Source organism: Zalophus californianus, chromosome 10, assembly GCF_009762305.2.
Source record: "Zalophus californianus isolate mZalCal1 chromosome 10, mZalCal1.pri.v2, whole genome shotgun sequence".
NCBI lineage: Eukaryota > Metazoa > Chordata > Mammalia > Carnivora > Otariidae > Zalophus > Zalophus californianus.
In genome coordinates, this window is record NC_045604.1 from 4937780 (window position 1) to 5078071 (window position 140292).

A 140292-nucleotide genomic window follows, 5' to 3' on the forward strand; every position below is an offset into this window, starting at 1 on the left:
AAAAAAAAAAAATGAAAACAAATGACTTCAGAACAAAACTAAATTGGACTAGGGCATCTGTTTAGATTCCTGGAGTAAGCCCTGACTAGGCCAGCGGGAGTGAGAATTTGTAAGAGAAAGCCGCCAGTCTAATAGGCCCTTGGTTCAAGGGGCAGGGCCTTTGTTCTTCCCTTCTCCTCTCTATTCCTTGTCCAGCTTTTGGCCGGAGCTAGATGGAGAGAATTTTGGCCCTTCTGTGACCACCATCACAAGTCTGCCTGCCCTGTTCCCACCTCCTGCAGCTCTACCTTAGAGTCTCAGATTCAGACTGGGGATCTGCCATACTCTGATAAGATACAGTAGCTGGATGCTCCCAAACAGCCTGAGGCCCTCAGAGCACTTCCTTCCTTGTCAATACCACAGAACATGTAGGATCATTTTAAGGGGTGAAAAGCTTAACCCAAGGAAAGTGGCATGTCAGGAACACAAAGTGACTCAGATGCCGAATGTACCCTTGCTCTGTGCATCATCTTCTGAGTGCTGAAACGGGACAGCCAGCTGGCCTGACCAGAGTACCCACCAACACATGGCAGCCAAGGTCCATGGATGCATTGGTTCCCAAAGAGAGGTGCAAGGTCAACTCAAAAAAAAAATAGTAATTAAAAAAAAATGTTAACATTACTAACAATAATAAGAATGTCAAATGTTAAGGAGCAGTACCAATTGAAGGGTTTCCCAGGTTGAAACACCCAGAGAAAATGAGGCAAGATGGCCAGTCTCCTTTGCCAAGTGAGGTGCAGACCGAGCTGGGGAAGGGGGGTGGTGGTAGAATCCAACACTGCAATGTTATGCAGAACTAGTATGCAAACATTCCTCACACTGCCGATTACAGAAGGTGAGGAAGACCAGAGAAAGACCTGAATGAAAAACAGGCCACACTCCTCAATCAGAATATTTATTAGTCAAGAAAAAAGACCCAGGCTGCACCCACTCCAGTTCCCAAGTCACCTGCTTAATCAAGGGACAGGATTCAAAGAAATCGGAGGTCTCAGATAAGCCAGAACGTATCTGGGGAAGAACAGTCATTCATTTCCTAGACCTGACACTGTAATTCTATGTGTTTTCCAGGGAGAGGGGCCAATCAGAGTGGTGGATGGCCCAGATGAGGGGAAATAGGATGGCCCTTCTTTGTCACAGCTTGGGTTCAGAGAAGGGTTGGAATTAACAGGTATTTAAAAAGAGAGATGAAGAGAGGCAGGGGGTGCAGGAAGGTCAAGGGCTGGTTTCACCCAGATCACACAGCACTGTACAAAGAACCAAGGTAACAACTTTAGTTCTCAGGCTGGAACAGAGAGTTGAAGGCTCAGCACCTCGAGAGAGGAGAATCCCAGGGCTTCTCTTTCAACCCTACTGTGATTAGATGCAAAAGCCCCACTTCCTTTTCCTTCACAGAATTCACAACGGTCTGTCTAAAGGCAGGAGGACATGGTGATAGACCTAGAGAACCAGCCCAGGCTGTTTCTCCCCATTCATTCCCAAAGGCCCTGCCCAAAAGAACTAGAGAAATACAGAGTCCCAGGACTCTGTCTCTGCTCCCCAGGTCCAAGAGGGAGTAGAGACAAGGCACAAAGACCCTGGATGCAAAAGCGAACATCAGTGTGGCCACATATAACATTATTTGGGAGGGAAGAAAGTACACGCCCCACAAGGGATGCCTTCCTTCACCTGGAAGGTAGCTGGGCCTTTGCTAGTAGCAGAAACCACATGGATAGGGCTCACAGAAACAGCCTGCACAATAGGCCATATTTCTAGAAAGACAGAGTAAAAGCCTCAGCTGGTATGGCACAATCTCAGCTGGGACGACAGAGGGCAGTGGGCAGACTGCTCTTGCAGACGACACTCCTGCCTCAGTTCCCAGTGGTTCTGCTGACTCCAGATGCTCCCCATGGCTGGGAATCAGGGACAGACACGTGTGGTGTTTCACATGATCAGACACTGTTCGCCATTGGCACCTGGTGGGCCTGACAGATTGAGGGCATCCAGGTCAAAGTTGAGGCCAGGAGGCTGGAGAAGAGATGGAGGGACTGAGATTACTCCTCTTACCTCAAGTGAGAGCTTTTGAAGGTGCTTCCCCTGTAGCCACAGTGATCGCTTCATGTGCAATCATTAAAGATTACAGAATTCCAGAAATCTGGGACTCACATTCAAATCTAGAAGATATACTCACCATCTCCCCAGCCAGTTCTTTTGGAGGATGGCCCAAATCCTGTAGCTGGAAAATAAGAGGAACTTGAGAAAGAGAAAATCCTAGAAAACAATATAGCAGCCCAAGAAGAATCTGAGCCATGGTCTCTCTTCTGTCTTCTGGGGACCAGGCTATGGGACCTCTCTGGTGCTCCCTCCTCCACCTGGGTTTGGCAGTGTGGCGTTCTTCCCAGATACCTCCTCCACCGAACACCCAAAGAGACAGCACCAGGGTACATAGCACGAGGAGGCCTTACCTGCTGCATAAGATCCAGCACTAACTCAAAACGAGCCTTCTGAGTGGCCTCACTGTCTGTGGGGCTCTCTGCCTCAAACTGCTCACATATCTTGCCCATGACACCATGCTGTTCCTGATATTTTTCAAACTGCTCTGGAGGAAGAGACTCCCGGTGACTCTGCAACCATTCTGGATACTAAGGAAAAACAGAATGGGTGGGGAAGAATTAATGAACAATGGATAGGAAAGGCAATTAAATATGAAAAACAATAAAATATGAAGGGAAAGGGGAGGACATGGAGGAAAGAAAAACTAAAGAAGTGAGTTCAGCGTAGGAAGTGGCACTGACTCCAACCACATCACCTGGCTATGCTAGCACGGATGGTCACCAGAGGATGGTGCACTTCTTCTGTGAAGGGCTACATGGTAATATATTAGCCCTTATGGGCCATACGTGATCTGTCACATAGTCTTTCTTTCTTCTGTTCTGACTTTACAACCTTCAAAAATTCTTAGCTTGAGAGTTGGCTTTGGTCCACCTAGACCTTGGCCTGCTGACTCCTGGTCTAACTACTCACTTCCCACTCGACCACATGTTGGACCGTGTCACTGAAACGCTTCTATTCCTGTATTCTGTAGGCTCTCTGACAGCAGGGACCATCTTTTACACTACTCTTAAACTGTTCATAGCATAAAACAAGCAAAAGAAAGGGCTGGTCAGACAGCAGCCCCAAACCAGTTTACAGAAACCAGAGCTAAAGGAAGACTTCCCCTTTTACCTTCAACATCTTCAGTGTGGTACCTTTATTCCCAGAGACATAGCTCCTCCCCAGCCCTCCTGCTCCAAATACACAAAGGAGAAAAGAGTGGATGGCTTGTGCACTCGAGTTACTCTCTAGCTCTGTAGGCTCTAAGCAAAGTAGCCCACAGCGGTTGACACAACAGAAAACAAGGAGGAAAAGCAGAAATGTTAAGTTCACAAACCTTTTCAGTAATCTCCTTCAGTGATGGGTACAGCACATCCTTGGATAGGAGGTTCTGCATGATGCTCTGCATAATGGGGAGGATGTTCCCTTCCCCATCCCCTTCATCCATGCCCAGCCCTTCCATGGCCTTGGTCAGTTCCTCCTCTGACATGCCTGAGTTCTAGAAAGGAAAGAAAGGAGGTGAGCAAATACAGATGGTCCCTGACTTAGGACCACTTTTCAACTTTATGATGGTGTGAAAGGGATGCACATTCAGTAGAAACCGTACTTCAAATTTTGAATTTGGATCTTTTCCCAGGCTAGTGATATGCAGATGATACTCTCTTGTAATGCTGGGCAGTGGCCATGGCTCCCAGGCAGCCACGTGATCACCAGGGTCAACAACTGATGCACTGACAACCATCCCATCCCCTTACAACCACTCTGTTTTTCACTTTCAGCACAGCATTCAATAAATTACATAAGATACTCAATACCTTATTAGAAAATAGGCTTTGTGGTGGATGAATTTGCCCAACTGAAGGCTCACGTCAGTGTCCTAAACGTGTTTAAGGTAGACGAGGCTACGCTGTGATGTTCAGTAGGGTAGGTATATTAAATGCATTTTCAACTTATGATATTTCCAACTTATGATGGGTTTATCAAGGTGTAACCCCATCGTAAGTTGAGGAAGATCTGTATATTGCCTTCTTGGAACGCTACACCCTTTCAGGTGGGAAAGAACTACTTAAACTTGCCTGCAGCAGAATAGTGGGGCAGGAACAGACTTCACATGCTACCAAATAGTCTGTCGTTTGAGACTCTGCTGCTGATGTGCCTGAGAGGTCCCTCATGGCCCCTACCCCTTTCCCTCACCTGAAGATCAGTGGCATTTTTGGCGAGTCCACTTAGTGTCTCCTTCAGGCAAGACGTAAATTCTTGTTGGGAGGTTGCGTCACTGCCTAAGGAAGATCAAGAAAGCCAAGGTCTTTAGGTTTTATCTGTCTGCTTACCCAGACTGACCTGGTTATCACCTTGGATATGGAACATTTACTAGTGGATCACTAGCACTCCAAATCTCTGAATCCTCTGTGGTTATCTTCATAGCCATTTTCACAAATCTACAGGAGCTGTGTGTCAGTTTGTTCTCCATGATGACACCCACAACACTGTGACCTTTAAAACGGTCAGTTTTTAATAATCCTTTCAATGACTTTTCAGCCTCAACCCTTTCATTAAGCCATGTTCCTATCCTCTTCCCATCTCCTGGCCCCACCCCACGGCAGTGATATAATGAGCGCTATCAGCTTTACTCTTAGTAAAGAGTAAAGGCAATGAAGATGACAGAAGTTTGTTCAGACAGTTCCAGCCCTCGGGGCCTTCCTCACCCACTCTCCCGGCAGCTTCTGAGAGCTTTTGGAACTGCTCCACCAGGTGGGGCTCTTCCTCAGCCAACTCCTTCATCGCCTTCTCGAACTCTGCAGTGGCTTGGGAAGCCAGCTCGCTGTCAAACAGTTCCTGGAAAAACTTCTCTTGGGAGGCAAAGAGGGCATCCTGCAGGGAAGAGGTGGCCAAGATGCATCTCTTACTTGGCAACCCTCAGACAGAAGCCACAGGCAGTGGCTCTGGGAAATGCAGTGCTTCCCTCCTGCCCACCTCCACTGGCCATTCTAACTCCTCTCCTTAAGGAGAACAGCAAGAAAGGCATCTGACCACTGAGGAAAGGGTATGGCGTGGCATTCCCAAACCAACCATTTAAACCTGCTCTTTTTTCAAACAACTTCCTCGAGATCCCACCACTCCATCATCAAAAGTCCCTGTTTACCAGGACTGAGGCCTGAAAGAGCACTCAGCAGTGTAAGGCCAAGGCCTCCTCCCCCCAGTCCACTCCAACCCACAGGGGCTTGCCCCACCACTGCTCAGAGATGCACGCCCACCCCCTCCCCCTCCCTTAAGAGGGCGGAATTTATACTTTGGCAGTGTCTCCTGGCGATCTCTTCTGGGGCCCCGAAGCATCAGGGGCCGTGGTGGTAGGAGGGGGTGCTGGGGAGGGTTTGGCCTTATCGAAATCATCAAGAGCACCTTCAGAGACAAGAGACATAGTGTGTGTGTTGGGGGATGGATGAGGATGCAAGGCTGGGGTCAGGGGAGGGTAGTTTTGGGCAAAGCATTAAGAGAACAATCTTTCAAAGTGCCAACCTATTTTTTTTTTTTTTTTTGAGTCTCCCTCTCCTGGCCCACCCCTCAATAAGCTTCCCATTTCTCTCCTCATTACCCAATTTATGTGATCAAAGGGGAAGAAATCCCTTAAGATGGAAGAGGCATCTCTCTCAGAGCCGGGAGGAGAGAGTTAAAAGTTCTGCAAAGACATCTCTGTCTACACAGTGCCTTCCTTGCCACATCTAATGGTTCCCCAGAAATCCCCCACAAATATCCAACAGGAGCAGAGAGCACAGATGTCCTTAAACCCCTGAACTCACTCTGGAGCCCTCAAGGGAATAATTTTTGGCAAGAAAGCAGAAGCCATGTGGTGTTCCACCCAGCTTCCCATGGGTCCTGGCACTAGCACAAACTGAGGGACAGCACGCTGCACTCCCTGGAGAGCATCACACTCTCTTCTCTTATCCTCGGATTTGGCCCTCCTGTGGCAAAGCTCCTAGAGCTCCCTCTGGCCTCCTCATCTCTGCAGCTAACCATGTGCCAATCCACACAGAGTCACTTGGCATTCCTCACCATTTCTGTTCATCTTTCCGTCAGCCCACATCTCCGTGACTGGGCAAGAGACAAAACATATGCACCGCTGCCCTGAAAAACCTGAGTCCTCACCACCATTCTGCCTGCCAGGCCTAGGGGGAGGGCATGGCCCACCGTGGGCAAGCACCCAACCAGAGGAGCGGAGGACAGGGCTAAGGAAGAAAGAACACTCAGCCTCTTTCAGGAGGGAGAACCGTCTCCCTCTAAAACCGCGGAAGGGAGCTGGCTTGAGCTCTGACATGGTGAAAGAACTGGAATAGGGCCTGCTGAGGAAAAGGTGAGAGGCCTGGGGAAAGAAAAGGGAGAGGACAGCGCACAGACGGCCGCGCCACGGACCTGTCGACACTTAAAGCAAGCGGCCCGTGAGCGTCGGGGTCTTTGGCCCCCAAGGACCGAATGCGGCTGCTGGCGGGAAGGAAGTTAGGTCCGAGAACTTGCTCACGTCGAGCAAGTGGAGGTCGGGGTCGGACCGTGAAACGCCGTCCGGTGGGTTACCGTTTCCCCTCCGGCCCGGAAATCAACGGTCTGACACGCTCAGGGGCCCAAGGTGGGCTCCTGAGCCCCCGCCGCGGAGGAAGGGGAGGGTGACCCAGAGATTTTCTTCGGAGTCGCAGGCAGACCCTCCGCCCCCGGTCAACCTTTACAAAGCCTCTCCCGCTCCGCCCCCAATATCTCAGGTTCAGTTTACCGTCGAATGAGCCCTTACAACCGCCCCCGTCGGGTCTCTCCCTCTACCAGCTCTTACTTTCCAGGAGCTCTTCCAATTCCCGGTCAGCCTCGGCCCCAGCACCACACTCCTCCTCAGCGGCGGCCATCTTGCTCTCTCCGGCTTGCCGTAGGAGGCGGGTCTCCGCGGCGCCTGCGCCCCGCCCCGCCCCGCCCCTTCCCCTCGTGCAACCAATAGCAGTGCTGGTCGGTGCGGAGCCGCCATTTTTAAAGGGACAGGAAACTGTGGGAGTTTTTTTGGTCTTGTTTTGGGTTTTTTCGGGGTTTGCCTTTTTCCCCCCCCCCCCTCTCTTTTCTCCCTTCTGGCCAGGAACCGGTGAACTAACGGAGTGGAACTTCTTGTCTTACTGTTAACTTCTGCCAGGTTACTTAGTAGCCTAACTTCACTTCAACTTCTCGCATTATCCAGAGAAGTAACTCTTTCATCGTTTTCCTCAACACTTCACTCTCAGGCATTCGATATATTTTACTTCCCTGGTTTCCTGTCTCCCCGCCGCCGCCGCCGCCTCGAATTTAAACACCACGCCGGCAAAGATCGCCTAGTGTGGCCTTCACTGCTGGGTTCTCAGCTCCCGGACTGGGCCTGCGGTCGGTAGGCGCTCCCTGGCCGCCCGTTGCCCGCCCAGACCCCGACGAGGCACACTTCTCCGTGGGGTCTAGCGGCTCTCTCTCCCCTCCCGTTCCCCATCAGGACTGCCAGGACTGAAGGACACGGGCCTAGAACCTAGAACCCAGTGTCAGCTGAAGCAATTCAGGCAGAAAAAGCCAGTCTGGGGCCGTGGACCGAGCCAGGGGACAATTCAAATGCAGTAGTGATAGACCTGCCTTCCCTGGACGATCTCCTTTCCTCCAGACGGAACCCAACCTCCAACCCAGAGAAGCTGGGGGAGGAGGCGTGGATAGAGACAACTCTGCACAACCCTTCCCTCCTCTTCACATGGGCCAGAACTGCCTCAGACGCAAGCCGACTTTAGCACTTCGAGGGCATGCACTGTTTAGGATCCTGTGCTGGGCACAACAGAGGAAGAGAGCCAAGTCAGGACCAGCCCCTGCTGCCTGGGGATCAGGCTGGAGGTGGGATCAGACAGACATGCAGCAAGTATGGTACAAGGTAAAGGTCCTAAAAGAAGGATAAAGTGCGATGGAGCTTAAAGGGAGAATGTGAAGTCACTTCACAGCTTTCATCCTCGGCTTCCTGAACACACACTTGAGTTGTGTCCAGCACCAGCTTAGGTACCTTACTCTTTCCTTCACAGATTCTTAAAATCATTACCTGTGCAAAACCCACTGTATTGTTCCAGGCACAAGTGGTGTGACTCAGGAGAAAACATTCTGAACTGAAAGTCAGCTGACCTTTAGTCCCAGTCCCAATTCTGTAACTAATTACTTTTGTTCAAAACCCTTCACCACTCAAGGCCTCAGACTGCAACTATGTAACATTATAGTTCCTTCAATTCTAAACTTCTATAATGGAAACCCCTCTGATTAATCCCTTTCTCCCCAACACTTGTAACAGAATCTATTCCAGGCTTCCTCATTCAACTCCAAACCACTAGGTGACTATCGTTCTCTCAAGCACATTACAGATATTTCTATTGGCTTTATATTAATGTGGTAACCAGCATGTTAATAAGGAAAATAGGGAGGTAACAGAGAGAACATGGAGTTGAAAACAAGCATGATTCTTCCTTTGCATCATTTCTTAAACTTGCTTCTGCTTTTTTCTTCTTACTAGTGATATTCCTAAAACTTCATCTTCACATTTATTCACCTCCTACCTTTCTAATGTATAGTTCACGCTGTTGCAAAATAATATTTTACAGCATTTCTTTTTAAAGTAGGCTCCACGCCTAGCTTGGAGCCCAACACTGCACTTGAACTCATTCATGATCCTGAGATGGAGACCTGAGCTGAGATGGAGTCATTTAACTGACTGAGCCACCCAGGTACCCCTAGAGCATTTTCTTTATATCTCTCTTGCTTCAGGACTTAATGGCTCTCCACCGTTTATTGACCAACTTCAAATTCTTGCCTGATATTCACAATTATTTTATATATATCCATTTTGTTTCCCTAATAACATGAGCTTCAGGAAGCACGGATTGTCCTTTTTTTTTAATATCCCCCAGTTCAGAATAAAGTTTGTGTTTAAGTGCAAAGTTATTAAACTTATAAAAATAACTTTTTTTGCCAAAATCTATCACCAACTTGCCTATGTTTACAGAAAGAATGTTGACCACTTGAGAGAGTATCATCAAAGTAGTATGCAAGTTTTTGAGAAGGCAGGCTTTGTTTGCGGATATTAAGTTTAAGCAAGCAGCTCTTAAAGCTAAAAAAAATATCAAGGCCTGTGCTCTCTGAGCAGGAATTCCAACTCAAGGAGTTTGTCCTACAGACACACTTCCCCAAACTGTACAATGTATGTTCAAGTTATTCATTGCAGCATTTTTTATAAGTCAAAGATTGAGAACAATCTAAATACCCATCAGCAAAGAAGGTAACTTAACATAAACTAAATCATTCAAAGGCACATTATGCAGAGAAGTAAAAAAAGGGAAGCTAACATACAATACAGAAAAATATCTTAAATGCGGTATATATGATAAAACAAGGTGCAAAATCATTTAGCAGCACGCTTCATGTATGTATAGCGGGGGAGTAGGGAATCTGCTTGTGTACACACAAACCACTGATGCATACAAGGACGCCAAGAGTGGCTCCTTGTTTGAGGGAAGGTGAAAGGAACTGGGTAGCTGAGGAAAAGAGTATTAAGATGTCACAGAATAGCTTTTTACCTTTACTGAGTTTTGAACTATATGAATGTATTGTTTATTGAAAACATGAGTTTAAAATGAAAAAAAGTACAAACTGTAATCACAGGCAAAGGATGTCACTCTATCCAATGTAGTCTTAGCACATGACAAGCAAACTGTGTTGCCAATATCATCGTTGTAACATATATAACGTACTACTAATTCATCTTATACATGTGGATTACCTGTAAAACATCTAGAACAGAGACAGGTACATGGTAGGTGCTCAGTAAGTACTGGCTGTAACTAGGAAAAGGGGGTAAGGTTGCCGTCATCAGTAATGGAATAGGGGAGCTAAACGTGCTTTCTACATTCTCACAGTTTAATATATGAATATATGCTTTTTTTTTAAGGACAATGGGCATTTCTTACTTGCAAAAGTAATTCTAAGTAAGTAATTTTAATTACAAGATTTTAAAAAAAAGCTCTCTGCTTTGGTGAGGCAGCTACATGCAGTAGGAACATGAGGGTGTCCAGGAAACAAATGGGGTCACAAAACTCATAGAAATTTACTTTATTAAGGGTGAGAAACAAAACACAAGAACAATGGCTATAAAGAATAAATCAATAAAAGGTGATGTACATTTTTGGAAAACCAGTTTCTTCTCAGACTTTAAGTTTCTGGGCACACACAGAGGGTACCTGCCTGGGAGTTTAAATGTCCAAGGAAAAGGGGATGGCTAAGAGTTTGCTGTGGCTGAGTAAAAGATGGGATCTTATTTATTACACCCTGCTTCTTTCCAAAAGGAGATCCAAAGAGGGTGGGGAGGGAAAGGATAAATATTAAAGGAATTCAGTAAGCACATGCACATCACTGAGTTTTCATTTGTTCCTTGAACGATCTAAGCTGGGACGGCAAGGCCACCTGCAACCACAAGTGTCGTCACCCTTGAGATGAGAAACAGTCAAATGTAGACATTCTGATTCGCCATAGAAGAGAAAGGGACACGACGTCTTAGGGCAGGAAAGCTAAATGTCAATAATTTGAAGGGTAGTTGAGGAAGAAGGAGCTAGAAGGACATAGAGACTGATTCTCTGGAGGAACTATGGTGATTGACCTGCACACACCAGAGGGGGCCTTAGCGGAACTGCAGAGGACTGATCCTTAAACCAATGACGTCTTTGCCAATCTCTGTCACCTGTGGAAAAGGAAAGAGGGAAAAATTAGGGATTTGTGTGGGCAAAAAGCCCAGAGAGCTTACTCCCTCCACTCTTCAGGGAGGACAGAAGTGTATGTTGTTAACATTGTTAACATCTGTTACTGATCTGTTTATTGATTGTTTACAGTATCACTGCCTCAAGGAGCTACAGGCAAATACAGGAGAAAAAAGGACCAACATACTTCCTTCTCTTTCCTCTTCCCTCAATATCCTGGATGCATTTCTAGAGGACAGTACTTACTGTAGTGACCTTGCAGATTTGACCCTTGAACTCAGGGGAATAGCAGGCTCCACTGAGTGGACATTTCTCTACAGGCTTTCCACGGTAGATGGGCCGATAGGATGCAGCACAGATGTCAAAAGGGTTGTGCATGTCGTAATTGAGCTGGTAGGCATCTGTGGGGTTCTTCTCACAAGCAGACAGAATTTTGCGGGTCTGAAGGAAGGAAGGAATATTTTACTCAAGAGGACCAAAAACTGCAAACCAGAACTCAAACGATTTCAGCACCATTGTTTATAGTTTCTTTGATTCAAGATGCAATTATACTGAGTTGAATACAGAATATGTCCTCCGTACAGGACATATGCAAAGGGGTCACAATCACCGTTCCTGCTGTATCAGGATCTCCCCTTCTCAATACCAAAGTGGTTCCATGGATCTAGACCCATATTCCTCCACCAAGTCTGGGAATTATCAGGGTCAGGACTCAAAAGGGTTAAGACTGGCTTCGACTGCCCGAGAGGAATGCTTCTAGAGAACGCAAGTAGCGGCTCGTGTGTGTGCAGGTTAGCAGTAGTGGTAATGGGTAGCAGAGCTTAGGCACAGGAAGACTAGAGCTATTCTAGGGAGTAGGTCCCTCTTACACCTGCACCACGGCCGAATGAGTTAGAAGTTCCCTTTCCCGGAACAAAAGGAGGCACCCACGCCACTAAGTAAAGAGGATGGCGTTCTGGTGGGTCCTTTTGTTGAATGTTGTTCTTCAGTGCTTTGTTTCAGAGGCAAGGGCCTTGGTTGTCCACTCCCTCCATGTAAGCGATCTGATTCCTTTACGCTTACAGGAGTTCCCCCATCTACCTGTTGAGCCACCTCCGGCTTGGGCCCAAGTTCCAATAGGCGCCGAGCAAAGGTGGCAGCTGTCTTAAAGTTCTTGAGCTTGAAGAAGAGGTTGAGGGCCGTCCGCAGCACCAGGATCATGTGCACAGGCTGCAGGTTTGAGTGGGTGAAATAGGCTGCCATCTGGTGGACAGAAGGAGGGACACATGCCAGGCTGATGCTACAGCCGACACAGATCATTTATAAGCGGCTGCAGGGGCATTAATCACCACACAAAGCAAACAAAAACAGGACTGATTATATGGCAGAGGGATCTTCTGCCCCCCTGGGGACGGAGGACTGACGGAACAGAGAAGGGCAGAAAAATACACCCTCTCCTCACAGAAGTGGGCCCAAATATCTCTTACTCCCCAGACTGAAATCTCGGTTTGAGAAGTCAAGAATTCAGATCTATTGGCAGGGGAAGGGGGAGGACACCTCTGTGCTGCACAGAGGCCCAGTGACAGTACCTCACAGATGCGCTTCTGCTGGTCCAGAGTCTCTTTGGGCAGCTTCTTCCTTTCTATCTCCATAGACAAACCCACAATGTACTCACGGCAGATGGTGATGAGCTGCTGGGCCTGCAGAGAGGGGCGAAGCCAAGGTCACAGTGCAGAGGCAAGGATGTGGGGGTGCCCAGGACTACAACAAGCGGCTGCCCCTCCTACCTCTGCAATCTCCTGTTTATTGTCCACAACGAGAAGAGGCACACTGAGCAAAATGGAGCGGAATTTTTCCACAGCCTCCTCAAACTTGCCAACTGTGGTGAGCTGGTAGCAGAGCTGCAGCCGCTGAATGAGGTCATTAAGCTTCAGGCCCACCGCTGGTACACCATTCTTCAGCCCTGCATCCTTCCTGGACATTTGGAAAAGTAGGAAGAAGAAAGGATATTCGGGAATCCACTAGACTCAACGGGGGAAACAGGAGGGGGAACTAGATGCAGATGTATAAACCAAGCCTCATGGAGTGTCAAGCCGAAGTTCTCTTCCTACTAGGAAACCTCAGCTCTGGGACAAGGGTTAACTGTCCCCCAGGCTACCATCTGAAATATCTACCCCAAGCTGGAAGAGACAGTAGTCAGGAGCAAGGGGCCTTACCAATTGCGATTAGGATAGCCGTACATGGAGGGCAGGCAGGGCAGGGCCTGATAGGTGGTACGGCCGCGGGCATAGGTCTGTAGGAACAGTTGCTTATAGGGGCCAAACTGGGTCACCCCCACTTGGTCGTAAAGGAGCTGGAATATAGGAAAAGAAACAAAAACCGTGACCATGCCACTGAAAAACTAGCTGACCTTGGGCAAGGTACTTCTCTGTACTTGTTTCCTCATCAGTAAATCACACTTAATTATAGGACCTACCTCATTTAATAATACCTATAAAGCATTTAGGATAGTGCCTGACACACAGTCAACATTGAGGAAATGTTCGTGGTTATTGCATTTGTAGTTACTGCTACTGCCATCATAATATATGGTTTAGCGTTCAAAACACACACCTGTTCGTGAAGGGGCGCTGACTTCACTGATGTGAACCACAAAGCAGACTATACATGGGGGGGGCGGGGAGGTGGCTGGTAGGATCCACCTGAAGAGATTACTAAGCCAAATGGAAAGCACGTAAGAGGAAGGCCTTATGAGGCAAGTTTGCTTAGGCAAGACCAGGGTTTCCATGATAAAGACACACCTCTGCCCTTGTGGGTAGGTTAATTTCCATTTGGTTAAGATGAGTCAACCATCTCCCTGGGGACCCTGAACGAGGAACACTCAACAAGAACCTATACTACTCTAAGACTTACCCGCATGGCTGTTTCAAAAGAGCCTGCCAGGATGTGATCAACTGGAAGCTGAGAGTTATTGCACCAGATCTAACAAGAAAGAGAAAACCCAAGCCAAGTAAAACTTTGCCCTTTCTCCTCCCAAACTATCCTACTCTGTTATCTAGAGCAGAAGAGTATTAACTACTCATTATATATTAAGCTAGTATAGCCAGCTCAGAACCAATCATGCCCACAGGGCTGTGCTTCTCTACTTACCTGAGTTGGGCTGGTTCCCTTGGTGGGGGGCACAAAGAACCCATCCTCAGCACCCCCAGCTGCCCCAGGGGGTATATCCTAGGAGAAAAACAGGTCATTTTGTAAGCCATTCAAGCACTTTGCGCTGATCAATCTAAACACAGCCCTTTACCTTGTTCCCAGACTCGACTGGGGAGGAAGGGGGATGGTTGTGGGAGAAGACCTTCAAAATAGGAGCAGCTTCACCAGTAACAAAATGATACACCAAAAGCTCCAATTTAAACAACAAAGCCTGATGCCTTTTCAGGAGCTGCTGATGGCACAACCTGATTATCTCCTTTCTTTCTTTCTTTCAAATGGAGACAAGCATCAGACCAGGACGGTCTAGACCCCCTCCCTTTCAGGAGCCTCAGGACAGGTTGGGAGCAGTAAGGACAATGGCTTGCATAGGGAGAAGCAGAGGGAGCCTTCTAAGGGTAAGAACCCCATGCACCAGCTCAGGAGGGAGCTCCAGGTCCTCTTCGACATCCCAGCCACCTCCTTCTTCCTGCCCCTTGCCAAGAGCGTCGTCCCCCAGACCTTCTGTAGCCTCCACAAACCCGTCTGTAAGGAAAATCCAGGCTCAAAGTAGATTTGCAGAGTGACATAATCTTTAGCCCAAAGCAAGCACAATGCTAGGATTTTTATGGGTCCCATGGTTTGGAACCCTGAAGGACTGCCCCACAACCCAGCCCCCACCGAGGCCACCATCCTGCCAGGAGAGTCCAAGAAGTGCACTCTTACCTTCGTCCAGCTGCAGCTCCGCATCCTCTCCCCAGCCCTCGGTGCCAACAGTGTCAATGTCAATATCAGCAGCCAGTGCTCCTCCCTTGCCTACAGAGAGAAGGAACAGAAAGGAGCTGGTTATAGCCAGGCAAATCTGAGATCTGGCCTCTTCTGCAGGAAAGCTGCATCCTTACAAAAGCAGGTGCCAAGGCCCTGTCCACTCAATGTTCTTGTTTATTATTTATTTTTGTAGTATATATGCTACGCTAACTTGCAGTAGGTTTCAAAGGGAGAGGGAATAGAAGAGAGATGGAAAGGCCTTCCTGCTACTAAAACCTGCCTCTTAAACCATTTTTTTTAAGATTTTATTTATTTATTTGAAAGAGAGAGAGAGCGTGTCCACGCTAGAACAAGTGAAGGGAAGAAGCAGGGGGAGCAGGAGAAGCAGACTCCCCGTTGAGCAGGGAGCCTGATGTGGGGCTCAATCCCAGGACTCCAGCATCATGACCCGAGCCAAAGGCAGACACTCAACCAACTGAGCCACTCAGGTGCCCCTCTTAAACCATTTTTTACTTAGCAACTCTCAGAGTTTCCTGCTGAGAGCTCTGTTGAGCTACCACCTCTACAGTTTGTGCGCAGCGTGGGGGCACGGGGTAGGTGAGAGGTGGAGGGATGAGCAGGCCTGGGCACAAGATGCCCAGGGGTCTATCTAAGCTCTCAGCCAAGAAAACCAGAGCGGGCAAGGGTGGGAGTAGTGGCGGGAGGTAGCTTAGGTCTGCATACGCCCACACGCCAGAGTCTGAGGTCGCTGCCCTGTGCCTTAAGACCATACTTCGTGGGGCGCCTGGGTGGCTCAGTTGGTTAAGCGACTGCCTTCGGCTCAGGTCATGATCCTAGAGTCCCGGGATCAAGTCCCGCATCGGGCTCCCTGCTCAGCAGGGAGTCTGCTTCTCCCTCTGACCCTCTTCCCTCTCGTGCTCTCTACCTCTCATTCTCTCTCTCTCAAATAAATAAATAAAATCTTTAAAAAAAAAAAAGACCATACATCGTGAACGATGAAATACTGAATGGGACCGAGTGACCAACCACACATATGGAAAAGCCTAAGGAAATGCACCCACATGTTCAGAGCGGTTGTCGGAGCCCTGGACTAAGACACAACTTTCTTTTATCCCCCTATTTTCCAAATTCTAATCATCTCATAATGCTTTTATTTAATTTTTAAAAGCATGCACCATAGCTCAGACTGGCGTCTCTGTGCTCCATGATCTCACACAGAAGAAAGGACAAAGGAGCTGAGGGTACTCTGTAATACCCTCAAAACAAACAACAACAAAAACACTACAGAGGGGTGGGCACTTACCCTTGCTGGCAATGGAGCCTTCAAAGAAGCCTTTAGACACAGTCAGTAAGGGCCAGTTGGTATCCAATGGCATGATAGGTGCAGGTGGCTGGAGCAGCTTGGCATTAGGATCAATGTCTGGGATCTAAAAGGTGGAAGAAGGTTAAAAGCAAACAGCTCTAAGGAATCATGTAGGGAAGGCTACAGAGCCTCCTTTGATCTCCTTTGCTTCTCTGCCTCTCCTGGTAACCAGGTGGGAGAGTAATGTCTATAGATTTAAACTGTCCCCAGATCTCAGAGTTCATCCTGTAATCAGACACCCATGTAAACAGAGACTCACAGTCTCCTTCTCTGGGTCAAATGTCTCCTTCAGGCTCTCAGCTTCTTCATCTAAGCCATGAGTAGCAGCTGTGAGATAGGCCAGTGACTCTGCAGAGAAAACAGACATTGTGGTAGACAGCATTCCAGATGTCCCCCAGCGATCCCTGCTTCCTGGTCTTCAAGTCTGTGCAAAATCCCCCCAACACCCACACCTTCAGTGTGGAAGGGACTTGTTGACTCACTTCTAATGAACAAGATGTGGCAGAAGTGATGGGATGTCACTTCTGAGATTAGGATACGACTGTGGCCTCCACCTGGATGCCATCGCCTGCTCTGAGGGAAACCAGTTGCCATGCTGTAAAGTGCCCTAAGGAGACGCCTACGTGGCAGAAAATTGACATTTCCCAGTCAGCAGCCCACAAGGACCTGAGGACTGCCTGCAGCCCTGTAGAGAGTGTGGGAGGAGACCCTTCCCCACTCAAGCCTTGAGATATCTGCAGTCTTGGCCAACGCCCTGATCACAGACTCCTGAGAGACAGAGGTATCCAGCTAAGCCATGCTGCAAACTGAGGTAATCAGCATTTGTTGTTTTAAACTACTCAGCTTTGGGGTAATTTGCTATACAGCAGTAAGTAACTAACACAGTCACTTATCCTCAAGCTCTCTCATCAGTGCTGACAAGAATCTTGGAATCATCCCTGGCTCCTCTCCTCCCGTCACACATCCAGCCCTTCAAAAAATCACATTGTTTCCACCTTTACAACATATGGCAAGTCTGACCCCTTTACTGCTTAGCACCTTCGCTCAAACCACATCTCTCACCTTTCTTGTTTCCTAGCGTATCTCAAATGCTAGTATTGTGCTTGGTACACACTGGTCTCTCAGAAAATAACCCTTGAGGGGCGTCTGGGTGGCTCAGTTGTTAAGCATCTGCCTTCGGCTCAGGTCATGAGCCCAGGGTCCTGGGATCGAGCCCCGCCCCGGGCTCCCTGCTCGGCAGGAAGCCTGCTTCTCCCTCTCCCACTCCCCCTGCTTGTGTTCCCTCTCTCGCTGTGTCTCTCTCTGTCAAATAAATAAAATCTTTAAAAAAAAGGAAAAGAAAAGAAAATATCCCTTGAATATATAAACAAAGAAATAAGTAAATGAGTAAAACCTCAGGCTTGAAGTAAAAGAATAAAGTTCTAATGGCAACCAATCAAGTGTATTTACTAGGCTCTCTGCTTCAGGACATTTTAAAACCTCCTAGCTCCTCCATGACTATTAACTGTTTTCCTAGGAGTGAAGACTGAAATTCTGGCTGTACCTCCACCTGGCTCTGAAGAATGTCTCCTGAGCTTGACAGGAGCATGCTGTCTCTTCTGGAAAAATGCACAACAAAGGGAAACATCTCACCCCTATACATGGTAATTCACCATGAAGAGAAAGTACTATCTAAGCCCCAAGAGAGCTGGTGAGTCCCACGTGCTTACTTACTCTGCCCACAGTTCTTCAGGATCCGCACCCGCTCGGACACGTCACCCAGGTAGAGGGCATTCTGATAATGGCCACTCATGTCCTTTCGGATCTCAGCTGCAGCAAGTCAGTAAGAGATACCAAGTTAAGTTCTCACTCGCCTCTATCTGCCTTCCTCCTTCTCCCAAGGACCACTCTTCCCATCCTTAGTTTCTGGGGACTCACCAATCTTCATCATCTTGCGAAGTTTCTCTAGGTTGCCAGTGATAAGGTACAAGAAAGAAAGTTTGTCAAAGTTTTTGGTGCGTTGATAACACATTTCCACAATCTGGTGGTTCCCTTGTAGCAAGGCCACTTCTCCCAGTTTTTCCCAGCAGTTCTTGTCATCCAGGGCTTTGGCTGCTTCCAGAGCAATCTAAAGAGTCCCCAGGGTCAGAGTTAACAGGTTGGCAGATACTGTGACTCAAAACCAGGGACTACAGTCAAAGTATCTGCCTCTACATAAATTTCCCACAGACTCTATACTTGCAATCACTCTTAGCGTTCAGTCTCATTCTACTGAAAATCCTATCACCAAACAGAGTCCCTCTGGCTCCATGGAAAGAATCACATCACATTATCCTTCTCCTCCGAAATTTACTTTTACAACAAAATCATCTCCTACCATTTGCTGATTCTGTAGGGCCAATTCTTACTTATCTATCTTTTTTCTACTTGCTAAGTTTGAAGATCTTCAGGGGCTTTAGGAAGGACAGAACAAATAATAAAAGAAGGAAGTTCACAACTAGAAAGTCAATTCACCTAAGCCCTCGCCCCATTTAAAAATAACGCCTGTACACTCTAGGTCCCAACATTTTTTTTAAAGATTTTATTTTATTTGATTTTTAAGTAGGCTCCATACCCAGTGTGGAGCCCAACACAGGGCTTGAAATCACGACCCTGAGATCCAGACCTGAGCTGAGATCAAGAGTCAGATGCCGACTGAGCTGCCAGGCACCCCTCTAGGTCCCAACATTTCATAAGTACTTCTTCATCTAAGCAGCCAATCAGCAAGTAAGAGGTGAAGGAAATAAAGAGAGTTTTCAGATTCCACGCTATGTTGCTCGATTCTAGAAGTTAATGAATTCAGAATGACCGATAATGACAACAGTAGCAATGCTATGGCAGAAGCAGAGACAGGAAGTGGCAGAAATGGGCCAATAGCAACAGGAAGACAGCTCTACCTAACAACTAGAAAAATCTCAAATTCCATCATACTTGCTGAAGAAGCAAGCCCAGAATAACATTCTCGCAATGCGACCCTAACCCTATCACCTTCTCTGCAATGAAATGGGACTCATGACCACATCTCCCTCACCTCAATATTTCCACACTCGAGTGCCAGACTAAAGCGAGTTTTCTCATCCTTGACGAAATGCAGTGCCACTTCCGGGTAGCCCTTCTTCTGGAGGTAAGCAATGATGGACTGTCCTACTAGCTTGGCATTCCTCACCATGTGCAGTACCTAGACATTTGGGGTGCGGTGGGGCAGGAAGGAGAGATCACTCAGAGGGAAAAAGGAGTGCTGGCCCTCTCACACCCCTAGTGCGCATTCTTGTTTCATACCTCATCATATTTTCTGTTGATCAGGGCCAGCTTGAACTTGAACTCAGTGGGATCAATGGTGAGCACCCGCGGACGACACTCCCTGTCCAGGCAATACACATTGTTGCCCTTCACGCGCGTGACATAGATGGGTAAATCCAGAGTCCGGATGATCCCGTAGTCCCTGCAAATAGGAGTTAGAGGGCACAACTTTCAGCAAATGAGGGGCAAAACCCGGCCTGTGAGGACCTGGAACAAGCTTAGGACACAACTTCTCTTATCTTCTCACTGCTCTTTGGCCAAGTGCCATTTGCACAATGGTACAGATGGGAAGCAATTCAAAAGAGAGCAGAACTAAATGCCACATTTACTTTTTCTTTTGTATGAAGCAGGAAAACACGGGGCACATGGTATGACCTTTCTTCACAAGTTATGACTCTGAGAGCCAACAGACATGGCTACAGGAATCAGTCCTAAAAGTTAAATTTAAAGTTCTGATATACAATCACTGGGCCAGTTAAATCCTTCCCTGCAGCTACAGGCAAAAGGAGAAGAGCGGGAGAGGCGAAGTTCTGACACACAAATGATAAAAAGCAAAAAATATTTTAAACTGAACAAAAACTAAAAGTTTATCAAACTTATGGACATCGCTAACACAAAATTTGATTGATAATCCGGGATGCTAAGTGTACACACTGTATTAGAAGAAACTCCAAAAACTAATGAGTTCTATGTACATATATTAAACAATACATATAATATAAAAAATAAATATTAATAAGCACCCAACTAAAAAATTTTGTTCTTTTAAAAGTTAAACCAAAGAATATACTTAGGAAAAATAATGAAGCCAATCATAAAATTAAGAAATAGAAAACAAAAATACAACACAGAAGTTCAAACAATAAAGGCAAAAGCTAAATAAAATTGATAAACCTCTCATGAAGCTAATTAAAACAGAAAGATAGAACTGCAATATTAGGAATGGAAAAGAGCATATTACTCTAGCTCCTACAGGATGAGGATAGGCATAAAGTTTTTTTAAATGATCAAATTCCAAGAAAAGGAAAATTTACCAAAACTGACTAAAAAGAGATAGAAAACCCCTACAGTCCCGTAACTGTTACACAAGATAAACTGAATCATAAAAACAATCCAGGCCTGGATGACTTCACTGGCAAATTCTACCCAACATTTCAGGAAGAATTAAACCGAATCTTATTACAAACTCACTGAGAGAAGAGAGGAAGGTGTATTACTTTCCTTATTTTATGAAATTAGCACAATCTCAACACCAAAACCTGACAAGGACAGAAAGAAAAAGGGAAGTCATGGGCCAATCTCATATATATATATATATATATACACACACACACATACATGGATGCAAAAATCCTGAGCAAAATACTAGCAAACTAAAACTAGCAATATCAAGGGGTGCCTGGGTGGCTCAGTCGTTAAGCGTCTGCCTTCGGCTCCGGTCATGATCCCAGTGTCCTGGGATCGAGCCCTGCATCAGGCTCCCTGCTCAGTGGAGAGCCTGCTTCTCCCTCTCCCACTCCCCCTGCTTGTGTTCCCTCTCTCGCTATCTCTCTGTCAAATAAATAAATAAAATCTTTAAAAATAAATAAATAAATGAAACTAGCAATATCAGAAACAGGTAAAACATTATGACCAAGTTAGATCTGTATCAGGAATACAATGTTGGTCTAACATTTTTTTTTAAGATTTTATTTATTTATTAGAGAGAGAGAGCATATGTACAAGCAGGGGGAGTGGGAGAGGGAGAAGCAGGACCCCTACTGAGCAGGGAGCCCGATGCAGGGCTGGATCCCAGGACCCTGGGATCATGACCTGAGCCAAAGGCAGATGCTCAACCAACTGAACCACTCAGGCACCCCACTGGTCTAACATTTTTTAAAAATCAATTTAATTTACTACACTAATCAATAAAGAGAAAAATCCTATGATTACCTCAGTATATGCAAAAAAAGTATCTAATAAAATTCAGTATTTATCTGAGCTATAGCAAGGAAATTCCTTAATAAATAAAAGCTATCTCTAAAGAAGTCAACAAGCTTACATAACGCCAATACACTGAAAGCTGACTCTTTTTCTTTTCTTAAAGATTTTATTTATTTAAGAGAGAGAGAGTGCAAGCAGGGGAAGGGGCAGAGGGACTCTTGGTCAGAATCTCAAGCAGACTCCACACTGAGTGCAGAGCCCAACGTGGGGCTCAATCTCACAACCCCAAGATCACAACCCAAGCTGAAACCGTAAGTCGGACGCTCAACCAACTGAGCCACCCAGGCTCCCCAAAGCTCACTCTTTAAATTGGAACAAGACAAAAAAGTTTGCCATCACCATGTTTTTTCAACACTATGCTGGATATTCTGGTCAGTGCAAGAAAAACACATGAAAGTATAAGTACTGGAAAAGAAGAAACAAATCATCATTACCCAAAGATGCTATGATTATTTGTGAAAAAAAAGACAAATTACTAAAAATAATAAAAGTCTAGCAAGGTCTCTGAAATAAAATAATTTAAAAACGTAATTGTATTTCTAAGTATCATAAAAAGTTAGAAAATTAAATTTTTAAATGTATACTATCCACTTACAAATCACATTGAAAACTACCAAGGACCTAAGAATAATCTAAAGAAATGCAAGATCTCTATGGAGAAAATTATAAACCTTACTGAAAGAGTAAACATTTATTTAGGAACACCTAAATAAATGAAGAGTTACTATATCATGTTCACAGATCAGGAATTTAATATTGTAAAGATGTCATTAAGGCCCAAAATGACAAACAGAACCAATGCAATCCCACTAAAATCACAACAGTGTGTTTTCCTTGTTGGTTTTATTTTGCATGGAATTTCACAAGCTGTTTCTAACATACTTTTTTAAGGCAAAAATAAAATTGAAAATTTGCCTTTTCAAGGCAAAAGTAATTAGAAAAGAACTTAATAACTTTAAAAAATAAAAGTGGGAAAGGAGCAAGATGGCGGAGGAGTAGGAGACCTGGATTTCGTCTGGTCTCAGGAATTCAGCTGAATAGGGATCAAACCATTCTGAACACCTACGAACTCAACAGGAGATCGAAGATAAGAAGAGTAACAACACTCTGAACAGAAAAGCGACCACTTTCTGGAAGGTAGGACGTGCGGAGAAGTGAATCCGAGGCGATATTCGGGAGGATAGACGGCGGGAGAGGGGGGCCTCCGTCGGCCGCTTCTGGCAAGTGCTAGAGCCGCGGAGCACAAAATTGGAACTTTTAGAAGTCTGCTCCACTGAGGGATGTCGCTCCAGTGGCTAAGCGGGGGGTTGGAACCCTCACGGGACAGTGTGGTCTCAGGACCCTCGGGGTCACAGAAAGACCGGGGGCGCCTGAGTGCGGCAAAGCTCCCAGGTATCCGAGCAGGGAAGCCGGCCGCAGAGACGGAGCCGAGGCGCGGGCTCGCAGCTCGGGGTTGCCATAAACTGTGATCCGCGGCCCAGTCGGGCCTCTGTTCCTCCAGCAGGGACCCAACAAGCGGCAGAGCCGGGGGAGACTCCCCTTCCTCCCCCAGGAGGAGCGGTGCGGAAGCGCACCGCAGGGATCAGCTGGGTTTGGAGACTCCACACGGGGTCGGGTGCCAGACAAAGTAACGCTCGATCACAGGCCGGGTGAGCACGGAGTGCGGCCGGAGACCAGGGAGATGGGAGTGACTGCTTTTCTCTGGGGGCGCACTGAGGAGCGGGGCCCGAGTTCTCAGCTCCTCCGGGTGGAGATTGGGAGGCCACCATTTTCACCCTGGTCCTACAAAGCTGTACTGAGAGCTTGCAGGGAACAAAAGCTCCTGAGAGCAAACCGGAGCAGCTTGCTTAGCCCGGACTCACAAGGGCGGGGCAGTTCCGCCTCCGGCAAAGACATCTGGGAACCACGGCAACAGGCCCCTCCCCCAGAAGATCAGCACGAACAGCCAGCAAGCCAAGACCAAGTTTACCGATCAAGGAGAACGGGAGAACTCCAGCGCTAGGGGAATACTGCACATAGAATTCATGGCTTTTTTTTACCATGATTCATTAGTTTTTCAAAGTTAATTTTTTTAACTGTTTTTTTTTTAATTTTTCTTTTTCCCTTTTTCAAACAACATCTTATCAATCCCTTTTTTAAAAAAAACATTTTTTATTTTTCATTTTTAGAGTCATATTTTTATCCCTCCAGAGTAGTTACCCTTATTTTTCGCATATATATATATAAGTTGTTCTCTCTTTAGAATTTTGAGATACAGTTTCTTCTAACAGATCAAAATATGCCCTAAATCACTAGTGTATGGCTTTGTTCTAGTCTCCTGCCGGATCACATTCTCTCCTTTTTTTTCTTTTTAAATCTTCTTCTTTCTTTTTAAAAACAACTTCTTATCTTATCAAGTCCTTTTATAAAATCTTTTATAATTTTCATTTTTACAGTCATCTGCCATCCCTTCATTGTATCAACCCTTATTTGGTACATATATAAGTCTTTCTTCCTTTAAAATTTTAGCAGGCACTTTCTTCTGACAGACCAAAATATGCCCAAAAGCTAGTGTGTGGCACTGATCTATGCACTAGCCTGATCATATTTGATCATATTCTGGTTTTTTTTTGTTTTGTTCTCTTTTTGTTTGTTTTTATCTGTTTCTTTTTCCTTTTTTTTCTCTTCTTTCTTTCCCTTTCTTGTCCCCTGGTTTCAGGTCTTTTTTGATTTGTATAGAGTATATTTGCTAGAGACGTTGTTAACCTGTTCGCATTCTGTTCTCTCATTCATCTGTTCTCCTCTGGACAAAATGACAAGACGAAAAAAATCACCTCAGCAAAAAGAACAAGAGGTAGTACCGTCTGCCAGGGACCTACTCAATACTGACATTAGTATGATGTCGAACCTAGAGTTCAGAATCATGACTTTAAAGATACTAGCTGGGCTTGAAAAAAGTGTGGAAGTTATTAGAGAAACCCTTTCTGGAGAAGTAAAAGAACTAAAATCTAACCAAGTCAAAATCAAAAAGGCTATTAATGAGGTGCAATCAAAAATGGGGGCACTAACTGCTAGGATAAATGAGGCAGAAGAGAGAATCAGCGATATAGAAGACCAAATGATGGAAAATAAAGAGGCTGAGAAAAAGAGAGAGAAACAACTACAGGATCACGAGGGCAGAATTCGAGAGATAAGCGATACCATAAGACGAAACAACATTAGAATAATGGGGATCCCAGAAGAAGAACAAAGAGAGAGAGGGGCAGAAGGTATATTGGAGCAAATAATAGCAGAGAACTTCCCTAATGTGGGGAAGGAAACAGGCATCAAAATCCAGGAGGCACAGAGGACCCCTCTCAAAATCAATAATAATAGGTCAACACCCCGACATCTAATAGTACAACTTACGAGTCTCAGAGACAAAGAGAAAATCCTGAAAACAGCTCGGGAGAAGAGATATGTAATCTACAATGGTAGAAACATTAGATTGGCAACAGACCTATCCACAGAGACCTGGCAGGCCAGAAAGGACTGGCATGATATCTTCAGAGCACTAAACGAAAAAAATATGCAGCCAGGAATACTATATCCAGCTAGGCTATCACTGAAAATAGAAGGAGAGATAAAAAGCTTCCAGGACAAACAAAAACTAAAGGAATTTGCAAACACAAAACCAGCCCTACAAGAAATATTGAAAGAGGTCCTCTAAGCAAAAAGAGAGCCTAAAAGCAGCATAGATCAGAAAGGAACAGAGACAATATACAGTCACAGTCACCTTACAGGCAATACAATGGCACTAAATTCATACCTTTCAATAGTTACCCTGAATGTAAATGGGCTAAATGCCCCAATCAAAAGACACAGGCTATCAGATTGGATTAAAAAACAAGACCCATCAATATGCTGTCTGCAAGAGACTCATTTTAGACCCAAAGACACCCCCACATTGGAAGTGAGGGGGTGGAAAACCATTTACCATGCTAATGGGCACCAAAAGAAAGCTGGGGTGGCAATCCTTATATCAGACAAATTAGGTTTTAAAACAAAGACTGTAATAAGAGATGAAGAAGGACACTATATCCTACTTAAAGGATCTATCCAACAAGAAGATCTAACAACTGTAAATATCTATGCCCCTAACGTGGGAGCAGCCAATTATATAAGGCAATTAATAACAAAAGCGAAGAAACAGATTGACAACAATACCATAATAGTGGGGGACTTTAACACACCCCTAACTGAAATGGACAGATCATCTAAGCAAAAGATCAACAAGGAAATAAAGACTTTAAATGAAACACTGGACCAAATGGACTTTACATACATATTCAGAACATTCCATCCCAAAGCAACAGAATACACATTCTTCTCTAGTGCCCATGGAACATTCTCCAGAACTGATCACATCCTAGGTCACAAATCAGGTCTCAACCGGTACCAAAAGATTGGGAATATTCCCTGCATATTTCAGACCACAATGCTTTGAAACTAGAACTCAATCACAAGAGGAAAGTCGGACAGAACTCAAATACATGGAGGCTAAAGAGCATCCTACTAAAGAATGAATGGGTCAACCAGGAAATTAAAGAAGAATTTAAGAAATTCATGGAAACCAATGAAAATGAAAACACAACTGTTCAAAATCTTTGGGATACAGCAAAGGCAGTCCTGAGAGGAAAGTATATAGCAATACAAGCCTTTCTCAAGAAACAAGAAAGGTCTCAAATACACAACCTAATCCTACACCTAAAGGAGCTGGAGAAAGAACAGCAAATAAAGCCTAAATCCAGCAGGAGAAGAGAAATAATAAAGATCAGAGCAGAAATCAATGAACTAGAAACCAAAAGAACAGTAGAACAGATCCACGAAACTAGGAGCTGGTGCTTTGAAAGAATTAACAAGATTGATAAACCCCTGGCCAGACTTATCCAAAAGAAAAGAGAAATGACCCAAATCAACAAAATCATGAATGAAAGAGGAGAGATCACAACCAACACCAAAGAAATACAAACAATTATAAGAACATATTATAAGCAACTCTATGCCAGCAAATTAGATAACCTGGAAGAAATGGGTGCATTCCTAGAGATGTATCAACTACCAAAACTGAACCAGGAAGAAATAGAAAATCTGAACAGACCTATAACCACTAAGGAAATTGAAGCAGTCATCAAAAATCTCCCAACAAACAAAAGCCCAGGGCCAGATGGCTTCCCAGGGGAATTCTATCAGACATTTAAAGAAGAATTAATACCTATTCTCCTGAAACTGTTCCAAAAAATAGAAATGGAAGGAAAACTTCCAAACTCATTTTACGAGGCCACCATTATCTTGATCCCAAAACCAGACAAAGACCCCATCCAAAAGGAGAATTACAGACCAATATCCTTGATGAACATGGATGCAAAAATTCTCACCAAAGTACTAGCCAATAGGATCCAACAGTACACTAAAAGGATTATTCACCATGACCAAGTGGGATTTATCCCTGGGCTGCAAGGCTGGTTCAACATCCGCAAATCAATCAATGTGATACATTAACAAAAGAAAGAACAAGAATCATATGATCCTCTCAACAGATGCAGAAAAAGCATTTGACAAAGTACAGCATCCTTTCTTGATCAAAACTCTTCAGAGTATAGGGATAGAGGGTACATACCTCAATATCATAAAAGCCATCTATGAAAAACCTACAGCCAATATCATTCTCAATGGGGAAAAGCTGAGAGCTTTTCTCCTAAGGTCAGGAACGCAGCAGGGATGTCCACTCTCACCACTGCTATTCAACATAGTATTAGAAGTCCTAGCCACAGCAATCAGACAACAAAAAGAAATCAAAGGCATCAAGATCGGAAAAGAGGAAGTCAAACTCCCACTCTTTGCAGATGATATGATACTGTATGTGGAAAACCCAAAAGACTCCACCCCAAAACTGCTAGAACTCATACAGGAATTCAGTCAAGTAGCAGGATATAAAATCAATGCACAGAAATCAGTGGCATTCCTATACACCAACAACAAGACAGAAGAGAGACAAATCAAGGAGTCGATCCCATTTACAATTGCACCCAAAACCATAAGATACCTAGGAATAAATTTAACCAAAGAGGCAAAGGATCTGTACTCAGAAAACTATAAAATACTCAGGAAAGAAATTGAGGAAGACACAAAGAAATGGAAAAACGTTCCATGCTCATGGATTGGAAGAACAAACATTGTGAAGATGTCAGTGCTACCTAGAGCAATCTACACATTCAATGCAATCCCCATCAAAATACCATCCACCTTTTTCAAAGAAATGGAAGAAAGAATCCTAAAATTTGTATGGAACCAGAAGAGACCCCGAATAGCCAGAGGAATATTGAAAAAGAAAAGCAAAGCTGGTGGCATCACAATTCCAGATTTCCAGCTCTATTACACAGCTGTCATCATCAAGACAGTATGGTACTGGCACAAAAACAGACACATAGATCAATGGAACAGAATAGAGAGCCCAGAAATGGACCCTCAACTCTATGGTCAACTCATCTTTGACAAAGCAGGAAAGAATGTCCAATGGAAAAATGACAGTCTCTTCAACAAATGGTGTTGGGAAAACTGGACAGCCACATGCAGAAGAATGAAACTGGACCATTTCCTTACACCACACACAAAAAAAATAGCCTCCAAACGGCTGAAAGACCTAAACGTGAGACAGGAGTCCATCAATATACTAAAGGAGAACACAGGCAGCAACCTCTTCGACCTCAGCCACAGCAACTTCTTCCTAGAAACATCACCAAAGGCAAGGGAAGCCAGGGCAAAAAGGAACTATTGGGATTTCATCAAGATAAAAAGCTTTTGCACAGCAAAAGAAACAGTTCACAAAACCAAAAGACAACCGACAGAATGGGAGAAAATATTTGCAAATGACATATCAGATAAAGGGCTAGTATCCAAAATCTATAAAGAACTTATCAAACTCAACACCCAAAGAACAAATAATCCAATCAAGAAATGGGCAGAAGACATGAACAGATATTTTTCCAAAGAAGACATCCAAATGGCCAACAGACACATGAAAAAGTGCTCAATATTGCTCGGCATCAGGGAAATCCAAATCAAAACCTCAATGAGATACCACCTCACACCAGTCAGAATGGCTAGAATTAGCAAGTCAGGAAACGACAGATGTTGGCGGGGATGTGGAGAAAGGGGAACCCTCCTACACTGTTGGTGGGAATGCAAGCTGGTGCAGCCACTCTGGAAAACAGTATGGAGGTTCCTCAAACAGTCGAAAATAGAGCTACCATCCGATCCAGCAATTGCACTACTGGGTATTTACCCCAAAGATACAAATGTAGGGATCCGAAGGGGTATGTGCACCCCGATGTTTATAGCAGCAATGTCCACAATAGCCAAACTGTGGAAAGAGCCCAGATGTCCATCTACAGATGAACGGATAAAGAAGAGGTGGTATATATACACAATGGAATAGTATGCAGCCATCAAAAGGAATGAGGTCTTGCCATTTGCAACGACGTGGATGGAACTGGAGAGTGTTATGCTAAGTGAAATAAGTCAATCAGAGAAAGACATGTATCATATGACCTCACTGATATGAGGAATTCTTAATCTCAGGAAACAAACTGAGGGTTGCTGGAGTGGTGGGGGGTGGGAGGGATGGGGTGGCTGGGTGATAGACCTTGGGGAGGGTATGTGCTATGGTGAGCGCTGTGAGTTGTACAAGACTGATGAATCACGGATCTGTACTTCTGAAACAAATAATGCAATATATGTTAAAAAAAAAAAAAAGAAGAAGATAGCAGAAGGGGAAGAATGAAGGGGAATAAGTCGGAGGGGGAGACGAACCATGAGAGACGATGGACTCTGAAAAACAAACTGAGGGTTCTAGAGGGGAGGGGGGTGGGGGGATGGGTTAGCCTGGTGATGGGTATTAAAGAGGGCACATTCTGCGTGGAGCACTGGGTGTTATGCACAAACAATGAATCATGGAACACTACATCCAAAACTAATGATGTAATGTATGGTGATTAACATAACAATAAAAAATTATTTAAAAAAATAAGTGGGAAAGATCTGAGGACGTGCTTTAGCAGATGTGAAAACTCCTAAAGCCGTAATAACTTTAAGACAGAATGAGATCAGAGATCAACACACAGCCCATAGAAAATAGGTCCCTGCATTTTTGGAAACATGATTCGTATGTGACGAAGAAGGCACTGCAGAACGAGGGGGTAAAGGTTGGTCTTTTCAGTAAATGACTTTGGGACAGCTGAGTGTCCGTAAGGAAAACTGTGAAACTGAGCCCCCTGCACCTCACACTATACACAAAAATCAGCTTCAGCAGATCACAGTCCTAGATATGAAAAACAAAACTATAAAGTTTCTACAAGAGAATATAAAAGAATGCCTTTATAATCTTGGAGTCGATAAAGATTTATTCAAGAAGATACAAAACCCAATACCCATAAAAGGTAAGATTCATAAATTCAACTAACATTAAAGTAAGAACATCTGTTCGTTAAAGGGCATCATAAAGAGAATCAGAAGACAAGCTACAGAATGGGAAGAAACATTAAGATTTGTAACACGTAGCCCTGACAAAGGATGCACACTCAAATACATGAAGAACTCCTAAAATTAACAAGGATAACTCATTAAAAAAAGAGATAAAAGACCTGAACAGAATTCACAGAAGAGGAAATCCTGATGGTCAACTGAAAAGTTGCTCAATGTCATTAGGAATCAGAGTAGCAAAGTAAAATGACAATGAGATGCCATTACACACCCACCAGATAGACAAAAGTAAGTCTGGCAAAGGCAAGGGCTGAGAAGGATGATAAGCAAGGAAGCTTTTCTACCATGCTGGTGGACCTGCAAATCAGGACTGCCACTCTGGAGAGCAGTTTCACATTACCTAGTAAACGTGAAGATATGCATACTCTATGATCCAGCAATTCCACTCTGGGTGGACACTCTAGAGAAACATTATGTGCATTTGCACCAGAACACATGTAAAAGAATGTTTAAAAGAACATTGTTCATTACAGTAGCCAAATCCTAGAAATCACTCAAACATCCCTCTAGAGTAGAACTGATAAACTGCGGTATATTCATATAATAGAATATTATACAACAATGAAAATAAATAAATTACAGCTACGACATGGATGCATCTTACAAACAAAATATTGAGCAAAGTAAGCAAAATATGAAACAATATATTCAGTATGATTTACATGAAGTTCAAAACCAGGCAATATTAAAACATGCTATTTGAAGACACATATTGGGCAGTAAAATTACAAAGAATAGCTAGGACGAAATTTCCATAGAAGTCGGAATAATGTGATCTTTGGGTGGGAAGTAGAGGTGCCTGTGATCAAGGCTGAGGGCTTCTGGCTGCCAGCTCTGCTGTAGCTCCTGACCTGGGTGGCAGGGACACGGACGTCCACTACGTGACAATCTGCTATTCTCTCTGTATGGACTCCGTGCATTTGTCTGCATTCAGGTCATATGTCACGATTTTTTAAAGAGTTGAAAAACAATGTTCAGCTGTGCCTAGCACATATGTGCCCAAAAAAAGATTTCCCACGAAGAAGGTTCAAGGAGGACTCAGTTACATCCCTTGAGACAGGACAGTGATTTCAAGAGCTACCTTCTCCCACTCTGTGTTATCAGATGATTCACTTACCCAGTGGTGACGGCATATTTGATGTGGTTGCTTGTGGTATAGATAAATACCCCACTCTCATCCCAGGCCCCACTCTTGACGCGAATGTTCTCATGAATGTTACACAGAGCCTCCAGTTTGCGGTTACAGATCACAATGGCTGTAAGAGGCAAAGGGCATGAGTGCTCTGCTGGACAGGGTGAGTGAAGCAGACTGGCAGGGATGGGGAGGGAAGGGCTGGTCTCTAAATCAGGGCGGATATAATGAAGACTTACCATGTTTGGCCAGTAGTGCTACGTGGGACATGTCTGCTGACCAGATAACATATTTCACCTTAGAAATCTTCACAGAGGCCAGAGTCCTGGGACAGAGAGAGAAAGGTGAACCTGAGTGGACCTGACTCCCTCATCCCAGGTTAAGACCTACATCCTTCTCATCTCCAAATTAATGTAAGCCCCAGTTTCTTAAAAAAATACCAAATAAACACTCTCTGTATTGTAGCTGAGTGACAGAAACATTTTGGCTCACACCGTGCACTTTCCCTTCCCTCACTCCCTGCCCCTCATTCACATGTATTATTAGGGAATCTGTGTATGTCTGATCTCATCAGTGGACTGTAAGTTCCTCTAAGTACAAGAACCATGCTATTCATCCCTTCGTGCCCATAGTTCTAAGTCCCAAAAGCATTCTTCGTTCAGGTGCTCCAAAAACCAATAAATAAGCCCCTCCTTGCGACGCTAGTATGGAGAGAATGGAAAGTGACCCCAGAGGGAAAAGTGGCGAGAAAGTCTTAGGGTTACAGCACAAAAGTGGCCAAGCCTGGGGCAAACTCAATGGGAGAAAAGCTCCCACTACAGAGGTCCACCCTCATGCACTATATGCCTGTCTGCTTGGGGGCACCTGACATGTTACCGCTTCTGCTGAACATCAAAGAGCGTAATGGATTCTGCGTCTCGAAGCAGGAGGTTGCCCGTGCCAGCATAAAAGATCTCATCACAGTTGGGCACCTGCACCTTTTTGGTGATCTCATTCTTCAGATTCTTGATCAGGAGCTGAAATAATGACCAAAGGTGGGGTTATCAGAAATGTGTGTTTGTCAGATGACGACAGTTGACGACGTGCCTCAGCAAGGGTTTCTTAGCTTCAAGAAATCAAGTTTGGGTTGTTCCTGTCCAGGCCAGTCACCACTCCCGGCAGCCCACTCCAACCCAAACCCTCTCCAGGGGCCTAGAGAGCTTTTGTTTTGTCCCCTTCGACTGAAACATCCTGAGAAATCCAACTGAAGTCTGAATTCCTCCCTCAACCAGAGAGAGGACAGCACTTCTGGGCTTAAATTTTTGTTACATATTTTCTTGAGAGAGCTTTGTCTGTCTTATTTAGGACTGCTTACATTTTTAAGTACCAGTGGCGGTAGTTAGCATAAGGAGGAAGATTTACTCCTTATCCCGCCCACCTATTTCAGATTTGATGTTTTCTGGCTTCTGTGTTGTCAAGAGTGACGTTAGCTTGGTTCTCAAGCTCAGACCCACAGTGATCATCAACCCAATCAAGTCAATTTTCAGGTTTCTCTGCTTGATGGGGCAATTGGGGTATCTGCATGACGATCACAACTCCCCTGGCGGTGAGCAGAGATAAAACATGCTCTCTCTTTGTGCAATACTTACACCACTGCCACCACACCGCCGAAATCAGTTTCCCCGTTTAGGCTTAACTCACCGAATGCATCCGATCTAGGACAGCAAACCGATTTCTAGCAACCCAAACGGCTGTCAGGCCTGAGGATCGTTTCCCTTCAGGAGCTGAGAACAAAAGCAAAGGGCGGGAGCATGTGACGAGCCACTGGCAGGTGACAGAGTCAGGTGCCACCGAGCTGCCAGTCTTGCTGGCTGCCATGTTGGCTTTGCCAGTTCAGCTGCTTCCTAACTAATTCAGCTGTAACCTGAGGCTATTGTCAGTGACTTTTCCCCACCAGTCCCCTCCAAACTCCAACCTCCACCCCTGCCAAGCCTCTTTTCTCTAGGCCAAGTGGCTGCATTTCAGCCAACACCATGTACTGGCAGAAGGACCGCCCATCTTGGGAGACAGCACACTCCATCAAGCTAACGAGCAGGGCCTGGCTGGCCAAGCTGCCTAGCGCTGCATGCAGCTTGTCAGCGTCTAGGACCTCCTAGCTCCACAAGCTGGAGTAGAGAGGGCCCCCTCCCCAGGACGCAGCTGCTCTGCTGCTTTTAACATGCAAATGCAGACCTCAGGGTAGAGCAGGGTGGGGCAGAGCGCTCCCAACTAAATCTTGACAGGCAGATGAGCTCTGTGCGCACAGTGTTTAGCACCAAGCTGTTGCTCCATAAATGTCAATCATTCTTATTACCCTGAAGAAAGTTATAAATGTTCCTCGGATCCCCAACATTTCACTGGCTGATTAGAACTCTGAATGGGCTCTCCACTCTCGGGGACACCTCAAGGGTCATACACAGAAGGCTGCCCCAAAATACTTTTATCTATTAGCATCGGCAGAAAAGTGGACAGAACGTGCTGGCCAGCCTTGCTCTGCACTTCTCCAGCACCTGTGCATGACAGGCAATTCTTATCACAGCCGACACCCCCACGCTCCGGGGGCTGGGGAGCCACACTCGTCAAGCTTTTGCTCTTTCTCTTCCTCTCTGTTGCTTGTCACCGGGCTGCACTGTACTCCTTTACTAATTATTCTCTCCCTCGAAAGATGGAGAAAACAAAAGTGGTAATAAAACAAAGCTAAGGTATTTTAAATGCTATTAACTGAAAAACAGAGGGGGAAAAAGAGTAAGGCGGTGGGTAGGGAGGGACACAATCATAAAATTTGGTCAGAAATGGCTTCACTGTTTAATTTATAGGGAAGACTGATTTATGGATGCCAAAGACATACAGGTTTCCTCTCTTACCAGGACCACAGTGAATCGCATCGGCAATGCTAACGACACAGTAGCGCCCACAACAGGGCCCGGGCTATAGCAAAACCACTTCTCACAATCTGCTCACGGGGGTCTAAAGTGCCCTGGAAGCGTGCTAGTAAGGTGGGGACCCAAGGAACACACTCTGTGAAGCAACGGGAGGAAGTGGACTGCAAGGAGCCTCTGAGAAGGCTGTCTACGAATTCTAACAGGAAGGACTCAACAAGGGGTGGTGGTGATGGAAGAGGTAGATGGGGGTCTCAGCTGGATCCTGGGATCCCTGGTGGGGTGTGGGGCTGTGAGCAGCCTTATCTCTTTGACATGCAAAAGGAAGCCGATTCGGATCTGGATGTGGATGGGAAAGCATAAATCCCTAGTCCCAGGATGAGACACTGCAAGATTGGAACCACATTCTTAAATAAATGAAACTACCGGGGTGAAAGTCGTATCAGCTGACAATAAACTAGGATAACATGCTGTGCTGAAAGAGAAAATGGAGAGTTTCTAATAACCAAATTATAAAATATATATATCTAGCTGGAGTAATAAAATGAAGGAGGAACATGAATATTTCACACCATGGTCGCCTGTGATGCAACTGTCAGCGGCCCCTGCCAACAGACATGAGTGATGTGGCCGCAGCCTGGGGATGGAACGTGAAAACCCTGAAGAGGCGCGACTGCACAGGAGAGAAGAACTGTGTGCAAAGCCTGGCACACACAGGGAGCACCTACCGTCAGGATTCTGGGAGTCTGCGTCCTTGGGGATGGTGTACAGGTCATAGGTACTGTTCTCTAAATTGCTGGCTCTCTGTGAACGACAGAGAGAGGTCAAATCGTGAGAGGAACCCAAGGCGGCAGTTTATTCCGACAGAAAACCGTGCCATCGTACAACAATTCAAAGGTATCCCTTCCTCACTCTTCACCCAGAGGGCAAGCGAATGTTTCTACAGCTAAAAATTCTCAGGCTCGGGGCGCCTGGGTGGCTCAGTCGTTAGGCATCTGCCTTCGGCTCAGGTCATGATCCCAGGGTCCTGGGGTCAAGCCCCACATCGGGCTCCCTGCTCCACGGGAAGCCTGCCTCTCCCTCTCCCACTCCCCCTGCTGTGTTCCTGCTTTCACTGTCTCTCTGTCAAATAAATAAATAAAATCTTTTAAAAAAATAAATAAATAAAAAATAAAAATTCTCAGGCTCATTGCCCAGGAGCTCAGAATTCACAGCACTTTATTTTTTGTATCCTCCAAAGATGCAGATTGTATTTGAAAGGAAGCAAGGGTTGCTCTTGGCTCCAAAAATTAACGAACCAAATCCCCAATATTCTGGTTGCTCTATTTGCACACAACCCATCACCTTTAAAGTCTGTTCAAAGGGGAGGAAAAAAAAAAAAAAATCAAAGGAAAGATAGCAAAGACAACTGTCAGAAAAATGTTCTTAGATGCTGAACAAGGACTGGATTAGACACTCAAAGACATACGGGGAAAGACAGGTTTTCATTCTTTTTAATTGGCAAACAGGGGACTAAAACTAGAATGTCATTTCTTTTTCCCCCAAATTATATGGCAAGAAATGTGGGAGCTACTTGCTGACCCTGAAGGCAACTCTACTGACAGGAACCCTCGTCCAAGTCAGCTCTACAATTTTTATCCACATGGGGGAATCAAGATAAGCAGCCTCTTTGCATAGGATATATATACGTGTAGTGATTTGGGGCATTCATCTTGAATGCTCCGTTAAGTTTAGAGATCGTCAGCCTTATGCAAGAGAAGTGCACAAACCCTAACATGTTTATCATCACTGGAGTGGACCTGATTTGAGCCTGTTTACTGGGTAAGCTTTCTCAAAAAGACCATTAAGTGGCTTCTAAGGAGCCACTAGAGGTTCCCTAAGGGCATGAGAAAGAGACCTATGGGAAATGGGAAGATCCTAGGAGGACTCCATGGCTTACGTACCGTACACAGCAGTACTGCATTTTCTGCTGGATTGTATGACATATTGAACACCGGAAACTTGGAACCACTGGGGTTATACATGGAAAAGAAGAGAAAATACGGAAGAGGAATAAGGATGGAAGAACAGAATCACTCCCACACCTCCTACTTATCCAGTCTTTACACATATACTCATCACTTTTATAATCAGGAATAAAAATAAATATTGCATCTACTCTCTTCCTTCAAGGCTTGGGCACATCCCTAATTCAGCTTTGACAAACAGTTTAAAAAAGACAAACCCTGGTACAAGCCCAATTATTCAACAGAAGATAGGGTTAGCACTCACTGTAGTGAGTGAGACTGGTTCTTCTTGGGTACAAATTCCTACACATAATTGCAGGGGACACCACAGAGTAACACTGACATGCTCCGTCTCTGGCTAATTTCTCCTGTCCCTTGGAGTGTTCACATAAACCCATCTTTTTATTGCAGTAATGCCGGAGGGTGGTTATCACACCCTCATGCCAGAGTCTGCCACCATGAATGTTTCAGCATGCTGATGCAGCTGGCTTTCCAAGAGGACAGTTCTTTCTGCCAGACATCCCAGAGGTTATCGTATCTTCAGAGTTAAGAGCTTCCAGAGACATATATTCTAGTTTAGAGATGTGTGCATTTTGCTGGAAAGCAAAGAAGAGTTACAGAAATGCCAAACAGAGGGAAAAAGGCCTGTCACCAAGTTGGGCTGCTCTCTACCGGAGACTCTGGTTTGCAAGAGACCCAGCGGACTGTGGCAGTTATGGTCTCCTCTGCACAGGGTCACTAGCATTCTCCTTAGGGAAACTCCCATTCTCCTCAGGGCATCCTCCTTGCCCACCATCCTCTTGGGGTTTAAACTGAGCAGCCTCCCCAAGAGGGATTCAATCTGTGAGAGGAGATGAGATCCAAAATGTCGTTGGAAGAAGAGAGTCCAGTTTGTGGGTATCAGCTCTGGCGACAGACGAGAGGGTCTGGAGGGAGGGAACAGGTCTGACTTACCTCCGCAACTGCATCACAGCTACATCTTTGGAGCTGTTGAAATCCAACTGACGTAAGAATCGGTCCTTGACATAATGGAGCATATTGCCATGAACAGCATAGGCTGGCCGTTCCCGTTCCAGTTTAAACACAATCATGCCACCATCATGGCCTGGGGCAAAGGGAGAGGAGGAAAGAGTCAGCTGCAGGCAAGAAAGAAAGCTGGAAAAAGGAAATACACAAGGACGAGGATTGCATATGCATGCTAAAAACCAAGATACCTAAATGTATCCTTTACTTGTCTAAATTCTCACAGTTCTTAGAATCTTTATTCAAATAAATTTCTGTGAATCCCTTCCTAATCCTCCATATCACACCATCACATTTAGACACACCCTCCTCTGTGTTCTCCTAACACTTCGTACAAAGTTCCATTATACCTAAAATAAACAAATGGATTTGCATCAAACTGAAAGGCTTCAGCACAGCAAAGGAAATCATCAACAAGATGAAAGGGATGAAAGGGCAACCTACTGAATGGGAGAACATATTTGTAAATCACATAACCAATAAGGAGTTAATAGCCAAAATATATAAAGAACACAACTCAATATAAAAAAAGAAAACCACACACAAACAACCCAATTAAAAGACGGGCAGAAGACTTGAAAGGACATTTCTAGAAGACATTCAGATGGCCGACATGAAAAGATGCTCAACATCACTGATCATCAGGGAAATGCAAATCAAAACCACAATGAGGTATCAGCTCACACATGTCAGAGTGGCTAGTGTCAAAAAGACAAGAAATAACAAGTGTTGATGAGGATATGGAGAAAAGAGAACCCTCATGCACTGATGGTGGGAATGTAAATTCGTTGCAGCTACTATATAAAACAGTATGGAGATTTCTCAAAAATTTAAAAACAGAAATACCATATGATCCAGCAATTCCACTACTGGATATCTATCTGAAGAAAATGAAAACACCAATTTGAAGAGATATATGCACTTCCACGTACATTGCAACATTATCTCTAGTAGCCAAGATATGGAAGCTACGTAAATGTCCACTGATAAATAGATAAAGAATTGGGTTATATACATATACACACACACACACACACACACACACACACACACACACACACACACACAGTGGCATAGTACTCAGCCATAAAAAAGAATGGACTCTTGCCATTTACAACACAAATGGACTTAGAGGAATTACGCTAAGTCAGACAGAGAATGACAAATACTGTTAAGATTTCACTTATATGTGGAATCTAAAAAACAAAAGAAACAAAAATGAACGCCACCACAACAGAAACAGACCACAGATATAGAGAACAAACTGGTAGTTAGCAGAGGTTGGAGGTGGTGGAGTGATCAAAATAGGTAAAGGGGATTAAGAGGTATAAATATCCAGTTACAAAACAAGTAAGTCATGGGGCTATAATGTACAGCATAAGGAATATAGTCAATGACATTATAATAACTTCATGTGGTGACAGATGGTAACTAGACTTAATCATGGGGATTATCTTGTAATATACAAAAAGATCGAATCACTATGATGTTCACCTGAAACTAACAGGATATAGTAGTATGTCCACTATGCTAAACCCTCCAGTACAGCACTTAACAGCCTGCACTGTAACTGTCTAAGTCCATCAGCTGCACTATACCATCAGCTCCCTGAAGACAGAAATTACAATCACTTCCGTCCTTCCCCCATCCCTAGCATACAGCAAGAACATAAGAGGTTTTGCTAAACGGGGATGCTAGTTTAAAAAGCCTTTCCAGTTGTTCTAAAAAATGTTTTGCTTTTTCCCTACTAGCATCAACCATCTCTCAGAGAAACCTCCGACCTTTGTCCTCCTGGTCAGCTCTCCACACATAAACCCGATCATTCACTTGCCTACCCAGCACCTTCCAATGGCTCTCCGCCCATTCAGAGTAAAATCTGGACTCTAACCCTGGCCTGCAAGGTGGAGCACAGCCGGGCCTGCTCTTCCCTCCCACGACTCCACCCCTACTCGCTGTGCCCCTCCTGGCCTCCGATGCCGCTCACACGTGCCCAGCACCTCTCAAAGCACCGCCAGCATTGTGTGTGTCATCCCTCACTGTCCTCAACACCCAGCATGAAGCAGCAGTGCCCACATGTCCCTCCCCATGCCCCTTTACTTCAAAGCATCTTCCACATGTTATTTTATATACTTATTGTTTTACGGTCTCCCCTACTCACTACACATAAGAGTTCCACAGGGTCGGGGACACTGCTTGAGGCACTGCTCTCACAGCGGCACCCAGACTAGGGCCTGAGGCACAGCATGTATCTGCTAAAAGGATGACGGAAACTCAGCCTCAAGCTCCTCAATTCCTCCATCTGAGAACCCTGAGTGCCCACAATTAGCTTCCTAACTAATCAGAGGGAAGGGGTTTTCTTGTCAAATGGACCTGGCTGGAGAACAAACACTGAACGACTGGTTCTTCAGGACGGTGACGGAGAGCAAAGGAGAGAAGCTTCAACTGCTCAGCTCTGAGAACCCTATTTCTCCCCACCACCCTGCTATGCATCAACTGGAGAGAAAGCTAATGGAGACTCACTCTCATATCTTACAAACTTTGAACTCAAACAAGAGAAAAAGAGAAGAAATGGCCCTTACCTGCTGCAAAGAGGTTCAGATTGGGGTGGGCAGCTAGGACCCAGAAACGATCGTGGTCCCTGCGGAAGGTCTGAACCCCAGTCCTAGGAAAGCAAAAGGTACACAAAGGAAAATACTAATTTCAGAGTAATCCTCAGTCTATCACATACAACAGCACTGAACACTGAATGTAAGCCAGCACACTGATTAAAGATTAAATTAGGGACAGCAAATTGCATACACTAAGTAAAGGGAGTCTTGATAAAGTCTACCAAGAGAAAGAGGAAACCTCTCTGACCCTAATATTTTGGTATTTCAATTTCCCCTTTTTCATCATGATTTCCTGTTATACTACCTTCGTTCCATATTTCTTATTTCCCTAACTACCAAAGAACATGTTTTAAATTTGGGGGAGAAAAAAATGCACGTGGAAGTTGTATTGCTGGGAGATCAGTAAATGCTGGGTGATCTCTAGGCCCCTTGAGGTTTTCATAACATCAGATCTGACTTCTCCATATGCTGAAGGTGGAGAGACACACAGAAGCAGTCTAATCGAACTCTGAGGAGAGAGAATGAGAGAGGAGGGCTTCCCCCTGGCTTGGCTCACACACCGTCAGAACCCTCTTACCGTTTGGACATATCCCAGACACGGATACTCTTGTCCTCAGAATTGCTGAGGATCAGCTCTTGGCGAGGGTGGAAGACAGCACAAGACACGTTGTTGTAATGACCGCGGCAGGTGTCAACCTCCCATGCCTTCGACTCTGAAGGACCAGAAAGAATTAGATCACAACCCTCTACTACTACCAGTTCGGGATTTAAAATTATGGCATCTCTAACCGAATGCTAGGTGCTACTCCAAAATGCTATATAAGCAACTTCTAACAGGGCAATTTTTTCATTTAAGCCTCTGAATCTCTGTATATGTTTCTTTGCTCTTTCACTCGGACCCACCTATCAAAGGCAGCACCTCTTCTCCGTCATTCTTTATCCTCTCACCCTGTTTTGTCACTGGGTGTCATGATAGAATAAATGTAAGCTCCCTATGTTTTAGTCACCATCGTATCTCCAGAGCCTTGAACAAAGATCAGTACAAAGCAGGTACCCAATAAATGTTTTCTGAATGAATGTTTATTCTTAACTGTTCAGAATCCTCAAAATCAGGATGCCTCAAAAACAGGAAAAAAGAGAACGGGGCAATTTTTATGCTGCTAAGATTAGCGTAAGAACCTAAGGTAGGAAAATGGGTCACTAAGTCCAGGAGACCTGGCTGCTTCCACCTGGCTGGCCAGCAGTCGATTTTTTAGACACAGTGATACTGTCAGTGGTCTACTCACCATTCATGCGCCAGATCTTCACTTGACGGTCATCTGCCCCAGATACAATAAGGGGCATAGTGGGGTGGAAGGCAGCCCAGTTTACTCCACGATCATGACCCTGGGGAAAAAAAGAAGTGGTTCTTCTAAAATGGCTTTATAACTATTACTGAAAGCAAACTAAAGGGCCACGCTAATGGTTATTAAAAATGTCTCTGATTTTTACTCTTCCTGTGAAAAGACTCAAGGGATTATGCTATTCTAAGGTATAAACATGAGAGTTACCATGTCAACCCACCCAGTATTACACCCAAGTTCTCATGCCAATTCCCAAATCTTTCTACTTCCAAATTCAGTGTCATTTGCATTTAGGATACACTGCCTTGTTTTATTGTCTACTTATATATTATTTCCCCAACTAATTATTAACATTACAAGAATAAAAACCAATTTTATAACTTAATGAGGAAATGTTGGGAAACTCTCGGATGAGTCCTGATACTTTTTTAGGAAACGTGCGAGGTCAAAACTATTTTCCTAATAATGTTAAGGCATTATTTGCCTTTTTCACTTTCATTCTCTCCTGAGGATAAAGTTTTCCAGCGGCTACGTGACATGATGTCATTGCTTTGATGGCTAACGGAATGTGTGCTTATATACTTTATATTTTAAAAAGTTTGTAGTTTTAATTTCAGATACGGTAAAAACTGAAAGATATAAACCACATAAACAAGAACTCTTTGGGGTCCTCAATAAGTCTTAAAGGTATAAAGAGATTCTCAGAACACAAAGTTTAAGAACTGCTGAATTTAAGATATCTCGTACTTTATTCATACAGTTGTACTCAGTACCACTATAGAGAGACTTCATGTGTGGCGAAAATCCCTTCGGTTTTGGAGTCCGATCCAAGTTCAAATCCTAGTTCTTTCAATTACTAGACACATGTGGATTTTGGTAAACTGCTCAATTTCTCTAAGTCTCAATTTTTTTCATCTGTAAAATGAGGTTACTAATATCTACCTCAGAGGAGAACTGTAAGGATTAAATTAGATATTTTTAAAAATCTAGTTTCTTTCTCTAATGCTTTTCTATTTTCTCACCATGCACACAAATTACTCACACATGGCTGGCCCTTAATAACTCCGATTAAATCACAAACCCCCCGATCCCAACTCTCACAACAGGTGTGCGAACGGACTCTGCTTTGGGATGGTGACAGAGCCCATACCAGCCTTTTCCCTCTCTCCCTACTGGGTTTGGGAGGTCATGTGACTCTCCCTTAGGTGGCACAGAAGCCTCATTTCTCCTGGCTCACGGACTATTCTGTTTCCAGTGTCTTCAAACAATGCCCGGCATTTAATAAGCACTGCACAAATCTTTGTTGCAGGAACGAACAAACGAGCGGCGTCCTGTTCCTGCCTCCCAGACGAGAGCCCAGATGAGCCGCTGGCTGTGAAGATAAGTACCTCCAGCACGTGCTTCACCACCGCATCTGTCGTTCCAAACAGATCAACCCCAGTTATTCCTCGCACATCGGACTCCACGGCACCAGGGGACAAGTTTTTTTTCCTTAGACCTTTGAAGGGATGAGGAGTGGAATGGAAGACACAAAATAATATTACCAAAAAGAGCCCAGTAACAGGCACAGGAAGGTACAGGGAGAGACTAACGTTAAAGACAAAAAAGGGAAAAAGAAATCTAGAGAGACTGAAGAAAGATGTCAAAAGCTCCTATCTATCTCTTTCTAGAAATGTTCAAGATATTGAGGCACTTTGCCCAGCCTCTCTTTTCCTCCCTGAACACTTAACAGCCCCGCTACTGGGATCTCCTCCCCGAGGACGAGATCCAAACTTCTGACATGGCTACCTTCCTCAGCGAGCCTCACCTCAAGAGCTGTCTACCTGAGGTCATTTCTAGTCTTGACTGTTCTTGAAATGAGGCCTAAAATGGTGAGCCTCCCATTTCCACTTTCAACTTTGTGACAACTATAGCAACTCTTCTTCCATCATCTCAAAAACTTTTGAAAGAAAAGCCATTTGGGGAAGCCACAGCTGCGTGCTTCTCAAACGGGAAGCTGCTGGGCAACTCACAGGGCAGTTCCAGAGCAGCTAAGGAAACAAGGCCCATTAAATACCAAACAGTTATTTGGTAGCAGAGAGTAAAAAAAGTACAACTATGCCGAAAGTGTACTCTTCTATGTGACTCTTGGGCAGTGAACAAAATAATTTCAACTGTCATGTCCTTATGCACAACAGAACTTTATAAATGTATTCTCAACAAAAAGATTGCCAGATCAGTGTAATTTCTTTCCTTTAGATCATGACTAATAAAATCTAGTTAGGGTCAAAATAAATACGTAAATAAAAATAAAACTGTCACGTCCTTTTAAGCTCTTACTTAAAAAGGCTGGTTATAGACCTGAATACGTGTATTTTGCCATTAAAACTTCTGAAGGCTGGGGGGGTAGGGGGAATGAGTTAGCCTGATGATGGGTATTAAAGAGGGCATGTACTGAATGGAGCACTGGGTGTTACACGCAAACAATGGATCATGGAACACTACATCAAAAACTAATAATGTAATGTATGGTGATTAACATAATAAAATAAAATTAAAAAAAAAAAAAAAAAAAACACTTCTGGAGGCTAGTTTTACTGGGAGGAATTGCCCACAATTTGAAAACAACAGAAAAAAGACACCAGGATAAGAAGAGTCTTACGTGTATACGACCCAAACTCACGGCTCAACTACACCTATCTTTATAAACTGCGGTAGTCACAACAAAAGCTATGCTAACAACTACTTTACATTTGAAAAGCACTTCGTGATTTTCAAAGCACTCTCTAACATAAGTTCTGTAATTTGATCCTGATAACCTTTGAGACAGGAAAGCAGGTATAATTATATATAAATAAGAAAACAGAACTGGGACTAAAATTCTATCTTTTGAAGTATTTGTGGGGGAAAGAGGAAATTCAAACTACTGGCACTTGTAAAATAAAAAGCAAGTATCCATAATTAGGGGGAAAATAAAAGCCATTACTGAAAATAAAACCTAAGTCACTTTAAGCCTAAATGTTGGCCTCTGTCGGAAAATATAAACATTTAAGTTTAATGATTAAATTTCTCTTTGTTGTTTTAAAATTACAATATTAACGTAATCTCTTCTCTTCCAGTGACACGTAGACGTCAGCACTGGGGAGGCAAGTGCTTAAGAGGGCCCGACGGTGTCAATCATCTCATCCCCTGTCCAAGATGAGCATTTAGTCAATAGGCGAGAGAAATAAAGCTGACGCTTTAACAAAAATGCACTTTCCAAGGCTTCATAAATACATTATCAAAGGGATGTCTCTTCTCACTTACATCGCTTGTCTCTTTAATGGAATCTGTCAACTTCTAATGAGTCTGGTGTATGGAACAGATTCAGAGGAAGACACAGAGACAGACAGCTGTGAGGAACTTCACCTCCAATAAGCTTCAACGAACACATTAAAAGGAAAGCCATATGACAGAATGCGAGCCTTTGCTGTCATGACCCAGGAAAGGGGGAAGAGCAAAGACAGACAGATGAATAGGGACAGGCAGTGAAAAGATACTTAGAAAAGTATTTGAGCGTTTGACAAGCCACTCACTACGACTGAACGACAGATGGAAAATTTCTACAGCAGCTACTCAAATCCAGAGGGAAGGGAGTTCACTCTCAGACTGGACCAGTTTGACGCACGCTTCCCAATGGGGGCCAGGGGAAGTAGTAAAAAGAGAGGAAAAAGGACAGGAACTGGCAGCAAATTAATACTTTTTTAGTTGTCATTTCAAAGATTAAGCCTGAATTACATGGGCTTGACATGCAAAGGTGTAAGCACATTAAGATAATTTAACTGTCAGTTTACTTGGAAGATCAAGCTATAAAAATAACCTATCTTCTATATCTAGATTGTAAATATTTCTCTTTTAAACATACTTTGCCAGACTAACAGAAGAGATTCAGGTTAAGTAAGCCCCATGGGGCTCAATTCTCATGGGACAGGTAACAAGAAGACAGGTTTTCCTTTAAAAGATCTCCATTTTCTTATTGCATATTGAGCTCAGAGAGGTAGACATTCCAAACAATTAGAATTTTCAGCAGCCCTTTAAATGTGAGGGTATTCATTCTCTGACTCAGAACTAACTTTTCCTCTCTCAGAATTACTACCTCTGGTCCCTAACAGACCTGAAAGCTAATTCCTCTTCCTGTGTTCAGACTTATTTGAACCCAGGCAAAAATAATTCTGCTAAAAAGAGTGTGCTGATTTCCAGAAAAGGAAAGACTAAATGTAAAAGTCTAACTCAAAGCTCCATTTGGTTAAAGACCAAAGCATCTCCTTTCACTCTGGTTAAGGGGTTACTGGAAGTCAAGAGAGTTCTGAGTAGAGAAACACATTTAGAAACAGTAAAGAGAGCGTTCACTTTAGTAGAGCGAGTCAGCACAAAATTCTCAGTATCACATATGCTAAGGAAGTACAGCGATTGCAGTGTTATTAGATAGTGACCCATGTACCGCACACATTCAAGAGCAAGTAGAAACCCCAACTGGGGTCACACTCTCTCCCTCTCTTCTTGGATTTAAGGTCCTTAATTCTGATGCAAAAAATGATCTTCAACCTACAGAAGTGAAGAAAAGGATTTCTTGCCTTGGGCAGTTCAGGCTATCAGTGAGAATCCATCCGCCTAACTGCCCCAATCACTATGGCTAGGCCACAGGCACCTGCTGCGAGAGCCTCAGGGGGCGTGACCAGCACTCTCAGAGCAGGGCAGTAAGAGGCCCTGCCCTCTTGGAATTAAGCCCTAATGGCCAAAGCATCCCTTTATGCATGTAACGAATTAACTTCTTTATGATCTACAATGTCACTAGCTATACGCCATTCTCCTAAGAAGTGAGAAAACAGTCACTCAGAGTATTTGAGTAGTGCTCAATCCTGTCACAGAGCTCTGGCTGGGAAACACAATTCTAAATAATGGCTGCTGATCAGCAGGAACAGCATGAGCCAGACCCAAGCCAATCAGGCTCCTATATCCAGAGACAGAGAGGGGGCTTTGAATGTGTGCACAGTGAAAAACCATGGAAAGCCATAGCTAGGTTACTGAGAGAGTAAATAAGAAACTTCCTGGCACTAGCGGTGAGGAGGGAGCACAGGCTCATGATGCTTGTGCTCAACTCCTGTCGGCAAGGCTGGTCACATCTGGGTGTACTTCAAAAAGCCTCATCAGTCTGACGAAAAACTGCAATGGCAGAAGCCCTAGGGGAAAGGAGTACAACTTGCCTATCTCCAACAGTCTCGTTGATGCCATTCCCTTCTAATTCCGACCCTCTGAAAACTGCAGATGATTCTAGAAGTTCTAAGGTGACAGTCATCACAACGGTTCACCATGACACAGGACTCAGACTGTCATCCCTGAAGTAAAGACAATACATAACATACGCTGAGTTTCTGTCAAAAACCTTTCTCCTGGTTGGGAAGGGAAAAGGGCTGGAGAGAGAGATAAGAGCATCTGTGTCACCTAAATTAGTTTTTAGCTCTTCAGGTCTCTGCCACACCAAAATACGTATACATTAGAAAGTCAAAGAGTTAAAAAGAAAAAACAAAGAACCCAAAGGTTCTGCTCTCCCACTGGCTTCACCCTCCCCCAGCTGCCCTCTATGCTGCACGAACCCTAACCAACTGCTACTACAATATTCCAGGTGCTGCACCCAGAAATCCAAACTTCGGACTTGCTATTCATTGGTGGCTTCTAAGAAGAGCAAGTACCATACTGCTCTAGCCCACCATGTCACAAGGGAGCTGGGAAGGGCTACCACCTCGGCCCCACGATTCAGATGGGTGATGCCTTTACCACCAAAAAGAACCAAGCCAAGGACCTCTGAGGGGCCTTCCTTTTATAGAACGAAACAAGTGTTGTGCAGTCTAGCCCCTGACCTTCCCCAGAACCCCAATCTCTAAGAATTCCGAAGGCAACAAACAAAGAGAGACAATTCAGCAAGTGATAAGTAAATTCTACTGGGCAGGGCACCATAGCATTTAGAGTTCCTTTTCCATATTCTAACCGTCCACAAAGCACTTCCAGCCAGCCAGCCTGCTGGCCTACTGGCCTGCCCACCTCACAGGGGCTGTCTTTCCCCACATTTACCCTCTCGGCTTCGCAACTTCTCATGTTTCCTCCACACAGCGCCAACCATTTAAATCCTTATCCCCAAATCAAGACACATAAACTGTGAAAGGAGGGATTATTCCAACTATCCAAAATCTACAAATCTGTTTCAATTTCTGGTCATTTTAATTTCTAGAAGTCTGCCCACTGAAAGGTGTTCTGGACATAAAAATCCCACCCTCTCCTGTGCTCCCCACATTAGAAGAAATGGAAGGATTTTCCTATTTCTAAATGAGGCCACAGGATCCCAGAGTCCTGCTGCCCCGCATTAATCTATTCCCAAAATTCGTTTTGGTGGAAGATGTTATTTCTTGTTTTACTTTACTGGAAGGCATGATTTTTTTTTTTTTAAGATTTTATTTATTTATTTGACAGAGAGAGACACAGCAAGAAAGGGAACACAAGCAGGGGAGAGGGAGAGGGAGAAGCAGGCTTCCCATGGAGCAGGGAGCCCGATGCAGGGCTCGATCCCAGGACCCTGGGATCATGACCTGAGCCGAAGGCAGATGTTTAACAGCTGAGCCACCTAGGCACCCCTGGACGGCATGATTCTTAATCAAATACTCCCAAATATACAGATTCTATATACTATACTATATACCAGTATCTAGATTTTAACTAGATAGATACCCTTCTACCTACAAAGTGAAATTTCCTTCAAGTTAAATACACTTTCCAGAGCAGCCACTTCTCTCAAGAGTACCGCTAACTCAAAGAACCCTCAAAAGCGGATTTAATACCCTCATAAGCAGAGATGCCATTACATAAGAACAGAATATTCTAACTTTTTCTGGTCTAAGCCAACTACCCTCACTATTTTAAGCAATTGCAGTTTTGCGCCAGACATGATGAGGCTGTCCCCTGAACTTGGGCAGCTCACCAGAAATATCCCAAACACGCACAGTCTGGTCCAGGCTGGCTGACACAACCAGGTCTTCTGAGGGGTGAAACTGAGCACACATTACATAATGGTTGTGTCCTGTTAACACGCTGCAAGAAGAAAAGAAAAAGACAATACCAAATTAGAGGCAGGACTCAACAGACTCCTACACACTAAATACTACTCTCCATTTTTAACAGATAACAGACCCAAGTATTCTTTTTGGAGGCAAAGGCAAGTCAACCTAACAATTCTGAACTAGTAACAATAAGCAAGGTCAGATGCTTTAACAATAGTCCCCTTCTTTCCTCTGATGCTTCAGCATTTAAATATTACTAACTGCAGGAGACAGCTGTCCTCTCATATTAAAAATGTTCATATATCAAAATAAATGGAGTCCTAGTAATTTATACTGGAAACTACGTTAGATTTTGGTGGGATAATCCCTCTTAAACGGCCTCATTTTTCAATGGTCCTTACATCTTCATGAGAAGTTCAAGACCCAAACACAAAGCAGGATGGAGGTCTAGACCTTGACTCATGTTTCACGAGAACAGAACTGAGAACCAGCTAAAAGTTTTGTTCTAAAACCTAGTGATAGGACCTCCCTTCCCTGGCAAGAAATGATCAGAAAATCCAGATCGATACATTACTAACAAGATTGCCTCTGTATTTATCATTTTGCATGTGAAAGCATCTCACAAATACAATCAGTAATTAATCAGCCGGCAGGGCCCACTAGGGAAGGGAAAAGATTGCTCTGAAGGGAAGCTCATAAGGCAAACACTAGGCAGAACGAAGCCTCTCTCTCAGCCGCATCTTCTGCTTTACCAGACACAGGTTCTAGACTGCCAGTTCCACACCCGGATGGTCTGGTCATCTGAGGCGCTCAGAATCCAGGGATATTCCTGAAAGACAATCCAGACAAAGGGTTTCGACACTAAACAAATGTGTTCTTTCGGGCTCTGTAACCATTCCTCTCTTTGGAGGAAACCCCCCACTGCCGGGCATCTCAGCTGTACTAGCAAAGGGACCACAGCTTCTGATCCGCAGCCTCGCGGTCTCCTCCCCACCATTCTACCAGCTTTTCCACACCGGCACTTCCACCTGGAGATTTTAGAACAGAAGCCAGAAAAAGGCATAAAGGATTCTGAGAGACAAAAAATATATACCATACTTACTTTTCTGTGTATGTATGTGCATATGTGTATTTCTATTTATACACAGCTAGTCCTGTAAATTAAGATCCTATGAAAGGGTCTTCTCTCTTTCACTCTAGGATTAGAACACTGTTTTATGGTCTGACTCCTTGTCAGACCATCCAGTCTCAAAAAATTCCCATCCCAGGAACCAAAGCAAAAAACAACATGGAGAGGGGTGCCTGGGTGGCTCAGTTGGTTAAGCGACTGCCTTCGGCTCAGGTCATGATCCCAGAGTCCCGGGATCGAGCCCCGCATCGGGCTCCCTGCTCGGCGGGAAGCCTACTTCTCCCTCTCCCACTCCCCCCACTTGTGTTCCCTCTCTCTCTCTCTATTAAACAAATAAAAAGTCTTAAAAAAAAATAACATGGAGAAACAACGTAGCTATTTTAGAGTCTGTAAGCTCATTGAGAAAAGAAGGTATTTCCTATTCACAGTTGTATCTTCAGTGCTTAGCAAAGAACTTAATAAGTACAAGGCACACGTATACTTACTGAACCAAAAAAATAAAAGAAAGTTTTTCTAACTTTCCAACTGGATGGCAACTTGTTAGGCAGGTCTTCAGCACGTCCCTTATGCTGACGACAAACAATTCCTGCTTCACAGGGCATCTTATTGAGCGGTTATCATTCTCAAATGGTTTTTCTTTTTTTTTAATTAATCACATATATTTCTATTAATTACTTAACATCACTGAAACCCAGTTTTTTCCATCCATAAAATGGGGTTATTATAGACATTTCTGAGTCGAATGATTCTTTGAATCATCCTGTACATGCAAGGATGTTTAGCAGCATACCTGGATTCCATGCACCAGATGTCAGCAGCCTTCATTCCCTAAGCCGTGACAACAAAAATGTGTCCGGACACTACCACGTCCTCTGGGCGGCAAAATCCCCAGTGGTTGAGAACCATGGAAGAGGTACCTAAAACCATTCTGGCAATTCAGCAAGCATTCCATTCACACTGGGCCACCTCCTCCTCCAATCATTCTAGACTTAAAATAAAAGCAAACACCACAGGGTCTTACACTGCACATGATTTCTTCAAAGTCCCAGTAGTGTTGTAGGTAAAAATTTAGGATGAAAGGACCTGGAGAACGGCCTTAATAAAATGTATTTCCTCCATTTTGTTTTGTGCATTGAGAGAAGTTTCAGGCATCAAACAGAGAGCACGCTTGGCTTCATTTCTCATAAAGTGAAGTAGGTCCTCCAGGACTAAGTACCAGCAGGATGGCCTTGTCAACACCAGCCATGAGCTCACAGCAAAGCGTGCACCGTCTAAGAATTTTCTTTTTCATCATGATAAGTGTACTCTTTGATCCCCATGCTCTATTTCACCTACGCCCCCACCCACCTCCCTCTTGGTAACCATCAGCTTGTTTTCTATAGTTAAGAGTCTGTTTCTTGATTTGTCTTTTTTTCCCTTCGCTCATTTGTCGTATTTCTTAAATTCCACGAGTGAGATCATATGGCATTTCTCTTCCTCTTATTCTGCTTAGCATTATACTCTCTAGCTCCATCCGTGTCACTGTAAATGTCAAGATTTTATTCTTATTTAACACTGAATATCCCACACACTTCTATATCCATTCATCTATCAATGGACACTTAGGCTGCTTCCAAATTTGGCTATTGTAATTAATGTGGCAATAGACACAGGAGTGCATGTATCTGTCTGAATTAGTGTTTTTGTATTTTGGGGGTAAATATCCAGTAGTGTGATTACTGGATCATAGGGTAGCTCTATTTTTATTTTTTTGAAGAATTTCCATATTATTTTCCAGAGTGGCTGTACCATTTTGCATTCCCACCAACAGTGCACGAGAGTTCCCCTTTCTTCATCCTCACCAACACTTGTCGTTTCTGGTGGTGTTTTTAGCCATTCTGACAGGTGTGACATGGTATCTCACTGTAGCTTTGATTTGTATCTCGTTGATGCTGAGTGATGTTGAGCGTCTTTTCAGGTGTCTGCTGGCCACCTGCATATCTTTGGAGAAATGTCTGTTCATGTCTTCTGCACATTTTTTAACTGGATTATTTGGTTTTGGGTGTTCAGTTTTTTGTTGTTGTTTTCAAGCAGGCTCCAAACCCAGCATGGAGCCCAACACGGGGCTTGAACTCAGAACCCTGAGATCAAGACCTGAGGAGATCAAGTGTCAGACGCTTAACTGACTGAGCCACCAGGCACCCCTGGGTATTAAGTTTTTTAAGTTCTTTATATATATTTTCGATACTAAACCTTTATCGGATATGTCATTTACAAATATCTTCTCCCATTCCGCAGGTTGCCTTTTAGTTTTGTTAACTGTTTCCTTTGCTATACAGAAGCCTTCCATTTTGATGCAATCCCAACAGTTTATTTTTGCTTCAATTTCCCTTGCCTCAGGAGACATTACCTTGAAAAATGTTGCTATGGTCAATGTCAAAGAAATTACTGCCTGTGCTCTCTTCAAGGATTTTTTTTTTTTTTTAAGTAAGCTCCATGCCCAGCATGAGATCAAGACCTGAGCTGAGATCAAGAGTCGCCGCTTAACCGACTGAGCCACCCAGACACTCCTCTAGGATTTTTATGCTTTCAGGTCACATATTTAGGTCTTTAATCCATTTTGAGTTTATTTTTGTGTACAGTGAAAGAAAGTGGTCCAGTTTCGTTCTTTTGCCATGTATCTGTCCGGTTTTTCCAACACCATTTGTTGAAGAATCTGTTCCACTGTGTATTCATTCCTCCTTTGCCCAAGATTAACTGACCATATAACTGTGGTTTTACTTCTGGGCTCTCTATTCTGTTCCAATGATCTGTGTGTCTATTTTTATGCCAGTACCATACTGTTTTAATTACCACTGCTTTGTAATATAACTTAAAGTCTGAAACTGTGATACCTCCAGTTTTGTTTTCCCTTTTCAAGACTGCTTTGGCTATTCGGGGGTCTTTTGTGGTTCCATAAATTTTAGGATTGTTCGTTCTAATTCTGTGAAAAATGATGTTGGTATTTTTAAAGGGGTTGCATTAAATCTGTAGATTGCTTTGGGGAATATAGACATTTTAACAATATTTGTTCTTCCAAACCATGAGCATGGAATGTCTTTCCATTTGTCTCATCTCCAATTTCTTTCATCAGTGTTCTGTAGTTTTCGAGTACACGTCTTTCACTTCTTTGGTTAATAATTCTCAAATGTTTTCGCTATAATTTTTGCAATCATTCTAAATTTTTTTTAATTTTACAGAAAGAAATAAAACTATACTTAGCCAGGAAACTCTTATTTCATTATATTCTAACTTAATTCAAGAAACTTAGTCAAGAAACAGTACAAATTAAATCTAATAGCATAGAATTATAGAAAGATCCAGCCAGGTTGAGACTGGTTAAGAGGCTGGGAGTCTCCAATCTACGTTTAAGTCTGTCTTCTAGGATACCTGACAGATCAAAAGTAGAAAGCCTGACTAAAGAAACAGCCTCTACTGTACCCTAAAATCCTAGGATAGAAGTGCTTGATTATGTTAATGCTTCAAAACATTTATTAGCTCATCAAAATGGCATCTAACCTTGACCTCCCTCCAGACACACTTACTTAAAAACACCCCACATGGGATTAGTCTGCACACTTTTGTTCACGAGCTCAGCCAACCTGAAATCAAATCTCTACTTTTCCCTATAGAGAATCAATGCCTTCTTTATACAGCCCACTGAATCCAATTAAATTAAATTCAATATAACCCTGAGTGCTTCCTTTTGCAGAAGGAAACAAAGCAGAAAGGTCAACACCACACAGATTCTAGAAGAGCTACTCCAAGAACTCCAATAATTCTGTTATCAAAGCATGGGTTCTTGAGAAGCAAGTAGAAGATTCCCAGAGAAACTGAAGAATGCTCTACAACTAGAGCCACCATGGGCACTTACGTGATGGAAAAATGTGGTGCGAATGTAGTCTAAATGCCCAAGCAATGTGAAGAGACAGCGCCGAAGCTTGTAATTCCACACCTGCAAAGAGAAATCCAACTAAGCAATAGGACATAAGGGTCCTGAGCCTCAAAGAAGTTCAGGCTTCTCAATAAATACATTTGGTATTTTGGCATTTCTAAATAAGTAGGAACCTTGATAGGAAGTCTTGTTTAAGACCTGTTTAAGGTTGGAGGTAAAAAGATCAAAAATGAAAATGTAGGTCAACTAAACATATGGAGAGGGGAAAAAAGGCAAGGCTAGGGACGATTACGGAAAGGTTTTTCTTTTCTTTGGGGAGAAATCATCTCAATTTAGTAACGGGAGACAAGAGGTTTATCCGGGGCTTAACTCTTCTTTCTACTGCATAATTGTGTTCTTAGCTTGAACACTGACCCACAGTGCGTCACCTACTACCTTAACTCAAGATAAAAAAAGCTGGACAGATACCATGACTCTAAAGGAAACAATAATATAACATATGGTATCATCTTCTCTTAGACTGCTAACTTGGTGGCAAACGATGCCCATACATTCACGGTCTGTACTCAGCAGACTTTAATTCATCACTATGGAAAATACTACATTGCTCACCGTTAGGGTGAGCTAAGCAGAAAAACATCATATTCAGATATAAAGTTGAGCTAACTACCAAAGTACCAGGTATCAATGAACATAACTAAGGAAGACACTAAACCAGGACCAGAAATGTAAGCACACACTCCCATCCAGAAAACCTCCCAAAAAGTGCAAAATTATGATGAGGTCACTTGGCTTTTTTTAAACACTTTAACATTTAAAATTTTTTTTATAATCTACCCCCAAGCCAACCAGTTACTATTCCTTTTTTACTGAAAAAAATTTAATTTTCTTTTGTAAATTACAAAAGGTAACACCATTTCCTGTAACAAATTCAAACAACTGGAAAGTATGATTGTCCAAACAAGAATGCAAGCTCCCTCAAGGCGGGGTCCTTGTCCACCATGCTCAACACTATACCCCTAGCATCTAAAACAGCCGCTAACACTTAGGAGATGCTCAACAAGTATGTGCAGAAATGAGAAAAGGTAAACGACATGAAACATGAAAGTGAAACGTGAAAGTATCCCAATACTTTCACTGTCATCTGTTGAATTATCTATAAATAAAATACATGTACACAATGGAGTTTGAGTGTCACACAAAAATTAGATCATACCATAAATACCACTCTTTAACTAATTTTTTCCCCCTTACAGAGTTCAGTGTTTTAAACTTCCACATTTCCAGCTCCAAACTCTCTTGACTCCTTTATAGTCCTCCACCAAACTCCAGAACTGTGAATCCTTAAAGACCTGCAGGGTTTCTAGACTCTGGCTATCTGTGGCTCCCTGTGGTAACACTGCACACCGAGCTAGCTAATTCCTTTATTTAATGCATTTATTGAAATACAACTCAAATCCCCCCAAAATTTATCCACTAAAAAACACAGAATTCAATGTTTTTAGTACTTTCAGAGCTGTGCAACCATCACCACCACCAATTTTAGAACATTGTATCACACTCCCCCAAAACTATACCCAATAGCTGCGACTCCCCATTTCCTTCCAACCCCTCCAACCTCAGACAACCACTCATCTACTGATCTGCCTATCTGGACATTTCATATAAATGGAAAATAGTCCTTTTTAAAGTATTAATGATTTGGGGAATAAATCTTTTTTCTCAAATGTCACCTAGTCTTTCCTTTCTTAAACAGATTATAAGGAACCCAAGTTAACCATTCTTGATAGTCGATGGTCATCAATATAAGTGACAAATACTTTACTAAAAATATTATATGAAGTGATATCCCTAGGAGCCTTTGAGGTCTATCACGTGGTTTGAGCTTCCACAAGCCGCCCCTAGGATGCAGTGCGAAAATCTAAAAAAACAGAAAGAACGGTCCTTCCTACAATTCTAAGGTCTCTTTTCTCTGTGGGCAGCCATCACTTGTCACGCCTGTCACCTAAGTTATGCTGTGTGATCTAAAACAGAACTTTCTGAGCTAGCTTCTGAAAAAGTTATCTTTTTTATGAAGTAAATTTCACTGGTTTGATTGGATACACATGCTTAATGAAAACCTGTGGAAGTAAAGAGAAATTTTTTATTTTTTATTTTATAGGTTCAAAGCCTCTGGCTCCAGTTTTGCTTTTATCAGTCAAGCTTCTTCAAAGAGTTGCCTATATTCTGCTGCCTCCCTTTATATTAAGGTGCTAGGATCACTAACATCTTCCTAATTAAGCAATCCAAAGGTTACCTGATCCTTATATATTCCAACCAGTTTCTCTTTCCCCAAATTCTCTCCTTCCTTGGCATCCAATAGGCTTCTGCTTCTTCCCCTTGGTTCATCTCCAACCTCTAAAATCATTCTTTCCTATATTAACTCTCATTCAACATAATCCCAGAGGGACACCTTCTACCACCTCTGCTTTGGCTCCCTCCTTCATGAGGACAACTCCCAAATATGACTCCAGTGCAGACACATCTCCACAAACTGCCCCTTAGGTACCTCAGACTCATCAGTATCAAGATGGTCTTCATTACCCGTCTGCTGTGGACTGAATGTCTGTGTTCTCCCCCCAGTTTATACGTCGAAATCCTAATGCCCAATGTGAAAGCATTAGGAGGCGGGGCCTTTGAGGGGTGCTTAGGTCATGAGGGCAGAGCCCTCCTGAACGGGATTAGTGTCCTTATAAGAGAGACTCCAGAAATCCCTCACCCTTCCACCATTTGAAGACACACAGAGAGAAGGCAGCCATCTACAGCCTAGAAGAGGAACCTCACCAGAAGCTGACTAATCTTGCACTTGCAGCCTCCAAAACTGGGAGAAGTTTCTGTTGTATATAAGCCACCCAAGCTGTGATGATATTTTGTTATAGTAGCCCCAACAGACCAAGACACCATCCTCCCCCAGCACTCCAGAAAACTTGCACCTCCTCATTTTTCCTTTCCCCGTGAATGGTACCCAGTGACCTAGGCTAAAAGCCTGCAATAAATGTCATCTCATTTGTTTCCCCTTACCGTCCCTCCAGCAGACTCACTGATGCCCTTCCTTAAGCTCTCAATTCCATCTCTGTCTCCATTCTGAAATTCTACCGCCTGAGGTCAGGCTCTGCCCACTACCACTCGGGCTTTTGCAACAGTCTCCTAACTGGCATCTCTACATCCAGGCTTGCCCGCTTTAGCCAGTCCTTTCTCTAGACTACCACCCAAGTAATCTTAAAAAAAAAAAAAAAAAAGTGAACCTGATGTCACTCCTCTACGTAAACCCTTGTAACGGTTCCTTGTTATCTGTATGATGACATCCATGCTTCTGAGCACTGCAAATAAGTCCTCCAGGATCTGGCCCCTCTCATCTTCTGGCTCTTCTCTCACATTCTCTCCAGAGTTTATTCACGTAAAACTAATTACATTTCTCAGATGTATCCAGCTGTGTCATGCCTTTCTGCCTCTGACTTGGACTGTCCTTCCTGCTTTCACTTTGGTTATCTCTCTATTGTATCACTCAACAAACTGTACATGCTATTATTTGGGGTGTATATGTATCTCCTCCATTAAAATCAAAGCTCCTTGAGAACAGAGATCAATTTCTTATTTATTTTTGAATTCCCAAAAAAATAAAAGTGTCTGATGCTACCACTGTAAGTATTCAATAAACGTTTGCTGGATAAGTGCCCCTGATAACATCAGAAGCCTGAGCTCTGTATGAATGCGATGTTCTGTTTTTAGTCCTTTCCACAACTGCCAAACCCCAAATCCTATCCTTTACTCCTAATCATAACAGACCCTCTTTATACCTTAATCTTATAGTCATCTCCTCCAGAGACAAACAATGGCTGCTGCTTATGGAAGTCAATGCCTCGCACTGGACCTGGGGAGAAAAGCAGGCAGTATACGTTAAAGAAAGCCGTACTTCCTCATCTCTGAGGTGATTCTTATTCAGGATCCAGCCCATCCTTGTTCTCTAACCCTAAAGAAAGCTTAAACTCCTCCAGAAGACAATAAATACTTATATCTCTTTAATTTCCTCCTAGAAATTGTTATCTTACCATCATGTTCATCAAACTTGTCAATAAGGGTACACATCCGATAGTCCCATAACTGGATGACCCCATTGTGTAAACTGGTCAGGATCCAGGGTCTTTTGGGGTGAAAACTGAGCCCTAGGGAGAAAAAACAAACAAACAGGGAATGATCCAATGAGCTAAGCATGGCCCACAATGGCACCCCGTCAATTCGGACAGGAAAAACAAAGAGCTAAGTTAACCCTAGGTTCATACACTCATTCACTGAATGCCAGACATTATGAATTTTATGCTGTTAGGTGCTGGATTTTGTTACATTGCTTTAAATATTGCTAGACTTTGTTTTAGGATGTTGTGAGGTTACTTGTTTTGAAGTTTGCTTTTGCTTTTGTTAGTGTGGGTCCACAACAGCCTTTAGTCTAGATCTAATTTGGCATCACTATTAAGGCAATACCACCTGAGGTCTCTAGATGATGCCCTGCGGTATTAGGAGGCCTTCGATTCTGGCTAGCAGGAACACAAAACTATTCCCAGCTCTAAGTGAGCTCCAGGGATTATTCTGCCTTCTCTCTAGAGGTTCTTTCCCAGGCTCTAGGTCATTTCCTCACATGCATATGCAGACTAGGACTCAGACAAAGGCCTGACAGCATCCCCTGGAGAACTCCAGTGTTCCCTGTGCAGTTCTCTCTTTGGTATTTTGTCCAGCAAATTCTGTCTTCAGTGAGACCACAGGGCTCTTTCCCCTTCCCTATACCGCAGCCTGGAAACTCTCCAGGTAGTAAGCTGAAACAATCATAGGACTCACCTTATTTATTTCCCTGAATCACTCTCCTACACTGCCTGTCATCCAGGGTCTGAAAATTTTTGTTTCACACATCCTGTTTAGTTGTGCAGCTGTTTTAAGGTGGAAAGGTAACTCTGGTCTCTGTTACTCCATCATGACTGTAAACGGAAGTCCACAGAAGTAACAACTGCTAACAGTCTGGAGTGTATCCTTTCAGATTTGTCATGCAGATCATATCATTTTATGAAAATGGAAATATGTTATGCAAACTTCTTTTCTCGCTTAGCTATATACCATGGATCTCATTAGGTACATACAAACACAACCTCATTCTTTTTAACAACAGCAAAATACAAATATACCATATTTTAAAATTATTATAGCGATGAGCATTTAAGTTTTTTTCCCTGACTTTAATCTATCAGAAAATAGAGCTTAAAGAAAATACTTCTAGGGCGCCTGGGTGGCTCACTCAGTTAAGCGTCTGCCTTCAGCTCAGGTCATGACCCCAGGGTCCTGGGATGAAGTCCCACATCGGGCTCCTTGCTCAGCGGGGAGCCTGCTTCTCCCCCTGCCTCTGCCCCTGCTTGTGCTCTGTCTCTCTCTTTCCCTCTATCTCAAAAAAATAAAATCTTTTAAAAAAAAGAAAATACTTCTACACATAATCTAGTCTATTTGCATTATTACTGCTTTAGGCTGGAAGTAGAATTGCTCAGGAATAGGGTATGCGTATTTAACATTTTCATAGATACTACCTGATTGCAAAAAGACTAGGGGTATACAGTCTCATTAGGTTTCTGAAGATAGCAGTTTTGCACACCGCGCCCAATACGGATGTTATTGGTTTTCTGTTTTGTTTTACTAATCTAAAATTTTTTAAAAAGGATATTTAACTTTTAAAGATTCTTTTTTTTTAACTTACCTGTCAGAGAGAGAGAGAGCGCGCGCACAGAGGGAGAAGCAGGCTCCCCACTGAACAAGGACCCCCCCCCCCCCGAAGTAGGATTCCACCCCAGCACCCTGGGATCCTGGTCCGAGCTGAAGGCAGACGCTTAACCAACTGAGCCACCCAGGCGTCCTTTTTTATTTTATTTTTTTACATTTCTTTCATTATTAGTGAGTTGGAGAATAGTTTCATTTATATACTGAACACTTACATTTCTTCTTCTAAGTTGTCTACTTTCCCGTTAAAAGTTGTTTTTTTCCTTCGTGATATGTAGTAATGCTCATTAACAGAGAGTAACTCGCATATATTCTAACATCTTTTCACCCACTTTCCTTCTCTACTGCCCAGTGAGAAATCAGGAGAAGGGAAAGTTCAAGGATCATGAAGACCCATTTCAGCCATCCATAAATTCCATCAAGACTCCCACAAGACTTAGAAACTGCTCAGAATCTATTCCCACATGAACAATGGCCTCCAATTTCTCAGCTACTGAGTGTACACCAGGCACTGTAATAAGCATTCTCATACACTATCTCATTCTAATTCTAAGGAAAAATGTTAATTATTTGCATTTTAGGGATGAGAAAGTAGAGATTTAGAAACCATAAGTAAGTCGCCCAAGATCATACACCTTGTTAGGGGATGTTTCAGGATTCCAAAGCAAAGCCCATGTGACTCCAAACACCAAGTTCCCAAACACCTTGTTCTAATGCACCTTACTAAATAAATATTCAAGGGACGTGTACATATAGTTTTCGAAGTCTCACGAGATCGTACTTCTCTGCCCTTCCCATTCTAACATTCTGAGACGACTACCGCCATTTCAATCATTTGCCCTCCACCCCCATCCACTCATACTCAAGCTTTGGAGTTGCCATATTTAGGAAATAAGAATGAAGATGCCCCGTTAAATCTGAACTTCAGATATAAAGCGAACAATACTTGAAACTTATTTCGTTGTTTATCTGAAATTCAAATTTAACTAGGCGTCCTGGATTTTACCTGGCAAGCTCACCAAGTTCAGACTTCAATGGGGTTACGGGCCTCAGTGTCCTGTTTGCAGGTAGGAAATATAGCCCAATGGAGGCACTGGTCGTTGCTAACGTGCAGCCAACGCCCCCTTAAGAGAGGTAGCCAGTGCTCATTTCCGAAAATGCTAGACTTCGGTATGAATGGCACAGGTCGAGACTCGATCCCCAGGGCCACTCCCTACAACACGGTCATCAAAAAGCCAACGGGTCACACGGCCCCGGGACGGGAACAAAGTCGGGAGCAGTGGCCCCAGGAGCAGAGGGAACGGAAGGCACTGGGAGCTGGCCTACCGGGCCTCCTACGCCGCGGGAGCCGCCACAGGTCAGCCCCATCCCGAGGGCGCTGCGGAGAAGAGAACGCTGCAGACCCGCCGCCAGGCCGACCCGCCCTCCTCCCCTCTTCCTCCGGGCTCGCTCGGTGGGCCCCACTCGGCCTCTCTCGCCCCCCGCGACAGCGCCGCGCCGACACCCAGACCCCGAGCTCCCCCTGGTTTTCTCCACTACCTTTGACCCGCGCGCTCTTGGTCTCGAATTTGGTTAGCATCCTTCAGGCCTGGGGCTCCGAGGTAGCGATCCGAGCCCCGCCACTCCCTGCCGCCCTTCGGCTCCCTCCACGTCAGCGCCGCTCCAGGGCACCTCCCGGAAGCTCCCCGGACACGAACTTCCGGTCCCAGGAGCCCTGGACCACAGAGACGGCACCAGTGTTGGCCTAGAGAAGCCACTGCCGGACAGGAGGGGAGGGGTAGCTTCCGCTCAGCCGAGAAGCAAGATGGCCACGGCTGGGGGCAGCTCTGTGGCCGACCCGGGGAGTCGGAGGCTTCTTCGCCTTGTGTCTTTCTGCGTCCTGCTGGCAGGTGAGGCCTTCCCCGCCCGTGAGCTCCGGCGTGTCAGGGGAACCGTCCGGATCGGCCGGGCCGCGGGCGCCGCCGTCCCCCTTCTGGTCCCCTCTGCCCCTGGGTCCCCGCACGCTGTAAATCCTCTTTCTCTTTCGTTCCCGCGACAGAAGTTCCCCCTTTTGCCTGGACTTGACTTGAGGGTCCCTTCTCCCCCGCGACACATCGTGTCTCCCCGTTTCCTCCTCCGGGCCTCTTCCTGGACTTCCAGCCTGGCCCGCCCACTTTGTCCGGCCGCCTCGTTTTCCCCGCGGCCCCAGCCCCCGCACCCGCTTGTCCGAAAAGACAGCTGTCAGTTCCACTTGCCGGTGCGTGTGGACTGTTGAAGATGAAAGCGGCCTCGTTCTGTGGGTGCAGTGCGGCGCTTCAGAGAGGAGATTCCTCGTTCCTTCCTCTGTTGATTCCACCATAAACCCGCGTCCCTGTGCTTTGCCTCAGTTTGTCTTATCAGTGAAGGGAGACAAAGGTGGGCTCTGGGTACTCGTAACTGTTTAGACCGTGAAATAATGATTCAAGGAACTCGAGGCACTGACAGTGCACAGAAATGTTTGCTTACATGCATTTATGTCCTGGTATAGATCTTTCTAGTCGGTCAAGCCCTAAAATGCAAACATGCCTAGGTATAACTATGACCAGTCCTTTCCCCAAATTCATGTTGTCTTTAAAGATTCCCAACAGAGAAACTACAGTCGCGCCACACTGTGGTCACACACAAATGACCTATGGATGTTAGATTAACTGACCGATCTGGGGCAAAAGGTTTCTCCCAGTTCTGTTCAGGTTCCTGTACAAACGTCTCAAAGACTTTTTATTGCAATCTCTATTCTTAGACTAGCACCCTTTTATTAAGTAGGTAGGTATATACATAAAAGGTAGGAAGCAGAAGTGTGCTCACCCATGCAGCCAGGAGCAGGTGCATCTGAGGTTACATGCTTTTCCTTTAGGAAGTGAAGTTTTCTTTCTTTCAGTGTTGATGTAAGTTCCTCTAAGTGAAATTTGTAGTAACTCTCTGTGGCACCTAGCTGGGTGCATTCGTCCAATCCAGTAATGTGTCCAGGAAGTGAGGAGAATGGCCATTAGTCCCATCTTAGAAAGTATGATATACCCAAGCCATACGGCGAGGAAATGACTCCATAGTGCCAATGTCTCTCAATTTTTTCTAACACTTTTTATCTTCTGATCAGGTTTCTGCAGGGGGAATTCAGTGGAGAGGAAGATCTACATCTCCTTAAATAAAACAGCTCCTTGTGTCCGTTTGCTCAATGCCACTCATCAGATTGGCTGCCAGTGTGAGTTGAGGTTGGGATTTGTGTTTGTGGCCATTGATATTTCAGTCTGTGCCCTCAATATAAAGACCCAGGTTCTGCTTGTGAGTCCCAGCACACAAATTAGGCTGTGTGGGTAGGAGGTGATAGAGAACCATTTGTCAAACCAAGCAAGATAATTATAAATGCTGCATTCTCTTTTTTTTTTTTTTAAGATTTTATTTATTTATTTGACAGAGAGAGATACAACAAGAGAGGGAACACAAGCAGGGGGAGTGGGAGAGGGAGAAGCAGACTCCTCGCCAAGCAGTGAGCCCGATATGGGACTCGATCCCAGGACCCTGGGATCATGACCTGAGCCGAAGGCAGATGCTTAACAACTGAGCCACTCAGGCGCCCCTAAATGCTGCATTCTTAAGCTTCTTCTAATGCATCTTCTTTAACCACCACAACAGCCCCATGGAGTAGATTCTCTTATCTGTTTTACAAATGACAAAACTGAGACTGAAGAAGTTGAGTAACTTTTCCAAGATCATCATGCTATTAAGTGATGAAGCTAGGAATCGAGCCCCATGGTCCAAGTTCTAAGCCTGGGACTTTTTTTTTTTTTTTTTAAGATTTTATTTATTTATTTGACAGAGAAAGACACAGCGAGGGAGGGAACACAAGCAGGGGGAGTGGGAGAGGGAGAAGCAGGTTTCTCGCGGAGCAGGGAGCCTGATGCGGGGCTCAATCCCAGGACCCTGGGACCATGACCTGAGCCGAAGGCAGATCCTTAACGACTGAGCCACCCAGGCGCCCCCTAAGCCTGGACTCTTAACCATCCAATAGTTTAAGTAGAAAACAACTGTTTTGTAGGGAGAAGGAAGCCTCGTATTCTATGGAGCCCACCATCACTTGCACTCTGAACAATCTTTTTGGAACCGAAATGGGCTTTGTTAAGGCAGTGAACTATTTGAAGAGAAGGCATATGAGAAAGCCAAACAGTTGCAGGAAGAATTAGTAAAGCATTTGGATTTGTCTTTATGCTTTGTAAATGTGTTCCAAAACAGCGTACCAGGACAGAATGGTTATAAAACCATGCAAGGGGAGAAAGCAGCGATGTGAAGACTGAACCCCAGTTCCTCTGCTGCTTCACCTGCTGTCTTCAGATTTCGTTCTTCTGTGAATAGTTCTGTCAGAATGCAGTTGGGCAGTAAGCAGGAAACTTAGAGTCAGATCTTGGCTGCTTCTTTTTTTAAATTTTATTTAAAGAGAGAGAGAGAGTGTGTGTGCGCACGAGTTGGGGGGCAGGGAGAGGGAGGGAGGGGCTGAGCGAGAGGGGTGGCAGACTCCCCGCTGAACAGGGAGCCTGGTGCAGGGCTTGATCCCAGGACCCTGAGACCATGACCTCACCCGAAGGCAGATGATTAACTGACTGAGCCACCCAGGTGCTCCAGATCTTTGTTTCTTCATCATCAAATTGGTCACGTCTGAATTTCAGTTTACACCTCTAAAAATGCCTAGAATACGGGTGCACAAAGCTGAAAGTCAAGCTACCTTCTGTAGACTCTTATTGATGATGCTGAGTGAGCAGCATAGTCTCAGGAGTACTGTGGGATTGCCTGAAACCTTCCAGATTGGCAGGAGGACACACACACCGGCAAGTGAAGGGCTTGCTCAAGGTGGTAGGTACTCCTTTTCCACCCATCCTTCCCTGAGCTATACTCTGTGTTAATTGTGCCATGTCCTTGCTTCAGGAAGTTCTGGAGGTAGGTTAACTGGCTCCAAACAGTTCCAGATAAAATTTGCAGACTTAGTTCTTCAACTGAGTTTGTAGGTAGAAGACAGCCAGGGCCAGTGTGGGCTGAGAGCAGACTGCTGGTGTTGCTGGGACTCCACTCTAGCGCCAGAAGGCCAAGGCCCCCATCCTCCTGGGAGCGTGTGCTCTCAGGTACCCTCTTTGGGAATGAGTCATTCTGCTTCATGTTCTTAGAGCAGCTCTGTGGGAAGCAAAGCAATAGCCTGTAGAAATAAGCCAAGTGCGAGTGCAGAGAAACGAGAGGAGAGGGGTTGGACTCTGACCACTTCCTCGTGAAAAGCTTGGCTCCTTTTCTGCTTATCTCTGAGTCTTACTTCATATTTGTCCGTGCTGAGCAAGCTACCCCCTCTTTAATTAGGATTGCTAGCATGATAAACTTAAGGAGAAAAAGATGTAGGTTTGAGTCTCTGCTTCTATTGGCCCCTTTTAGTTTTTTATTTTTTTTTAAGATTTTATTTTTAAGCAAGAGATCAAGAGTCACACACTCAAGCGACTGAGCCAGCCAGGCGCCCCATTGGCCCCTTTTAAAGTGCTCAAAGGGGGCTATGTGTAGGTTTCTTGCCTTTCCTTCCTTCCTTTCCTTTTTTAATCTGTCTCCAAAATATGAGGTGAATAAGGGTGAAAATGTTTCTCCTCATTGAAGACCCAGAGAAAGTGAGCAAGCTACTCCAGACTACACAGTCACCAGTTGGAGTCCAGATTAGAATCCGGGTGTTTTATTCCAGTGTCCTGGCTTGGCTCCTCCCTGTGCTCCTTGGAGCTGCAGTGAATCATGTTCTGTTCCCCAGAAAAGCTTTTCCTTTTTCTGTGTTTTATGTGGCAAGGACTACTGCCTTTCACTGGACTGAGAACTGCCATTGGTAGCTAGATCTTTATTAAAGTTATTCCAGATTCTGATATTCCTCTAAAGTTTATTATTATCACCATCACCATGAACTTATTACTTAGTATAAGACATAGCTGAAGGTTGGGGACTTGCTTCTATGTCCAGATTTTACCAAATCCCATGGAAGAAACTTTCTACTTGGCTGGCAGTCAGAATGTGCTTAAGGTTTTGCACAAGTTAGAAATATTTCACTGACATGGGCGCCTGGGTGGCTCAGTTGGTTAAGCGACTGCCTTCGGCTCAGGTCATGATCCCGGAGTCCTGGGATCGAGTCCCACATCGGGTTCCCGGCTCAGCGGGGAGCCTGCTTCTCCCTCTGACCCTCTCCCCTCTCGTGCTGTTTCTCTCTCTCCCTCTTTCTCAAATAAATAAATAAAATCTTTAAAAAAAAAATATTTCACTGACTTGACCTAGAACCCTAATTCTCATGACTGGCTATGTATAATAAAGAACCATATGAGGGGGGCACCTGGATGGCACAGTTGGTTAAGCGTCCAACTCTTGATTTTGCCTCAGGTTGTGATCTCAGGGTCATGAGATCAAGTCCCATGTCCGAGCCCAGCGCAGAGTCTGCTTGAGGGTCTCTCCCTCTGCCCCTCCCACTCATGCACGTGCGCTCTCTCTCTCTCTCTCTCTAAAATAAATCTTAAAAAAAAACAAACCATATGTGGCAAGTTTGGAAAGTACACATACCTGGGCCTCACCTTTAGAGACTTTCATTTAGTAGATCTGAAATAAGGCCCAAGTATCTGTATTTTTTAAAACTCCAGAGGGATGCACAACCAGGGTCAAGAACTACTACCCTAAAACAATATACGAATAACACATCCAATTTTCCCTGGGGAGAAGGCTCACGGGGAGACCGTAGGATGTCTCTACATGGATCACTAGGGACTTGACGGGCATTTGGGATGATGAACTGTCCATCCTCTACTGCAGTGCTTCCCAATCTTTGTCATTCATGAGACACACAGAAAATGTTAGTTGTGTGGCATCCTAGCATATATTGAAATGGATGATATTTGCAGGGCATCCTGGGGTAATGGATGAGTTTGCTCGTAGCTGGGAGTGATCAGCCTAGGATCTTTGGAAACCCTAGGTCCCCAGAAATGAGGGGGGGTGAATGTCAGCTCATCGTTAATCCAGCAAGGCCCATCAGTTGGGAAGCTGTCTTCTAGAGACCCAAGGTTCTTGATTAACCTTACCTAAAACTGGCTAAAAGCAAGTAAACTCATTCCCAAGTAGGGCATAGGAGTGGAGACCCAGGAATTCTCCTAAACCCGAGGGAGTCTGCACATGTGTTCTCACAAAGGAAGATTCAGTGCTAGAACTCTGAGCTAGAGATCTAGAACCAGCCATTTTCTGGAGAAAATACAGGTTTGAAAACTCTGCTGTCTGCTGTTCTGGAAATTTGTATGTATGGCTAAATGAGGTTGAGGCAAGAGGGCAAGAAAATGACCGTAAACCTTTCTGAGATTTAATGACTAAGGCCTCTAGTGAGGAGACTTGTTGGGCTCTCTTGTTCTCCAGTCAGGCCCACCAGCTGGTGGCCTTCAGATGGAGCCGGGCGACTCAGCCTTCAGTTCAAGTCTAAGCCTGGAGCTGGCAGCATTCACCCAATGTCCTGTGCCGTGTTTGGGGGATAAATGATCTGCAGAATCAGTGAGGCAAACTCAGAATTGTCAACTGTGGGAGGTCTTTGTTTTTGTTTTTTAAAGATTTTATTTATTTATTGGACAGAGAGATAGCACAAGTAAGCATACAGGCAGGCAGAGGGAGAGGGAGAAGCAGGCTCCCCGCTGAGCAGGGAGCCGGACGTGGGGCTCGATCCCAGGACCCCGGGATCAGGACCCGAGCCGAAGGCAGCTGCTTAACCCACAAGAGCCACCCAGGTGCCCCAACCGTGGGAGCTTTAATGTGACCCCCTCTGTCCCGGCAGCTTCCGTCAGTGGGGACACAGGAGTCATCCACGTAGTGGAGAAGGAAGAGGACCTGCAGTGGGTGTTGGCTGATGGCCCCAACCCCCCTTATGTGGTTCTGCTGGAGGGCACGCTCTTCACCAGGTGAGGGCTGTGTGTGTCTGCTGGGAAACCACAGCCAGAGAGGGGAAGGCTTGGGGGACTGCCCTCACACCTGTGAATAAAAAATGCCCTTGGCTGTCCTGGTCTGATGGGGGGGGGGGGGGGTGGGAGTGAGTCTCAGGAGAAAACATGCACCATCAGTGGAATCATCGTGGTGACCTCATAAATAGAGCTCCGGGAGGAAGGAGGGGCCCTGGGGTCCCTCAGGGACAGGGTAGATGAGATGAAGCCCTGAGCTCAGCCTGGGTCATCGTCCTCACTTAGGAGTTAGAGATGGAGAAGCAAGAAATGGGTCAACAGTCGTGGGGGGCTTTGTTCCAATTTTTAGAAGTATATAGTTGACACACTACATTAGTTTCAGGGGCATAGCAAGGAGTCAACAGGTCGGGTTCCATTAGTTCCCCGTTTGTTTCCGTCCTTGGCAGGATATTGGGCCACTAATAACCTTCCCGTCTTCCTTCCTGGCCTGCCCTCCCTACTCCAGGAATCTGATGGAGAAGCTGAAGGGGAGAACCAACCGCATTGCTGGCCTGGCCGTGTCCTTGGCCAAGCCCAGCCCCACCTCAGGCTTCTCTCCTAGCGTGCAGTGTCCCAATGATGGGTTTGGTAAGAGCCCCAGAGGATCGGGGGACCTCCTGTCACCCAGAGCTCACTGTTGCTTCGGCCTCGTGTCTTTGAAGGGGTCGGGGGGATGCGTCGGTCTGTGTATCTGTCTGTGTGTAGGGGGAGCAGCCGACTCCCAAGGAGCGGATCGTGTTTTTTGTGTCTTTGTGCCGTTCATCCCTTCCGTCTGCTGCTTCCCCTTCTTCCACTTCCCGTCACACGCTCGGATCCCTCATCAGCCAGCCTCAGGCTCCCTGCTACCCCTGTCTGTTTTACTGTAGGTGGTGACAGGTTGATGCTTGCTTCTCTGAGTCACCCTTCCCTTTGGAACTCTTGGTCCCAACCCTGTCCTATCCCAGCCTCCCTCCTGCGCTCGGTCCCTAAATGCTTAGTGTCCCAACAGTCTGTCCCCCGTCCACCCCTTCAGGCATCTACTCCAACTCCTACGGGCCAGAATTTGCTCACTGCAGAGAAATCCAGTGGAACCCCCTGGGTGATGGCTTGGCTTATGAAGACTTCAGTTTCCCCATCTTCCTTCTTGAAGATGAAAATGAAACGAAGGTCATCAAGCAGGTAATGACAGCCAGCTCCTAGCAACTGCAGTTGCAAAGAGAAGTTTTGAAGGCCCTCTGCCTGTTTGGAGGGACCTCATCTACCAGCGCGCCCCCTGAAAGACCAGTTGCTCCAAGAAGAGCCAACACCTTTATTTTTCTCACGTTTCCCTTATTTTTCTCACGTTTCCCTTCCCATTTCTGTCCTGCCGGCTCTTACAGCATTGACGGATTTCAGGCTGGAAGAAAATAGAAACGTTCTTTGATGTGAAATACGGTGTAGAGCCCTGGTTAGGAACGTCAGACTAGGAATTGAGAGATTCAGTTTAGAGACCCCTGACATTCTTTTTTAGTTCCAGTAAATCGCTAATTGCGGTCTAGCTTCTTTGTGTTGACATGCAGAGCGATTAAGAGATTTGTTCCATAGTTACATGGTGAGTTGATGTCTAAGTGGTCTTGAATTTGATTTGTGATCCTTGGTTCAGTGCTCTGTACATCAGATCACATTAAAAACTTGGGCCAGGCCCTTTGCGATGGGGTCGTCTTGTCCACCCCAACTAAGTCATTGAGCCTGTGGCTCTTTGCACCCCTTGGTGAGGTTTTCTCTTGGACCTTGGACACCCTGGGCCTGTACCAGGATAACTCTAGCTCAGGGACAGATGTGAGAGTGGCTTCCCGATGGGGCTGGGCCCTCTTTCTGGGAAGTCTGGGCGGGACTCCACAAGAACTGCCTCAGTGCTTCCCTCTCCCTCCCTAGTGCTACCGGGATCACAACCTGAGTCCAAACGGCTCAGCGCCTGCCTTCCCGCTGTGCGCCATGCAGCTCTTCTCCCACATGCACGCCGTCATCAGCACTGTCACCTGCATGCGGCGCAGCTCCATCCAGAGCACCTTCAGCATCAACCCAGGTAGGACAGGTCCAAGGCTTGCCGGGTGTACTGGGGCACCGAGGAGTGTTGGAGGGACAACTACAGGCAGGGAGCGTGCGGTGGGAGAAGCGGAAACGATTCTGCACAATTGAGCCTGCTTGTCCCTGAAATGGACGGGGCAGAAAAACCAATGTAGAGCAGCAGAGACAGGAAATGATTACAGGGTCCATGGGGCAGTGGGCAGAGGAGTCTTCCAGGCGTTGTCTGGGGCTGTGCTCTCCCTTACTTCTGTTGCTCTCTCCCTGTGTCCTGCTCAGAAATCGTCTGTGACCCCCTGTCCGACTACAACGTATGGAGCATGCTTAAGCCTATAAATATATCTGGGGCATTAGAGCCTGACGACAAGGTTGTGGTTGCTGCGACCCGGGTGAGTGTTGGCCCCTGATCAGGGTGGACGGGACTGGCATAGAACGGGCTGGCAGGCCTCTCGCGGGCATATCAGATTTCCAAGTTGCTATGATGGGGAGCCTCCGTGGAGCGGGGTCTGGGCTCTGGGGCTCCCCGGTTTAGCCATTATGCCAGGATATGAACATTCTCTTGGCTGGAATAGGTTTGGGGACCTGGGGCCTGGTCCTGATTGCTGTTTTCAAAGCCACCTCCCCTGCTTTTTCTGCTGTGCCCAGCTGGACAGTCGTTCCTTTTTCTGGAATGTGGCCCCAGGGGCTGAAAGTGCCGTGGCCTCCTTCGTTACCCAGCTGGCTGCTGCTGAAGCTTTGCAGAAGGCCCCTGATGTGGCCACCCTCCCCCGCAATGTCATGTTCGTCTTCTTCCAAGGGGTACGGGCTCTTTGGCTGGGGAGGGATGGGAGGCCGGCGGGCAGGATCAGTGTGGGCGTGGCTGTCGTTTGGGGAAGATCTGGGCACTTGACCTAAGTTGTTATTCGGCCGAGAGCTTCTGGATGTGCCTCCGTGTGTCTCCCCTGTGGAGTCACACATTTTCAGAAGCCTTTGCACCCTGACCTGGAATCGCTGTGCTGCCAGTCCCCTTGCTCCCCACTGATGCGATCTTTTGGAGGCATCCTTTTACTTTTATTCTCTGGAGCCTTTTACTGCCACTCCCACCCCAGGGCCCTGAGGCTCCTGCCTACCCCCTGGCACCACAGCCTGGCCCTGGAATCAGGGAATAGCAGCCGTGGCTGAGTCGGCAGTGGGGAGGGAGAGGCAAGGAGCGGGCACATAGCAGCTGATGTTCGCCTCGGGCCTTTGCCGAGGCTGCTCCCCCCATTTCTGGGCTCGAGAAGTCCTGTGATACACACATGTGAGGGCTAGTCACAGCTGGGAGGCAGGGCGGGGAGGAGGCTGGAGTCACATGACTTCCTGAGCCGGTGGCAGTTGCGACAACAGGAGGCTATAGCCTTCGTGCTTTGAGCCATGGCGATCTGGCCTCCGGGACGGAGCCTGCCCTGACCCTTGGGAATCTCTGCTCCCTTGCCCACCCATCTTCACCTTCAGGAAACTTTTGACTACATTGGCAGCTCAAGAATGGTCTACGACATGGAGAAGGGCAAGTTCCCTGTGCAGTTAGAGAACATCGAGTCGTTCGTGGAGCTGGGACAGGTGTGCAGCGCCGGTCCTCACCCCCTTCCCTCCTACTTCCTGCCGCCGCCTCCGTGTCCCGTTGTCCTCGCTCCTGGTGCCACCACCTCTCCCCTTGACTTTTCTCCGACCTTACGCCTTTCTCCCGGGTATGGGCCACAGCGGACACCGTTGATACGTGTTGCCTCTTCCTCCTCCCCCAGGTGGCCTTAAGAAATTCACTAGAGCTTTGGATGCACACAGACCCCATGTCTCAGAAAAATGGGTCCGTACAGAATCAGGTAATATGAGCATCTTTCCTCCTCACTTGCTGTTTCAATGCTCCGAATACGGGCCCCCCGCCCCCCCTTGCCCAGGCCTTAGCCCCGCACCGGCCCCCAGGGCCCGTGAGACAGGACCTCGGGTCAGGTGCCAGCTAAAGGATGAACAGCATGGCCGTTTCAGCTCCCCAGGAAGAACCACGAGCACAGCTCGGTTGTCTGGTTTCCCGGGACGGGTAGTTCGCTGACTCGGTGCCTAGCAGAGGACAGGGAAATGACTAGCTCCCTTTCTCTGTGCTGCCGCACTGACCCAGTTGTCCGGGCTGCCCTGCCCGACTGCTGGCTGCATCACACTCTCTACCCAAGTTCTCTTCCACGTTCCTTACCACTTGTTCAAGACCCTCCCTCCTCTCAGGGCCCAGCTTTAGGCCTGTTTTTCTCATGAGGTGGTCTTCCTGCCATTCCATTTCAAACCCCTCCCCCTGCTCTGGGCTCCTGTGTGGCATCCGGTGCAGTTTTGTGGGAGCAACTTGCTCCTCTAATTCTGCACAAGTAGGAAGTTGAGCATCTAGTGAGGATGAGACAGTGTGAGCTGCAGGACACTCAGCCGCGGTCCCCAAAGGCTTGCGGAATTGGGCTGCAGGAGGGCTGGGGGCAGCTCCCAAGCTGGGGACTTGAGGGAGAGGGCCTGGAAGAGACCTCCGGCTGCCCTGTGCCCAGCCACCCTGAGCTGACCCAGTCCCGCAGGTGGAGGCCCTGCTGAGCACGCTGGAGAGGAGCGGCGCTGGCGTCCCCGCTGTGGCCCTCCGGAGGCTGAACCAGTCCCAGCCCCTCCCACCGTCTTCCCTGCAGCGCTTTCTTCGGGCTCGGAACATCTCCGGCGTTGTTCTCGCGGACCACTCCACTGTCTTCCATAACCAGTAAGAGTCACCTAGACTGCATCCTGGTTCTGGGAGAAAATCTGTTCTGCAGTCTGGGGTCCGTGGAGGGGAGTGTCTCCTGTATCAAGAAAGATCACCACTCTCCTCTGTCCCCACAGTACCCGCTCCAGATCTCAGGTCAATCTGTGTTCTTTGCTCAGTAGCCTGCTCACATCCAGGCCGGTCGCCTCATCTGACTTGGTGTCACCTTAGAGAACAGGCCCCGCGCAGCCTTCCCTGGCACAGAGCGTCCTTACTTGGCCTGCCTCGCCCAGCTCTCCCGAGGCCTGGGTCCCCAGAGCCGCCAGCAGAGGGCAGCATCTCCAGCAGGAGCGCCCACGGCTGGAGGACCGGGAGCTGGCCGGTGGGGGGCCGCTCAGGGGTGCTGTGCTGCATGCAGACAGTACTTGTGCTCTGAAATGTAACCTGTTCCTGCCGTTGGGGTAAAAGTGTCCCCTACAGATGAAGGGACTCCAGAGAGAAGGGGTGAGGCCCTGTTAGTCACCTCTCTCCTGCTCCTGGGCACCCCAGACTGCCCCTAACTGAAGCCCTAGGCTAGCAGGGAACTTCTCACTCGGGCTGGATTGCTAGGCCCCCCGCTTTCCTTCCCTCTGCCATGAGGCCAAATGGGTGTCTGAGTAAAAATACTCAAGCTCCAGTTCTCTGACCCCAGCCAAGGAGCACCTTTTCATTTATTTCGGGCAGGGACACTTCCAGTGCCTCAGGTCAGCCTTCTCCTCCATGTCTGACTTCTGCACCACTTTGGGGTGAGGGATGGTCATCCAGCCTTGCTTCTGTGTGGGGCCAGCGTATATCGGTGCTGAAGGCTAGGAGCGCTCCTCTGGGCTTCTCAGATGTGCCTCCACGGGGCTCCCCAGGGAGCAGAGGGTGGTTGGACCCAGTGCAGTGTTGTGTGTCTGGGAGCAGACCCGCTCATCTCCCTCGGCCCCCAGCCACCCTCAGTGCTAACGTTTGTTGGAACCACCACACAAGAGCTCTGGTGATGGCGGGCATGCTCCCTGAAAGTCCTCCCAGCCGTCCTGCGTGTCTCCTGCCCAAACAGTGGGGAGAGCGTCTCTTCCGTTTGAAGCTCTCCCGGGAAGGGAGACTCCTGCATTCTGATCTCATTTGCCTTTTCTCCCTTGTCTGTCAGAAAGGTCCTTGTATTTAACCACTCCTCTCCCATCTCCCGGTCCCCACACCATCTTCAGTATGGGACCCTCGTGGTCTCTTCCTTCCCCCGCCCCCCCCCAGAGGAGGAGAAGAGTTAGAGTCTCCTGCAGGAAGGGCCTGTGAGGGAGGCCGGGGCAGGGCGCGGGCCCAGTGTGGCCGAGGCTCACGCCGGCTCTCCTGGCAGCTACTACCAGAGCATTTACGACACTGCGGAGAACATTAACGTCAGCTACCCTGAGTGGCAGAGCCCTGAGGAGGACCTGAACTTTGTGACCGACACTGCCAAGGTAGCAATCACCTGGGCTGGGGGGGGGTTGTGTGCAGCGCAGGGAGCATGGTGAAGCTGCTTGGAGGTTAGAAGAGGTGGGCCGTTCAGCCCCCTCCTCACTGCCGCAGGCCCTGGCAGGTGTGGCCACAGTGCTGGGACGAGCGCTGTACCAGCTCGCAGGGGGAACCAACTTCAGCGACAGCATCCAGGCCGATGCCCACACGGTAAGAACAGGCGGACCCTGCCTCCTCGCCAGCCCTGTTCCCACCGCAGCCTGCCCCGTCCTCTCTGTCACTTGTCTCTTCTCCCAAACCTGGGAGCCCGGCGTGCCAGCGAGGATACCGATGCCCCAGGGCACTCCCGGGTGGGCCTCCCCCGCATCCTCGTGAGCTGGCCTCTGCCTCCCCGGCTCCGGGCCCACAACAGGGTTTCCACGGAGAACTCTCCCTGGGCTCCGGGTCACTAGGTTGTTGCTTCTCCCTGCCCTGATCCTAGGTTACCCGCCTGCTCTATGGGTTCCTGGTCAGAGCCAACAACTCCTGGTTCCAGTCTATCCTCAGGCAGGACCTAAGGTCCTACTTGGGTAAGCACCTGCTGTGGGAGTGGTACCCTTGGCTTAGGCAAGGGATAGAGAAAGACCATCTCGGCTTAATCCGTTCTCTTTTTTCCTTCTCCTCTCCTTTTCTTCTCCCGTTTCCCACTCTTTCTCCTGATACGTGTGGGATCCATTCTCTTAACCTTCTTTTCTCTGGCTCCTGCCAACCTCGGGCTCTTCTTTGTTGCCTACCCGCACCCACCTTCCACCCTCCAAATCCTCCCCTCCCTCCCTACGGTCTCCACTCAGGTGACGGGCCCCTTCAGCATTACATCGCTGTCTCCAGCCCCACCAACACCACTTACGTGGTACAGTACGCCTTGGCGAATCTGACCGGCCAGCTGGTCGACCTTACCCGAGAGCAGTGCCAGGATCCAAGTAAAGTCCCCACTGAAAACAAGGATGTGAGTGGTAGTGGGTGTGGGAGAGCCCCAAGGGCCCCCTTCCCCTGGGGAAGTTGGAGAGTGTCCTAGGCCCAGTTGGACCCAAGGGGTTGGGATGGAGAGGCGGAGGGATGCAGCCCCTTGGACTGGAGTGTTGGAGACGCAGAAGCCCGGGTGAAAGCAGACCGTGTCCGGGGTGAGAGGACCGCCTCAGCCCCACACCGTGGCCCGTCTTCCCGTGCAGCTGTATGAGTACGTGTGGGTCCAGGGCCCTCTGAATTCCAGTGAGACGGACCGGCTGCCACGCTGTGTGCGTTCCACGGCACGACTGGCCCGGGCCCTGTCCCCCGCCTTTGAACTGAGGCAGTGGGGCTCTACTGAGTACTCCACGTGGACTGAGAGCCGCTGGAAAGACATCCGAGCCCGCATATTTCTGATAGCCAGCAGAGAGCTGGAGGTGAGCCTGGAGGGATGGGGCCAGAGATGGCCTTGCCCTCGCTCTGCTGCCCCTGCCCTCACACCCCTCCCATCTCCCCTTGGCCCCAGATGTGCCACAGAAAGCTTCTACAGCTCTGTCCCTTGTCAGCTGGCATGCCCTGTTAGGACGCCTATCTGCACTGAGCGTTTGAGTCTATGTGCATGCTGGAGATAGGCACCCATGGAGACCCAAGGAGGTGCTTCTCCGCCTGGGACCGCCCCCCCCCCCCCAGCTCCACTCCCAGCCAGCAGTCCCCCGCCCGCTGCTCCTGGGATGTGTGTGGGATCCACCGTTTATTGAGTACGTGTCACAAGTAGGTCAGTGATATAATTGCCACCAGAGTCAAATGTCATGGATCCTAACTTCAAGGTGCTTAAAGCCTTAAGTAAGACAAGGTGGAAGGAAGAACAGAGATCCTTTACTCCTCTTTCTAAATGGAGAGACTCGGTCTCCCAAGTGGGAAGGTGTTGCCTCCGGTTGCTCAGGACTCGGCGCTCGGAGCCAGCTCCAGAACTGTGATGAAGCTGGGCTGAGTTCTGAGAGCACCTCTGTCCTTCCCTGCCCCCCTCCTGCAGTTCATCACCCTGACGGTGGGCTTCGGCACCCTCATCTTCTCTCTGGTCGTCACCTACTGCATCAACGCCAAGGCCGACGTCCTCTTCATTGCCCCCCGGGAGCCGGGAGCCGTGTCTTACTGAAGAGGCGCCCAGCTTTCCCCACCAGCTCTACCGTTCATGTCCTCGACCGCGTGTCCCACGGGGACATAAACCACTAGTTTGTCACTGCGACCTCTCTGGGCCTGCTCAGACTGGAATTAATGTAAAGAAGTGGAACCGCCCAAGAGAGACGGGGAGAAGTCACCTGTCCTCTCCAGCTCCCCCTGCCCGTCTCCCCCTCCATGGTTCATCCTCACCCCTGCCAGATTCTGGGATGGGAAACAGAAGCTTCTTACTCCTGTTCGACTCCTAGCTGCGCCCCCTCACTTACCTTCTTCGGGGTGCCCCTTCTCTCCATCCTGCCCAGGACCGCCCTCCCCACCCCACCGCAGCCCGTACCCAGCCATTTCCCGTTTCCTGACCGGGAAGAAGGACAGGAAGGCCGGATGCCAGGGACAAACTACGAGGAAGCCCGGGGGAGCAGGCCGGGCCCTCTGGGGGCCATACCCCCTGTCTCCCTCCTGCTGCCCTGTCCCCAGACGCTTAGCTGGCACGGCAGTGGGGCGGGCTGCTGGGCGGGTGTCCCACCTCCGGCCCACAGTGCTCGGTTGTAATTTTACTGAGCTGTAATGTCTATTTTTGTTTTCTTTTTTCCTTTTGTGTGTGTGAGTCTGTGTGTGTATGTAAATATATAAATAGCAAGTTTCATTAAAACAGACTGTCCCACGTGACTTGTTCATGTTCTTCCGCACCCTCGCGTTTGGTGACCCCCGACTGGAAGTCACAAAATTGTTACCTCACGTGCTCTGTCTGGGTCCCCGGGGGCCCCAGGAGTAAGGAAGGCTCTGTCAGAAACGGTGGAAGTCCCCCAAGCAGGGCTCCTGTGGAACCCCGGAGCTCTGGCTTCCCTCTTGTAAGAACCACATTAGCATCGACAGGCGCGCCTTTGTCCACTCTGAGACACCGGCTAGGGTGCAGAAACGAAGGGAACCGGCCCTGACCCTGAGGGGCTCACAGTTGGGGTGAGGGGAGGAACGGGGGCGAGCCAGTGCGGTCGCGTGCTGCGTATCTAGAGTGCTCTGATAGCACATGGAAGGATCCGGGGCGCTGGGGGTGGACCTGGAAAGGCTGCCCAGCGGAGGAGGCCTCTGAGTTTTGGTCTGGAGTTCAGCCGTGGAAGCACGGAGCCATGAAGGCACAGGTCACACTGGGAAGGGCAAGTTATTCAGGGCGCAGCTGAGGAGGAGACGAGGCTGGGGCCGGGTCATACGGGGCCTGCGATGGCATGCTGAGGCATCGGGCCTTCTGCTCGTGGGCATTTTGTAGACCGAAACAAGAGTGGCTTTGGACTCTCCTAGAAACAGAACCTTGGCTCTTTGGAAATACTCTAATTCCCTGGGTCCTTCCTGGGAGCAAAATTGCAGCATATGGCCGCACTGCTAAATGATGGTGGTGGGGGGGGCGGCAGCGCAGGGGAGGGGACGACACCTCAGGAGCGGCGCCTGAGGCCAGCCTTCTCCCCTCACTGCGGCCCTGAGGCCCCCCACTGCTGAGCTGGGGAAGGACCTGCTCCCAGTCCCCGGGGCTGGGCTGTTCGCCTCGCATCCTGCATCTCCCGCCCAGGGGCTGATTTTCCTTCAGGCTTCTCTCTGCCTGAGAGAAGGGGACACGTTTGGGGTTCTGGGATGTGGAAATGAGCCCTGCTCCCCACCCCCCACCCCCGCGCCCCTCCTGGCCCGCACGCTGTGCTGGCGGGAGGCGGGCGCAGCTGCCTCGTCGCTGGGCCGACTCTGCACGCCTCCCTTGGCCAACAGGGTCTCCCGGCGGACAGGGCAGTAAGCTCCCGCGGCCTGCTGGCAGCTTCGGGAAGCAGAGAAGTGGCTGGGTACCAGCGAGGGGGCTGAGCGGGGCGGGCACCGGTGCAAGACGTAGGGGCCCAGTCTCCTCAGCCTGGGGACGACTCCTCCACACCAGCTTGTGTTCCGCCTCCCTTGCCACCCCGACCCCACAACCCTCCCACCCCCAAACACAAAAGCAAAAACGGGCTCTTTCCATGGCTCTTGGGGAGGCCAAGCTCCGTAGAAGGGGCGCAGACCCCCGGCCGGCCCCTTCTGGGGCCCCTTCTCTGAGACCTTGGTCTGGCTCCTCCCCAGGCACCCGCTGTACCCGGAGGCCTCACGGGACCGGCTGGCAACAGGTTAGGGACCACAGACCTCAACTCCTCAGCCTGCCTCCCCCACCCTTGCTTCGGGCCCTGCTCACCCCTGTGCCCCTGGGGATGCGTCGCTTCCCCTCCCTACTGCTACCCAGGCCGGGCTTGGATAGCTGACCACTCTGCCCCAGGACCCAGCCCGGCTCTGTGTCCTGCAGCCCCCTTGTGTCTCAGCACTGAGGGCTTTCCTGACGGCTGCTATTTCTGCCCCTGCTTCTCTGAGTGAAGGGTCTACTCTTGTGTTTCCCACACAGAGAGTGTGGGAACTGCTCCCAAAGGCCATCCTGGAAAGAGGTATTTTCATCCAGAGTCTGGTCTGTACCAAGATCCCACCTTATTCAGTAGGACTCTGTTTCTCCATGGAACCACATAATAAGACCTTTAAAAATTGTATGTAGGGTCTAACTCACTCAATACATGGGGGAAACAGTCGCCCAGAGGAGTGAGTGGCTCGCCCAAGGTCACGGCAAATTTGAGCTGAGCTGAGACTAGAACAAGTCTTGTATCTGCCCTGGCAGCCATGGCAGTAATAAACATTTATTGAGCATGGCTGTGGGCAAGGCGCTCTGGCCTGGCATCATAAAAGGCTGTGGTGAGATACGGCGCCTTCCCTTAGAGACTTAGGATCCAGAGTCTAGACGGCAGGATGGCACAGAACACAAATACCCAGGCAGGGCAGCACATGAATCAGTGCTAGGAACAGGTTCTACCTGTGCTCCGAGCACAGAAGGTTGGCGCTGGGCGGGGCCGTTGTTGTGGAAAGAGCTCAGGACCAGATTGTCTGGCGTGCCATGAATGGTCTGTGTGGCTCCGGAAAGGGCATCCCAGCCCCGGGCCCCCGCGTTGCCTGCCCGAAGTGGAGTCAGACAAGGGGCTGCTCTCCGGGGGCCCTGCTGGCTCTCAAAGCCGCCCTCCAGGTGGCCTCCCCGTCCATATTAAACTCCTCAGGGCAGGGGAGATTAAAAGGCTGATCAATTCTTGGGGCACCAGGGCAGCTCAGTCGGTTCAGCGGCAGACTCTTGGTTTTGGCTCAGGTCATGATCTCAGGGTCGTGATGTCAGGGTCGTGAGATGGAGCCCCCCGTCGCTCTGGCTCCAAGCTCAGCATGAAGTGTGCTTGTCCTTCTCCCTCCCCATGCGGTCTCTCTCTCTCTCTCTCTCTCTCTCTCAAATAAATAAATAAAATTAAAAAAAAAAAGTTGATCAATTCTTGAACTTTCTAAGGTCATTAGGAAGTTTTCCTCCCAGAGAGGGAGGCCTGGGAGGCACTTACTGTCATGGAACCCCAGGACCCTGGGAGTCTGGGGGTGGGGGGTGGGATTGCAGCATCAAGTCGTTGCAAAGCCACTCGGAGACTCAGCCTTCCGTCCTGAGACAGAGCCTGGCAGGCCTCCCCGAAGCTGAGCTTGGGAAGCAGAGCCCCTTCAAGGTCGGGGTTCAAACGAGCCTCAGGTCTGATCTGTATTCCTTCCTGAATCCACACGCAGAAGCTACAGGGGCCCCACCGTCCTGCGGTGGAGACAGGCGGCCGGAAACCCCGACCCCGAGTCGGGAAAACACGGGCAGGAGCGCAGGGGCCACCTCAGGAGGCCTAGGATGATGCAACTGCGAGTAAGCCTCCAGGCTCCGGCTCCTGCAGGCGGCCGCGTGGGCTGGGGCTGGGGCCCTGGGGTCCCCTTCCGCCCACACCTCAAGCGGGGTCTCGGAGAGAAGGGGAAACGGAGAGGAAAGCGGGCGTCCTGAAACGAATAAACTAGTACAGGGAAACAGGAAGTAGGGAAGCCTGGGGGCCGAAAGGGGGGAGGAGGGGGAGTGAGGAGCCCGGCAGCCCTGCGGGGGAGGCGGCGGGGGTGGGGGGGAGCCCGGCGGGCGTGGCTGGGAGGGGAGTGGGCCCGGAGCTGCCGGTGACAGATGGGTGGACACAAAGAGCAGAGCTGCGGGGAAGACAGATGGATGGGGGAGGGAGGAGGGGAGGCTGGAGGGGCAGTGGTTGGAGGCCTTAATGAGATTGGGGCTGGGCTCGGGCTGCGGAGAGGTGAGCGGAGAGGAGAGAAGAAAGCCGAGGCCGCCCGGGAGGACAAAGGCAGCGAGGCCCGGGCCCGGGATGGGAGAGGGCCCGGCCGGCCGCTGGAGAAGGGGGGCTTGCAGCCGGGCTGGCAGCGAAGGGGGTGACAGATTGCGTAGTTCACCAGAGTGGAGACCCGCTGTCACCTTCTAGAGGCACCGAGAGGGGAGACGGAGAAAGACCGACTGACAGAGCCAGCGTGGGAGCAGACACGGAGGTGGAGGAAGGGCCAAGGCTTCCCAGCCACACCGAGGCCCCGGCCCAGGCTCCTCCTGCCGGCCTTGCTCCCGTGAGCCAGGGCGCGAACCAGTCTCTCCCCGCATAACAGCCCAGCCGGGGCCACTCCCGGGAAAGGGTCAGGCGGCGTGGCACCGCGAGGGTTAATGCCGTCTGCTCTCCCTGCCAGCCGCTCGCCTGGTTGGGTCCCCAGGGCTCCCCACATATGTCACCCCCTCTCCTGCCAAACCCACTGCCTCCCAGCTCCTCCAGGCCTCCCCCCACCCTTAAGGACTCGGCCCCGGCCCCCTGTGTCCTCCCCACACTCCAACCTCCCACCCCAGCAATGCACCTTGAAGGCTGTGTAGACATGAACACATGGTGACAACCCGAGAAAGTGAACACCTATAACACACAAGCTAATGACAACAAGCCATAGGGCCATGCTCATCCCCCTTCCTGCCCTTCCTGCCCTTCCTGCCCTCCCTGAGGCAGAGACCCTCACACAGCTTGTGGGGGGGGGGTCTCCTGCCCCCTCAGGCTGGGGCTGCGGGCAGCCTGGGCTGACCCCAGAGTTCTCCCTGCTCCCTCAACTATAATGCCTCAAATACAGGCATGCATGAAGGTCTTGCCACCTTCAAATCGCCGTGCACAAAAGTCAGGGCGTGGGGTGAGCGCTCGGCCTCGCGCTCCCCCACGCATTGTGTGACAAGCGCCCTATGAGGAAGGCAGCATGATCCCCATTTCACAGAGGACAAAACAGCTTCAGTCAAGATTAATGACCTGGCCAAGGTCACCGGGACTTGGTCCACGGGCTCCCGGTTCAGTGGAATTACTCATTCTTTCTGATACGCCATGCTTTTGGCTCCTCTTTATCACAGGCTTGTGTTCTTGGCTACTCCCCTGAAGAACAAAAATTGAATCCCTGAGTGAAGACTGGGGCCGGGGGGGCCCCAGAGTCCAGGGTCCTGGGTGAAAGATGCAGAGGAGGAGGAGGCCCTAGTGCAGCCTCTCAGCCCCCTCACGATCAAACCCCAGTTTGTGGGGACAGCTGGGGCTGGGTACAAGGATGGCATCAGAGGCCTGAATTCTCGGAGCCAAACAGCCTACAAGGAGAGAAGCTGAGGACAGGGACCCTGCTCCTCCCTGCCTTCCCCACCCCACCCCCCGCATGGGGTGCTTCTGCTTCTGGGTTCTCTCTAGGTTCTGCTTCTGTTTCCCTCGAACATCTCCCCTTGTGCGATCCGGGCCTCCCCGCTTCAGTCACAGTCCCTCATCCCTAGAGTTCTGTGAATCTGGTCTCCCCATCCCTGGCTCCCTGCCTCCTCCACGTCTGTGTCTCCACCCTGTCTTGGGGCCTCCCCCAGGGCTCTCGAGTACCACGCAGTATCACCCCAGAATTCCCGTGTATCTTTGAGTCTGTGTGTCTCCCTCCCTGCCCCCCCATCTTGTATCTCTGAGTCTCCGCAGAGCCTCCCCATCCTGGCAGCATCTCTCTTGTGTCTCTCATCTCTCTGTCCCCCGCACGTCCGTCTCCCCGTGCCTGCCCCATATCTGTTACCCACTGACAGTGTGCTCGCTGGCCCCACATCTCCGCCTGTCTCCCCTTCCTCTTCAGCCCCCGTTGGTGGGCATCTCTCCTCTCCCCACGGCACTCTCTCCTGGGTCTCTCTGTCTCCCAGTTTCTTGGACAGGGTGGAGGGCAGGAGGGTGGGGGAGGTAGCATTGCTGTTGCTGGGGGCTCATTAGGTGGAGATTGGTTTTTAATCAGCACCATGGCAATGATGATGCAAGAACTAAGATGCCACCTGATCCCCTGCCCCCCAGCCCCCCTCCTCAAGCCTCCTTTCCCCTCCAGCTCAGCCCATCTGCTGGCGCCCGGGCACCTGTCTGGGCCTGCCCAGGTGGGAGTTGGCACCTCCCAGACCTGGGGGTGAGGAGGGGTGGGGGAGCTTGGGGAGGGATTATAGGACTCCCCTTAGGGAATGCCTCACCCTGGAGAAAGCCCAGAAAAAGGTCGATCTGGCACCGGGGAAATGGCAAATGCCTCCAACAACCTGCAGGTGGGGTGTGCTCCTCCTAAGGTCTGGGCCCTTTATGCAATAGCTCAATCTCCATGGCAACCTAAGAAGCAGCTACAATGAACCCCATTTTACAGAAAAGGACAGTTGAGGCTCAAGAGGTTAAGTGACTTGTCCGAGGTCACACAGCTGCCAGGGCTTTCTTCACCGTAGCACCCTGTCTCTGCAGGGCTCCCGGCCACGGTTCATTCTGGATACGTGCAAAGGTTCCATGAAGATACCCAGCCGCTGGCTGGAGGAGAGGACTAGACACAGAAACCCAGCCCACATCCTCTCTGTGCTTCCCTTGGTCCCGGCCCCTGCCACCCTGCACGCACGCACACACACACACGCTGGCGCGCACTCAGACACACATGCACATGCACACGCACACTGGGGCTGGAGGCAGCTGAGCTGCCCGTGTGAACTTAATCAATGCCTGTTTGCATGTACTTCTGTATCTGGTTTTCTCACTGCTCATTTGCTGCCCCGGCACGCTCCCAGCCGCCCAGGCTGCCCTGCCTTCTCCCACGTCCTTCCTCCGCCTTCAGCCCTTCCTTTCCTCCCAAGGGCCCCTAATTCCCAGTGGGTCAGCCTAGAGAAACTCCTCGTGGGCTCTGTGTCAGGAGTCTGACCCCGCTCCTCCTGGTGATGAGGTAGGTAGGAGGAAGAGGGCTGGAATAGAGGCTGTGGGGTGACGGGGTCCCAGGGTGACGAGGGGCAGAGGCCTGGACAAGAGCCACAGACAGCCTGCCACGGGGGCCGCTCGGCCGCGGCTTCATGAAGGACGAGAGCTTGGGGACGGCAAGGACTCTGGGGCCGTCTCCCGAGTTTTAGCGCTGTCCACTTGCACTTTTCTAGATTTCCCTGTTAGTACCTCGGAGAGCCTTCTTCCCAGGAGAAAGGACACGGGGGAAGGGGCCGTCGAAGTCACACCGGGACTCGGAATAGGACCATGGCACTTAAACCTGGAGTGCTGGGGGCCGCTGTCCCAGCCGCCCCTGGTGTGGAAGACTGAGGGGTTCATCTGTGGTCCTGCCCTGGCTCTCGCCCCAGCCCCACCCCTTCCCCGGGCTCTCCATTTCTTGCTTATGAAATATGCATGGAGAACAGATGTCCCTGCTCCCCTACTCCCTGCCCCCCCCCAGGGCCAGCCCCCACCCCCAGCTCCCGGGAGGTGGGGTGGGGGGGGTGTTCCCAGTTCCCTCTGCCAATGGCTGCCTGGCCTGGCTGTTTAATATTGATGAGGGGGGGGGGCCTGGGCCAGCCAATGGAGAGCTGGGGGTGTGCGTGCGTATCTCCATGTATATATATATATACACAGGGCTGGGCCAGCTCAGGTGTGTATGTGTCTGTGGGGGTGTGTGTGTATGTGTGTGCGTGCGAGCCGCTGGCCCGCCGTACCTCCCCAAGCCCACCCCCTCCACCTGGGCCCTATATCCTCACCATGTGTACCCCTCTCATCCGCCCTGGAGCCTGGGCAGCCACGCCGCACTGCTGTCCCCGAGGGCTCTAGAAAGCTGGTCCCTAACTTTGCAGACGGATGAGCTCTGAGCAGCCAGAGGAGACTGGGGCTGTCAGCGCGGCCCCCTGTCCTGCCAGCGTGGATCCCCTCACAGGGTCTTCCTAGGTAAAGGGAGAACCGTGGGCTGGGGAGGGGTGGGTGTGTCCCTTGCACTCCGGCTGGGTCCCCTCCCCGAGCCTCTCTCCTGTGTCCCTGCCCTTCCCTCTTCCCCATTCCTCCCCTTGGACTCTTTGTGCCTGTCTGTTCTCCATCGGGTGGAGCATGGCAGAAGTGGGGCTGGAGGTCCCACCCCCCGATGCTTGGGATTGCTGTTCTCCCTCATCCTTGGAGCCTGGAACTTTGGGACCAGAAGTGGATTGGGGGTGAGGACTGCACGGGTAAATAGAAGCTGCTGCCAGGACTGGAGCTGGGGTGGACGGCGGGTCCCGGTGGAGGTGGGACGGGGGTCAGATTGGGAGCACATGGAGGGGAGGGGAGGGGAGGGGAGGGGAGGGGAGGGGAGGGTATGGCAGAGCCGTCAGGGGTGAAGGAACACGGACACGGGGCAGAGGGACGGCGGGCTGATAGATGGGCTCGGAGGAACGTGCAGCTGAACTCCTGAAGCCCAGGGGTGGGAACCTGGTCCTGGAAGGTGCCGACTTCGGGGCCTCCCACGCTGTTGCCACCCCTCTTGTCCCTCCGGAGTCCGGAACGTGGAGCGTGTTCTGAATTTCAGCACTGACCACCTTCTGTTTTGTGTGATGGTTGTGCGTGTGTGTCTGTTAGATGTGGACACCCTTGCACCCGCCACCCCCCAGCAATTAGTAACTATCTGTCAACTACCTCTGAGCCTGCCTCCTCTGCAGTGGGGTGGGGCAAGGTGGGGGGGGGTCGTGACCCCTGGGAGGAGGGCCCTCAGGCAGGAGAACCGGGCTGGTGAGGAAGGGACGGGAGCCTCGGTGGTTCTGTTTCGGGCGGTTCGGTCCCGCTGAGCTCCCGGGGAGCGGTCCCCTCTTCCCCCCTAACACTCCTCCGAAGCCAAGCCTTTCCCAGACCTTTCCTTGCTGCCTCACCCTGACCTCCTCTGGTCCCGGGGACAAACCACCCTTAGCCAAGTCCCATAATGGTGTCCCCAAGAAGCTGTCCACGTCCCTGCCCCTGCAGGCCGTATCTGAGCAGATGGGCGGTTGGGGGAGGACCCCGAGTGGGAAACCGATGATGACCCCTGTCCCTCTTCTTCTTTGTGGAGCCACCCAAAGCACCAGGGAATGGCGCCCCGCGGCTGAGGGTGTTGGGGATAGAGCTAGAGGAAGGCCCTGGCCCCGAGGAGGGTCATCATGGCCAGAAGAGGTACCATGCCCTGACTCTAGTGGACGGGGCGGTAGGATCAGGTGTCTGCGGTGGTCGTGTTGGGGGGGTGGGGGGCCGGCAGGGACTGAGCCTGGGCAGCTGTGCCGAGCTCCATATGTCCCAGCCCAGTCTGCAATGGGCAACCCGCGTGTGCACCCCCTCCCCCCAAGAGAGGCAGCAAGGCTGGAGCGGGGCCCTGAGAGGGAGGAGAGGGCAGGGCCAGGGCTTGCGGCTGTCCCATCACAACTGGGGAAGGTTTTGAGGCACGGCCAACCTCTCTTGAAGCTGTGACTGCAGTCTTGCTCAGCTTTCTTTTTCTTTCTTTGTATTATTACAAGATATTTTTATTATGGTTAAAAAAACACAAACATAAAATTTACCATTTTAAGCATACGGTTCAGTAGCGTTAAGTATATTCACACAGTGATGCAACAGATCTGCAGAACTTTTTCCTCTTTCAAATCTGAAACTCTACACCCTTTGAACAACACTTCCCCTTTCCCCCCACTTCCCCCAACTGCCATTGTACTTTGTTTCTCTAAAGTTGACCGCTTAGATCCCTCATATAAGTGGGATCATACAATATGGGTCTTTTTGTGACAGGCTTGTATTTCATTTATGTGTAATGTCCTCAAGTTTCGTCTATGCTGCAGCACGTGGTAAGATTTCCTTCCTTTTTAAGGCTGAATAATATTCCCCCGACTGTATGTGCCAAATCTTTATCCAGCCATCTGTCGATGGACGTCTGGCTTGTGTCCATATCTTCTTTGAACATGGAAGTGCAGATATCTCTTTGAGGTCCTGATTTCCATTTTGGGGGGATACCACCCAGAAGTGGGATGGCTAGATCATCTGGTCGTTCTATTTTTAAATTTGGGGGGACCTCCGTTAGGCTTTCCATGGTGACTGCACCATTTTGCAATCCCACCAACACACCAACATGGCACAAGGGACTCCACATCCTCACCAACACCTGTTATTTGGTGTTGTTTTTGTTTTGACAGTGGCCATCCTCACGGGGGGGGGGGGGGTGAGGTTTTAGCTCATTGTGGTTTTGACTTGCTTTTCTCTGGTGATGAGTGATGGGGGGCATCTTTTCATGCCTGCTGGCCATCTGTGTATCATCCTTGGAGAAATGTCTGTTCAAGTTCTTGGCCCATTTTTTAATTGAGGGATCCGATGTTTTGTTGTTGTGGGGGTTCTGTATAATATTCTGGATATTCACCGCTCATCAGATATATGATTCGCCTGTATCTTCCCCCACGGCTTGCCTTTTCACTCTTCTGATTGTGGTCTTTGACTTACAAACGTTTCCAAGTTCGACTAGTCCCGTTTGTCCCTTTTTGCTTTGTTGCCTTCCTTTTGGCCTCATATCCAAGAAACCACTGACTGCCAAGTCCAGCGTCGGGAAGACTTCCCCTGTGTTCTCTTCTAGGAGCTGTCTAGTTTCAGGTCTTTAATCCTGCGGCTGGGTTACGTCCCGCCCCCCTCCTCCTTTCCTGATGCTCCGTCTTTCCCCCTACTCCTTCCTGTCCGCCTGTCCGCCTGCCTGTCTCTCCTAGACCGCCACCCCTCCCCATGTTTCTGCTGTTCTCCCCCCCATAGCACCTCCCTGCTCCCAACGCATCTCCGACCTTCCTCTTGCCCTCCCCATCTCCGAGCTGTCCCCTAATTCCTCCCTCCGCCCCAATCAATTTCTTCTTCTCTCCTCCAGGCTCAGCACTGGAACCCTGACCATGGGACCTTGAAGTGGCTCTGACCTCCTCAGCTCAGTGGCAGACCCCACTCCCCCAGGCCCTTCCTGCCCCTCCCACCAACAGCTTGCCGGCTCCCAGAGGGAGGGGTGGGGAGGAGATCCTGATCTCGCAGGGCACGGGGCTTCCATCATGATGCTCAACTCAGACACGGTGGAGCTGGACATACCTCCCACCCACTCCGAGACCGAGTCAGGCTTCAGCGACTGCGGGGGCGGGGCGGGCCCCGACGGGGCTGGGCCTGGGGGTCCCGGAGGGGGCCAGGCCCGGGGCCTGGAGCCCGGAGAGCCCGGCCGGAAAGACCTGCAGCACCTGAGCCGGGAGGAGCGGCGGCGCCGGCGCCGGGCCACGGCCAAGTACCGCACGGCCCACGCCACGCGAGAGCGAATCCGCGTGGAAGCCTTCAACCTGGCCTTCGCCGAGCTGCGCAAGCTGCTGCCCACGCTGCCCCCCGACAAGAAGCTGTCCAAGATCGAGATCCTGCGCCTGGCCATCTGCTACATCTCCTACCTGAACCACGTGCTGGACGTCTGACGGGGCCTGCCTCCGGCCTCGCGGGAGTCCCCCGGCCCCTCTCCCCCGCCCCTGCACCCCCGCACGGAGTCGCGCAGGCCCCGGGGCGCAGGCAGGCTGCCCTCCGCAGGTGCTTGCTGGCTGGCGGCTATAGCGGGAGCCCCACCTCCTCTTACCGACCCCGCACCCCCGCCCCGGGCGAATCTCATGTGCCTCCCACCGTTTGTGGTTGGGGCCCAGCTGGTCAGAAATGTTTGCCTGGGTGGTCGGTGTACAGTTCTTGTGGGGGTTCCTAAGCGGCCCCCCTAGCTCTCTCAAGGGCTGCTGCCTCTTCTACCCCTAAGACCAAATTTTCGGAGACCCCAGATCCTGTCTGTCTCCCATCCTGTTTCCAGCGTCTCCTGCCCCCCCCCCCGGGGGGGGAGGGGGCATCGTCAGGGGAAGGGGGAAGCCTGGGCTCCGAGTGCAAGGGGGGCTTCTTCTCAGACATCTCGGCCCAGCACCGGTGGCCCGAGGGCCAGGCGCGGCCAGGCACGGGGCTCCTGAGACAGCTCCTGCCAGGGGAGTCCTAGCAGCGGGAATCCGGGAAAAACGCTACCTGTTTTCTCTCGTTCCTGAGGCTCAGCACAGACGGACCTCGATCTTACTTGGTAGTGAGTGCCTTGCCCTCTCTAAGCTCCCCGCCCCCTCCCACCCAGCATCCCAGTTTTCTCCCTCTCTGTGTGCAGCTGTTGAAAGGGTAATCGATCTAGATCCTGGAGGAGGGGATGATGGCCCCAGACCCAGCCCAGAGAATCAGCAGAGGGCCCAGGCAGTGGGTGAGCCAGATCGCACATCTGCTTCCTCCATCCCAGCCCACTGGGAAAATGTGCAAAACCCACCCGCCTTCCTCCCTCAGATGCAGCGGGGAGGCTCTATTCCTACCCTCTGGGAATGCTCAGCTCTCTTGGACCTAGGGCCAGTTCATTATAGATAGATTTTTTTTCTCCTTCCTTAAGCTTGGCTTCAGCAAGGGAAGACAACCGCCACCCCGCTCCCGACTCCCAGGCTCTCTGCACTTCCCCCCACATGTTGCTTAGCCCCCCTCTGCTGACGGCAGCCCAGGGTCAGCAGTGGAATGAAGGGCCAGAGGGCAGGTGCAGAAGTGAGCTCACGGCCCTTCCCATGCTCCCTCCTCCCCGACACCAGACTCCGCGCTCTACAAGGATATTATTTATTTACGTATTTATTTATTTATTCATCTATTTATTTACTTATTTATTTATAAATATTACTATTTATTGCCTAGTTGTGCACTTTGGGGTAGAGCGAGGGGGCTCCTGGCAGTCCTAGCTGGGTCTCTCTTGCTTCCTCCCCGGTTACTCCTTTCCCTTTCTTACTCCTTCTGCAAGCTCCAGGTGTGTGGGGAGATCCTCCCTGCTCACCATACCCATATCCCTTCCTTAGATCCATCTGTCCGGACACCCAGTCCTCTGGGATGGTGCCCTTCCCCCAGCTCCAGGGCTCCTGGACCCTTCCGTAGCTCTCTCCACCCCCAGACAGTCGCACCCCAGTCCTGCCTGCCTCTTTTCTCTCTCTAGCCCTCTCCCATGACCTCGCACTTCTTCCTAATAGCCCCAACAGCGGGCCCCCCGGGGTCTGTGTCCTGTGTCCTGTGTGTGATCCCCTCCCATTGCATTTCTGATTTCATACGAAAAGAAAAATTAAAGTGACCTCGTTCTAGCACCAGGTATGGCTGTGGATCATTCGGTTGGGTTGAGAAGCTGGCCTAGGCATGGAGGGTCCTAGGCTTTGAAGGCTCTTCTGATGGGGCTATGAGAGCTCAGTGTGGTGGGTACCCAAAGAGAGAGAGGGAGGGGCCACAGAGTAAAGAGGCGCAGGGAAAGGTGTAACACACCGGTCCCAGACCTGCCCACCGAGAGTCCCAGGTACCTCCATCTTGGTGTTCATTGAGCGACACTTTCTGACCCCTCTGGCATTGTGCTTCTGCTCTGCTCTCTCTGGGCCTGAGGAAGAGCTTGAGTTCCCAGGGGAACCCAAGTAACACATGTGTCTGTAGGTCCATGCTGCTGGGAAAAGCCATGACATACAGTCTGTCTCTCCTCATTGTTGTCTCTGAGCTGGGTCAGCATTCATTGCAGTTTGTTCTTGGCCCACTTTGTGTTCCGCAACCTGAGGATATGGGGGAGAACATGATGGACAACCTGGGACTCAGGAAAGGGAAAGGGATAAAAAGGAGCTCTGAAAGAATATCCAAGGACTCCTGGAAGAGACCCTACAGTCAATTTATAGATGAGGACACTAAAGCCCAGAGATGAGGGGGGCCTTGCCCAAGGTCACACAGCTAGTCGGGGGGCAGAAGTAAAGTTCAAACCTAGGTCCTTTACATCCTGTAATGCCAACACCCCACTTCCCTGAAATGACCCAGCCTGCCAGGTGAGACTCTGTGGGCCTCTTCTTATTTTAACAAGAACCCCAGTAAACCAGAGAGTATTCAGTTTTGTGGCCAAGAAGGCAAAAGGTCTGGAGACAACTTTGCAGAAGGAATAGCTGAAAAACTGAGGCTATGTGTCTTCACAAGAGCAAGCTCGGGGGGCGATATGGTCCTTAGCTTCAAATACTGAGAGAAGAAACAAAAACAAGACACGCTGCGCGGCCCCGGGGAAGCAGAACCAGGACCAGTAGGGGGAAGTTACAGGCAACAGATTTTAACTCTAAGGAAAACCTTTCAACACCTGGAGCTGTCCAGCAACGGAAGTGCCTGCCTCGAGGAGGAGGAATCCGAATAGATGGGCTGGAGCGTGGACCACAGACAGAAACCAGCGAGTCCATTCCTGCCTCCCTGGAACACTGGCTAGGTAAACTCAAAGATCCTTTCCAAACTGGAGGCCCTCTGGGAAGTCTGCAGGCAAGCAGTGGGAGGGAAATGCTGAGACATGTCTGGACTCTGAAGGTGCTGTTTTCATCCCTCACATCAGCGGCAAGAGGGGTTCAAGTTAGACAGGGAGAAACCCACACACATCTTCCCTTCCCCATCTGCGTTAGAGGAAATGTGCTCTGCCCAGAGCCTGGCAGGAGGGAGGGCTGCACAGAGACCAGGGAGAACCTGAGGACTATAGGGCTGGAGCTGGAAGGGAGCATGGCCGTCACCGGATCCAACACCTTTGTTCTGAAGGCAGGTAAGCCACCGTCCACAAAGGGCATGTGACTCACCCACGTTGGTGGACTGGGGTTAGAACCGTGTCCTCCATTCCTGACCCTGGAGCTCGGTGCCTTCCCCTGCACAGCAGCCCTGGCCCTCGGAGCTCCCTGCCTCCCCCCTTGTCACTTTGCCCTGCTGGAAAGCAGAAGGGGTTACTGGGCCCCTCTGCTCAGGGATCCCTCAGGGCCTGGGGGTGGGGAGGGGGGGCCAGCCGCAGCTGTTCTGCTAGCTCCAAATTTCTTCAGATAATCAATTGGCCTCGGCTGCCGCTCTGCACCACAGGACCAGGACTGGAGAAGCTGGAGGTGGGGAGGAGGAGGGGAGGGGACAGGGGGCAGGGCGCTGGGAGAGGGGACCGTCTGGGAGACCCAAGTCCCCAGGCTGAGGACTGAGGGAAAGTGGGAGCTCGGAGCTAACACCAAGGGAGGGAGGGACAGAATGTCAGGAGAGGAGGCATCTGGGGCCCTCATTCTATGTCCTCCAAAACCCACCAGGTGGGCCAGTGGGCTGGGCGACCGGCTGGGGGGGGGCACCTGGCACGAGTCGGACTTGAGCACCTCACCCCCCCTTTCCTCCTCCAACCCCCTTTCCTCCTCCAACTTCCTCCTCACCCCTGCCAGCCCCTTCCAACTGTCCATGCCCCTTTCTCAGCACAGCCCACCCCTGGTGGCAGAGCCCCCAGCAGGCCCCAGGGGCTTGAGAGTGGAGGGGAAGCTCTTAGCCACTCCTCCTGCCTTCACACACACACACACACACACACACACACACACACACACACACACACACACACACACACACACACTCATGCACACACACACACACATACACTCTGTGTAGGCTGCCAGGCATATGGCCCCTTTGTGCCACACAATGGAGGCCCTGCCATGCCCCTTTCCAGGCTGGGCACGGGGCTTCCTCTCCCTCCTCTCGCTCACCTCCCTTCCTTCTCCATCCCCCACGCAGGGTCTGCCTGTGCCTCCTCTTCTGCCTCTAGCTGGACCTCCCCTCCCTCCATCTTTCTGCCTCTTGTTTGCTCACTTGCTTGCGTCCTTTCCTGAGCCCCCGAAGTCTGGGCGAAGCCTGTGTAGAGAAGAAAGAAGTGGACAGAAGGCCACAGCCCTCGAAGGCTGGTTCGGGGAGAGAAGAAGGAAGCAAGTGGAGCGGGAGTGGGGGAGAAGGGAGGCAGTTTTGGGATGGAGGGGACAGAGAGCTGGCGGCTGGCAGCCAGAGGACCTGAGTCCAAGTTCCATATTCACCTTCACTCGTGGCGCCATAACAAGCAAACCACACGCGCTCCCTGGGTCTCAGGATCAAGACCTGCCTCATAATGGTGTTCTGAGCATGAAATGAGATCATGCCGGCAGTGCTCAGCATGATGAATGCCCGCTAAATGGCACAGTGAGGAGCAGTTAGTAGCAGGGCCAACCCATACTGTTGTACAGTCTGTGCACTGTACAAGGTGCCAGGCCAAGGCAGTGAAGGGGCCTGACATCTAACCAGAGCCACTGGCCATGCCAGTGGTGCCAGTGAGGGTGCAGCATCCCCCAAGAGGGGGCCCTGGAGCCAACCCCTCAGGTGGGTTCCCAGGCATGAACTTACAGGGGTCCAACCGAAAACTCAGAGTCCTGACAACCTTGGAAACCAAGACAGAGTGGAAGGGGATGAGAGGCTATGGCGAGCCCGGAAAGGGAGGTCCCTTACCTCCGTCTTCCCTGGAAAGTGGGGAAAAGCTGAACTATGAGATCTGCTACACCCATCAAGGAGACCCTGCAGCTGAGAAGGGGTGGGGAGCTTAGAAGCAGGAGAGGAGGGAGAGCCTGGGAGGGTCGGTGGGTAGAGATGAGAACGCGGTGTGGGTGGAAGGACCTCCGGCTCTCGGTCCTCCTCCCGGGTCCGCACTTAAGCAAGGTTCGCGGAGCCGCTCTGACGATCGCTTGTTGAACACTGCCCCCTGCCGGCGCCCGGCGGAGCCGTCTCACTTCCCTCTCGGGCGGGAGCCGCCACCAAACTGGGAGAGGTCCCTCCAGAGGGGGACAAAAGGTGAGGGAGATGTGGTGGGAGCTGCGATCCAGAATTCTGTTCTTGTCAGAGTTTCTGGAAGGTGCATGGGGGGGGGGGTTTGCTGACTGGGGATGACTACGGTCTAGAACTCGTGGGTGTTTCATTTATGTATGTTAATGCTGTATCATTTCCAGATGGATTGTTTTCCTGCCTGTGTCCATTTCATTTGCTGTGTGTCCGTGTGTGTGTGTGTCCGTGTGTGTGTCCGTGTGTGTGTGTCCGTGTGTGTGTCCGTGTGTGTGTGTGTGTGTGTGTGTATTCTGTCTCTGGGGTGCTCGCCTGCTTCTGTGCCGCTGTCCAGGAGAACGTATGTGTGCTTGTTTCTATGTCCTTTTTAAAGGATGTTGCAGTCTTTTTTTTTTTAATGATTTTATTTATTTATTCATGAGCGACAGAGGTGGGGAGAGAGAGAGAGAGAGAGAGAAGCAGAGGGAGAAGCAGGCTCCCAAGGAGCAGGGAGCCCGATGCGGGACTCGATCCCAGGACCCTGGGATCATGACCTGAGCCGAAGGCAGACGCTTAACCATCTGAGCCACCCAGGCGCCCTCTATGTCCTTTTTTATGTGGGAGTCTGAGTGCTGGCTTTCACGTATGGGGGAGCGCTAGAAGTGGCTTCATTTCCTCTCCTTCCCTCCACCGTACACCTCTCCCTTCCACCAGCCACGTGGCCACCTGCAGGCGACAGTCTTTTGGTGGCTCTTGCCTCATTTGGACCAAGCTGAGAGCCTCGCTCCGGCTTTACGCGGGATTCTTAAGCCTCCTAAGTGGGGCCTTGGGCTTGACGCCCAAGTGGCTGGAGATGACTGGGGTGGCCCTGAACCCAGAGCCACCTACCTCTCTCTCGTCCTTACTGGCATGGAACCTCCCGCCTTCTTTTATTACCTTGTGGCTAACCTCCTTCATGAGTCAATCCCCTTTTATTCAATGCACTATACATTTACTAATAGCCAGGGTGGGCCAGACACCGTTCTAGGTGCTGAAATACCAGGCTGTCCGACAGGGAGGGCGTGTAGGGAGACAGACGTGTAAACACACCACCCCCCTGAGAGGGGAAAGCACATGCAAGGACTGCAGTCCCGCCAAGGAGAAGGATGGGCTCAGGGGCCGTGCTGCTGAGGGCGGGAGCAGGTCACATCCGAGCCGGGCTTTGAAAACAGCGGGGGCTGGCCGGGTCTGCATAGGTGCTTGCAGACAATTCTGTGGTGGGCTGCCAGGAACCCCCTTCACAAATCTCCTCCTTCTCTGGACAGGGGCACTCACTTCCCAAGCTGCAGCGGAGTCGCTCCTCAGGAGCTGCCTCTGGAGGAAGACAGCTGCCTTGTGTGAGGTCGTGCTCCCTCCCTAGGGCAGTCTGCGTGCAAGGACTTGTTGTGGGGTTACAGAGTCCCTGTGCCCGGCAGCCAAGAAGGGCCGGCTCTGCTTGAGACCGCCCCCCCCCCCCCCCCGCCCCGTGATGCCCAGAGCATCGCATTTCAGCTCCCCCCTCTGCTCCCTGCAGCCTCTCTTACACCTCACAGGTGTTCCCAAGAGCGCACCTGAGAGGGCTCTCCTGCCTGAGAATCCGTTTCCCAGAGAACCCCAGCGAAGCCCTGATATTCCGAGTAGGAAGCACTGTAAGTACAAGGCACGGAACAAGAGGTCCTCTAAGCAGTGTGCTTTGTTGGCATGTAAGACGCAAGGGGCTAGTGGGGCACAAGAGTGGAGGAGAGCGTCCTGGAGAGGTAAGCCGGGGTGGGTCAGGACAGGTCCCGGGTGTCACGCTCCCTATGTGGCCACGTAGCAGAGGGGACGGCCGTTCCCTAGTAGGGCAGATACACGCCATCAAATGGACATTGTAGACACGTCACTGTGGGAGTAGTTGTGGAGAGAGACGAGCTAGGGCTCAGATCTGTGCGGGAACAGTTTTAGGAAGCTATGGCAAGTTCATAGGCAAGGTCATAGGCAAGGCTAGGGCAAGGTCAGCCAGGGCAGACAAGAGTCTGTACTGAAGCAGTGGCAGAGGGAATGGAGAAGAGAAGACAGACTGGGGAAAGCTATTTAAACTAGATTCAGTAGGGCTGGGTGATGGGTTAAACACAGTGGGCTAGAGATGGGCGCCCAGGGGTCCGGCATGGGAGCCTGGATGGACAGAGGTGCTCCCTTCCAAAATAGACCACAGAGGAGGAGAGACGTGCAGGGAACTGTGGGGGCACGGTGGCCATAGTGGGGACATCCCAGGGAGAGTGGGACAAACGCATGGAGGAGCTTTCCGTGGTGTAGTCCGGAAGGAAGTTGCTCTGGGTTTTCGTCGAACAGCTGGACCTTTTTACTGGGACGTCTCCCAGAAATCTGCGACTCCGTAACCCCAAACAGGCCTCCCTCTCCTCTCCTCTCTCAACCCCACCTTTCCCTGGGTGTTCCTCACATGAATAAATGGCACCCTCCGCAGTCAGTTGCCCTGGCTGTCACGCTTCTGTCCCTCCCCTGCCATCGCCGATCCATCATCGTCTGTCCATCCTAACTTCTAATCATGTCTCTGAGCTGTTTCTCTATTTCCACCAGTCTACCCCCACTTTCCTGCACTGGCCTCCTTGCCTCTTGGCTTCCTCCCCTTAAATCTGCCCTCCAGACTGCCATCAGAGTGGCCCACCCAAAAGGCAAGTCTAATCGGAACAGGTCTATACTCAAATTCTTTTAATGGCTCCCCATTATTTCTCAAATAAAATCCAAATTCCTCAACATGGCATGGAAGTCCTTTCAGGGTGCAGCTCCTGCTAGTCTGTCGGCCCCACCTTCTCACTTTGTGCTCTAACGAGTTCGAGTCCCAAACTCTCTGGCACACTCCATATGGTTCCTCCTCCTACCTCACCTATGTAAGTACTAATCATCCTTCAACACAATGCAGACGTCTTCTCCTCCGGGACACCTCCTGACGTGGTGTGCCTTCCTGTAGCCCCAAGTTCGGCACCTCCTGTGCCCCTTAGCTTTCCATGCATATCTCTGTGATTGCCCTCCCCACATTGAGGTCTACTGAAATCATCTATCAACTCTCATGTGGGTTTTAGTGTGACGTGGGGTTGAATTACTTGAAATCTCTCTGAGCATCTGTTTCCTCATCAGAGATAGCATGCAAAGCCCTTACCCCAATGCTAGTGCATAACAATGTTCAATAAATGGTGGTTATATTAGGAAATTATTGTTTTTATTACCTTCCTCTTCAATTTGCTGAGCTGTCCTCCCAACATCCACCTGTTGCCGTTTTATTTTTATTTTTAAAAATTTTTTAAAAGATTTTATTTTTAAGTAATCTCTACACCCGACGTGAGGCTGGAACTCACAACTCGAAGATCAAGAGTCACACGCTGTACCGGCTAAGCTTGCCAGGCGCCCCACCACCTGTTACCGTTTTGCCTTGAGAATACGTATTTGTTCATATATTCTAGTCCGTTTGACATTTCAGATGGGTTTCTCATAAGTTATTTCCCTCCAGAAGCTTTGTCTTATCTTTTCACTTCACTGGAAACCGTAGGATTTCTTATTCTATCTCTCTATCTATTCATCTAGCAATCTATCATCTATCGATCTATTTTGAGATGGAGAGCGAGCGAGCCCCAGATTTCTCATTTTGAAAAAGTGTTTCAAAAAGTACCAAAGTAAGATATGCCTATCATAACAAATTCAAATAATACTAAATTACACAGAGTTAAAGGGTGGGCACCCTGAGTGGCTCAGTCAGTTAAGCATCTAACTCTTGATCTCAGCTCAGGTCTTTTTTTTTTTTTTTTTTTTTTAAAGATTTTTTATATTTTTTTGAGAGAGAGAGAATGAGAGACAGAGAGCACGAGAGGGAAGAGGGTCGGAGGGAGAGCCGACTCCCTGCCGAGCAGGGAGCCCGATGTGGGACTCGATCCCGGGACTCCAGGATCATGACCTGAGCCGAAGGCAGTCGCCCAACCAACTGAGCCACCCAGGCGCCCCGTCAGCTCAGGTCTTGATCTCAGGGTCGTGAGTTCAAGCCCTACATTGGGCTCCATGCTGGGTGTAGAACCTACTTAAAAAAAAAAAAAAAAAGTAAATGTATGACCCCTACATACCAATTGTATAGGTATGAATTGCACATCCCTCCCCAAAAGTAATTCATATTAACCATTTGGTCTGTATCCTTTCAGACTTCTTCAGTTTTTGCAAATATATAGAAATGTATAAATGCATGCATTTAAAATTATATTGTACATTGACCATTAGACTTAGTTTAACTTAATATGTACTGCTACTTACTGTTTCTTTAATACATTATAAACATCTTTTTATATCTGTACATATAGAATAACTTCACTTTTTTTAAAAATTTTTTATTTATTTATTCATGAGAGACAGAGACAGGAAGCAGAGGGAGAAGGAGGCTTCCCCACTAAGCAGGGAGCCCGACGCGGGACTCGATCCCAGGCCCCTGGGACCATGACCTGAGCCGAAGGCAGACGCTTAACCATCTGAGCCACCCAGGCGCCCGAATAACTTCACTTTTTAAACTTCTCACTAGGACATATGTATTGTAATTCATATAACCATCCTCCTGCTGATGGACATTTAGGGTAATTCCAATCTTTTGTTATGAATAATATGCTGCAGTGTACCCCATCTTTCTATGCATACATATTTGTGCACTTATGTGAGCATTTTTGGAGGGTAGTCTTAGAAATGGAACTGCTGTATTAAAAAGAATATACCTTTGAATTTTTTTAAAAAAGATTTTATTTATTTGACAGAGAGAGACCGAGTACAAGCAAGGGGAGCAGCAGAGAGGGAGGGAGAAGCAGGCTCCCCGCTGAGCAAGGAGCCTGGAAGGAGGGATGGAGGGACCTGGGACTGGATCCCAGGACCCTGGGATCATGACCTGAGCTGAAGGCAGACACTTAACCGACTGAGCCACCCAGGCGCCCCTCGGTTATTCTTTTTATCTACATATATCTTGTGCACACTCTACCATGTATTTAATATACAAGGTTGTTTCCCAATTTTTTTTTTGCTGCAATGAATTTCCTTGAATATGTCATTTTATGTATCCTTTGTAGGGTTATTTTTGTAACGTTATCCTAGGAATGGAACCAGATTAGAGACTATACACATATTCAGTTTATTAGACACTTCTAAAATGTGCTACAGAAACTAATAGTTTAGACTACAGCAGCAGCCCAGGATTATCCTGTTTCCCACCACCTCATGAGCACTTGACACTCACCAACTTCTAAATTTTGCTGCTGATGTAGTTGTAGCGATAGGTATTTGTTTCCTGTTTGGTCTGATTTTGGGGGAATTTTCCAACTGATTGTATGATCTCTAGCATTATAGCATTGTAGGATCTGTAGGATTATGGATAGTGAGTCTTTTGCCATGCAGACATTTTTATTGGGTCAAATTTATAATCTTTTCTTCTATGGCTTCTGTATTTTGGGCCTTGGACTTCCCTGCTTCAAGATCATAAAAGAAAGAAAGAAAAAGAAGAAAAAACTCCATGGCTTTTGTCAACCAAGTGGAGAGTCTATAAAGCAACCAAAAGCATGCATTTGGGGTCTTAGGGATTGTAATTCCCAAGGCACAAAGCTGGGAGTTGACCGAAATTGTAATCGTGCTCCTAATTTTGAGAGGGGAGTGCAGGCTCATAAAGACAAAAGCCACAAAACTTGTTTTGAAATAATTATGACTGGTGCTGCAGAGATGAAACTACCTAATGCATGAATGGCTGTTCAGCCAACAGGTGTTGCATTATCTCCATCTCTGTCAGAAGGAGAAGGGTGTGCTCCAGGAGGTGGTCCAAGTGCAAATGACAAGTTGCAATTGACCAAAACCAAGAGTTTATGATGCTCCAAGAATTGAGACAGGAGAAGCCACAGGCCCTGCTTTCTCAGTATCTTCCTTACCTTTGAATGACTCTTAGCAATGCTTACTTCACTTAGGAATCTTCTTTCACACTGTCCTCTAATACTTAAAGTATTATTATTGCTTTGGTGGTAATGTTTTTTACCTTAAATGAGATAAGAATCCAAGTTTATTTTTCCCAAATAGTTACCCAGTTATCCTAATACCATTTATGGAACAGTCTGTCTTTTCTTTATTGAAAGAACAATTTTCTTTCATTTGCAACATAGTTATATATTATTTCTTTTTCTTTCTTTTCTTTTTTTAGTTTTGAGAGTTCTTTATATAATCTAATACAAGTTCTTTATGCAATATGCAATATGCAAATATTTCCCCCAGTCTGTGACTTGTCTTTTCACTTCTTAAAAGTGTCTTTTGAAAACAGAAGTTCTCAATTTTGGTAAAGTCGAATTTATCATTTTATATTTTGTGAAAATTAATAAAGGGAAACTTTATTAGAGTGGAATCCAGAGGCTAGAAGGGGGAGCCATATTACTCAATGTCAAATGCTGGAAGAATTGACAATTACAGATCCCAGCAGAAGAATCATCAATGGGAAAGAATCATCAATGACAGGTCCCAACAGGAAAAGATGTACATTGAATCTTCTACAAGAAATCAGCCATCCCTGCAACGCAGCCAATGTGTGACCCTCATCACCCTCAACTCTTTCTTTCCTTCCACAGACTTTGATTCAAAACCACCTCTCCCAACTTCCCTCTTCTCTCTCTCTCTCTCTCTCTTTTTTAAGATTTTATTCATTTATTCATGAGAGACGGGGGCGGGGGGAGAGAGAGAGAGAGAAGCAGAGGGAGAAGCAGGCTCCCAAGGAGCAGGGAGCCCGATGCGGGACTCGATCCCAGGACCCTGGGATCATGACCTGAGCCAAAGGCAGACGCTTAACCATCTGAGCCACCCAGGCGCCCTTCTCTCTCTCTCTTTTAAAAAAGATTTTATTTATTCATTTGAAGCAGAGAAAGAGCATTCACGAAGGAGGGGTGGACGGTCGGGAGAGGGAGAGGGAGAAGCAGGCTCCCAGCTGAGCTGGGAGCCCAATGCAGGACACGGAGCTCAATCCCAGGACCCTGAGATCATGAGCTGAGCAGACACTCAACCCATCTGAGCCACCCAGGCACCCCTCAACTTCCTTCTTCTCCATAAAATGACTTTCCTCTTTGTTGGGTTTGCCTATGGTTTTGCCATGTTTGCATGTCCTGAATTTCAATTCTCTGTTATTGAATAAACCCATTTTTGGGGGGCTGGTGGTATAACTGACTTTTATTTTTAAGATTAACCATCTTTTGTGGATCATGCTTTTAGTGTCATATTTGAGAAATCTTTGCTTAGCTGAAAGTTGCAAAGATTTTCTCCTATGTTTTCTTCCGGAAGTTATGTCTTACATTTAATTTTGTGATCAATTTTGAGTTAATTTTTGTGTGTGATGCCAGGTAGGGATTGATGCCCTCCTCTTCCTCTTCTTTTATTTTTTTGGCATGTAGTTACCCGACTGTCCTATATTGAAAAAACTGTCCCTTCTCTGCTGCATTGCCTTTGCACGGTTGTCAAAAATCGACTGACCATATGTATGTGGATGTACTTATGAACTCTCTATTCTGCTCCACTGCTCTATTTGTCTTTTTTTATGTCTATACCATACTATCTTAATTACAGTAGCTTTGAAATAAATCTTGAATTTATACAAGCCTTTCTGCTGTATTCTTCTTTTTCAAAGTTGTTTTGGCTGCTCTAGGCCCTTTGCATTTCCATATGACGCTTAGAATCAGATCGCCATTTTCAATCAACATTGCTGTGATTTTGTTTGGGACTACATTAAATGTTTAGATCAATTTGGGGAAATTGAAGTCTTAATAGTATTGAGTCTTCCAATCCATGGGTAATATATATCTTGCCATTTATTTAGGTCTTTTTCTTTCTTTCTTTCGTTTTTTTTTTTTTTTTTTTTTTTGAAAGAGCACAAGCAGGCATGGGGAGGGGCAGAGGGAGAAGGAGAGGCAGAGAGAGAATCCCAACCAGACTCCCTGCTCAGCACAGAGCCAGAGGCAGGGCTCAGTCTCACGACCCTGATATCATGACCTGAGCTGAAATCAAAAGTCCGATGCTCAACTGACTGAGCACCCAGGCTCCCCTATTTAGGTCTTTTTTCACTTATCTGAGCAATGTTTTGGAGTTTTCAGTGCACATCTTTTGTCAGATTTATCCCTAAGTATTTTATGGTTTTTTTGATGCTATAATCAATAATATTTTTAAATTTAACTTTTGAGTGTTCATTGCTAGTGTTTTGGATTAAATTGTGGGCCCCCAAAATATATATTGAAGTCCTAATCTGTGGTACCCATGAATGTAATCTTATTTGGAAGTAGGGTCTTTGCAGATATAATCAAAGTTAAGATGAGGTCATACTGGAGTAGGGTGGGCCCTCAATCCACTAAGATTGGTGTCCTTATAAGAAAACTTGGACACAGACATGCACAGAGGGAAAATGATATAAAAACCCACAGGGAGGGGTGCCTGGGTGGCTCAGTTGTTAAACATCTACCTTCAGCTCAGGTCATGATCCCAGGGTCCTGGGATCGAGCCCCACATCGGACTCCCTGCTCCACGGGAAGCCTGCTTCTCCCACTCTCCCTGCTTGTGTTAACTCTCTCTGTCAAATAAATAAAATCTTAAAAAAAAAAAAACAACCCACAGGGAAAAGACAATGGAGGTAGAAATTGGAGTGATGCATTTACAAGCCAAGGAACACTTGGATTGCCAGAAGACACTGGAAGCTAAAAGAGGCAAGGAGGGATTCTCCCCTAGATCCTTCAGTGAGAGCATGCCCTACCAATACCTTGGTACCAGACTTCCAGCAACCAGAACGTGAAAGAATAAATTTCTGCTGTTTTTAAGCCATCCCAGTCTGTGAGACTGTTATGGCAGCCAAGGGAAACTAATGCAACTAGTAGGTAGGAACACAATTGATTTCTGCATATTGATCTTATATCCTGAAAGCGTGCTAACCTCAGCTGTTAGATCTAGTAACTTTTTTGTAGATCTCATTGAATTTTCTGTATAGATGATTATGTCATCTCTGAATAAAAACAATTTTACTTCAGGCCACCTGGGTGGGAGCCTGCTTCTTCTCCCTCTCCCTCTGTTGCTCCCCCTGCTTGTGCTCTTTCCGGCTCTCTCTCCTGCTCTCTGTCAAATAAATAAATAAAAATCTTTAAAAAAAATAAAGTAAAAAAACAATTTTACTTCCTCCTTTCCAATCTGGATGCCATTATTTATCTTTCTTGCCTTATTGCACAGGCTAAAGCCTCCAGTATAATGCTGAAGAACAGTGGTGAGAGCAGATATCCTTGCCTTATTCCTGATTTTAGGAGGAAAGCATTCAATCTTTTACTATGATGTTTTTACATGATGTTATTGTATTTGTGTGTGTGTGTGTGTGTGTAGATGCCTTTATGTGGTTGAAGAAGTTTCCTTCTATTCCAAATTTCTTGAGACTTTTTTTAATCAACAACTTATATTGGATTTTTGTCAAATGTGTTTTTGATAGATGTTAAGATGATCATGTTTTCTTTTCTTTTTGTCTTTTCTTTTTTGATTGTTAGAAATGTTTTCAGTGTTTCAGATGTTTACTCCACTTTGCATTTTTGGTCATGATGTACTATCCTTTTTATATAATGTTGGATTTGATTTACTAAAATGTTATTAAGGGTTTTTGCATCTATATTCATATGCAGCATTGGTCTATAGTTTTCTTGTAATGTCTTTGTCTCATTCTGGCGTTAGAGTAATGTCGGCTATGTATAATGAGTTGGGACGTATTCCCTATGCTTCAATTTTCTGAAAGAGTTTGTGTGAAATTGGTATTATATCTTTTTTTCTTAAATGTTTAGTAGAATTCACCAGTAAAGCTATTTAGGTCTGGTGTTTCCTTTGTGGGAAAGTGTTTGTTTGTTTCATTTTGTTTTTTAAGGTTTTATTTATTTATTTGAGAAAGCACCAGTGAGAACACAAGCGGCGGGAGTGGAGAGGCAGAGGGAGAGGGAGAAGCAGATTCGCTGCTGAGCAGGGAAGCCCGATACAGGGCTTGATCCCAGGACCCTGAGCTCATGGCCTGAGCCAAAGGCCAACTGAGCCATCCAGGCACCCCTTTGTGGGAAGATTTTTAACTACAATTCAATCTGCTTAATAGCTATAGGGTAATATAGGTGATCTATTTCTTCTTGAGTGAGTTTGATATTTTATTATTTTCTTTTTTTAAAAGATTTTATTTATTTATTCATTCGAGACACAGAGATACAGAGAGAGAGAGAGAGAGAGCATGAGCAAGGGGAGCAGCAGAGGGAGGGGGAGAAGCAGACTGCCCGCTGAGCAGGGAGCCCAATGCAGGGCTCGATCCCAGGACCCTGGGATCATGACCTGAGCCAAAGGCAGACACTTAACCATCTGAGCTACCCAGGCACCCCTATTTTATTATTTTCAAGGGGCTTTTACAATCAACCTAAGCTGTCAAATGTTTTGCATAAATTCTCCTTTTATTCTTTTAGTATCTTTAGAATCTGTAGTGATGTAGTCTCTCTTATTCCTGATATTAATCACTTATGGTTTTTTCTTGCTTGTTTGATAAGTCTGGCTAGATTTATCTATTTTTCTTCTCTTCTCACAGAACCAGCTTTTGGTTCTTAATTTTCATTCAGTTCAAAAATTTAAATGTTCTCTTTGATTTCTTCTTTTACCCATGAATTATTTAGAACAGTGTTGTTTAGTTTCCAAGTATTTGGGGGATTTTCCAGATACCCTTCTATTATTGACATACAATTTAATACCACTGTGGTCAGAGAATATATTTTGTATGATTTCATTCCATTTATTTATTTATTTACTTACTTACTTATTTATTTTTAAAAGATTTTATTTTTAAGTAATCTCTACATCCAACATGGGGTTCAAACTCACAACTCTGAGATCAAGAATTACACGCTCTACCGACTGAGCCAGTCAGGCACCCCAGATCGCATCCCTTTTAAATTTACCAAGACTTGGGTGCCTGGGTGGCTCAGATGGTTAAGCATCTGCCTTCAGCTCAGGTCATGACCCCAGGGTCCTGGGATCGAGTCCCGCATCGGGCTCCCTGCTCCTTGGGAGCCTGCTTCTCCCTCTGCCTCTCTCTCTCTCTCTCTCATGAATAAATAAATAAATAAATAAATAAATAAATAAATAAATTTACCAAGACTTTTTTTTATGGCCTAAGATATGGTCTATCTTGGCAAATGTTCCATGCACACTTGAAAAGAATGTGTATCCTGCCATTATTGAGTGGAATGTTCCATAAATGTCAATTTTGGTCAAGTTAATTGATAGTATTGGTCAAGTCCTTAAATACCTTTACTGATTTTTTGTTCACTTGTCCTATCAATTACTGAGATATAAGTATTGTCATTTCTGGTTATAATCACAGATTCATCCATTTCTCCTTATAGTTCTATCAATTTTTGCTTTGTGTACTTTGCATCTCTGTTATTGGGTACATAAATACTCAAAATGTGTTATGTCTTTTTTTTTTTTTAAAGATTTTATTTTAAAGCAATCTCTACATCCAATGTGGGGCTTGAACTCACAACCTCAAGATCAAGAGTCCCATGCTCTACCAACTCAGCCAGCTAGGTGCCCCTCAGATTGTTATGTTTTCTTGATGAATTGACAGGTTTATCATTATGAAATGACCTTCTTTATTCCTAGTAATACTCTTTGCCCTTAAATCTACTCTATCTAGTTTTAATATAGCAATTCCAACTTTATTTTTTTTAAAGTGCACAGCAACATTTTTTTTTAAAGATTTTATTCATTTATTTGAGAGAGAGAGAATGAGAGATAGAGAGCATGAGAGGGAAGAGGGTTAGAAGGAGAAGCAGACTCCCTGCTGAGCAGGGAGCCCGATGTGGGACTCGATTCTGGAACTCCAGGATCATGACCTGAGCCGAAGGCAGTCGCCTAACCAACTGAGCCACCCAGGCGCCCCCAACTTTATTTTTATTAGTGTTAGCATGATATATATTTTGCCATCCTTTTACCTTTAACTTATTCATGTCTTTATATAGTGAAAGGGATTTCTTGTAGGCAGCATATAGTTAGGTATTGCTTTTACAATCCAATCTGACAAGCTCTGTCCTTTAATTGGTGTGTTTATTTTTTTAAGATTTTATTTATTTATTTGAGAGAGTGAGTGAGTGAGAGGGAGAGCACAGCCAGGGGGAGAGGCAGAGGGAGAAGCAGACGAGCCCAATGTGGGGCTCAATCCCAGGACCCTGGGATCATGACCTGAGCCAAAGGCAGACACTTAACCAACTGAGCCACCCAGGTGCTCCTAATTGGTGTGTTTAGATTATTTACATTTAATGTGATTATTGACATAGTTGGGTTTAAATTTTCCATCTTGCTATTTGTCATCTATTTGTACCATCTGTCCTTTTTTTCTCTCTTCTTTTCTGCCTTTTTCTCAATAATGTAAATAACTGAAATTCAAAATAGAAAATATGGAGAAAGACTTGGGATTTTGCAGATTAAACTGGTGGTGTCAGGAATGGCTTGATAGAGAAAATATCAGGTCTTAATTCTGCTTGTCGTCCAACTCTGGCATCTTTGCTGAGGGTCACATTGAGCTCTGAGGTGCTGCAGGGATGTCTTTAGAGTCAGCACCATGGCAGAAGACCTCAAGACCAAAATCAAGAACTACCAGACTGCCCCTTTTGACAGCCACTTCCCCAACCAGAACCAGACTAGGAACTGCTGGCAGAACTACCTGGACTTCCACCACCATGAGAAGGCAGCGATTGCTAAACGGGTGATGTCTCTGTGTGTGAATACAAGTCCCTCTACCCCATACCCTGGGTGTCAGCCTGGGACGACTGCTGGGCTGAAAGCATATTTCCTGGGAAGATCTGAACTGGCTCCACCCCCCCCCTCCCCTATCCTCCATTCTTCTCCCAGGGTGGCGAAGGGGGACCTGGGCACATGGTGATCCCCACCCCGTGATCTTGAATCATGGCTTAAATAATAATAAATACTCGTTGGAAAAGTGTAAGACTGTCTATGTGTAAAAGAGCCAGATGATAGGGTAAGAAGCTGTGGTGGGAATTAATACCTTGACCAGTAAGAGGGGCTTCAGGGTGATTGTTTTTTTTCTGTTTTGTTTTGTTCTATGTTATTAAATTGACCACCTTCTCTTTTAAAAAAGATAGAGAAAATGTCATTTGATCTGGACCTTGAAATATTTTGGATCAGGGTGATGGTGGATGGAAGGCACGCCATCTTGACGGAATAAGATGAGCAAAGGGGATGGAGACAGGAAAGTATGTGTGTGGTTCAGCAGAAAATGGATTATGCAGATGGTCAGAAGAAAAGTGGCAGGAGAAGATGTGGAGGGTACGTATGCTGTTGCCAGCTTCCTATGGACACCCCCACCCTGATGGCCTGCAGATATCTAAGCCACCTGTCAAATCAAACACATTATTTGCCTTCAAACCTACTCTCTCTCAGAAGCCCATAATTTGATGTGTGGCATCACCATTTTCCTTAATATCTACACCAGAAGCCTCTGAGTCATCTTAAGTGCCTCTTTGTTCCTCAACTCTATCCACCCCCCCCCCAGGTCACCTCTCCAATTTGAACTTTCCTTTCTATCCCCCTGGTCTTGGAGCCAGCATTTGCTTGCTCTCATTCTTGTGCTCTCTCTCTCTTTTTCTCTCTCTCTCTCCCCTCAACTACTGCATTAGCCTTCTCACTGGTCTCTCCATTTCTAGATTCGTCTTCCTTCACACCATCTTTCACACAGGGACTAACTCCCTGTACCCCCTGAAAATGGATGTGAAATTCTATGTGTGTTTTTTCTTGGGGAAACCTGTAGCTTTCATTAAAGTCTCAAAGACAGCAACAGTCCACAAAAAGCTAAGAGTGGCTGCCTTGTATCTTTATTTCAAACGAGACATCGGATGTTCAGTTAATGTAGTGCAGTTGACAGACTACTGAACAAGAAGTCAAGGGACCTAGGGTGCCTGGGTGGCTCAGTCAGTTAAGGGTCCAACTCTTGATTCTGGCTCAGGTCATAATCTCAGGGTCGTGAGCTCAAGCCCTGCATCAGGCTCCACGCTGGGTGTGGAGCCTGCTTAAGATTCTCTCTCTCCCTCTCCCTCTGCCTCTCCCCACCCCCCAAGGGAAAAAAAAAATCAGGAGACCTAGGTTCGAGCTCTGGTGCTGCCACAAACTTGCTGTATGATCGGGGGCAATGTGTTACCTGCTCTGTACCTTTTCCTCATCTGTAAAATAGAGAATGATCACTTCCAGTCTCAAAATGTCATTCTTTTATTAATTACAAGTAGATTCTTTTAACATCAACTATTCCAGTTTATTTCCTCTCAGGCTCTTCTCTGTTCTGTTCCACTAGACAAACATTTGCTGTTGTGTGCCGTTCACTGAGCGAAGCTCTGCCTTTAGAAAATAAATAAAGCACTGTTTCTCCCACTTCAGAAACTCACAGACCAGCTGGGCAGACAGATATGTAAATGAGAAATTACCATACAATGTCATAAAATGCAGAGCTCTGGAAGCACAAAGGAGGCCCTCTGGGGGAGGGAGGGGCATCTAACTTTGCTTGGGCAAGTTGGGGAGGCCTCAAAGAGGAGACCACAGCTGAGTCTGGAGGGATGAACAGAACTTTCTGAGCAGAGAAGGAGAGGGATGACATTTCAGGCAAGGGAAACACCATATGAAGGTAGAGGGAGGCAGTAACAGAGTCCCAACTTGGCAGAACAGCCCATACCTGAGGATAGTTTGAATGTATGCATGTTGAAGACTGGGGCTTTGAATGCGCAGGAAGTAACAGGAGAGAGGGCTGTAGGGGAGGGTGAGTCAGTTACTCAAGGCCCTCACACAGAGTGCCAAGAAGTCTTGACTTCACCCCTTGACAGTGGGGAACCATTGGATTGTTTTAGGCAAGTGAGTGACCGTCTGATTTCTCTTTCTCGGAAAAAGCACACTGGCCGTGGAGGGGAAGATACATTGGAAGGGTATGATACAAGTTTGGAAGTGAGAAAGGTCTGAATAAGCCAAGGGAGCGGGGGGTGGAGGGAAGGTAATGTGTTCCCTTTAAACCTATTACACCCAAAGAAGAGCCAAGTTAAAATGTCCAGCAGGATGCTGGAAATAGGAGTCTGATGCTGAGAAGAGGGATCTGGATTTAGGAGCATGAATAAGTAAGCGCTGATGGAAGGCACGAGAGAGAAGGACAGTATCTAAGGCAAACCTGGAGGAAGTATCCTTGGCAAGGGACGTGGGGCATTTATTCTGGTGAGGAGGGAGGAAGGAAATCGGAAAGAGTTTGATTTAGTGGTTCTCACATTAGAATCACTGAGATAACTTTTAAAAAGCGCCAATAGTTGGGTGCACCTCGGAAATTTCTGGTTTAATTACTCTGGGATGGGTCCTGGGCATTGGTATGTTGTCAGAGCTTCCCAGGTGATTAAAATCTGCAGTCAAGGTTTGAGAACCACTGGTTTAATTGTAGGTAACTCTTTAGACTGGTGATAACAGGATGGGGTTTGAGGAACCTCGCACTTGATAAAGGTTGGATGACAGGGGATGGTAAAAGTTTGGGACAGGTGAGGACTAGAGAAAGAGAAGGAAGTTAGAAGGGAGCTAACACCAATTTAACGACTTATGTGCCATTAATGTAGAAATGAATGAGGCTCTGTCCTTGTTCTCAAAGAGACCAGGAGCTTAGTGAAGAGAGAGACACCTCCCAACAACCTTATGATACACAGCGTTCTTAACCAGTTAAGACGGTTTGCTATTTTATTCCCTTTCTCACTAAAAATGAAGGAAAAAAAATCCAGCTGTTTCACAGTGTAGACTGGATCCGGAAATACTTTTGTAAGCATCGAGAGGTGCCTTTCTAGGAAAGCTGGGTACTAGCGAAAGAGCTCTAATTATCCTGGGAGATAGAACTGTGCCCAGTTTTGGGGCGCCTGGGTGGCTCAGTCGTTAAGCACCTGCCTTCGGCTCAGGTCATGATCCCGGGGTCCTGGGATCGAGCCCTGCATTGGGATCCCTGCTCCGCGGGAAGTCTGCTTCTCCCTCTCCCTCTGCTTGTGTTCCCTCTCTTGCTGTGTCTCTCTCTGTCAAATAAATAAAATCTTAAAAAAAAAAACAAAAACGGGCGCCTGGGTGGCTCAGTTGGTTAAGCGACTGCCTTCGGCTCAGGTCATGATCCTGGAGTCACGGGATCGAGTCCCACATCGGGCTCCCTGCTCAGCAGGGAGTCTGCTTCTCCCTCTGACTCTCTTCCCTCTCGTGCTCTCTATCTCTCATTCTCTCTCTCTCAAATAAATAAATAAAATCTTAAAAAAAAAAAAAAAAGAACCGTGCCCAGTTTTATCAGCAGGGCTCTAAGAAGATGGTGGTTGTGGCTGGGATGTGGGCAGGACTGGGGTCACCTGTACCTGGCAGTTGGCTGAAATTGCCCATCACTAAACATTGAAAGACTTTGATGGCCATCCTGCTAGGGGGTGAAGCTTCTGTGGTTAAGCAAAGTCCTAAGGATACCCCTTTCTCAACAGTGGTGCTGGGAGGGCGCCTGGGTGGCTCAGTTGGTTAAGCGACTGCCTTCGGCTCAGGTCATGATCCTGGAGTCCCGGGATCGAGTCCCACATCGGGCTCCCTGCTCGGCAGGGAGTCTGCCTCTCCCTCTGACCCTCTTCCCTCTCGTGCTCTCTATCGCTCTCATTCTCTCTCTCTCAAATAAATAAATAAATCTTAAAAAAAAAAAAAAAAAAAAAAACAGTGGTGCTGGGAAACGGCTCTACTTTCCACCAAAGTGGAAGGCCTCACATTTGCCACTGGGGTCTGGGCCTGACTTCCGGGAACAGCCTCATCTGCACCGGAAGCAGGCCCTCCTCTCAGCTGGGATCTTCCTTTAGAGAGTGTCCATCGCCACTTCGTGAGCCTTTTGCATCCTCCCTGGAGGTGCAACCTCCACGGCTCCTGAGAGGCCTCTGGTCAGCCTGTTCTATCCCTACTGCCTGAGGCCCGTGAGGTTCTAGAAAGCACTAGGAATCTTGTAAGGTATCTAACAAAGAGGGGAAGTTTGATTGAGAATTGACTGGGGCATGATGTGTATGTGGACTTACCTTATTAGTCCCATTTTATATAAACAGGAATCGAGCCCGGAAGAAATTAAGAAATGAAGAAACTTGCCCATGTCCTCAAAGCTGTGTTTTCGAAATTAATAAATAATAATAAATATAATAATCAGTTCCATTCTATTGTCCTTCAGGCTCCTGACCTCCCTCTGTCACTGTGGGTTGAACCCCTTGGGAAAATCCCCGTTGGATGTCACCTCAGTGTCCTCTCCCCTACCAGGGTTAGGCTAGGTCCCTTGGGCCCTAGGATACACGGACCTGCTCTTTGGATCTCCATTTCTTCACTCTGTGAATCCAGACGGGTTTCCATTCTAGGGGTGAGCATGGAAGGTAGCCCAGAGAATTGCTGCATGGGACTCATCACACCGGTTAGAACGAATGTTGGACCTCTCCTCTGTAATCCAGTGCTTTTGCTGCAGAGGTAGAATTGAAAGCCTTCAATCACACCCTGAGAGGAGAAAGGAGAGCTTGAGTTTATTCCCAGCTCGATGCCCCGTATCTGTTAATCCTGAAGCTTTATCTGTTGACATCCTGACTTAGGTTTTGGGTTTGGGTGGGGCCAGTCTACAGAACTGTCTGTTATTCCAAATACCTGTAATTCTGATTCTTTGGGCCTTTCTGAGTCTTGTGAAACAGGCTAGCATCATGTGAACATACTTCATGCTGAAGCTAGTGCCCCAACAGTGGGTCAAATTATACACTCGCTGCCTGGCACGGGGTGGGGTGTGCTCGGGGCAGGGTTGGGAACACCTAAGCCTGCTCTTCCTCCCTTTCCCTTTCCCAGCTCTTCTGCCACGTGTCCCTCATATACCGCCAGGATGGTGGGTGCAGCCTGGTGCCGGGCACGTGACAGGCACCAAGCACCGGGACTCAGTACACAGGGACTTGGGTACCGGAAATAATGATTCTGCATATCACATGCAGTCTTGGTACTGAGTCACTTGCTCACTCCTCATGTGGGATGGGGGCGGGGGGTGGTGAGGAGAGGCAAGGGCTAAGGAGAAGGGAAGTGTTGCCTAAGATTTTCCATTTTTGAGTGTTAACCATGCAGAAGAACGTGGCTCTGTCCTCGTGGTTGGTTAGGTTAGAATGGACAACTGTGAAGGATAAGCTGCAGTCTCAGAGAAAAAATTTCATTAGGGAGGAGCAGAAATCCCAAGCAAGCTGAGAACCTCTTTCCCTTGGGACTTTTTAATCACAGGGTTGGGTGAGAAGGTATCAGGACTGAAAGCCCGAAGATGTTGAGATGGTGAGAGGACCTGCAAGGGAGAAGTATGCGAAGGTGCTTTTGAAGTATTACTATTCTAGGTAAGTGCAAGGTTGCGCGGCAATAAGAAGATAATATAATAATACTTTAAGGTTTTGCGCACTCCAAAGGGTATAGGGACTTCCCACAACCCAGGCTTTTATGATGGGGGAGACTCTTGGTGGGTTCAGAGCTATTGCCCCACTTCAGGAAGCCCAGCTGGTTCCTTGGAATGCTCCAAGGCAGAATTGCCCCAATTGTGTGGGATGTTTTGGGATACCTACATCCCGTCTAGTACCCCCAACTCCGAGGTATCTGAAGCCCCTAGGGCCAAGAGTCTGTGTGATTGGGGTTAAGGACCTGATAGGCCTTTGGAGGTTTCCTGGGAGAAGCGCCCCTCTCCCCTACATCCAGATTCCCTGCCCCTGCGCCTCCCCCGCCCTCACTCCCCCAGGGCAGGGCTCCCTTTGTAATTAATCCCAACGCTCAAACCCGAGTGGAGGAAAAAAGTGTTAATGAGGGAGCGTCCCATACTGACTGGGCGGTCGCCGCTCGCAGCTAGAACACCGAGTAATTAAATTATTTTTGGAAGCGGGGGGGAGGGGGGATGCGGTGGTGCTGGTGTCAGGGAAATCCCCGTATGCACGGGAAGCGCGGAGCGTCTCCTGCCACTAATTAAAATCAGAAACGACTCTCCCTTCTCGCAGCCCTGGGGGGGTGGGGGAGGAAATCAATCTTTCCACGTCCCAGATTGGACTCTGTGTAGCCGGGTCTGTGGCCCGCAAGAACGCACACCTCCATCCCCGGGGGTCCGGGGGCTCCGTCTCTCACCGGCGGCTCGGGAAAAGGCGCCCCAGGAGGGAGGGGCTGCGGGCTGGGCCCTGGCCGGGGATCGAGGCCTCCCCGGTCACCGCTCGGGGCCGGGGTCGCCGGGGCGCGGCCTTCTTCCAGGCTTGGGAGGGCCCCGCGCGTCTGGGGAGGCCCGCCGGCCGGGGAGCGGCGGCTCCGGGAAGAGCCGGGCCGCAGACAATGGGCGCGGCGGCGGGAGGGGCGCGACGGCGGGAACAGCCGGGAGGCGGTGCCCGGGAGCGCGCGCCCCCCGCCCCCCCCGTCCCCCCGCCCCTCGCCCGCTCCCCTGCGCGTCCCCTCCCCGCTCCGCCGCCGGCTCCGGTGCGATTCCCGGCCCCCGGTTCCGTGCTCCTGGGCCCCGCCATGGGAGCCTGAGCGCCCCCATCCCCCGGCCCCTGCCCCCGGGGCCCCGAGGGGGGGACAGGCAGCGGTCTGGGACGCAGAGGGGGTGGCCGGCTCCGGAGCCCCCTCCGCGCCGCCCTCGCCCGCGCTGCCCGTCCGCGAGCGCCGAGTTCGCCGCGACCCGGAGCGCTGCGGATACAAAGGCGCCGGGCCGAGCCCACCGGCACTTCGCGGCGGCGGTGAGTGCCGGGCCGCGGGGGCGCGGGCAAAGTTTGCCAGAAAAAGAAAGGAGGACAAGAAACAGGAAAGGAGGACAATCGTGCAGGGGGCCAGGGGGTGCCCGGCCCCCGGGGCGGGCGGGATGGCTGCTGGGGGAAGGGGGGCTCGGGGCACCCCCCTTCCGGTCCGTTTTCCCTCTGCACGGCGGAGTGCCCCCCCAACTTTGCGGAGGGCCGGGGGGCTCCTGGGGAGGGGGCGGAGCCCGGGCCTGGAGAGCCAGGGACTTTCCTGGGCCCGGGGCCCATCCCGGGGGAGCCGGTTGAAGCCGGAGACCGGGAGTGTGTGTTGGAGGTCGGGGGGGTGGGGTGGGGGAGAGGCAGTGCAAGGATCGGAGTCTGGAGGTATTGGAAGGGGGGAGGTGTTTAGGGGTGCAGACACACCTTCAGGAGTGTGGGGAGGGACGGGGCAGGTATGCATTCCGGGTGTAGTGTGGAGTCTGGGGACCGATCGAGGAGAGTAGAGGGTGTGTGTGCGCTGCTCGAGGACGGGGCTGGTGGGCCGGGTACCCGGGCACTGTGTATGGGGGCCCAGGGACAGCCGCCGGCATCTCTCTCCCCACTCAGATTTACCCATTTGGGCGGCTGGGGGCTCTGCATTAGTGAGTTTTAAAGCATCAGTGGAGGCTCAGTGTGTGTGATTCTTTGTGTGTGTGTGTGTGTGTATGTGTGTGTGTGTGCGCGCGCGCGCGCGCCGTGATGTGCTGCGTGTTCCTGCAGGTGGACCCCGGGGTTTGGAGGTGTAGGGGTTTTTCTTTGGAGGTGTGTGCACCCAGGGAGCAGCTGACCCTGTATCTGTTGTGTGCTAGGATGTGCATTTACGTGTATAGTCGGGGGAAGGGGTGTGTGTCTACATGTGTGAACTGTGGAGGGGTTTCTGGGAAAGAAGGGTGTAGGTATTGAAGAAGGTGGGTGTGTAAGAACAGAATGGGGCATACCTGGATAGTTGTGCGTGCGCCTGTGTGGTGGAAAGGGGGTGAGCGAATCTGTTCTCTTGTGTGCAACCTGCGTTGATGGGTACGTACCAGTGTGTGCGCTGCCTTAGGTGGTGCGTGTGTTTCTGAGTGTGTGTTGGGGGTACTATCTCTTGCCTCTGCAGGCAGATTTTCCTGGTAGAAAGCCTAAAGGACAGCTGTCTGGATGATTCTGCAGCTTCTTGGATGTGGCTCTCTCAGGGTGCAAGGGAAGTGCTTTAAGTATCTGAGACCTACATGTGGGAGTGAGTGGGCCATCTTAAGAGATGCCTGTTTGGGAGGTGGGTTTTTCTAGAAAAGGGCGTGTGCTGTGGGGAATAGAGGACAGGGGTTCTGGCTGTAGTCCTAGAGGAATCGGAGGCCCTGGAGGAGTCAGGGAGAGAACGAAGAGGGGCCTCCCCCACCATCATAGATTGGGTTCCGGTGCATGGAGAGGCCACATTCTTGGCTTTCAGGCCCAGGCTCAGCCCCCTCAGGCCACCGTTGTCTTGGAAAGCGCCTTGGAGTCTTTGACTTATGATCCCACGAACCCTGCTCTTCCTCCAGGACCCTACAGTTCCTGAGGAGTTGGGATTTTGGTATGGGGCGGAGGCCAGAGGAGGCAGTCTGCTGGAGGGATGAACAATGGGGTGTGGTACAACGGGGTCTGTCCATGGGGTTGAGAAGGTGGCGTGGGAGCTCTGGGGAGGCTGGTGGGGTGGGGGGTGGGGGGTCCCTCAAGAGTTTCTGCAGGTGTGTCTGTGCAGATCCCTTAGTTTCCTTTTTCCCTGGTGAGGAGCATGGCTGGGGCGGAGCTGTGGTCTGGGGCCGGGTCTGAGGGTGAGGAGCAGGAGCTGAGCCAGTGAGGGGGCAAACGAGTCCATGTGTTGGGGAGAGCGTGGGCATCCCTCGAAGGCCATCCTCACCATCCTGATAGGTTGGCGGGAGGTCACCACTGTCGGGGAAGTGGGTGTATCTCTCCCCACAGAAGCGGTGGTTACCCCCTTGGCCTCTCCTCTCGTGCTTTCTCTTTTGGGGTGAAGGGAAGGGGCTGATCGTCTCCTTGTTTAGGATGCACGCTTTATTCTCCATCACCCTCTCGGACGCTTTCCTGTTGCTGCCAGGGGTTAGGGTGAGCTGCCCAGTTTTAGGGGCTGAGGTTGTGACAGCACAGGTTTATCAGGGTCTCTGAGGAACTGGAATTGCAATGTCTGAGTGCCTAAAGGGCATGTGCAATTGGAACGTTCCCTCTTTAGTCTCCAGGGCTCCCTGGCTTTCCTAAGACTGGGGGAATAAGGGTAGTGGAAGTTAGAACATGTTGGGACTAGGGCTGGGGGCAGAGCAGGAAGGACCAGATGCATGATTCCCCCAAGCCAGACACTGTCTGATGGGTAGGGCTCCTGTGGCGAGCGAGGCTCTTGAATCGAGGATGGGGGCGCTCTGGCCCTCGTGCATACCTGCTACACCATGCTGGTGGGGGCGTTCTTCCAAGGAGGACGTGTTGTGCTCAGAGGATGGGAGGTGCCATCTCTGGAAGTACTTCTAGTCTGGAACCAGTGGACACATCGGCTCCTCCTGCCCCATTATCTTGCTTCTGCCTGGTCATTCCTCTGGTTCCTCCAAGACGGTGCTGTCCGGTGTGGCTCTCGGCTCCTTCTGCTCCTTCAGAGTCTGAGGAGGGGCCCCCTTTGCTGGCCCTAGAGCAGGACAGACTTTTATCTGTTTGTCTGGTTTCCAAGAGGCCCTTCCGGTTGGGGGGGCATGTACTTGGCTAACAGAAACTTTGGGGGGGGCAGAGGGATGAGCTCTGGGACTCTCCTCCTCGCCTCTGAGTTTTAGGAACTCCTGTCTGCTTTTTTGCACATTCTGCCCTTGACAGCTCCCCACACCCTGACAGCATCGGCTGGAATTAGTACTTCATAGTGGCATGACGTGGGGCAAGTTCTTAAACCCCATTCTTTAGCCTCTTGAGTGTCTTAGGACACCATCCTCCAACCCCGATGGGACGTTTCTCCAGGAACCCCAGGTCCCCCCAGTGGCCTCCTTGCCTGGGTTTCAACTTGCTCCTACCTTCTCGTTTTGCCACTTCCTAGTTCCAAGACCTCAGACAGAAGAGAGAACTTTTTGAAGCCTCACCTGTAAAACGGAGTTAATAGTACGCCCTACCGCTTCGGTTTATGAGGGTTAAGTGAAGGAACAGAGCGTGAGCCCTCCACCCGGCGCCTGGCACGCGGGGAGCGCTCGGTCCACGTGAGCGGAGTGGTTCGGCTTCTCCCTGGTACTGTGATGGGAGGCAGCTCTGGGTTGGGGAGCGGAGCTTGGTGTTGGTTCTGCTCTCCTGGCGGACCACGTTGGGCACTGCCTGCTGTTTGCCCGGGGGGCCGTGTGAAGCACCGAGGCGGGAGGGGCGGATGAGGCGGGCTTTCCCAGGGAGACATGCAGAAACACGTCGATTCTCTGTAGCCCAGTGAATGCTGTATGGAGGTGTGCTCAGGAGGCCACCTAAGCCTGGAGCCGGAGTGCTTGGCCCTGGGGGGGTGTCAGGGAAGGCACAGGGAGGAGATGTGCCCTTCGCTGGCTGAGTTTTTTTAAACGGAGGTGAAATTCACATAATATAAAATTAACCGTTTAAAAAAAAAGATTTTGTTTATTTGCTAGAGAAAGCGAGAGTGCACAAGCAGTGGGGAGAAGCAGAAGGAGAGGGAGAAGCAGCTCCCTGCTGAGTAGGGAGCCAGATGCGGGGCTCGACCCCAGGACCCTGGGATCATGACCTGAGCCGAAGGCAGACGCCTCACCGACTGAGCCCCCCAGGCGCCCCTGGAATTAACCACTTTAAAGTGTGCGTTGGCATTTGGTAGTTGGCAGCGTTGTGCAGCCATGGCCTCTGAAAGCCTTTTCCCCGCCCCGAAAGGAAACCCGTGTCTACAAAGCAGCGCTCCCCATCCCCTGCTTCTTCCTCTGGCAACCACCGGTCTTCATTCTGTCTCTGTGGATTTACCTGTTCCGGATGTTTCATAGAAATGAAATTATACGACGCGTGACCTCTTCTGTCTTGTCTGCCTTCCCGGAGCACCATCCCTTCAAGGTTCCTCCCCATGGGAGCAGGCATCGGAACCGCATTCCTTCTCATGGCCGAATTGTGTTCCACTGTGTGGATGGACTTTAGCAGGATGTAGAGGATGAGCTAGGCAGACAGGGAGGGCCTGCGGAGGGCTCTGCAGGTACCGGCTGAGCGTGCCAGAAGGATTGGGGGTGTTGGTGAGCTGCATGCAGCGTGGTACTGTTGGATCTTAGAATAAGATGGGGGATCTGGCCTCAGTTTCCCTGCCTGTAAAAGGAAGTCCCATGAGGTTGGTGGGTAATAGGGAGGGAGAGGCTGGCATCCTATTGCTTCTTCTCAGGGTCTGGGTGGAGGATGGGACTTTAACTTGCCCTTTCCTCATCTTTCTCTGGTGGTTCCCTCTTGTATGTGTCTATCCTCGTTCCTGCGGGTACCTGTCTTTCAACTTCCCCTGTCTCCGAATTGACCTGACATTTCTTCTCTCACTCTCTCCAGGTTGGTAGCTTTCTTCACGGGGAGGTTTTAGTAGCAGATGAGGGAAAAGCCTGGGCGTGAATCCTACTTAAACCTCCTCGCCCCCCCCCCCGCCCCCCGCAGCCTTCCCTTCTCTAGCCTGCCTCCTGGTGATCTGACCTGGGCAGCCTTCCTGTGATCTGGAGAGAAATGAGGTGGGTCAGGGAGAATCTTTCCATCCCTTCCTCCACACTGCTTGGTGCGGAGAAGGAGGCAGAGGCCTTGTCTGGTGGGGCCCTTTGGAAATGAGGTGTTGCTGTGCTTGTCTGGTGCTCCTGGCAAGGCTGGTAATTACGTGACAGCTGGGAACGGGTTTGGGAGAAGCAGGCTTGGAATCAGCAGAGCCAAGGACCTCCTGGTGGTCGGGGTGGGGCGGTGAGGGCAGAGGGGGAGAAGCTGGGGGCTGGGGTGGGATGGCAGATGTGGGGTCCCCTTCCCCAGCTACTGCACACACAGCTGGGCTTAACACCTGCAGGAGGGGGGCACCCAGGTCCTGCCTCTGTAAGTGTGGAAGGAGGGAGGGGAAGAGAGGGGTGGGGCCCCTGGGGCCAGCCCCCCACCCCCAACCCAGGAACGAGGCAGAGAATGGGAAGGGGGCTTGAGGCTGCTCTCCCAGGCAGGGCTCGGCTGTGGTGGAAGTTAGGGTGGGGTCGTCGTCTGGGGGGCTGGGGCCAGCACTGTAGCTCGAGGTGATTCCATCTCATTCTGGGTGGGGTCTTCTCACAAGGAAAGGATGGGAACTGGAAGTGGGAGGATTGGAGGCGCACCCCCTGAAGGACAAATATGTGGGAGTAACGTCGTATTGTGCATCTGTTATGTGCCTGACTCCGTGACGTTCCACGTACGTTATTTTGTTGGAAACTCTTAACCTCCTGAGTAGGCACTGTTACTCCATTTTACAGGCCCAGAAACTGAGGTTTGGAGAAGGTAAGCAGCTCACCTGAGATCCCATGACTGCATTGATCTTCCATTTTCCATAATGCTCCTTCCGCCTGCCACTGCCTCCTTCCTGTTGAATCCGATTTGCTCATTATTGCCTTTAATCTTGAACTTGAATCACTGCCCGGTCTCCTGAAAGGCGGACGTGAGTTTCCACGTCAGCCTGAGTAGAGACATCTACCTCTGAGGGCGGGGCCAGGGGGAATCTCCTGGGAGAAGGGGGTCTTCCAAGAGGAGCACCCCCTGGTCACAAGCCTGGGGCAGGGCTGCGCCCTGGGCAGAACCTCTCTGTGGGCTCCTTCACACATGGGGGGGCTCTGGCCACTCCAGCCCATGGGGTCTTGTTTGTGATTGGAAGGGGCCTGGCCCTCATTGTCTGTAGTGTTTTCCAGTGACCCCCAAAATATTCCTCAGACCCCCCACTTTCACCAGGGGGCTCCTGGCTCCCCGACCCCAGCCAGAAGAGAGTGTGTGTTTGTGTGTGTGTCTGGGGAGGGGCCTCTGGCTTTTTAGGGTAAGTGGGGTTTGGACAGGAACAGGTGCTGAACCCAAGGAAGGTGTGAATGCGGTAACTTAAAAAACAACCAAGTGTGAACAGAGATACTTGTTTTGTCACCTGCTTTATACTCCAGGACTGGAGGTGGCAGATATAAGGGCCGGAGGATGTCGGGACTTCTTCGGAAGAGTGAAACCTCGGGTGGTGACTTAGTCAAGGTGGTGGAGGTCGGTGGGTACCGTGGGCCTTTCAGCTGGCCCGGTTTTCCTGTACAGGAGCTGGGTCACTTGCCAGATCTGGGGCCCTGGGCTGAAGCGTGAGGGGAAGGTTTCCAGAGTGGGGAGAACCAGGCCTGCCACCCGCACCCTCGGTCATGCTGCGTCACGTCCTTAGGCCCACCCTGCTACTTTTCCCGTATAAACCGGCTTTCGTGCCCCGTGTCCCCAGCTCCCCCACCGCATGTGAGCCCAAGGGTGGCTGAGTTCCCCTCCCCAAGTAGCCACTTGCCACCTCCTACTCCATGGCAGAGGCTAGGCAAGCAGGCTGGGAGGGCCTCCTGGAGTCAGGGTCACTTGGCGCCTCCCTGAGACGGTAGGCTACGAAGAGGGAGGCATTTTTGTGTTCCTCGAGGCTGGGAGTGTGGAGTGCACAGGAATTGGTCTGTGAGCCGCCTGCACACCTCCCATGGTCCACCTTCTCCTGTCCCTGAGGACAACTCGAGGTACCTGTTTTCCTTCTTGGCTCTTCCACAGCTCACCTGATGGGCAGGTAGGGGCCAGTCCTTTGCCCCAGCTGAGGGAGGAAGAAGTTCAGAGCCTGGTGGGTGGGAATTGTGGGGCCAGCCCATTGGTGGAAATTAAACAGGGCATCCAGGCATCTAGAAGCCCTGGTTACCTTCTCACCCGCCTCGCACCCTGTCTCCCCTCTGGCCCCCACCTGGGACAGTTGCCAAAGAGATTACTCACCCTTTCTGCTGTCTACCCTCCCCCTGCCCAGGGTTCCCTTCTCCCCTGGCTGGGAATGGGGTCTGGGGGAGGCTAGGGAATGAGGCGCTGTGGTGGGGGTGCATGCGTGCGCACTGGTGTATGGTGTGTTGGGGGACAGAGACTTTCTGCGAGCTGGTGTGGGGGTGGGGGTGCCAGAGAGAAAGCAGAGCAGGTCTCTACAGAACCTGCCCGGCCAGGGTGGGTGGAGCTGGGTGGGGCGGGCAGGAGCCATTCCAGGTTTCAGAGGGGGATAGGAGTGTGGGTGTATGTGTGTGTCTGCGCTTCGGTGTGTCTGTGGATTTTGGAGGGTACCCACATCACCCCCGCTTTAGATGGAGGGAAGTTGAGGAAGTAGAGGAGCAGGGCTTGGCTCTGGCTCCCCCAGCTCGTTTTCTGTGAGAACGCAGGCTCAGGTATCCTGGCCAGCAGCCCAGTGTGCGGGCTCTCTCCCCAGTGGTGCTCCCTGCACCGGGGTCTGGCCATGAGCAGCTGCTCTGGAAGCTCAGTCACCAAGGTGACCCAAGCCCGGCCGTCCCCTGCTTCTCAGCCCAGGGAAGAGAAGGATCCTGCCCCTGCCCTGGGGCTCGAAGGATGGTGAGCTCATGTCTGGGGCTGTCCTGGGAGTGTGCCTGGTTAGCAGGGCGGGGGCTCCCGGGCTCCCCAGGCCGGCCCTTTCCTCCACCTCAGCGCCCTGAGATCCAGCTGCTAGCTCTGGTCTCAGCCAAGGACACTGGGACCTTTTTCAGGGTGCAGGAGTGAGGGCGGGAGCAAATCTCCAGCCCATTTTTGGTCTAGGGCCTGGGGCTGTCCCCGGCCTTTCTCACCTTAATTCTTTTTGTGGTGGGGAAACCCAGATTGGCCTCCTGGGACGGATGGCTTGTCCACCGCTGAGGCCGGATGGGGAGGCCGGATGGGGACGATCAGGAAGCATCGAGAGCCTCAGCTGGGTGGGGGAGGGGTGGGGCAGAAACCATCCCTGGGAGGGGAAGGGCTCTGGTCTCGACTGTCTCAGCTTGGGCCTGTCTAGTGTGTCCCTTGACACTGGTGAGAAGAGGGGCTGGAGCAGGGGTCCGCGTGAGCTTTCTCCATCCTGGCCTGATAGTCTTGGCTGCTCCGAGGCCCGAGAGTCTCATGGAGGAACCTGGTCTCGCTCTTGAGAGGAGCACACCTCAAAGCCAGAGCGTCAGTCAGGTCCAACAGTGGAGGCCAGAAAGGCGTGCCTGAGACGCGACCATGGCGTCTTTCTCTGGGGTGCATGTTTTTATCTGGAAAACATAGGGTTGCACCTCAAAGGCCTCTTCCAGGGGAGTGCTGGGACCTGCCGAGAACTGGGTGGGTCCATGCAGTTTCCTCCCAGGAGGTGGGGAGAGAAGGGGGAGCTTGGGGAATACGTGGGCACAGGTAGAGGTTCTGGCACCTTCCTGGCCTCGGCAGGCAGCCGGTTAGGTGTCTGCATCTGCTCCCACACTGGACACCTCTCGCCACCAGCGGTGGCTGTAAGGGCCTGGCTTGAGCACATGGCAAAGAGGGAAAACCACCGGTCTGGAGAAGCATAGCTGTGACTTTGAGTCTCTGCCCTCCTCCCACCAGCCTGATGACGTGGTAGGGCGCTCTGTTTTGCTGGGCAGATTTCTAGTTCTTTGGACACCGGGCGGGGAGGTGGGACCCCCGGTGGCACCCAGGAGGGTGGCCAACCAGCATGGTGCGTGGACTCACATCGATGTCCTTGGACGTCGGGGCTGTGGTGGGTGAAGCTCAGGGGCCTTGGGCCAGGGGCGCTCACACGCCCACGCCGCTCTGTGGGCAGGAGTGGGGACCCGGAGGCAGCGGCAGGTGGACCCGGGCTCTTGCGTAGGAATCACAGACCTTTAAATGGCAGGTGTCCACAGATGGCTCTGCAGGAGGGGTCCGCGGAGGGGACCGTGCCCCTTCCCTTGTGTCCGGCAGCACCAGCCTTCCCCATCTCGGACTGAGAAGAGGGGGCCGTTTGTTTCAAGAGTGGGCCTATCAAGAGCTCTGCCCCGTCAGGGTCAGGAAAGCTATTGGTGTCTCGTCCTCTCCCCGCAGCCGGAAGATCCAACCCAAGTGCCTTCCGCAGCGCAGCTGGTCTGCTGCCCCCAGCCCCGTCTTCCATAGAGATGAGGAATAACAGGTGCTCTTTTTAGGTACATGTTTGTGTCCGGTCCCCTCTGCACCTTTGCTTTTCTGGCTGAGTCACTCCCCCAGCCCCACCCTCACCTCTGCCCCGCCTCCTGTCCCCATCCCGGGCCTGAAGGAGCTGGGACTGGGTGGTGGGGTGGCCCCGGTCCAGAGAGCAGGCGAAGGAGGTTGTGATCCTCGCCACTTGCTGGCTGGCCTTCGGTCCCCAGCACCTGCCCCACACTGGGGTGCCCGTGTCTCTGTCCAACGCCTTGTCCACCTGAGCCGCGCCTCCGAGGGGGGCCACGGGGAAGGGTCCAGTCTCAGTCTGCATTTTGGCCAACACCAGCCTTCCCCTCTGTAACCCCACCCCACCCCCCCAAGGCCTTGTTCCCTCTGCCTGTTGCCAGGTTCTGAGTGTATTTTTTCCAGAGGCCTCTGATTGTTTCCTGAAGAAACCTGATCCCAGGGCTCAGACAAAAGCTGGGGCTGCCAGAGGAGAAACCCCATTCTCTCCCCCTCTGTCCCTAACCCCCCCCCCCACCTTCACAACCTCCCTCGCTTTGGATGCTGGGTACGGGTTCCAGGACCCGGCTGCCATCACCTAGGCAACAGGGGGCTTTGGTTGCCATGGTGATCAATGTGGGAGAAGCTGGGCAGCCGGGACAAAAGCCCCCACATTCCCCCCCACCCCTCCCCCCCAGTCCCCTTGGGATGGTACTGAGACACATTCCATTAATTTTATTTCTGAAAGGCCTTTGGGGGGAGAAGGGTCTTGTTTTTGTGACAGGCTCCCTTCCTTCTCTCTCTCCTCTCTGGCCTCCTTTTAACCCCAGATAATCCATGGTTGGTTTGAGCAGGGGACTGAGTGAGTGTGTTTGTGTGTCTTGGAGGTGGGGGCAAGGTGTACGCAATGGGACACATTACTTTTCCCAGCCTCCCGCCCGCAAACCAGGGCCCCCCCCCACCCCCCGGTCCACACCGGGTCCTGCTGCCCTGGAGGTCCGCCTCTGACATTTCCACTTGTTGGTCTCATCCAGTGTTCCCCTCCCCCACCCTCTTCCTTGGGAACCCGCCCACCCAGGAGACCCTCCAGACCCCTGATTCCTGAGCTGATGAAACAAGGGCCACTTCTCCCCTTGTCTGCACTCACCTCCCGTCCCTCCCCCAGCCTCTCCAGATTCTGGTTAGTTCCCCAGGTACTTGAGGGGACAGCAGGCAAGGGTCTGAGAAATTGGGTGTTCATTCTGGTCCCTCTGTTTGGTAGGGGAAGGAGGAGCACATTTGGATGCTTTTTGGGGCACCTTGAGTTGGGTTGTGTGGGGGGGTTGGTGAAGTGGGCCAGGGGAGCAGGGTGTATGCTGGGTCTTAATACGGGGCTGGGAGGAAGGTAGGGGCTCCAGGCCGAGTCGCTCGCTCGGAACAAAGGGTTGGGAGGGGCTGGCACTCTTGTCTGGTTTGAAATTTATCTGTAGGGGAAACACAATGGTACCGGCTTTCCTCCTGGGTGTATTTGAAGTGGTTCTGGTCAAGGCTGTGTGTGTGTGTGTGTGTGTGTGTGTGTGTGTGTGTGTGTGTGTGTGTGTGTGTGTGTGTGTGTGTGTGTGTGTGTGTGTGTGACTTCTTTATTTAGTAGTACAAACAGCAGGATTTATTTATACCACCTCTTTCCAAAGTCTCAGAGGAAGTGTCTGGGGGTTGGAGTATGGGCGACCCTGAGCCAGAGCATATTAATTCCTTAACTAATTACTAGCTGAGCAGTGTATAGAAGCATTTCTCTCACACCCGTCAAGTATGTATCATCATTTTCCGATTTTCCCGACGAGCCTACCAGGCTACAAAGTGCAGAGAACTTAAGTAACTTGCCTGTGGTCACGTAGCTGGCGGGTGGGAGAGTCAGGATTTGAATGCAGAGCCTTGGATGCAAATCCCAGGCTCTCTGTGCTCTTGGCTCTGGAGATGTGAGTGTTAAGGGTGAGGCTGAGATGGTGGGGAGTCCTGGATCCTGCCTCTATCTAGACCCGGGCGAGGGCAGGTCTGTTCCCCCTTACTTCTCCACCCCCTCTCTGGAGCCTGCTCGTTCTCTTGAACCTCCTGGTGGGCTTCAGGTCTGGGGACGAGAATAGGCTGCAACAGGCCAGACAGATGCAGACAAGGTGTGGGAACTGTACTGAGATCTTAGGCAGTAGAAAGGGTTCTCAGGAGCCGGGGTGGAGGAGCCTGACGTGTAATTTGTGGACGAAGGCCCTGTTCACTGCAATGGTATTTAGAAAGGGTTCGGCTTGGGTTGAGGCTTCATGTCTGTGTCCCCTAAGCGTGTGTCTGTCACACGCTTGCCTTGCCGTGGCGCTATTGACAACCATCGAGAGGCCACGGGGGTGCCTCCAGATAGCTGGTAGGGGGATCAAGGAATGGAGGGATGGATTTCATTTCCCTACGGCCGTGGCGGGTTCCCCGACAGTCAGAGGGCGAGTGCATTCCCCAGGTCAGTGTCAGTTTCTTGCCCCTTCCCCCGGGAGGGTAGTGGACACAAATATGTCTCAGTCATGCTTCCTGTTCTCTAGTTGCTGACCGCTTATTTTAGTGGGAGAAGAGTTAACAACTACACTGAAACCCGTTCAGTTCTGAACATCATTGACTTTTCGGCAGCATGCGACCTGGTTGGTTTTATTCCTGCCTCCAAACGCTCTCCGGTTCTCGGCTGCCGCGGGAGCCCACTCTTCTGGCCTCCCCCCCGTCCTCTGGCCTCACCTCGTTGGCCCCTTTGCCTGCTCTTACACACCGGGACCCCCAGAAACCCCTTAACTTATTCCTCTTCCAAGGGGATCCCACCCACTCCCACCTTACACCCCGGCAGCACCTCCAGCCTCAGACTCTTCCTGAGTCTGGCTCCTCGGAAACCCCCCTGCCTCCCTGACCGCCTGTCCCATGGCCTTGAACTTAGCCCGCTGGAAATGGAGATCACTGCCTTCCTCCTGAGATTTGCCCCCCACCGCCCCACCCCATGATGTCACTACCATCCACTCTCTTGCTCGGGCCAGAGATCCTGGGCACTCCCCTCCCCTCAGCCAGACCTCGGTGGGCCCTGCTGATCCTACCAGCGTGTCTCATGCCCGGCTGTTGTCACCTCCTCCAGGCCTGCACGCCTGGAGCAGCCTCCTTCCTTGTGTTCCCACGTTCCCACGGCTGCGCTCCCCTCCCCCCGAGCCCCGGCCTGCCCAGCTAAAATCCTTCACAGGCTTCCCCTGGGGCTTGGACTAAAACGCGAGCTCCTCACCTGGCCCAGGGATCTTGCAATAGCTTGGCCCCTGGCTACCTGTCCACCCTCCTCTTCCTCACTTCCAGCCCCACGGGCCGATGCTGGTTCTTGAAATACACTGAGCTCCGCTGCCCTTGGTCTTCCTGAGCGCGCCTCCCTGCCTTTCTCCTCCACTCTTCCTGGTTCATTGCTGCTCTTCCTTCAGGCTCAGGTGTCATTTTCTCCAGGAGACTTTCCAGAAGCACTGAGTTTCTGGTCGCGGCCCCCAGAGCCGTCTCTCCTGGTTTTCCTGTCATCACTCCTGCAGTTAGTTATTCATACTCCAGTGTCCTCCTTCGTGTGCGTCTGCCCCACCAGCCTGGGAATGCAGGGTCTGGTCCCCGCCATAGCCCCAGGGCCTCGCAGGGAGCGTGGTGCACAGAGGCGCCTGAGAGTGAGTCGATGGGCCGGTGAGTGAGGCTGGGAAATACGCGTGTGCGTGGCGGAGTTGTGCGTGCGTGGCAGAGGTGGGGCAGAGGGGAGGGTGCGCGGTGGCTGCTAGCCGTGGAGGGCTGGGCTCTGGGGGCCCAGCAGGATGCGGGTGAGGGTTGGGGAAGTGGGGAAGAGGAGAGCTAATTCTCCTCTGCAGAGCTCAAAGGTGAACATGGAGAATAAAGATGCTGCCCCGAGCACACTCAGCCAAGAAGACTCTCGACCTTGCCATTTCAAGGCTTTAGGCTTTTGAATGGTTTCTGCTGCCTTCTCCCCACTCACCCCAACATTATCCATGGTTACCATTCTTGACCTCGTCCCCTAGTTTATGTGCGCGCGCACACACACACACACCCCGAGCCTCAAGGGGAGCAGCCGGGCTGACCTGGCCCGTGGCTACAGGTCTGTTTGATGGAGGTGTTGGCAAGATGGTGATGAGAGCCCTCTTTCTGTGGGCATCCTCAGAAGTTGTGAGTCGGGGGAAGGAGAGGCCTCTGTAGAAGCTAGCGGGTTTCTGCTGCGTGAGGTCTCCGTTGGTCCAGCCTGTCAGCCGGGCCAGAACCTGCCCTCTCTGAGCCATGGTTTTCCTGGCTGAGAATAAGGAAAGCGTCGCCCTGGTTCTCAGCTCCGGGGTGTCCAGGGTCGGGTCGTTCCTACTGGCCTTTGCTGGCCGTCTTCCCCGCACCCCGTTGGCACAGCCGAGGGGTGCTCCTTCTAGGAGGCAGGACTGGAGCAAGTGGGCCCGCTGGGCGGAGCGGGAACCTGGATGGAATATTCTGAGGTTGTGGCTAGGCTTCCTGCAGCTACCCTTTGGGGACTGTCCTCCTCTCTGCCCTGACCTCACAGGGAGCTCCAGCTACTTCTAATCAGCTGCTTCCTTTTCTCAGGAGCGCCGCTTGATTTTCTCTGAGACAAGCTCACTCGTCCAGCAAAATAGAGTCCCTCAGGGTGACGGTTGACTTCCTGAAGGTGCCTCTTGGCCTGAAGAAGCCGGTGCTGAAGGAGGTGGCTGTGGGGCCCCCCAAAAGGCCCCAGCCTGTGGCCCTGGAGCGCTATAAGGCGCGGCGTTCAGACGCCATGGACACCGAGTCCCAGTACTCGGGCTATTCCTACAAGTCGGGCCACTCCCGCAGCTCCCGCAAGCACAGGTGGGCAGGCATGGGTGTGATGTGGGTGCTGGAGGGTGTGTTGGGGGTGCTTGAGAGGTGGGCGCGCACAGGGGCTGCTGAGAAGACCCAGGTCCCCCCTCTGACCTTCTGTGCCCGTTCCCCTGGCCTCCTGCCGCAGGGACCGCCGGGACCGGCACCGCTCTAAGAGCCGAGATGGGAGCCGCGGGGACAAGTCGGTGACGATCCAGGCTCCAGGGGAGCCCCTGCTGGACAACGAGTCCACGCGGGGGGATGAGCGGGTGAGCATCTGCGGGCCCGGGGTCCGGGCCAGGTGATGTCAGGCTGCTCCGTGAAGTTGGGGGGTCCGTCCGGTGGGGAGGGGCCTGGAGACCCGGTCTCTTCGGACAGAGGCCCTATCAAGGGAGGGCATCTTGTGTCACACTTCCTTCCGCTTGGTGTCCCAAGGTAGGACCCTGCTTCAGTAGAATTCAGGGAATTTCAGTAGGGATCGCTTTGGAAGCCGCAGCCTCTTCCTCCTTACGTCGGAGAGGTAAAGTGGCTTCGGCTGTGTCATGGGCGTTGCCTGGCCAGTCCGGTGGGCGGGGAACCGGGGCAGGAGGGCGCGGTGGGGGGGAGTCTGGGAGGGAGGGCTGCGCTGAGTTTTCCTTGAGCCCCAGGCGTGGGCACTGCCGCGCCCTCTGGTGTCGGCCTGCAGAATCGCATCGCCTGGGTCTGGAGGGAAGCAGGGGTGGGCGGAGTCTGTGGAGAAAGGAGGGGGAGCAGGGGGCGCCCCGAAGGACCCTGTCACTGGAGGGGGGCGGCGGTGAGCAGGTTGCTCCTGCTCCAACCTCTGGCCCACTGTGCTCACCAGCAGGGAGGTCAGCAGGCAGAACGCAGTGCTGGATGAGGGGCAGAGGCAGGATTTGAGGTGACTGAGGTCGCCCGAGTCTCGTGCCTCCCGCTCTTCCTTCTTGGGGGCATCTCGGGCTGGAGACTCCCAGCCCCTTTTCCCTCACAAGAAATCTCTGTGACTGACATTGGGACTTCTGGGTCTTGGGAGCAGATGAGTACCTAAGGGAAATACTCTTCCTCCCTCTTTCCCAGTCCTGTCCTCTCCCTGAGACCTGGCCTCCTGAGTTCTTGAAGGGACCCCGAGACATGGTCAGCCCACCTGCTGTGGGGGAGGAGGCTACAAACCCTTGATGCTTGGAGAGGGTAGGCAGCGTGTCGGGGGGGCGTGGTCAGCCTAGAGTGAGGAGTTGATGTAATTGCTCGAGCTGAAAGTGGTCAGTGCGCCCACTTTCTTTCATCAGATCAGACTCTATTCCTGTCCTTGGGAAGCCCCTGATCACTGACCCTGCCAGGCATCTCCTACACTCCCCAGTGGGTGCCTTAGTCCTGAGACTCTGTATCCCGTATCCCCATGAAGGGTATAGGCACTGATGGCTACTGGTGGTCTTGGGGCTCCTCTGTGGGATGGTGTCTGGCCTCTGCAGAAATTGCTCGAGTGAAGCATACTCAGAAGGACACTGGGGACCTCAGCCTGTCTACCCTTGCCTCCAGGGACAGGCAGGCTCTGGGCTGCGGGCAGACCAGAGACCCAGGGTGGCCCTAAGGGTGTCCCATCTCCCATGCCCTACACTGATCACTTGCCTTCTCCCTCTTTGCCCTCCGGGGGCCTCTTCCCTTTGCCACACTGCTTTTTTTCAGGTCACTCCCTTACTCAGAAACCTTGAGTGGCTTGAGGTCTGGAAAACAGGTGCTTCTGGCTTAGCCTACTTTGCAGGTAGCCTGCTCAGGCTCCAGCTGGCCATGCCTGGCTCTGCTCCTGGCACGCGCACCCTGCTCCTCCTCTGGGTGCCTCAGCGCACCCTGCCAGCCTCTGAACGTCTGAGTGATTCATGGGGGTCTTGTTAACATGCAGATTCTGGTGCGTCGGTGTGGGGTGGGGCCTGAGAAGCTGCATTTCCAGCAGGCTCCCAGGAGATGTCCATCCACACTGCTGGTCCACAGATCACATTATGAGTAAACAGGCCTTAGGCTAGATTGTTAAGCGAATTCGGTGATTCTCAATTTTGGATGAACAATAAAATCATCTGGCTTTTATTTATTTTTTTTAAAGATTTTATTTATTCGAGAGCGCGCGCGAGCGCGCACATGAGCAGGGGGATGGGTAGAGGGAGAGGGAGAAGCCGACTCTCCACTGTGGGGAGGGCTGGATTCCAGGACCCTGGGATCATGACCTGAGCTGAAGTCAGATGCTTAACTGACTGAGCCACCCAGGCGCCCCCAAATCATCTGGTTTATTTTTATTTATTTTTTTAAAGATTTTATTTATTTGGCAGAGACAGCCAAAGAGGGAACACAAGCAGGGGGGTGGGAGAGGGAGAAGCAGCCTTCCTGCCAAGCAGGGAGCCCGATGCGGGACTCGATCCCAGGACTCTGGGATCGTCATCCGAGCGGAAGGCAGATGCCCAATGACTGAGCCACCCAGGCGCCCCTCATCTGGTTTTTTAAAAAAAGGTGGTTATCCAGTTGGGTGGGATCTGGGCATTGATGTTCTTTCCCCGAGCTTGCTACTGTGTGCCCTGAGGGTCCAGGTCTCAGAGGCGCCAGCCCTGCAGAGACCAAGTTTGAACACAGAATGGAGCTCAGTAAATATTTTGGTGGTTGCATATGGGCTGATGGCCCTCTCTTCTCTTTCTTGCCCTTGCCCTGCGTCTGCCCTCCGTTTCCCCTCCCCCTCCTCCCCTTCCTTTCGTCTCAACTCTTCCACTCCCCTATCTCCCCCCTCCTCCCCTCCCCTCCCCCCTCCTCCCCTCCCCCCTCTTCCCCTCCCCTCCCCCTCCCTTCCCCTCCCCTCCCCCTCCCTTCCCCTCCCCTCCCCCTCCCTTCCCCTCCCCTCCCCCCCTTCCGGACTTCGGCTCCTCCTGCTGTAGGATGACAACTGGGGGGAGACTACCACAGTAGTAACGGGCACCTCCGAGCACAGCATCTCCCACGATGACCTCACGCGCATCGCCAAGGACATGGAGGACAGTGTTCCGCTGGACTGCTCCCGTCACCTGGGCGTGGCCGCCGGGGCCACGCTGGCGCTGCTCTCCTTTCTCACGCCACTGGCTTTCCTGCTGCTGCCCCCGCTGCTGTGGCGCGAGGAGCTGGAGCCCTGTGGGACGGCCTGCGAGGGCCTCTTCATCTCCGTGGCCTTCAAGCTGCTCATCCTGCTGCTGGGCAGCTGGGCGCTGTTCTTCCGCCGCCCCAAGGCCTCGCTGCCCCGCGTGTTCGTGCTGCGCGCGCTGCTCATGGTGCTCGTCTTCCTGCTGGTGGTGTCCTACTGGCTCTTCTACGGCGTGCGCATCCTGGACGCCCGCGAGCGCAGCTACCAGGGCGTGGTGCAGTTCGCCGTGTCGCTGGTGGACGCCCTGCTCTTCGTGCACTACCTGGCCGTGGTCCTGCTGGAGCTGCGCCAGCTGCAGCCGCAGTTCACGCTCAAGGTCGTGCGCTCCACCGACGGCGCCAGCCGCTTCTACAACGTGGGCCATCTCAGGTGTGGGCGCGGGCCTGGGAGGAGGGGCCTGCAGGGCTGTGAGAGAGCCGGTGGGGCGGGCGGGGAGGAGCTGGAGGGCCGTAGGCCGCCGTGCGGTACTTGCACACAGTAGGTTTTCAACAGCGCAGGGTCCCGGGGCAGGTTGGACTGGGAGTTAGCAGTGGGGAGAGAATAGTGAACCAGTGGGGACCTTAAAGAGGGCTGGACCAAAGGGGCATGAACGGGGGCTTTTGGGAATCACTTTTCTGGCCTTCTTGGAGGCACAGCCTTGGTGAGCCCTCAAGTGAGTGGTCACTGAGATGAGCTGGCCGGAGGAGGAACCCCCAGAGGAAAAGATAACGGGGGAGTTCCTCTGCACCCCCCCCCAGGCCATACGGAGTATCAGCAGCACCTCCTGGTCCTGGAGGTAATCTTGGGGGACTCTTGGAGGGGGTGAGGTGACCCTTGTGGGGGACCCAGGCCCAGTGCCCTTTCTCCCCTGGGCTTCGGCCCAGCAGGGAAGGACTAGCAGGCCCAGCCCTGGGGAAGGCTTGGGAGCCTGGTAAGTCGACCTCAGGCCCTGAGCCAGGCTTCTTGGGAGCAGCCCGTCCCTGCCCTTGTGCTTTCTGGCCCTGCCGACCTGCCCTGATGTCTCCCTCCCCCTGGCACCCCTTGTCTGTCCCTTCTGCCTCCCCCTCCTGCCATCTCCCCCACAGCATCCAGCGCGTGGCAGTGTGGATCCTGGAGAAGTATTACCATGACTTCCCTGTCTACAACCCTGCCCTCCTCAACCTGCCCAAGTCCGTGCTGGCCAAGAAAGTGTCTGGCTTCAAGGTGTATTCCCTCGGAGAGGGTGAGCGGCCCTGCTCCCCTGCCCTCCCGTCCGTCCCCGAGCAGGGCTCTGTACCTGCTCGCTCTTTCTCTCTCAGCCTCTTCCCTTGCTTTCCCCAGCCCTGTTTTTTCTGTCATTGCCCTGGACTCCAGGTGGCTGGTGTTAGCTGCTGATTCTCCTTGCTGTCCCTTTACGCTGTGGCGTGTCCCCCCGCCCCCCGTTCTGACGTCTCTGCATCTGCTCAGCAGCCCTGGTCCTAAGCCCTCAGCTCCCTTGAGCTCCAGGTCCTCCTGCACCAGGAGGAGCGTGTGCAGCAGGACTCCCGCCCTCCGGGGCGCTCCCGGCGGCCGACCTGTGGGCCTCTCCCAGCTGTGGCCGGGAGGGTTGGGAGCGGCGGTACCACCAGGGGGTGGGCACAGCTTCCTCCGGACGCGTCCGGTTGCTGTCTCCAGACTTCCTGGGATGGGAAGCGAACATGCCCTGAAGTGACCGTGCCTGTCTCTCCTGCTCGTGCGCAGAAAACAGCACCAACAACTCCACGGGCCAGTCCCGGGCTGTGATCGCCGCAGCGGCTCGGCGGCGGGACAACAGCCACAACGAGTACTACTACGAGGAGGCGGAGCACGAGCGGAGGGTGCGCAAGCGCAGGGCCAGGTGGGTCCCTGCTGGGTGAGGCCGGCCCCGGGGAGCCTGGGGGCCCTGCTGGGTGAGGCCGGCCCCGGGGAGCCTGGGGGCCCTGCTGGGTGTAGACGGGCTGGGGGAGCCTGGGGGCCCTGCTGGGTGTGGACTGGCCTGGAGAGGAAGACCAGCGCGCCTGTGCGCCTGTCACGATGGGGTGCTCTGTGAGCATCCGTGTCCTGTGGCTGCCAGGACGAATTCCATAAGCTGAGCGCAGAAACCAGTGCACGCTTCCCAGCCCACAGTCCCGTGGGTCAGGCCCTCAGTCGGTGTCAAGGCCAAAAACAAGACCACACCCCCCGAGCCTGGGTCCTCTTCCAAGCTCAGTGGTCATTGGAATCAGTTCCTTGTCACCTGGCCTCATGGGCAGTCAGGATATGGTAGTTCGAATTTTCCTCTGACCTGTTCTTTCTGTTCTTTCTCTCTGGAGAAAACTCTGCATTTAAAGAGCTCACGTGATAAGATCAGGCTGGTTAGAGTCGTCATCTTGTTTTATAATGTCCAAGTCAACCGACTCGGCATTTGAATTATATGTGCAAAACGTACTGAGTGAACTGAATAGCCAGGAGCCGGGAACCTGCTGGAGGTGAACGGGGCATCTTGGAATTCTGCCTCCCACCATGGAGCAGGGACCCGGCAAACCATGTGAGCCTCGCCTGCAGCAGTGGGGGCTGAGGCTGGACTGGGCCTCCTACCAGTAGCTCTTGGAGGCCTGCTCAGCTGATGGTATCTTTTTACCTGCAAAAAATGAGGTTCTGGCACTCATATCTTGGTACATTCTTAAATATTGTCTTCACTCCTTTTTTCCTGTTCACATTATTATATACACTTAAGTCATGCTTGAAGAGTCTTTCTTCGTGCCTGCCGCTGCCACGTCCCACCGTGGTGTGTTGGGATTTCCGTGGGACTTCCAACAGAAGAGGGCCCTGGCATTTGACCATCCACCTTGCCCTCCGCCCCTCCTCACATGGTCTCTAGGCTTTAAGGGAGGAAGTTATCCCTTCCCCTGTCCTGACATGAGGCTGGTGTCCCAGCAATGCCATTTTTTTTTTTAAGATTTTATTTATTTGAGAGAGAGAGAGCATGAGCAGAGGGGCGGAGGGACAGGGAGGAGCAGGCTCCCCGCTGAGCAGGGAGCCTGATGCGGGACTCGATCCCAGGACTCTGGGATCATCACCTGAGCCGAAGGCAGACGCTTCACTGACTGAGCCACCCAGGCGCCCCCAGCAATCCATTTCTTTGACATTCCAGCATGTCTCCGGTTCTCTCAGAAATGGCCCAGGTGGGAAGGAACCCAGCGATGCCACACATGCCCTTCATCTTCTACCCCAAGCAGGGTTTTTGGATCTCCTGGGCTGCCAACGCCATTCTTGGCCCGTAGTGGATTTTTCCTTTCCCTATTACTTTGGTTGTCACCAGGAGAAAGCTTTTCCCTTGGTTCACCCGAGATAAAAGGGTTTTATCAGGAGCTGCACCGAGACACGGAAGCACAAGAATAAACAGAGAACCGTAGCCGCACACGAGCCACAATCTACTTAGCCCAGAATCCCACCCTCAGTTACCCCAGGCTCCAGGTTCCTGGGTCTCCAGACGCCACTGTGTGTCTGTGTGCGTTTAATGTAAATTGACTTCTTTTTCCTGCTTCCCCCTTAACACCGCTTTTGAGACTCACCCCTGCTGCCTCTGATCCAGTGTGTGGCATCTTGTTGCGGCGAGGTGGTTCATGGGTGACTCCCACCCCCTCAGTAGTGTTTGGATTCCAGTTCTCTTCCTTCTTTGCCTGTCTTGATGAGTAGTGCTGCACGAACGTTTTTGATGGCCAGCCGGTGAGCGCTTACGGTGTCTGCAGCCAGCCAGGTCTCTTGTGAATGTTTGGCTCACCTCTGCCATTTTGCTCTAGTGTTCTTGCCTTTTTCTTCTTGGTTTGTAGTTAGTTCCTTGCAAACCCACCCCCCAGACAGATGTTAACGTTGTCCATGCTCTGTGCTCGTCTGGTAGTTTGTCAGCCAGCGAAGCGTGATTTGGGGGTCTCAGGTAGGATGGCGTCTGCACGCGAGGTGGTGCAGCTCTTTCCCAGAGCACGGGCCCTAACTGTCTCTGGCTTTGACACTGGAGTACCTGAGCTCGGCTCCTGTAACTCTACAGCCGTCTCCTGCCTTGCTCCCTCCACCCCTATCGCACCGTGCATATGCACCCCCCCCCCCACGCACACAGCCCCCATAGCCCAACCCTTGGCTCCAGGTGGGTTTGTGGTGTCTTGGCGGGGGGGTGCCGAGGCCTGACCTCACTCAGGTTGCTGGAGGGCTGGAGCTGAGGGAAAGATGGGAGGTGGGCATGTGGTCCAGGCCCCTCCTGTCCCCCAGGCTTGTGGTGGCGGTGGAGGAGGCCTTCACTCACATTAAGCGGCTGCAGGAAGAGGAGCAGAAGAACCCGAGGGAGGTGATGGACCCCCGGGAGGCAGCCCAGGCCATCTTCGCCTCCATGGCCCGTGCCATGCAGAAGTACCTTCGCACCACCAAGCAGCAGCCTTACCACACCATGGAGAGCATCCTGCAGCACCTCGAGTTCTGCATCACTCACGACATGACGCCCAAGGTAGGCCCACTCTGCTGCCAGCATCCCGCCTCTCCCTGCTCCCGGCCTTCCTTGCCACGGGGCTCGCTGTACCCAGCCCTGCAGCCCTGCCCTCGTCTGCTTTGTGGTCTCTTCTCCCATCCCTGCCCTACCCCCCGCCTCTGCTTGGAGTCAAGTTCCCAGGCGGTGAGGGGCAGGGGCAGGTGGGTCTGGGAATGGCTGAGACCTGACTCCCATATCTGCAAGGGCTCTGCTGTTCCCACACCGAGTCCCCCCTGTTCCCCTTCACCGCCACCGAGTGTTCTTTGTGCTCATTTCGAGCTCTTACCCTCCCCTCAGCTTTATTGTCAGCCTCCTAGAATTGCGTCCCCAACCGCCCTTGGTGAGCAGGGTGACAGCCTCCGTGAGAGCCGAATGCAGGGGAAGCAAGAATGAGGGAGGGCTCGCGGTCTTAGCCTGCGGCCGGGAAAGTGCTGGGGCGCAGGCCCCGACCCTGGGGCGCCCCCCTCCTCTGTGGGCTCCATGTTTACAACAAGGGTCTGAAGCAGGAGCCCAGCCCCTTTCTGCTCTAATGTTCTAGATGGTGTGGAAGCAGAGCGTGAGCTGGGGCACATCTTGGTTGTCTCTGGAAGCTGTGCTCCCAGGGGGCGAGGGTGGCAGGTGGGTGGGAGAGATGCCCACTCAGCCCCTGGCCCCTCCTCAGGCCTTCCTGGAGCGGTACCTGGCGGCCGGACCCACCATCCAGTACCACAAGGAACGCTGGCTGGCCAAACAGTGGACGCTGGTGAGCGAGGAGCCGGTGACCAACGGGCTCAAGGACGGCATCGTTTTCCTCTTAAAACGCCAGGACTTCAGCCTGGTGGTGAGCACCAAGAAGGTCCCCTTCTTCAAACTCTCCGAGGAGTTTGTGGATCCCAAGTCGCACAAGTTTGTCATGAGGCTGCAGTCTGAGACCTCGGTGTGACCGAGCAGCGGCGGCAGGGGGGGTTGCGGGCCTCCTGCGGGCGGGGGAGGGCTCGGCTCTCGTCTCCCGCCGCCCTTCGGCCTCCTGCCCCCGTTTACTTTTACTTGAATTGACTCCCCCACCCGTCTGCTCCCCTCCTCCTTAGTTGCCCCACATGAGCCTCAAGAGGCCACCTGCGTCAGCAGAGCCTGGGAAGCTCGCTCTCTCTCCCCAGCCCTCACTGGGTGTCATCCTGCAGGAAGCCGTGCCTCTCCCCCTCTCCCTCCCAGGTGGATGGCGGCCTCTTCTGAGAGGGGGTGGGTACCCCCTGAGCCCCCACCACCCTTGAACCAGGTTCTCATAGCAATTTCCAACTGTGGCCCCAACAGGGTTTCCCCGGGGCACAGACATGACTCCAGAGAGCCACGGTGCCAGACTTCTCCAGACGGTGGGTTATCCACTCTTTCTGCCCGTTCAGCCCGCCCGGTACAAACGCTGAGTTCCTGGGGCAGGATACCCCTGCCTCTCCCCCACACGGCCCGAGTCAGGGGTCTCCCCGCCACGGTCACTGGCTTCAGCTGTGAGAGCCTCCCCTGCACATCCACACACATTCAGAGCGAGGGAAGATCCTGCCCTTCACTCCAGAGTCTCTACCTTCTGTTTCTGAGTTGAATGGTCTGTGACCACAGGCAAACTGAGGCAGAAGCCCTCTGTGACCATGTTTCCTGGGCCATGTGGGACAGTGCCTCCCCTCACTGGGTCCACCCTGGGCGGCCTCTGAGGGAAGGATGGGAGAGACCCCGGGGAACATCACGGATCCCTGCCCTCCGAACCTGCCTGTACTTTTGTTCCCGCCTTGCTGGGGCAGGTTTCCCCTTCCTGCTGAAGGACGGCAAGTAGACAAGACGCCAGCCCAGAGGCTTGCAGACCATGACCCGACCCCTGAGGTCTGACACCAACATTCCGCCCCGCCCCCCGTGTGTGTGTGTGCTCAGCGCCAGGGACCTGTTGCCTCATCTTGTTTTGGGGGGAGCCAGTAGTCCCCTCGTCCCCTGCCTTAAGCCCACTTCTTTGCCTCAGGGGTCTCTTTTCCTTGGCTGGCCAGGGTCCCCTCCTGTCTCCCTGCCTGGTTCTCTGGGCACTCGTCTCCTTTAGTGCTGGGGTGAGGGGCCAGGATTACCGCCTTCAAGGGTATCTGTCCCTCACCCTGTTGGGCTTCTGTAGCCTCTACACCCAATCTGAATTCTCCAGAGTTTAGGTCTCGTCTTGAGCAAAATTCACTGGCCTTCTAAGACATATTTTCAGTGTGCATCTGAGCCTTTCGCTCAGACGTGTTTCATTTATGTAGTTTTAGCCGAGGGAACGGGAACCTCCAGCCGGCGTCCACGGGGAGGGCCGTTCGCCGCTGGGCTGGAGTGTGCCGCGGGGCCAGGCCTCTGAGGAACTCACTGAGCCCCCTCTCAGGCCCCTCTTCTGGCGGGCTCACTGGTTCTTGCCACGCAGAGCGCCCCCTGAGCTCTGATCCCCACTGGTGTTTGACCAGGGAGGCTTCCTGTCTGTGTAGGGGCGGCCTGGGTGTAATGGAGCCTTGTGATGGCCTTTCTCCCCTTGTTCTCTCTGAAAAAGCACATCTGTCCACCCACCACTTCCTAGAGAAGGGCTCTTCAGTTTGTGCTGAGCCTGATCCCCGCAGGTGTTGGTTGGGGGGCTGACTTGGGCAGTGCCTGAGGGAAATGCATCCTATCCTGGGGGTTGTGGGAAGGTATCTTTTCTTCTCTTCAAGGACCTGGTTTCAGAGGAGTCCCTCCTGGGTCACAATTCTAAATACCTCACTATCCTGGAAAATGGGGCTTGGATGGTGGGCAGGAGCGGGGTGTGGTGTGACAGAAGGACCGGGTCGGGGCGGGCAGATGGAAAGTATTTGGGATCTTCGTTGCGGCCCTACGTTAGGGGCGGGGGAGTGTTTTATTTTCAGAACCTGCCATGTTTTTAATCACTGTGATTTTTTCATTCCTTTTTCCTAAAACAAAAGCAAACTTTCCCCCCAACTCTCTAAGCACTAAGGGCTGTGACTGAGAACGGTAATGTTTTGGTCCTTTGCGTCAGAACTGTGGTATCTTTGTTTTCTTTGATGATTATTATAATTATTATTATTTTGTAAAATGTCAGGATGAGTTGTCAAGTGTTTGGGTGTGTGTGTCTTTGCTTCTTCTGCACGGGGAGTTGTCTTCATGCTGTGAACTGCTGTGGGGCGCGCCGCGGGCCCAGGCCCTCCGCGCACTGTCCCCCCCTGCTCCGCCGGTCCCGCCACGCGCTGGGTTCCCTTACTCTTCTCCTGTGGGGGCGCACCTACCTGTGGCCCCCCCCCACCACTCCCCCAGGACACCGGACGTGTGGCTGGGTCTCTCTGTGACTCCACAGCGTCCTAGCTCCTCCCCACCAGGCCTTCCTGTCATCACCTTGGAGCGCCCCGGGGATGTTGCACCTCAGGCCTTCACCTACCTCGCCACACTGCCGCGTCCCCACTGGTCCCCCTTCTCTTACACGACCCTTCACGCTCCGTTGACTCTCGCTTATTTCTTTCTGATCCTTCGTCTCTCCCCATGCCCGTACCATTTGAGCCTTTCATTTTTTGCTCCGCATTCCTGTTGCAAATCCCGCCATGGTACCTGTGAAGAGGCTTTGGGACCCCCCCAGAACCTTCTCACCAGAAACACCCCTTCCCAGAGTCTGCTTCTGTCCTCTGTGGGGCCCGAGGAGCTCCCTCGCCCCTCCGTGCTGTCTGTCCGTCTGTCTGTCTGTCTGCTCTTTCCCCTGCCCTTCCCCCAGGGCAGCATCTGCTGATGGATTCGGTCCTGGTGTGTGATTGTCGTGATTTGTTCTTCTGTGCGCGAAAGGAAGGGGGCTTGTTTTGGGTCCCCTCCAAGTGAGATTGTAAATGTAGAATTTGCCACTGTTGAATCTAGATTTCTTTTCTTCTTTTTCTTTTTAATTTTTTTCTTTTTCTTTTCTTTCTTCTTCTTCTTCTTCTTTTTTTTGGGGGGGTTACAGAGACCTTGTGCATGCATGTAGAAAGTTGTAAAATGTAAATTTTTTTTTAATATATAAAAAGCTTGTTTTTACAGTTTGCAGTGGATCTAAACATAATGGCAGTTTTAGGGATTTTTTTCTTAAACATAGGAACTAAAACTGTACAAATTTTTTTTATATGAAATAAAGACATTTGACTTTTGTGGGGGCATTCTGTTGTTTTTCTGTTTCTACTGGAGTGGGAGCAAAAGAAGTTGCAAAGTATGTGCTCCTTGTTAGGGGGAGAGCGGCCAGCAGGGGGCAGTGTGAGCTCAGCATTTGCTCCGCTCGCCCTCGGGCCCCACCAGTCTGAACCCAGATTCCAAGAAGTGAAGACTTGGCTGTTCCTTGGGGTGGTTGTCGGGATAAGGAGGAAGGAAAGATTACTTTCCGGGTGGATCCGGAGGATTTTGTGATTTCAGTCAACTGTGATAGCTCATCACATTTCATTGAGAAAAATTCCTGAAGTATCTCTCTTCTAAGTATCTTCTCTCTTTTTTTTTTTAAATGGGGATTTTTATTTATTTACTTGAGAGAGAGACCACAAAAGGGCGGAGGGCCAGAAGTGCTCCCCGCTGAGCAGGGAGCCTGACATAGGGCTCGATCCCAGGACGCTGGGATCATGACCTGAGCTGAAGGCAGACACTTAACGACTGAACCACCCAGGCTCCCCTCTTCTAAGTATCTTCTTATTCCTACCATTATCTCTCTAATCTTTCAGGCACGACACAAAAAGAATCTTCTAGCAATAGTCATGTATTTAAAATGAAGACGTTCAGTTGGCAGTGTGCTTGTAATCAAGCACCAGAGTCGTCGTCAGGAGATCAGGGTCCTTCTCTCAGCTCTGCCCAGACCCACGCTTCTCTGGGACTTTGGGCACCAGGCTTCACCCACGAGCAGCCTTCTGGGGTTGAAGACAAGCAAGCGAATGTAAATTCTCTTGGGTGGAGTTGACGCATTTCCTAGGTTTGGTCTTCCTCTCCCCAGCCCACACTTTGCCGGGCTGAGGATGCAAAGACGAGACTCAGTCCTTGTCCTGCAGAGGAGCCAGGTGTCTAGGAGGCCCCGGGCCGGATCACCTAACACCAGGCCAAATCACCACGTGCCGCGTTCACAGGCACAGCACACACACGCCCTGGCCGGACTCTGAGGAGCTCAGGGAGCCTTTCTCCTAGAAATTTAAGGAGTTTGTTTAAGAATCAAGTTCGGGTAACACAATCTCCTTGAGCGGAGGGGCTTTACCCGTTTTGTTCACCTAAGTATTCCTGGCATCGATGCTATTCCTCACATACAGTTGGTGCTCAATAAAAAGAAAATTATTGAATGAGTAATGAATTCAAAAAGCTAACAATACGATGGGGGCACATAAAAGGGGTCATATCCTTCCCCCTTTAAAATTGCGCTCCTTTCTCGTGAAAATGAATAAAAACACTACCCTTGAAATGTCATCCCCCATCCTCATGACTGTCCTTCTGGGAATGAGACTGACAGTTTCACTTACTGTTTCCGATTCACCTCGAAGCCAACTTTTGACTTACTGTGACAAAATCTCTACCCTAACATGCTTCTGAAACTATTCTTGTTCTTCGTAGCCAAGCACAACAAATACCTTGGTCTAGTGAGTCTTTAATTCAGTGCCCGTGATGCCCCCAGCCTGGTGTGAAAGCTGTTTGTTTGGTAAAGGTTGTGGATATGTTCCTGCCTCCACTGACCCAACTTTGTGGGTCTGTCTGAGGAGTCTGTCTTTAACCTCCCAGACCTCCTCCTACACTAACACTGGCCCCAGGAATTAATAGATTTAAGGCCAGGTCTCAGTACTTGATCTGTGGGATCATATTTTCTCTTGGGGTTTGCTGAAAGCAGAAGTGATAGTCCCGACCACTTGTCATGGCTCAAAGGGCACTCATAACTGTTTGCCGAGAGGACGCACATTTCCATGGAAGTATTTCCCAAATCACTGAAGACGGGGTTTCAGCTCGTGCGCTGTCGAGATAATGCCAGACTTCTCTTGGACATTCTTGCCCAGACGTGATTTTCCAGCCTTTGTCTCTGAAATGAGGCCAAAGGGAAAACCCGGGGCTGGGGCTCTGGGAGGAGAGCCATGAGAATCTTTAGACCAAGTTCTTAGCAAATCCTTACACACTTTTTTGTTTGGGTCTGTTTAAACGGCTTCTACAGAACTGAAAAACAGCAGCTTGATGGAGGCCCGGACTTTATATGGTAGTTTAAGCATTGATGGAAATACTCCTCCAGTTGCTGGGAAGGCTGGGGTGGGAGGAAGTCAGCCTTTGGAAAACTATCACAGCTCAGCGCACAGGTGGTCATGGAAGATGTTAGAGAGAGAGTAGAGGACCATCCGCATAGGAGAAAGATGTTGGGGAACAGTTGGTCCTGTACTAGCTCTCTGGTTTCTCTGTAGGCTGAGAATGGGGTCTGTTTCCCTCATTACAAACCGCAGGGCAGATGTGATATCCTAAGAACCCATAACAACAATGCCAAACTTAAGTACATGTGGAAAAGAGGGGGAAAGTACTGGCCGTGTGGGGAAACCTGGGCAAGGCACTGGCTTCTCTCATTCCCATCTGAGCAAGTTTTGGGGAGACACTGTATGCTATGCAATGAGATACAAAGATAAATAAAACATTGTCCCCTCTTCTAGTTCATGGGACTTTGGCTAGTAAAACTGCAGAAATTTTATTATTTTGTCACCTGTTTTCAGCAACCCAAGGAAGTCAACTTTACCTAC

General features: G+C 50.0%; 5 protein-coding genes and 1 pseudogene across 8 annotated transcripts; 4 read left to right on the forward strand and 2 right to left on the reverse strand.

The window, feature by feature from the left end:
- Window positions 1-918: 918 nt before the first annotated feature.
- PEX19 (peroxisomal biogenesis factor 19) lies at window positions 919-7018 on the reverse strand. Its single transcript, XM_027612879.2, has 8 exons — window positions 6926-7018; window positions 5399-5508; window positions 4815-4980; window positions 4303-4388; window positions 3446-3607; window positions 2481-2657; window positions 2207-2251; window positions 919-2043 (listed from the first exon to the last, which is right to left on the reverse strand). The coding sequence occupies exons 1-8, from the start codon at window positions 6993-6995 to the stop codon at window positions 1960-1962; spliced, it is 900 nt and encodes a 299-aa protein (XP_027468680.1). The 5' UTR covers window positions 6996-7018; the 3' UTR covers window positions 919-1959.
- Window positions 7019-10218: 3200 nt separating this feature from the next.
- On the reverse strand, window positions 10219-60634 carry COPA (COPI coat complex subunit alpha). 3 transcript variants are annotated; one of them, XM_027610023.2, is made up of 33 exons: window positions 60479-60634; window positions 57238-57351; window positions 56986-57059; window positions 53129-53209; window positions 48860-48936; window positions 48029-48138; window positions 42429-42538; window positions 40984-41083; window positions 40275-40410; window positions 39668-39750; window positions 37020-37170; window positions 36003-36069; window positions 34788-34863; window positions 32843-32925; window positions 32039-32178; window positions 31402-31487; window positions 31148-31286; window positions 19468-19630; window positions 19220-19366; window positions 18088-18277; window positions 17884-17979; window positions 16430-16518; window positions 16111-16234; window positions 14766-14855; window positions 14476-14585; window positions 14004-14081; window positions 13767-13835; window positions 13070-13206; window positions 12641-12827; window positions 12443-12553; window positions 11955-12116; window positions 11121-11315; window positions 10219-10858 (listed from the first exon to the last, which is right to left on the reverse strand). In XM_027610023.2, the coding sequence occupies exons 1-33, from the start codon at window positions 60516-60518 to the stop codon at window positions 10799-10801; spliced, it is 3675 nt and encodes a 1224-aa protein (XP_027465824.1). In that variant the 5' UTR covers window positions 60519-60634; the 3' UTR covers window positions 10219-10798. The 3 variants fall into 3 exon arrangements, with proteins under 3 accessions (XP_027465824.1, XP_027465823.1, XP_027465825.1); XM_027610022.2 differs by having other exon boundaries at window positions 31148-31313; XM_027610024.2 differs by lacking the exons at window positions 56986-57059; window positions 60479-60634 and having other exon boundaries at window positions 31148-31313; window positions 57238-57349.
- Window positions 60629-75981, forward strand: NCSTN (nicastrin). Its single transcript, XM_027610025.2, has 17 exons — window positions 60629-60828; window positions 62052-62156; window positions 66759-66882; window positions 67385-67506; window positions 67931-68076; window positions 68812-68962; window positions 69241-69350; window positions 69607-69759; window positions 70435-70539; window positions 70722-70799; window positions 71526-71698; window positions 73056-73158; window positions 73268-73363; window positions 73635-73722; window positions 73984-74138; window positions 74362-74574; window positions 75171-75981. Exons 1-17 carry the CDS (start codon window positions 60744-60746, stop codon window positions 75291-75293), a joined length of 2130 nt encoding a protein of 709 aa, XP_027465826.2. The 5' UTR covers window positions 60629-60743; the 3' UTR covers window positions 75294-75981.
- A 10562-nt stretch (window positions 75982-86543) lies between these two features.
- NHLH1 (nescient helix-loop-helix 1) lies at window positions 86544-86945 on the forward strand. Its single transcript, XM_027614111.1, has one exon. The coding sequence runs from the start codon at window positions 86544-86546 to the stop codon at window positions 86943-86945; it is 402 nt and encodes a 133-aa protein (XP_027469912.1).
- A 17846-nt stretch (window positions 86946-104791) lies between these two features.
- LOC113933482 lies at window positions 104792-105036 on the forward strand (annotated as a pseudogene).
- Window positions 105037-111689: 6653 nt separating this feature from the next.
- On the forward strand, window positions 111690-137705 carry VANGL2 (VANGL planar cell polarity protein 2). 2 transcript variants are annotated; one of them, XM_027609717.2, is made up of 9 exons: window positions 111690-111962; window positions 125703-125963; window positions 126103-126223; window positions 128864-129471; window positions 130167-130303; window positions 130801-130936; window positions 133324-133555; window positions 134238-134396; window positions 134867-137705. In XM_027609717.2, the coding sequence occupies exons 2-9, from the start codon at window positions 125893-125895 to the stop codon at window positions 134888-134890; spliced, it is 1488 nt and encodes a 495-aa protein (XP_027465518.1). In that variant the 5' UTR covers window positions 111690-111962; window positions 125703-125892; the 3' UTR covers window positions 134891-137705. The 2 variants fall into 2 exon arrangements, with proteins under 2 accessions (XP_027465518.1, XP_027465517.1); XM_027609716.2 differs by lacking the exon at window positions 134867-137705 and having other exon boundaries at window positions 134238-134783.
- Window positions 137706-140292: the final 2587 nt, after the last annotated feature.

Coding starts and splice junctions, on each gene's coding strand:
- PEX19 (XM_027612879.2), bottom strand. CDS start 6,995: ATGGCCGCCGCTGAGGAGGAGTGTGGTGCTGGGGCCGAGGCTGACCGG. Junction 4,981..5,398: donor CGCCAGGAGACACTGCCAAA/GTATAAATTCCG, acceptor TCTTCCCTGCAG/GATGCCCTCTTTGCCTCCCA. Junction 4,389..4,814: donor AGAAGCTGCCGGGAGAGTGG/GTGAGGAAGGCC, acceptor GATCTTCCTTAG/GCAGTGACGCAACCTCCCAA.
- COPA (XM_027610022.2), bottom strand. CDS start 60,518: ATGCTAACCAAATTCGAGACCAAGAGCGCGCGGGTCAAAG. Junction 53,210..56,985: donor GAGATGACTATAAGATTAAG/GTATAAAGAGGG, acceptor TTCTCTTTGCAG/GTGTGGAATTACAAGCTTCG. Junction 13,207..13,766: donor CTTTTGAAACAGCCATGCGG/GTAAGTCTTAGA, acceptor CCTATATTCCAG/CTCCTTTACGACCAAGTGGG.
- NCSTN (XM_027610025.2), top strand. CDS start 60,744: ATGGCCACGGCTGGGGGCAGCTCTGTGGCCGACCCGGGGAGTCGGAGG. Junction 69,351..69,606: donor TTGTGGTTGCTGCGACCCGG/GTGAGTGTTGGC, acceptor TGCTGTGCCCAG/CTGGACAGTCGTTCCTTTTT. Junction 70,540..70,721: donor CGTTCGTGGAGCTGGGACAG/GTGTGCAGCGCC, acceptor CTCCTCCCCCAG/GTGGCCTTAAGAAATTCACT.
- NHLH1 (XM_027614111.1), top strand. CDS start 86,544: ATGATGCTCAACTCAGACACGGTGGAGCTGGACATACCTCCCACCCAC.
- VANGL2 (XM_027609716.2), top strand. CDS start 125,893: ATGGACACCGAGTCCCAGTACTCGGGCTATTCCTACAAGTCGGGCCAC. Junction 129,472..130,166: donor TACAACGTGGGCCATCTCAG/GTGTGGGCGCGG, acceptor TCTCCCCCACAG/CATCCAGCGCGTGGCAGTGT. Junction 130,937..133,323: donor GTGCGCAAGCGCAGGGCCAG/GTGGGTCCCTGC, acceptor CCTGTCCCCCAG/GCTTGTGGTGGCGGTGGAGG.